Source organism: Lathamus discolor, chromosome 4, assembly GCF_037157495.1.
Source record: "Lathamus discolor isolate bLatDis1 chromosome 4, bLatDis1.hap1, whole genome shotgun sequence".
NCBI lineage: Eukaryota > Metazoa > Chordata > Aves > Psittaciformes > Psittacidae > Lathamus > Lathamus discolor.
The window spans coordinates 3,977,205-4,099,100 of record NC_088887.1 but is presented as its reverse complement, the minus strand read 5'-3'; the positions used below and the strand labels follow the sequence as shown (position 1 = coordinate 4,099,100).

Sequence of the window (121,896 nt, the reverse complement as noted above, 5' to 3'; positions counted from 1 at the left end):
ATCCTGAACTTACAGTACTAAGCTTTCAAATAAAGTACTAGAACACCTTAGTGGATAAATACTGCTTGAATGTTATCTAAAGGGGGGAAAAAGCACCTACGCTTCTTGCTTTGTTACTGCCCATCAATCTTTTCTAAGATGACATCATTATTTGCCCAAAACAACTGTTCTCAGGATATAGACTGGTTTCTACTGGAGAAGAAACTTGTCATGAGACCACTTCTGGCAACCTTATTTCAAAAGTAATCTAAAAGAGCAAACTTGAGAAATCCATTTTCAGGTGTCACGTAGGCCCCTAGAGGACAGAGTTATAGTACTTAGAGTTTCAAGGAAAGGATAATCACCGCCACCGTTATAAAGCTCATATGGAGTCCACAGCCCAGAAGGTGAGCAATACCAAGGGCTCAAAGCCTCTTGCACAGGGCTTCCATGGCTACACTGATAGCCAACAGGGTGATGGATATGCTTGAGGGTTGCCTATTACACAGGCCTCACTGTGGGTGTCCTCTGCTGCTTCCATCTTGGTCCTTGTAACCAGGGCTCACAAGAGGGGCATTAGAAAGCTGGCATCAGCTATCTACTGTACGTACTTGTTTTAAGGCTTTCCAATTCTCTACTAGGACTGTGGAACTGAAAGAGAATCACAAGATTATCAAATAGCTTCCTCTAAAATCATAGTGCTTTTGTCTCACCTCAACGAGTGCCCCTCACTGTGCATGATTTACATGGAGAGACCACGTCACAGATGTGAAACTAAACCTAATGGATAATAATACGAATCTGACCACATCACAGTTGTAAAAACATGTAAAGATTCTGTCTGTAAGGTCTCCATTTGGTACATTTTAGCAATGTAAATGAGACTTGCAGCTATTAAACATTTATGACTAGATTTGTTTCCAAAAAATTGTGAATTTATGATCATGTGGGAAACATGTTGACGCTGTGCACTAGTTTTATTCTATATATAAATGTCTTGAGCAAATAAAAAGTCAAGGTAGTATAAATTACTGAAAAAACCCCCACTGTGGTAAATAATTACAGAGCATATTAATACACAAAACTGTAGGAAAACTCTTTGAGTACTTTGGTCACATATTGGTACCATTTATTTTAAAAGCAGAAACAAACCCGATACATGTGTCCACACACACACCGCACATAACACACGTTTCACATGTAAGTACCAACATCTTGCATTTCAGTTTCTCAAATTTTGTTGCCGCAGCAGTATTTAGCTTTATATTTTTAATAAAGACTTCCATGAATTTATTTTTGGTACGTGTTAAAAGGGTAATACGTTTCTAGAAACTGAAGCTGTTAAATATATATATACAAGCCTGACAAAATAAAGGCGTTATACCAAAAAACTGAAGTGGAAACATAGCTAAAGAGTAAGATTGAAATTGCACACATAAACTTTTATGGTGTCCCCCCCTTCCACTTAATATTGTGTTTCAAGTGAAAATAACTAAATCCTGAGAATAATCCAATCGAACCATGTGACACTATTAGAATACAACAAAAGTATTCCCATGCTGACAGTCACATACGAGTTGTTTCAAACTTACACTAAATTGGCGAACTTGGAGTATTCCTCTCCACTTATTCCAAACTCATATTCTTAAGACTGGTTTTCTTTTCCCCCACTCCATCATCCTCTTTAAAAACCTTAATAATTGCATTTTGATTAATTGGTAGACGGTTATTTGTGCAACTCATTGCCGTAAGGGGTGCGTGGCAAAGATTTCTAATGTCTAAGTGCTGAATATATACATTGCGTTAACATCTACTGAAATCATTTGGTAATACCATGTTACGAAAGACTGAGAGCATAACAGAAAATCAAGTGCTGCTTCTTCAAAAAACCCCTGAATGGGGGTTTTATCCTAGCTGTGAAAAAAAAAAATCAAGTGGCACAACAACACACCCTTACACAATACACCAATGGTTGTCTCCAATGTAAGAGGAAAAACACTTAAATAGGAATATGTCCAACTGTAACCCTTGTTGCATATGCATTGCTTGTGATTTATTTCATGTAATATTGACATATTGCATGGAAGTATTACAGAAGTCCTTAAAAATCTGGGGTTTCTCTAGTTTTCAAGATGGTACTTTAGTATTAGTAAGATTAAAACCAACTGGAGCTTATCTGCATAGTGGTCGATTCAGTTTTCCATCAAAACTGGTGACTGAATTAGTGCAAAACTTTCACTATGTGCAATTTTTGTGTGTTTTAGTTGACAATACAATATTCAGCTCTACTTTTTCAAGTGAGTTTATTACCTATGGCAAACTTGGTTAACAAAACAAAGAAAACAACACATAAGAAAACGTTCAGACAATCCAAATAGCATTACGTTTGTATAAAAAGTATTTATCCTAAACCTTCCTTTCTACCTTCCCCCCCTCCCTCAGATTGCCAGAAATACGAAATACGCATCTGGTAATGTAATGCTTAATAAAAAGTATTGCTGCTTAAGAGAAATGTAAGAGTCAAGCATACTCTATTTGTATGCATTTGACTATCAGCTTTCTAATGCTTTCTAGTTATTGTTTTATTGGTAGCAGGTATATGTGTCCTCTCAAACTTCCAAATAATTTTATAAAAAGTTAGAAAAATATACTCAATATTTTTTGCATAACTTTCCTATATTCCTCCTAACATACATGAATCTTACAAAATGGCTTAAAATAACTTATTAGCTGTAAAAATACCAGCAACTGTGCAGCACCTCGAGACAGGCCTTGGTGAGAACGTACAATCCAGTATTACGTGATCTTGAAGATGTTTTTCTTCAGGTTTACAGCTATGTATTTTCATAAGTAAACCCAATAAATATTCAATACCATGTTCATAGGAGCATCCATGGAAACCTAGACCTTTCTTGATTTCCTGCTAAGTTCTGAAGAAGAGCTGGTGATGAGAAAAGTAAATGACAGTCCGATGCACTAAGTACGACAGAACGAACTCCATGTTTAATTGTCACCAAGTTATTCTGCAACAAGCTGTAAGTGTGTGATTTTTTTAATTTTCCTTCAGGAACAAAAAAATATTTCTGAAACAATATTTTGATGATGTTTTACAAACGCTATTTATGATCCAGTTAAGCAATGACATCGTGGGTATCACTGTTGGGTCTTTGGCGTAGAGTCAGCGGGGGCAAAGGCTTTCCATAGAAATCTGTATAAGAAATAGCAGAGAAAAAAACCCCACATTAATCTGTCATTTATTCTCTCTCTTGCTTAAAGGGTGTTTAAATAAGGTAAATTCTTGCTTTCTTAATGAAAACAAGCTGGCCTGCAAGTTTAGAGCTAATTCCTACCAGCAACTTTCAGACATCGTGCTGGTTAATGTCTGGAGGTGTACTGGCCAAAACAGGGTTTAATTACATTTTGAATACATGCATCAGCATTTGCAAGATCAAGCCCAAAGGTGATCTGTAAACATTCCTAAAAACAGGAAATGACATCCAAAGTGTCTAAGTAACAAATGAAGAAATGAAGTATCAAAATTTGAATGTCGCTGTAGTCAAGTCTGCACTGCAATGAAGTTTTAAGTGACAGTAACGCTATGCAGCACCCAGAGTTTAGGGACCATTCATGCACGGCATCTGTCTGGAAAAGCCATAATAACTTTCTGAAATAACTATATTAAGAATTTTTAGATAAAAGTACAATGTTTCCTTTTCTCAATAAAGGAGTTTAAAGTAGTGAAATCGTTCAAGACAAAGTTATTAAACGCACCAGAAGAGAATAAGGAATATTCTCATACATTTGTGATTGATGTAAGAGTTAAAAAATCCCAACATATAGACTGGTACATGCAAGCATTTCACAAGCAAAATAGTATCATGAAAGATGGTAAGAAGAAACAGGTAGAAATAAAGAAAAAAGAAAAGCAGCTTTTTGAAGCATTCAAATCTCAATATTGCTTATACAGACAACCTCTTCCCTAACAAAGCCTTGATGGCTTGCCAACACAAAATCCCAAACCAAATGATTATTGTGTAAATGAAAACTTGCACAATGGATGTTTTATTAGTCAGTTCCTTGAAGCCTGGCTTTAGGACTGGCAGACAATTTTACCTCTTATAATGAGAGAGGTTTATCATTCTTGCAAATATATCCTCCAGTGACAATAAATAGACACTCATTACCCAGTGTTGTGCTAAAATCATTAGCATGACTGGAAAAATTGCAGTCTTTAGTGAAAATAAGTGTATAATTAAAGATTTATAGAACTGACTCCACTGCCTGCTAACGCTGCCTAAACATCCAACATAATGTCCTCTGCTAAGAATGACACAAAACCGAGTTAATATATATACACTAAATAGCCTGCTTACCAACACTTGACTTTTTCAGTTTGCACACTGAATCACTAAGACAGATTTATGCCTCTGAAAACACCTAGCATTAAAACCCAGCCCTTTGGAGTTTGTTTCAACCTCACACACTGCGCTAATTTACACATTTCAGCAGCAAGGTCTATGACATGTTTGTGACGCTTCCAAAAAATCATATTTAAGACAAAACCAAAGGAGTAAGTGCTATCCTAACTGAAAACAACTCATGCTAGAATTCATGCGAATACTGAGAGACACATATCCCTGTGTTTTTCTATGGACTAGCAGAAATCAACACTACAAAAAGTCCTATCTGTTTTGAAGCTTCAGGGGTTGATTTACATTGAGGCGCTATCAACTGTTTCATTGATATACTCTTGGACATAGACTTTGAGAGCACTCCTGAAAATAACCTCTATGCATAACCAAGGCTCCTTAACCTTTTAAAAGCAGATTGTTAAATACTTCTTTTCTTTCCTTGCTCTTATGGACACTTCATACAATTTTATTTGGAGTCCTGACAAAAATATCTACCGGGCATCCTACTGGAACAGAGTTTTTCAGCCTGGTGTACATGAAGGTAGGTGCTCCTTTGCCCCACATACAAAGACTTTTTAACCACTTGGCCAGTAACTGTCAAAGCAATTCTTCAACAGAATGCAGTATTGCTGTAGAAAAAAGTGCACTTCAGAGAACCAATAAAAAACCCCACTCCAAATTTCATCTGATCTCAATGGTTTTATCTCTGCTCAAGAGATTATTTCCCTACCAGCATCTTTTCCATCATTAGATTCCAAAATATTCCAATTATTATCCTTATTTTACAAAGGGACTACATTAACACAGATCTCAGGTTGCTAACTTACACATCTGTAAGTAGGGAACCTAGCTTAAACAGTGGGTTTTTTTTTCCCTCTTTGTGCCACCCATGCTAACACCTCCCTTAGGCACAGACCAAAACTGAGTACCACCTCTTCCCTTTCTTCCCCTCCCTACCTCTTTGTCTGGTTTTCCTTTCTTGCCGCCTTCTCTCTATGTGCCTTTGAAAAAGAAGAGCAAGATGGTTTTACGATTAAGACTACAAATTACGTTTTATGCACGTTCATTATGTTCCTGCAAAAATAAATATCTGGGGTTTAGAGATCTTAACTCCCCCTTAGGCATCTTTTGATTCTTCGGCAGAGAAACTCCATATTCTGCTACTTCAGAACTTTAGCAGTTATGTCCACATGGTGCTGTACTACATGATAGTAGTGCAATCAATTCAAGCCAGAATCAAACTCAAGGGTCACTACAGCCACACTGAGCTCCTTTCTCTGTGAGTTCCTCAATTAATGTTCTATTTATTCAACTTGTGTAAGTGTTCTCATTACTTTAGTTTGGTTACCCTCCTCTCATATTCCTCCAGATGCCTCCATATTCACTTGGCTTTTCAAAATTCGAAGAATAAAAATAAAACAAAGAAATTATCATTCAAAAATGAGAAAAAGATGGAATATGAGCATACAAAAAACAATGACCACACAAAAATCTGTTACATGGTCTTCCAAAACCAGAAAATAGTCATTATTGAAGAGAGAAATCGTGTCTCCGCCTACTACACCTTAACATTTCCAGTTCTTAAACTTATTTCTCCTACCAGTTTGTGAACTTTCAAGGACACTGCCTCTTCAGGTAAAGCAGCAGGTTCCAAGCTTTATCACTAACACCTGCCCTGGCAGACCAACAACCTAGTTTTCGGCTGGAAGTCTCGTTACTTTCGCCATCAAGTTCATGCTGGGCTTTTCCTCATAGCTGGGATTGCAGTCCCTCTTTTGGCCTAGCTATCATAATGCATTTAATTCAGAGATGCCCACATGTCTTTATCCTTCCTTCTCTCAAGAAAACACCCCCAAATCGACGACAAAATTCTTACAGACTACGCTTTTAAAATCATGTGGAAACCACAGTGTTGGGTAGAAGAAATTTTGGACTATCTCAAGAGGCAACACAAGGAGTCAGTTTACACACAGCAAATTCATCTGGATGTGGGGCTATGTTTCAAAGAACTACAGAAATACATGGAGCACATTTGGGTTCAGCACTGTGAAGTGATTAGCACTTCCAGATGAGATCAGCATGGAAACAAACAGGCAGCTTAGTGCAGGATCAGCCTGGATGTAGACAAGCCACTATGGATGCCAAATTAATAAGCCCTGCTTCACCTCTGCAGTTCTGCTTAGGTCTGTCTGCAGTGTCGCACACTTTTTCCAGTATCCAGGTAACCCAACTCCTGTCCTCATTGCATCAGATAACGATGAACTGCCTACATAAGGACAATGGAAATATACATTGAAATTTTCATTTTGAATGTAATGTGTGTCTGGACTCAAAGTGACTGGCCCTGTTGCTTTTTGCTATATGGCACATTACAACATTAGGTAAATGCTGCTGTGCAAATCACTTCAGGTCATTAATAGGTTCTGCTGCCTGTGCTGCTTTAAACTCTATATGTGAATCTTTATGAGATAACTAACTAACCCCTTTTTAGTAAAAAAAATAAATAAGACTTGAAAAATCAAAAAGATGCTTTCTACTAAGCAAAAAGGTTAGCTTTTGGTCAGTGAAAATTGGCATTAAGAAATAAATATAAAAAAAAAAAAGAGATGAAGAATGAAATTAACGTAGAAGTGAATAAATAATGGAAAATGCTTCAAAAAGGTACAAAACCCAAAATATTTTCAATTACCAGCATGATGTGTTTCACCAAGAGGCTCAAGTTTTCGAAGTCTATTAAGTTTGGGAGTTCCCCAGCCAACTAAAGGAAAACAAAGACAGTCAAAACATGGCATGACTGCACTTGATTTTGACAAAATGTACGGAAGCCAGTTCTCTTTGGGAGAAATGAAAGCATTTAGAAATTCCAGAAGTATGACATATATTGCAGAGAATAGAATAGAATAGATTAAATACTTTAAAAATAAACTGATTTACCCTTAAAATACTGATATTTTTAATCACTTTTTCATCAGTGAGTAGTCATGTTTCTGACTTTTTTTTTTACTGTGAAAATAACAACATCTTCCTCCATAGAGTAAATCAAACCAATATTGCTGAAAGTCTATACCATGAAGTGGAAAACTGAATCAAAAATTTCCTACAGAGTAAGGTATCTCTGAAGACCATTCCAGTTGCATCATGCACTTGTGAGTATTTGAAAGGATTAATAACCACAAACTGAGACACTGATTATTGTTTGTTAGTATACTTACCTGGTGGAAGAGCTGGTGGTGGTGTAGGATTTTTGGGAACAGCGTCCTCTGTATTAACAGGTTCTACTCTGTGGCCCCTTTTTAATTTTGGTTTTTTACTTTTTTTCTTGCTGCTATCTGTACCAAACAGAAATAAAGCATTACATACCACAAATTATATTCACAGAATATCGTAGATCATCTAATCCAGTAGTTGCGATGAGATACATCAGCATTTTCAGTCCACACTTATACACCAAATATACAATTTATACAACATTTTGTTATAGAAAATAAATTGTAAGCATAAAATGTATGCAAACTCTCTGCTTCCATAAAGAAATTTGAATCATCTTGGTATTGATGGAAAGTGGACCACATAGTTGATCATGATGAAAATGAACCTAGTTTCAGCTACAGTTATCAGTCACACCAACAACCATGCGCTTTTTCAAAGCAGATTTTCCAATACAATAATCTAATAGTGTATTTTTGTTTTCAATAGATTAAACTGATGTATGGCATCGTGAAAAATAATACAGACAGATGGAGGAACTATATGAAAAATAACATTAAATGACACTTTAAAAGGAAGCAGTTCACCTGAGTCAAGGCATTCTGAGGCTTGCTGCTCGTTCTCTTCTTCATGCTGCAAAAGCTGTGCAGTTGTAGAATTGCACGCTTCTAATCTACTATCATTTGTGTTTTGGCTACTGCTACTTGATAAGTGATGGCCATCCATTTGCTCCTGTTCTGTTTGAGATTTCAGGACAGTTGTAGCCTTGTCAGTCTCCAACCTCTGCCGCTTCTTGTCCTTTTCAATTTGCTTTTCATTCTAACAAAAAGCATAAGAATCTTTTCAACAACAGGAAGACTACTTAAAAAATCAAAATAGTCCTAAAGTATTTTTCTGTTCTGTCCCACATCTAAAAACAGACAAAATATTAGCAGGAAAAGAAATTATCTTTAGGTTTATAGACTGTTTTCCTGCTTTCCTTTTGGTCAAATGACAAGACAAAATAAGCTAGCTATGTAAAAGACATCAACGTTCCTGAGCAGAAGGTTAGAAGCCTCATAATTTCTTCCTCTTTTAGTGACGTGTTGGATTATGGCATTAGTTAAGACAAAATATACATGCACAGAGCTTAAGTATGCAGAAATTGCTACCATGATTTGGACAAACACCAACCGTGTCACACAGACTCAATGATAAGCTGTTTCACAGCTTCAGCATCACTGAATCAATGTCTCTACAATACTTGCAGCTATACCCTTCTTTTCTTACGCTGTACGTTGCTATAAATTGTATTACTGTGCATGTAGCTGACTTTACAAGATACATGGATATGGTCGCTTTTGTCCTCGAGAGAAGCAAATGTTTGAACTACTGACTGGAAAAATTCCTGAGAGTTTATGTGTTTCTTGAGATTATGTTATCTCAAGTCAACGGAATAAAATACAGTGTGGTAAAGAAGAACTTCCTGACCCCAGAAACACCTATTAAAGACACTTTGTATATTAACATACTTTTTCATGTGTCAGAGCTAAGAAAACGTCTCAATTGTCTCACTTTTCAACAGAAACCAGGTTATGCTCAGAAATCTAAATAGTAGAAGTAGTCAGGGAGATTTTATACAACCCACTACATCACTAAAACACTTTCCAAGAAACTAATAGACCTCGAATACTTTCCACCCCTGAATATCTATTAATTAGGAAACATGTTCAGTCAGCTGTTTACAATACCTTTCTCTTACCGTGCTTACAAAACTTTTTGTCACCAAATCAGTAACAGGGGATTTTCTTAACATGAAAGCATTGATTCAACGCACATAAAACAAGACTGCCGAGACTGAGAAAATAAAGAAACGAACGCTGTGCATACAAACTGAGAACAATTCTTTTAAGTGAACTATTTTTGTCATTACCTCTCAGACATTTGTTAGTGGTAGGTCTAAACCGATCCAGATTTCCACATATTCTCATACCTCAGAGATTACAGCAGATATAGGCTGGAATGGGTTTTGAGAGTTCCCAGGCTCGGGGTCTTCCTCATCAGGTACACTTCTTCCTTCTTCTCTTTCCCTTTATTGTTGTTTTTGGGTTTATGTTGTTGTCATTTGAGTGTTTTGGGGTTTTTTTTTGGGCAGGCGTGGGGAGGAAAAGGGGAGATGAACAAAGAATTATGAAGAAGCCAGGCTGGTTTACATACTTCTTAGGTCATCTAACTCACCCTCCAATTTATGCCAGCTGATTTTTACAACATGCTTCTGTATTGTGAAAAGCATTCTACAGAAATCACAATGGCAGGCTAACCAGGGGCTAACATCAATAAAGCACGAGTATGTGTTACAGCAGAGGTAGAAACACACGCTGCCATGTGCCAGAATGCTCAATCGGCACTTCAGGAAGTAGCAGCAGTTGCTTAGGACAAGATAGGTGAGAGAATACATCTGTAAGTGGAAGGTTTTGATTGTTCAACACTATGGTGAAATTTTCACACTAGTAATCTTTAATAACAATTGTTTCAAGGTTTTCAGTTGTTTGGGGTATTTTTGATTTGGATTTCATGTTCAAATCTATGTGGTGGGAAACCAGACTTAAAACCTATTATTCTGTTCTTAAAACACCTCCATAATTTCTCATAGTTCTAGATTCTAAAAAGCAGAAAGGAGAACTTGTACCAGGCTGTTCAGTTTATGTAGTAACAGATAGGGAATCGTATTTGCTAGAAAAACCCAGTATGCTCAGTAAGCTTTAAATCCTTGACAGCTTGGTTCCCATAAGCTCTATGCACAGGAATGAATCAAGTATCTTAGAGAAAGGGAGGAAGGGGAGGTAGGAGAAACTGCACAGAGAATACCTTTCTTCTCGTATCCTTCTCACTCGCTCAGCTCTTTCTAGTTTCTTTTGTTCTTCATATGCTTTTTGTTCTGTAGTGTCTCTTTGGATGCGCTCATTTAAGGCATCAAAATCTTTTGCTATGATATGTAGAAGCCAATATAAACCCTTTTTGATTGATTTATCTATTTTTTTCCCACAGCCCATGATGGCTGAGCAAGGTTCCTGTAAAAATATAAGGAAAGGAGAAGAAAATCATTTGCAGTTCCGATCGCACTCCTTGATTATAAACCAAGAAATCAGATGACTGTGAAGCTTGCAAAACACTGAGAAGCATGGGAAATGAATTTGTGTTTAGGGATTCTAAGTTTAGGTGCTTACTTTTGCCACGACACAAATCACATTAGTTCCACCAATTTCCATTCTTTCCAGTCTCATGTCAAAAATACTAGAATACTGCACACACAAATGTTTGCATGTCTATCTCTAGATCTCAGAGCAGCCTTCCAGTACCTGAAGGGGGCCTACAGGGATGCTGGGGAGGGACTCTTCATTAGGGGCTGTAGTGACAGGACAAGGGGTAATGGGTTAAAACTTCAAGAGGGGAAGTTTAGATTGGATATAAAGAGGAAATTCTTTCCTGTTAGGGTGGTGAGGCACTGGAATGGGTTGCCCAGGGACACTGTGAGTGCTCCATCCCTGGTGGTGTTCAAGGCCAGGTTGGACAGAGCCTTGGGTGGGATGGTTTAGTGTGAGGTGTCCCTGCCCATGGCAGGGGGGTGGAACTGGATGATCTTGAGGTCCTTTCCAACCCTAACTATTCTATGATTCTATACATATATACTTGTTACATATACACATAGCTGTTACATATACACATGCTATGCGTATATATATATATATATGCATATTTTCACACCTGGTTCCCTACACATCTACATCAATGCATCTATTTAGATATATAATTTATCAACCCCAAATATGTATGTTCTGTTTTGCTGCTCATTTATAAATAGTCCATGTTATATTTATCTAGTAAAATGGAAAAAATGAGATGCAAGAGAATCAGCTCAGCTTCAGCTCATGAAAGAAATCTTCAACTTGTTCATAGGCACCCAGGGGATAAGTAAAATCCAGTGTGAATGGCTCAGAAAAGCTGTGACACCAATTCAGGTTTTTTAGATCAGAACAGGTATGGTGGACAGGGGTTAAGCAAAATATTATGCATCGTGATCGGAGTAAAACCATTGTCGTGATACTCATGGTTTAATATTTGGTGGGGGAAATGGAAAGATCTGGAAGAAAACTGATTAAAAGAATAAGAAAAAAAACCTAAGGGGTTTTTGGTCCTTACCTAATTTTATTTCAATCTTCGTTCACAACTCCCCTGTTTAAATTCACCCCACGAGTCATCGTACTGAAATAACTTGGGGCCACTTTTACCTTTAATGTGCCTAGTAAAGAAGCTGCCCATTTTAGTATGTAAGACTGTCAGCTGCTTTCAGCTAAAATGACTTAGAGCATGTGATCTAGTTTCTTTGTTGATTACACCCAAGATATAAATGGAGAACAAGAACAGCATTTCACTGGAACACGTAATAAATTAAGAAAATCTAAGTACTGGGAAGCACACAAGAATCTTTTGGGTCTTTTATATGGATAATGCTTTGCCAGAAAATAATAGTGTCACAGAAGTCCCTTGGAAAAATAAAGGCAAACTCACAAGTTCTGTTTTTGTGACAGCTACATGAGCATAACGCAAAGGCCACTGACTGAGGAAAAGCACTGAGAGCGTTATGACATAATTAACATAGCTGTGCCCTGCTGTAACTCAGCTTTCTAGAGAAAATAATAGCAATATGCATTACCCTATGAATTCTGCAACTCTCCTTAAGGAATTAAAAGTATTTTTAAAATGTTAAAACCCTAATACCAGGAATAGTTTTGCAAAACTGCCTTCTCATTTTGATTAATAACAGCAAAACTCTCGTTATCTCTTAAAATGTTCCTTATTGCCATTAGAAGAAGATCATTAAAGGAAAGCCAACAAGTAACTACTAAGAAACTGGTTCGTTAAAAGAAAGGCTTAAAGAAAACCTCAGGGACTAAGAATTCACACAAATTATTTGAAATATTGACCAATATTAAGTAGCTTTCATACAGATCCTCCCATCCCTTTGTTATTAGTCTGGGGTTTTTTTTCCAACATGACTGTGAACACAACATCTGGAACGTAGCTATTTTAGGACAAATACAGAGCAACTAGCTCTACCACTGTTCTTCGGTGACTATTGCGCTGGGAATTAGATGCCCTTGGTATCAGATTAAGCTTGTAGTGTTTGCCAGATGGTGACTCAGACTAAATGATGGTTTTAGCTATGAAAATGAGACACATATCATATCTGAACAGTGATCCTTCCTGAATGCCAACATAGGCAAATTCCATCCCCTGCTTCTTTTTAAAGAGGGGGAATACTAAACTTTTTTGTCCAATTAAAGAAGTTTGAAACCACATCAATAACTAATTATTCTTACATGGTTTCAAAATGGACCAGCAGGTACACTTTTAGGATCCCTGTCCTAAAGATTTCTTCAACAGATCCAGAAGCAGAGCAACAAGGTGAGCAGAGAATTGCCTGCAGAGCAGATATATGTAGTGTATCTTTGCCGGGATTGCAGGGTTTTAGTTTAAGTTTTATGCTCTGTGGCATATTCTCCTACCTTATTGCAAGATGTACATACATATTAGAAAACAAATAATCTTAAAATATACTTACAATTTGACATAGACACTTGTGTTCATTGACAAGCTTTTCCAGAGATAAGGACTCGATTACATCTGCTTCTGACAGAGCTCCTTCTCTGTCCTGCTTATTTGCCAACCTAAGGAAAAGATCAAAAGAAACACTTTGCACCCTGACACGAAAAAGATTCCCAGATCTCCAATAGCTAAGTTTTTGACAAAAGCATGCAGGGGAAGAAGGAGAAAGTAATGAGAAAATGCCTTGTTTCAGATTTAATTCTTAATTCTTCCTTGTACTTAATAAACAGGTTAGTCCATGCACTATTTTCAGCTGATACCAACATTAACTAAAAGATACTTAATTATTAAGAGACAAAGGAATTATATTTTACACCTAAGAAGATGGATCTAAAAGACTACACCGTTCTACATCTAAAGCTACACAGGACAATGTGCTGTAGTCTGTAGATCAAAGTACCCAACTTCGCAACTTCCCAAACCATGCACATTTCCACCCCCACAATACTGCTTCATGATCATCTTGGCTCTGCCTATCCAGAATTTCTCTCTGATGCCAAACAATTTGATATGTAATGTGCAGTGATTTGAACCTGCTCTTCACAAGTAAAACAAAGCGCAGAGGGAGGAGCTTGCACGAATGGCTCTTGAAAACATACTTTATTATTTATTATTAAATAGAGGGAAGCAAGAAAAAAAAGAGGTGAATGAAAAACAGCTTACAAAATAAGCACCCTGTAAGATGAAGTGCCATCATTGTCTTATTTCTTATAGATAAGGTGACAAAGAAGACTCGAGAGGATAAACATCTTAAGTTCTGGGGGGACTGTTGATCACTCTTTTTCCCATATATTCTGTAACTGCATCCAACACCACCACCAAAACCAGCGTATTTTTGGAAAAGGCACAAACCAGATCTTTTTTACCACTCAAAGAACGTTAGTCATTATTTCACACTTTAATATGGACATACACCCTGAAGCAGAGGCTATTATAGTTCTTTCAACACCCTTATCAATAACTACTACAGAGATAAAAGGGCTGCCTACAATTATAAACATCCCGAATGCTTAAGTTCTTCACTTCCACAAACTCTTGGTGATACCATGTTCTAACCACAGAAATGAAAGTTACTTCCTTTTATCAAGGCTAACTTAATGCTCCACTGAAAACTCCTCTCTATATTAAATGAAATGGGAAAAGCTTCTGATCTAATGCCCTAAAAGGTACGTGACAAACTACATGTACAAAAAAGCAAGAGTAACCTCTAACACCTGTATGGAACCACCCCTCACAGAGAGGGAAAACCTTTTCCCTTATGGGGGTTTTTCTCAGCCATCCAAGTAATTGTTTACATGAAACTCACAGGACTTCATTGTCCTCAAGACCTCAATTTCTTGATTAAAACAGATTTAAACTGGTCAACACTGAAGAAGGTAGGAGGGATTAATAAGGTTAAGTTTACGTAAGTATTTAGGAATGCGTTAGCCAAGCAGATGTATTCTCTAAGAAGAAACTTAACCAAATAAACTTGCAGTCACGTTGGTCAATGATTTTCAGAGTTCACTTACAAGCAAATTTTACTAACAAATGGAGAAATTCAGATAGAAATCCAAACAATATATTTTAAACAGACAAAAATGACTGAAAAAAAACCCCACATATAGGAAGTATTTCCTGTTCCTTGAGGGTCTGAGAGGTCAAGTCAAAAACCAGTTGCTCCCTTCCTCCATAAAACCTCTTTGGGACAATAGGACATATAGCCTTTCCTCTCCTCTTACCTGCTTTTAATTAAAAGTGAGTATGGTAAAACTCTAGAGACTATGAAAAGATATTAAATGACATTTTACAAGCAACAGACTACTCCTGTTTGAAGTTACTATTTTTCACCATGAAAACTTGTACTGTTTGCCTCTAACCAGTGTACACCATTTTGGAATATAAGCGTACAATGCAATCTTACTTTGCACCTTCTACAACAGTAATAACCCAAGCTAAGTGCAAAAGCTGTAGAAAGGAGTATTGCATAGCATTAGGGGATCTGAAAATCACACTTGCCTCTCTCTAATAAGGGAATTCCAATAGACAAATGTTGTGAAATGTAGCAACCCTTCCATTACATGATAACTTTCTGGATAAAATCACAAATATTTGGCTTCTATGAACACAATAGCAGATGGTTTTGAAGCCAGACATCACAGCCTTTATTCTGAAATCTCAGGTCATCATTATTAACTCAAATGGCTCTCCTAGCCACCCCTTCTTTGATACTTCATTCCCACGTCTCAACAAAAAGAGTGCTTCTACAATACTTTGTATGATTCAGTGCACAGATTCCTTAACTGTTGTTCAATGCATATATAGAACCTATGACACTTTCAATGTGCTTATGATACTCTGGCACTACCCCTTCTCACCAACCAGCTACAACAAGTAATATCTTCTCAGCACTTAGCTATGAAATAGGGCCAAAGCTACACCAGGGAAAAACTGAAATGAAATTCAAGAAAACTATGGAAAGTAATTAAAAGATTGGAAACAATTATCTCCACTCTTTGTTTCCCATATAACCACCTCTGTTACAGTCTGAAAATCCTATGGCACTGCCCCTTGGTTTCAAAAATGATTCTTCTGCAGTGCTGCCAATCCACCTAGGTCTAATTGAAGAACATACTTCTGAACACTGTTGCCACGGCCTATTCCCTTCTCAGCTGAAGATTCAATAACTGCATTATTTACTGTGTTATTGCACTGCATATTGTACAAAGCACAGCTGAAGCAGAATGAAACGCTGGTAAACTGCATAGCTCACCGAGAATCTGACACCGGTGTCCTACGACGCGCAGTAGCTGCTGATTTTTAACGTCTAATACCTTGAAAGGTGTAAGGTTTGCTTTTTCGGTCAATTAGCTTCCATTTTCTACACAGCAATCCTGTTGTAATACTGACTGAATTAAAACATGTAACAGCTGAGGTGCTGTATCTGCGAAAGCAGCATACCCAAATAGCTGTCTCCACCTTATGTTTTGCACAGGTCATACATTTCCTGCTGTACACCACTGCCCACTTCAGCCTTTAGGTCTAACGTATAAATGGTGTTTAAGTAATTTGAAGGTACTATGACAAAAGGCGTTTTGCTACTGGTTTTTTTACCTTTTCAAGTAAATGCATTAATACATCCATGACCCACCCTTGCTTCCTTTCCCCTTCATGCTTTAGTGTGGAAGAAAGCAATCCCTGCCCTTACACTTGTCCTTCACAAGTAGGCAGTGCTCCACTTCCAGCTTACAAGGCGTCTATCTAGGGAGCTGCTCCTAGACACTTCCTGCTACTGGGCAGCTCCAGGAGTGATCCGCCTCTCAGCAAGGCTGGGTTTCAAACAGGCAGAACCAGATTCCCCAAGTAGAAAGTAATCAATTTGCCTGTCTAGTGCAGTTGCAGAAGTCAGTTTCTCTCGCACCACTGCTGCTGAAGATGAACCCTTGGACAACTATATAAAGAGCTAGAAGCGGAAGGCATGCAGAAAATACTTAATGGAATGCCACTCTAGACGCATTGCTTAGGCAAACATTCAAAACAATGTTTTTCAGATTATACTGAAGTTTAACCTCAGGAGTTCCTCTGTAAAGGATAAACCAGAAAGCCACCAGCACAGGATTAAAAGGTAAGGACTTTTCTTTTACTTAATGTTTATAAAGTTGCAAGTATCAGAAACAGACTGTGTAGTGTGTGGTTTAGAATGCAGATGTGCCTAAGTGTCAAGACAAACAAATAATGGATGTCTACCATGCAAAGAACCGAGTAGTTCTCGGAGTGAATATAGTCTCAGAGCTCTGCTGCTCATGCACAGGAATGCTAGGTTTTGAGTCAAGTTTTATGCATCAGACTTTCTCCTTTAGGGAATACGTGTGAGTTATCCTAAAGGAAAGACCTTGATTTTAATTTTCCGAGTCAGTAGAACTTCATATATAGCAATTTTTCATGTTTAAAAAACTGTAGGCAGTATATATCGAAACACACTTGAAAGCGCAGGAGAGTGTCTGTTAGTTGATCACATTAAGTTTGCTGAGTAAGAAGCTTTCACATATAAAATCATGCTTGGTTTATTTCAATCTCAGATAAAGTATATCTGGAACCTTTTTAGTGTAACAAACTTACTTTACACCAGAAATAAAGCAAAGGTAGGCACCAACTGCTTTTATATCGAGTGGGATTTTTTTAAGCAACTAGAGAGCTTTTGTTAAGAGCCATGGGAAACATTGTGGAAAGGGAGTGTATGTGTGCATTGGCACAACTGACATCTACAGTTCAGCAACAATATTTCTCTCCAAAGCCAGAAGACATGCCAGAGAAAAACAAAGTCTGAATGCAAACTATGCGTGTTCCTTGACCTGTTTCTAAAACATAAATTACTGAGCAAAGAGGAAATACTAGGGGAAAAAAAAAAAACAAAAAAACAATAAATCAGCATTTAAATCTACTTTACAAACCAAAAGATTTGGTGACAAAAAAAAATCCAATGTAAAACGGACACATTTGTATCTCAGCTTCCATCAAAAATCCAAGAAATGTTACAGGCAGGGTTTGTTTGGGAAGAAGGTATTTTGTGTGAGGGTATGCCCACAAGCGTGTGTTTGTTTTCCTGCTTTGCAGATTAGGAGTGGTTTTTTAAACAGTTACTTTCCAACTTACACATTTCTGTCCACTTGTGTGGGATTCTCATACGGTAACATAACACTGAACTCTAAATACTGCCGAGGGTACGCAGTGCTGGGGAGAGAGGGTTAACAGTGTCTCAGAGATGCTGCTTTTGGGGTTGTTTAATAAGAGCTGGCTATCACAAACCCATAGTTCGGGGTCAAACCTGTATGGTGGCCATGAGAATAAATGAAAAGCAAAGCATCCCTGAAGTTAAAATATTACAGTATCAGAACTATCAACATGATTAAAAGCAACTTTAGGAAAATGTGTGCTTAATGAGAATTATTTATCTGAGATCAAGTGTATTCATCTTTAAGGCTACTCCAAGAAGCCATAGCTTTGAGGGACTGAATTAGCATTGCTGGGAAAACAAAGAGAGGGCACCTTTGAATTTAACGGCAGTCAACGCAATCGGAAGAACAATGCCATGTTCTTCAGTCTACTGTCGGTCTTCTATTTCAAAATGCTGGTTTAGCTCTTTCTCCCTCACAAATTTCACCTCCCACCTATTACCTTTTCTCTTGGGCAATCCTGTGGACAGCAATTAGTAGGATGTTATGTCCTAGGGAAGCAAGGTCCCAGCAGATATAGCAAGAAAGCCTATGTTTTGCTTACGTTAACATCCATGAAAGTCAAACTCCTGATCCACAAAAAGACAGGAAGATGGTGGTTTGTCAGACTGTTTTGTTTGTTCTTTTCTCTTCAGTTACTGGCAGTTCTTTTGCTTTGCAAGGAAGTCACAGAAAATAAAATTCTTGACATTTTTAACATGCAAGCAGATAGGAGACCTAGCCAAGAGCTTTGGGCCTCCTATGGAGACCATAAGGCATTATAAGATTAAGCTCTGAGCCCCCTAAACTACATGCCTTCTTCAGTAGCCTAAGCCCCTGTGCCTTTTAGACTGTCGACAACAGTGATAAACTCATCGGTTACGTTTTACTGATTGCCACTAGCCTCTTTTCTTAAATAAGCTGGCTTATTTCATTTCTTTAATTTGCTTTTCATGCCTTCAATTCTTATGCAAAACAAGCCTTTGAATATTAGGGTAAGCTATAATGAAAAACTGGTGAATAAAGTGCTACAAGATTATCTGCCTGCAAACGTCAATTAAGAGCTTGCTTTCATGCAGTTGCTGGGAGATAGGAGAGACATTTCTCTAATTCAGCCTTTTCCCTGAACAGTTCCTCCAGGTCCCATTTAAATAACAGAATAGGTAGAAATAAGATTCTAACCTCATCCTGTTTATAATATCTCTAGGCAACTCCAGAGGACCTTTATTCTCACATTACCTTTTGAAGTGGTCACAGGAATGTTAACAATTATAATTTGTTTCATTTTGGTAAAGCGGCCTCATTCGCACCTCAGGTCTGAATTATATTCATTGCTACCCAAACCATGTTTCTTTGACACACTCTGCTCTACTATTAGTTTAATCATACCCACTGATCAAATAGGCTGCATCCAAAGAGATGCCTGAACTCATATCAACAAGATTAAGTTCAGCTTCCGGATGTGTCATTCCAAAAGCAATGACAATGTTTTCGGAGAAGATTTAAAGTATTGTAAATATGAATTATTTTCTTGTACTTCAGTTCACCCTGATCTGTCAATACCCGGGCAAACATTAAAGTAACTCAAAGTTGCCTGTAAGATATACCTTTTAAAAAGCTGCCTGGAAATCCTTATGTTTACTACAGGTGAGGTCCAAGGCTGTGATATGTAGCTATATGGTCTGACAGACATGAAATGGGAATGTAAAGTAGGATGTTGCACAGTACAGATTTGGAGCCTGCAATTCTACTGTCAGGAAGACAAAAAGCCTGAAACTGATTTATAACAATAAAAAGTTGTGAATTAGGAGTTCAAACATCCTAATGAATGGAAAGAATTCCACATGTCCTTTATCCTGTTGCAGCCCTTTCTCTTGCTCTTAATTTATTTTCAAATACCATTTTAAAATACATCAATATCTAAACCTTAATTATATGACTTTTTGGCAAAGGAGATTACAATTTTCTTTCTTTATTTCTATGACCTAAAGGCAGCTACCATATTTGAACCAGCTAATTAAGTGAAAGTTCTAATTTCTAGTATTCTTCTTGCTGGAAATGCACAAATAGGTATCTACAATGTCTACATTTACTTCTATGTACTTCTACAATGTACACATTTACTTCTCTCTCCTGCTCATTTCTGAGGGCTTTTAAGAAGCAGTAATGGCAGTAAATCTCTGGTTTAATAGGTAAAAACCCCAGCATCAAAACATTACATTTCTTCAGTTTTGCTTTTAATCAAGCAATACCCCATTCCCTTACCAGTTACAGAGAATAATCTACAGACTAACTGGTTTGCAGAGTGAGATCACTGATTTGTCAGTCAAGACTTGTAAGTGCAGTATGCTTCATCATAACTGTGAACTTATGTCAGTGTGAAAGTATGAACTCATTACGTTCCATTACCAAAGTATCAGCAGGGAACGTGAGAATTGCTGTCTGTAGACATGGAAATGGTGGTAGATGCTTTTCCTCAAGTCTTCCACATCTGCAGTCACACATACACAACAAAGGTTCCAAAACTTCAAGGAACAGTCTCAGACTTGCCACTCATTCACTGTGTTCTTTGAACCAAATAGAGTTATAGAACAGTTTGGGCTGGAAAGGACCTTCAAAGCTCGTCTGGTCCAACGCCCTGCAATGAGCAGGGACATCTTGAACTAGATCAGGTTGCCCAGAACCACATCCAGCCTGGCCTTGAATGTCTCCAGGGATGGCATTATCTACTACCTCTCTGGGCAATCTATGCCAGTATTTTACCACCCTCATTGTAAAGAATAAAATAGCGACCTCCTACCCATTTTTCTAGTTGGAATTTGACAGAAGTACTAACAGTTGTAGAGATAATTAAAGTATAAAAGCTTTAATACAGATGATTCGCAACCTGCTGTATTCTCCCACTCAAAATGCTAAACTTCATACCCTGTATTATTTCTTTCTCTTCTCTCTCAGCATTCTCTCTCATATCACTGAATATCACACAACCAATGCAAGACAGCTACATCTCCTACAACATGACTGTGTTACAGTTTCTGTCCAAACACCCATCAGAATAAATCTGAATTATTTTAAGTCACTAAGGTCTCTTTTGCCCCTCTACATCTCCCTTGGAGGGCTTACTCCAGCAGCACAATTTGGTTACACTTTTCCAGCAACTTTGGACTCATTCTTACCCATCTTTTGAACACGATACTCAGACCTGGTTTATTCCATTGGTATCTCATGTTTTTACTCTGTATCAACATTTTTCCACCAGGCATGATCTATTTCACAGTACTTGGAGAATTTCCAAGCTACCTTGCTTCAAAAGCAGCATTTCCATGCTTCTACACACTGGGTAGCCTTATGGCAGTTATGGTGGGTAACATTGTCTCAAGAGGACAAGCATCCAGATCCATTTCTACAATATTATATAGTAGGAAATGCCAGAAGCAATGTGCTACAGGTTATTTGTTTCCCAGAGAAAAAGGCTGACAAATACAAATTATCTTTGCATGTTAGTATTTTCTAGTATTAGGAATGATACACCCATTAGCACTTAAGTCCCCTGTAATGAAAATGTTACTGATTTTGCACTATCATATTGTATACACTCTGATACAATTTAGCTACCTTCCACATATAATGACATCTTTTTCTTAGGCTCATAACCACGACAAGCCCTTTGCCTTTGGTATTGTCCTGTTCAACCACTCCCCCACTTCCCACAGACAGAAACTTGAACTTAGAGCTACTTTAAAATATGTTTTCCCAAGGACTTATCGTCTCAAGACAGAAATGCTTGGAGGGGATATTTTCATCAGCCACCTTGCTGTGATAATCCTTGGTTTAAGCATGTTTACTTCCAAGGTATTCAAGTTAGAGGAAACTTTTTAAACAAAGGAGAAAATAAACATCACCTCCTATAGCAAGATTGCTGCCTTTAGTTACTGCAGATACATTTGTGGGTAGTAGGGCAAACCTCCAAAAAGACATCAAACAAGTTCCTCCTTTTTTGTGAGAACACACGAGAGAGCACTTTGGAGCAACTGAAATTTCAACTCAAGGCACTAGTTTTTTCCACAGACTATGTATCTTAAACTGTAGGCATTTAAATGTAGGCAATGTAAGTATTTAACTATAGGCAACTTAAATATCACTGATGTTTTGTTGCTACACTTAAGGCGCTTAAAGCAGTAATCACCTTCCAGACCATAGTATGACTCCAAACATTACTCAGAGCCATTGTGCTCCAAAATAACAGTTACACAGGTTTGTTGGCACCACACAGAGCTATAATGTAACTTCACTTCAGCCTGGAAATGGATAGCAATAATCATAATAAATAAACAATAACAACAACAACAATAACTTGTAACCTGAAATTCCTTTGCGACATGTTGCCTCGATGTGTCCTCTACTCAGTGCCCTTAATCGACTCATAACTAAGGAACAAGAAAACAAACTGACCCTTATTTTTGTTGGAATTGTAGAAGGAAAAAAAACAAGCTATTTCAGCAGAGGTAAAGAAAGGAGTATGATGCAGAACACAGATCATGTATCTCAAAGAGCTCTTAAAGAAAGAATTCTGTCCCTTAATTCCCTGCAAGTCCTCTTCTCCTGATGGATGGCAGTATGTTGAAATGAACATCAGGAGGCATGCAAATTGCGTCAAAGATCAAATACTGACAAAGCCTTTTGTGTCAGGCATTTTAATGAAGGAACAGAATAACCAAGAAATAACAAATAAAACTACAGAAATCAGAATAAACAGAAGTTTTTGGTAAGGCAGAAGATGGAAAGGAAATAAAACCATCAAAGCCAAAAAAATAAGCCATTACATCTTATTACAACCAGTAACAAGAGTTCCATATGACGAACAAGAGTTCCATATGATGAACAAGAGTTCCATATGATCAACTTACCTACCTCACATACCCATTTATTCATTTTAACTTAATGCAGCTCAAATCTCATTTTTGGATGTAAGCTCCCTGTTTACTGAGTCAACTAATACATTAGATAGGTGGAAGCATATTCTATATGGCTGTTTTGCAACTAAGCAAAAGAACCCTGAAACTTGCTGGATTAGGGATTTTTTTTTTTTGTCCTTCCCCACCCCTGATCCCCCTTAAAAAAATGAAGAAGATGATAATACACAAATATCCATTTCCATCAAATTCATTATCTTTGAATTTAGGACATACTTTATCAGAGTGGCCAAACTGAAATGCTGCTTTGGTGCTCCTACTTCTTCTCCCCAGATACATGTACAAAAGCCCATCCGTAATCCTTGAACTCTGAGTACAACTTAGGTACTAAGAAAAATTGGGCCTGATTCTTCCTCCTTTCCCTTCCTTACCCCTGCCACCTCCTCCCCCAATCTATCCTGTAGCCCCATCTGTTCTTCGAATGTTTTCAACTTTACATTGGTTCTAAGCGCAGACAGAGAAGACACAGTGCCACACCAGTTTGACTAAGTTATTGCAGCTATATTATTAGAACAACTCCATTTCTACAGATTGTCTTTTACTAAAGACTGGATATCAGCTTATGAATCCATCTCCAAACATACGGTTTTAGTATCAGTAGATAAAAGATGACACAGAATTATTTATGACTGAAGAATGGTTAGAAACATGGGCAAACCTCACCAGTGCTCTTCAGATTTATATATGTAAGAGCATTTAGGGCCATTTCTACATGCAGTCAATAATTTGAAGCTACAGTTTAACAAGCTAATACTTTCTCATCTACTGATTTGCTTTGCCTCTACTGCAGTCACTCTTTTAGCTGTTTTAACCCAATTTTTCCAGCCTTTGATGAAGAAAAAGATGTGCTAGACTGTGCTACTTCATTGCTTCAGAGGGATCATGCTTTAAAATGTTTTATTGAATATAAGGGACACACTATGTCACTGGAGTGCTTTTGGTGCACATATTCCCCTTACTCAGCTGTAAAAGAACAGGCATATTCTCCCTCTATTGACAAAAAATTCAAGGAAGGAGATCTTTCATCTCAATCAAAAGAACAACAGGATGTGCCCCTATATATACACACAAACCTGTAGGAGAACAACAAGGACTCAGTATACAAACAGAGCTTGTTGTGGAACAGTCAGGAGTTCAAGCCAACAATTCCCAAGGTTATCTTCGTCATGAAGACATCCTTATTTACTTGAAACCAGCATGCATGTCTGTTATCAGCATCATCAACCACTTTTATTGGCAAGCACATTCAGGCAGGTTTTGAAGGCAAGAGCGATAGGGTGTGAGGTATGAAACCAGGGTTCAAGAGCTTACATTCCACTCTTTTGTGAAACTGATGTTTAAAGAAGGGGGGAAAAAATCCGTTAAGAGCAATTTTAAATGTTTTGTTCTTACTTCTTTGCAAGTTTGATACTTGAGAATATTTGCAGCTCTGCAATTATTCTCAGCTCTGCAAAAAACCCCCCCCAAGAAATACAGCTATTTCAACACCATTGCACCTAAAGCATTGAAAAGTCAATGCCAATCGTTAATGGATACACAAATTGAAGATGAAGCCTGATATGCTTGTGTTTAACTTTCTTTTAAACCATAGGAGATTAATCATATGGAAAATTGGAAATTGCTTTTGAGAAATCGTACTGTGTTCTGAAGGAGTAAGTGGATGACTGCATGCATGTTTTAGAGCTTTTCAGTAACTACTTGCATCCTCTTAGATACAAGAAAGTCTTGCCACCTCATATCATAAGCATTAATAATGCCCTTAGAACTTGCTGTTAATCACAGGCTTGTCAAGCTATGCTAAAGTACCATGGGTCAACAGATGCATTAGGCTATACTAAAAACAGATTTTCAGGTCACTTCTCTGAAGCCTCGTTTAGCACTCCTGGTTCCTTTCACATGCCCCAGCCTGAACTTTCCCTATAGCAGTCTCAGTGGTGCCAAGCAGCTCTGAAACACTGCTAAAGAATGTTATCTTGAAGAAATTGCTTGACTTCTGCTGAGAGGAGACACACAAGTTAGGCAATGAAGAGGAATTACTGTAACAAAACTAACACATGTTGCATGTAATGTTTTCCCATAAATTACTTGCAAACTTTCCCGATCACAAGTCTCAGTACATTACTGTAACTTCTAATGACCTCCAGGCTTTATCAATTCCCCTTATGTGAATCAACAAACACCACATTCAGATATTAAGGCACTAATGAAATAACAAGAAAGCAGTAAGGGAAATCCACGGTGGGGTGGAACATCAACATTCTCTCTCTTGATTTATCACTGCAGCACTTCAAGTTTTGTTTTTCAACTAACCCTCCTGCAGACTTAAGCCAGACTTAAGTCTGTAGAAGACGTGTTCACACTGTTCAACTCTGTGACTTACATTATGCAAAAGTCTATTTAGGGACTTTCAATGTGCATAAGGGAGCAGAGATACCACAGCAGGATCATTTGAAGCTGTTAAAATGTACCAATATTGTTTGCATATTGACAGGTGACTGGATTGATCCTTTGTGGTTATTACAAATGCATCCTTTTGGATACTACAGAGGAATACCGCATTTGTTCACTTAAAAAAAAAAGTAATAAATCTTTAGAATTGAGATTTAAGAAGAAATGCACCTATAAACCACTACTATTCCAGTAGACTGCCTGAAACCTCTGAAAACAGCCAAAGGATACTACTGTACTGTGTAATGTTTATGCATAAACAGGCTTTTGAAAGACATATTTCATTTAACCAGAAGACCCCATCATCTTCTAGTCCTGGATGTTTTATTTCTGTACTGAAACTTTCCATTCTTGACGACAGTCCAAGGAAGACATTCCTGTAGAGTCTGAGGAAAATACTTTCTTCGCTATAATTAAAGATAGTTGAACTCAGATCTTTTCTAAAGCATGCACAGTAGAATCTTTCTCTTAATTATACCTCCAAAAAGGCTTGCACAACAGCTAGCATAGAAAACAGTACTAAATCTACTTTTTATTAAATAAACAGTAATGAACTGTATCCCACTAAAGTGCACAAAGTACATTTCATAAATAAAAAAGTATTTTCATGCTAAATTGTTAGTCCTTAAATGATATTAGAGGTCTGTTGTTCTGTCTTGCTGTAGAGTTAATTGCTTCAGTTGCTATCAGTTTAACTCCCCAGGCAAGGGAAGGAAAGGAAAAATACAGAAAGGTTTTTCAGTGTGGCTAAACTAAAAGGCTAAAATAGTTTACTCATCTCAGATCTCTGATTCATTACATAGTTTATCTTATAACCTCAAAAGCTGAAGTGTACGCTTCCTACTGAGAATCCAAAAATGGAGCAGCAGATTCACTTCTATTTCCTTAAAGATTTAAAAGTTGATTAGTTTTCATGAAATAAGGAATTAGAGTAAAATGAGAATTTGAGTTACTTCTGTCCTCCTTCCAAAGCAAAAGTCATGCCCATGTGCCATATTCCTCATTGTTCTAAATGCTGGACCCTACACCACAAATATACCACGGAAAAGGGATTGCGCTGCAAATCACTGTGTGTGGAAAAACCACTACAATGAAGAAGCTGAAGAAAGACTGTTAAACCATACCCATCTGAAAAGAAATTAAAAACTTTAGGTTAATGAGTCCTACCAAATCTGGGTTAAATGGTGGAGCATACTGACACCACCTATCTTGTACATTTGTTCAGAATACCTACCGCTTCTAATTCATTTCTACTTTTCCTGTACTTTAGTGCAGAGGGAAGTAGCTTTGTTCTCCAAAACTACTTTACATGTATATATATAACTGCTAACATTGATTGCTGTTACACTTTTGATTACAGCGAAACAAGGAAAAAAGAAAAGAAGATAGTGGAGTGAACTCCCTGCATTGCAAGCGGGTAAAAAAAACTCTGAACACAAAAACCATGAGAGACCGCCTCCAAGAGCTCAAACTGAGAGCTAAGGAACTACAGATAGCTGGAGAAAACAATGGTGCAACTGTACAAGAAGAAGAGCAGGAGGAGTTTGAACAGCAGGCCATTATTTATGAACACGAGCCCATAACTGAAAGGCACTTGCATGAAATCCAGAAGCTTCAGAATGACATAAATAATCTGGCGGACGAAGTCCATAAGTTCAGTCAACAGCAAAAAAGCCTGGTATCTTCAATGAGAAGATTCAGTGTTCTTAAAAAGGAATCTAACATAGCAAGAGAAATAAAAATTCAAGCAGAGCACATACGAAAGAGTTTGGATGAACTGTCAAAAACAGTGAAAAAAGCTGAGAGTGAGCATGGGCCATCACGTGCCACAGTAAGAATTCTAGCTTCCCAGCATTCTTTCTTATCCCAGCGTTACCTAAACGCTATGCTCGCATACAATGATGCTATAACTGCTAAGCAAGAGAAATGCAGGCGATTTATTCTTCGTCAGCTTGAAGTAGCTGGTAAAGAAGTACCTGAGGAAGAAGTCAATGACATGCTCCAACAAGGCAAATGGGAAATTTTCAATGAAAACCTACTCACTGAAGTCAAAATCACCAAAGCTCAGCTTTCAGAGATTGAACAGAGACACAAAGAACTAGTCAATCTGGAGAACCAGGTCAAAGACTTAAAGGAACTTTTTATCCAGATATCAGTCCTGGTGGAGGAGCAAGGGGCCATGATCAACAACATTGAAATCAGTATGAACAATACTCAAGAATACACTCAAGTATCTAAAGAAAAATTTGGGCTTGCAGTCAAATATCGGAAAAGAAACCCTTGCAAAGCGCTATGCTGCTGGTGTTGTCCATGCTGCAAATGATGAAAGAAATAAACTGTTTGAAATACGAATGGCTCCTATTTAGTAAACTGATCTTGCAAAGCAGTCTCAGGATCCCTTGATTGCTTAATTTTTCTTCCCATTTCCCTTTCCATAGTGTTCTCAGGAAAAACTGCATCTGTTTTTCCAAACGGACTTAAAAGAATGGGAAGAATGCTATTTTTTTCACAGAAACGTATGAACTAGGGTGAAAGATTAAAGGACGCAAGCGCCACCTTTTTGCTCTTCCGCCCAAACTAGAACAATGAGGCAACAAACTACCTGTGCTTTTGGAAAGCATTGAAGATATTGTTAAACTCAAAACCAGGGTTCATAATAATGGTTTAGTTACCTTTTACAAAATAATAATTAGTATTTTTAATTACCTTGAGGGACTTTAGGGGTTGTATTTACTTGGTTCAAATCTAAGGTGGTTTTTTTGCTCCATGAATCTGAAACTCTACACATGCAGGTTTCTGCCCTGCAATCCATCCTTTTTGGAACTAAATGACAAATAGTGCTCTAACACAATTTAACAGAAAATAATAATGGAGCTGAGACAAAAAAAGTTATTTCCAAAAAGAAAAGAAAACTACAGCGTACCACGATAAACCCAAACATCAAACCAGGAATGTATTTCTGAGCTCCTTTATGCTGCGCGAAGACACAATCAGAGGCACAGTCAGAGAAGTCAGAGCAAACAGCACGGCAATTCTGCCAGACGCTAAGTGACGCTAGATGTCTTTAACTGCATCTAGTAAAAAAGATATATTAAAAGTCCATCTACTATCAAAAGGCACTACTGAATTATTTTCACATTGCAATATTTGTAAATAGCTGGATCCTTTCCATTGCAGCCTAAAATCTCAACTGAAATTATTGTATGTTATCAAAGTACAACCAGAGGTCCAAACATTAAAGTGAAAAGGATTCTTTACACAGTAATGACAAAATCAGATAATGGCAGCACTGATACTATTCCATTAAATAATTTCCCTTAACTGTAAGGGAAGCTACCTTTATGTTCCAAGGGCAGAAACTAGCCAATAAGCAATACAGACAAAAAAAGCTGCTGTGGCCAATATGCCCTTTCAGATGTGTATATGTATTTATGTGTATATAAATGTATATAATACAGAAATATGCATTACACAGAAACACCATCCCTTCTTTCCCTGTTTTTCCTTCTAGAAAAAAACAAACATTCATAACCCTTTCCTTCTCTCCTGGCCCCTTAAACAGAAGGGCATTACTGTATGTCTATGAAGGATTATTGCAGTCAGTGTTACAGAAGAGAAAACTAAAATACAACCAACATCACCCGCTTGCCCAGTATCCCCCGTGCAGAAGTGTTCACACAAGCATCCTTATCTGAGAGAGAAATGTGTTCCTGGGCTAGCCCTTCTTCTTCACACAACAGATACGTTTCTTTGAAGTAAACTTGGTCTTGTTAAACAAAAGCTGTACTTTAAATCCTGGAAGAAAACTTGAGTTTCACTAATACTCAGGAAGGCAGCTGCCTGTACATACACAAGTAAATAATCCATGTAGTTTTAAGCTGTATATTGGTTAGAAATGGCAGAAAAGAAACATACACGACACACTGCCGAAGAACTGAACAGAAAGAAAACCAGACAGACTTGTGGAAAGATTTTTCTTAATATGAGATACCATTAACTGAAAGTAAATAGTATTAACTACAACTTGCAATACCATGAGAATTGGATATTGAGCATTCAAAATGTTAACAGCAGAAATTTTGTAGAAATCATTAAAATGACTCTCCAGCAGTTGGGTGGGTTTTTTTTGTTCCATAGTTACACAGAAAAGCAAACACATTAACACAGAGCTGCTAGAGTTGTAATCAGAAATGTGAAATACTAATATCCATAATCCCTCATCACCAAAACAAGAGGTAGAAATCAGCTTTCTACTAAAAAAAATACCCACCCAGCAATCTGTCTGGCATAAAAATATCAGCCATAGCACATGGATTTTTATTTCCTCTCACAACGTATTTCATGTGAAAGTAAAAAGAAAAAGGCAACAGAAAAACAAAACAAAGTTTGAACTTCTCTGCCTCTATAAGTCTTGAGTATGCTGTCAGAAGAGTTGACCCATGAACGTAAGAACTGCACGAACCCTTGCTTTCTACAACTCAATTCCCCCATACATAACATTGATAACCTACTTCAGCACTTAGCGTTAAACAAGGCCTACATGAGCAAAGCAAACATGAATTAAGAAGCAACACAGAACAGTAAAAACAATTGCTAAATATAAAGTTTAACATTTTTAAGTGATTTGTACCAAGAGTCAGCCAATATCATCAGCACATTAGGAGAGCTGTCTTAAAATGATACTGTGATACCTCCATGGGTTGTGGTAGACACTAAGATGCCACAGTACCAACTCAATTTGAAGCAAGTATCACATAGAAAAACACCAGAACTCCTATACTCCCATATTATTGTAATATAGTATCTCATACCAATCTTATGCCACATTGCACAATTCAGTCTATTCTCTCTCCAGGCTATTGAGCTTCCACTTATCCCTGAATATCGCTCAGGCTTGCTATCCACTCCTCTGTCCAGGGGGGACAAGGAGCAAGAGTTGTCCTCATTTTTACTTTTCTTATGGCATTACCGTAATACAATCAATTGGCATGGAAGAAAAGATGGCAAAAGAAAGAGAGGGCCAGTGACTTCAACTCAACTTTGCTCTGTAATGAAGAGCACATCTCATATTCTTTAGTAACAGATCCTGCTCTTCATTATGAAATGAGACCCATCTACCCTTGGTAATTCATGGCAGTATCTTGCTAATACTACTCACAGTATAAAATTGATTACAAACACTCAGTGACGTAAAGCGACATTAATTCCCAGTACTTTTCAGAAAGGACTGTTGCTTGTTTTGGCAGATGTAAAGGAAAATAGGGAAAACATGCTGGGGAAATGTTCTATTTCTAGTCAAAGAAATAACTGAAATACTGGGAAAAATATAACATTAAGAAAAACCCCACCCAAACAAACCAAAAATACCACCCCCTAAACAGATTTACCAAACAGATTTTCAACTTTTTTCCTTAAGGTTATTTAAATGTTACCATCAGAGATGTTTTTACTGTAGTGAAACAGACCTCACAGTTATAAACAACATTATCTTTTTACAGGAAGAAGCACACAGTTATCTAAATTAGGAATATGTAATTTTCTTTTCTAAATCTTTGAGGAGAAAGTATGTTTAGAGGAAGGAACTTCATGATTCAGCACGATTTCCTGCATGACACCCTTGTTTCTGAACTGGAGAGACATAAATTTGATGGATGGACCTCCTGGTGGATAAAGAATTGGCTGGATGGCCACATGGAGGGAACTGCGGTCAGCGGCTCAATGTCCAACTGGAGACTGGTAACAAGTACTGTTCCTCATAGCAGCCTTCCAGTATCTGAAGGGGGACTACAAGGATGCTGGAGAGGGACTCTTTGTCAGGGACTGTAGAAATAGGACATGGGGTAATGGGTTTAAACTTACACAGGGGAAGTTCAGGTTACATATAAGGAAATTCTTTACTGTGAGGGTGGTGAGGCACTGGAACAGACTGCCCAAAGAAGTGGCAAATGCTCCATCCCTGGCAATGCTCAAGGCCAGGTAGGATGGAGCCTTGGGTGACACGGTTTAGTGTGTGGTGTCCCTGCTCAAGGCAGGGGGGTTGGAATGATCTTCGGGTCCTTTCCAACCCTAACCATTCTATGATTCTATGATATGTTTTATCTATTATATCATATCAAAATCTGCCTACCCGAGTAGAGAAAGGTTTTTTCCCCCCACTACTTTTTCAGACCATTTTTGCAAGGACAGTTAGCTCCTACAATAACTGCTGACCTCTATCAAATTCATACTGTTAGAAGAGAGAGACTAAAACTAGTTTTAATTCATTCATTTCACGTGTTCTCAAAGGCAACAGACAGCTGAGTGCTTGTTGCACTATAACCAGACATAGCATGTGCTTATTCAGCCAGAGATGAGATGCTGAATGGAGGAAGGGAAGAGAAGGAGAAAGATGGTAAGACTTCAGGAACTAGTGACAGATGTCATAGTATGGAAGAAAAGGTGAGTATATTAGGGAATGCGTTTATTCATTAGTACAGTTATATAAATTGTACTTTACTTCCTTTTGGAATTACTATTGAACAACCAATTTTCTAGAAGCATTCAACAATCGCACTCTTCTTAATCCAAAGCCTAATGTTCTGAATACCAGGAACTCTACAAGTAAAACAGGGTGAACATTCCAGTAAGCATTAATCTACCTAACAGGGAATGCAATTTCTTTTTCAAGTTTTTCTTTTATATATGCTGAGGTAACCCATGGTATAAAGGCAGATTAGGAAGAGAATGCTGAGAGATCAGAATTCTTGTCCAGAGGCAAATCCCTACCTCCTTGCCATAGCTACCACTCCAGTATCACAGTTTACCAAGTTTTATTAACTAGTAAGGAAAATATTATTATAATGCACAGCCACAAATATGCTATTGATAACCTGTTAACTGGAATGATCCTTTAAATACACAAATCTAATTGCCTTACGAGCAACAGTTTATTTCAAAGGTCCATCTTAGCTACCAGCCATGAAGATATTAGTTTCCCCAGTCCAACTGGCAAAATAATTTTGTCCGGATAGATAAAAGCACATAAATGTGAAAGAATGCACCAATGCTGTCTTTTTGATTACTATCTAGCAGAAGTACACATACACAACCAAAGAAAAGGACAAGCAGATGGTATGCACACATAATAATACACCCAATACCGCACATACAGCAACTTCTGCTGCTGCCTTCAAAGCCCAGAATGGACTTGCATCCAGTCTTACAGCATACTCATATATGCACCCCTGTACAAGACACTGCATATAGCACAAATTAGGGTAAAGAGCATTAGACTGAAATTCAGACCTGGCAGTTGAAATTTTGGCACATGGGTTCAATGTATGCTTAAAAAGAAGCATGAATACCCAGGGTTAAAATTGTAATTGCTTCATTCTGTTCAAGTCACCAAAAACTCTTACATCACTCTACAGCACACACACACTCTGAAGTCACAGCTATTTCCTTCCATTCCTCTAGAGTTTAGGTTCTTATATTAGCTTTTAAGATGATTACTGGTAATTAATAAAACATTAATGAATAACCACTTTGTATTTAAGCATACAAACAACATAGTGGAGAAATCTGTCCACCTACAGAGATCAGAGAATAAAGAAATTACACCCATTTTTCTACTTCTCCTTGTTTATTTCAAGTGCTGGAGGAAGGCAGCAGTCCAGACAAGAGACATGCTTGTGGAACATGGAAATCACAGAGAAGTTTCTCTTCTCTGTCATGGAATTGTAACAGTATTCTACTAAAACAAAAAGGGATTGTGCTCTGCACTGCAAGAACATGGGAGATAAGGGAATTACTTACGGTCAGCTTCAGCTTCCCTGGACTTAATACTCAGAGGTCACTGTTTTGTTTTCAGTAAATACTGGACTTCACACATACATGCAGAGACTAAAAGGCACCAAATAGAAACTTAGCAAGACATTAGGGAACTTACAGCTACGTGGATGCAAGGTACCCCACTGGAACAAACAAATAAACAAGAAAACAAAAGCGGAACATCCTTAGAAGAAGGAAATATTTAAAAGGCTGATTTTCACCCCAAATTCGAAAACCTGCTGTCTCACTTATTCTGCTCTTGATACATTTGCATTTTTAGGGACTTAAGGGAAAAAAGTTTATGCAATAGAACTTTTATTTGGCAAGTAGGCGTGACGGGGATTTGCATCTCCAACCAAAGTCATCTTCAGGGAAGGGAAGGTGCATGGGACCAGTTTAATCTCATTTGCTAAGCACTCCATTTTCCATACCACAAACACTAGTGCTTGCTGACCAAGCCTTCCTGCTTCACAACTTACAGAATTCACTATGTAACACGTGCTTCAAATACTGGAACAAATTATAGGGTTTAATGATTTTAACATGCCAAGAGTAGCATAGCCATGCCATGAACACAGAAACCAAGCAGAAACAAAGACAATACATGAAAGAAGTCATAACTCAAGATGCAGACTGATATAGGAAGCATGAAACAAAAAACTACTGGGTTATAGAATCACAGAATCATAGAATAGTCAGGGTTGGAAAGGACCTTAAGATCATCCAGTTCCAGCCCCCCCGCCATGGGCAGGAACACCTCACACTAAACCATCCCACCCAAGGCTCTGGCCAATCTGGCCCTGAACACCACCAGGGATGGAGCACTCACAACTTCCTTGGGCAGCCTATTCCAGTGCCTCACCACCCTTAAAGAACTTCTTCCTCATAATCAATTTAAACTTCCCTTGTTCAAATTTGAGCCTGTTACCCCTTGTCCTATCACTACAGGATCCTTCCACAGAACTGGGATACTGCAAAAGCAAATTCTGTTCAAAGGCTTGAGGCTCAATCACTTAAGACAGCAGAACCAACTTGTTTAGTTACCGTTAGACACTGTTAATACACTCTGCCTTCTAATTAGCTACTGCAATGAATCAAAACCCCTGGGATTTGATCCTGAGTGGGCTCTCTGCAGGTACAGCCAGCCACCCAAATAAACTACAGGATTAGGGCATAGAGATTTGTATGAGAAAACAAAACCAAGCCAACAACTAGAAAAACCTAAAGATGTATTTATTTAGAAACACTGCTCAGTTGTCAACTGTCACAGTTGCATTTTCAGGACAGATTTGAGTTAAACTAGCTGTATTAAGTTGGCTTTATTGCCTTCCTGTACTAATAACATTCAGATAGCAAAGGAAGTAAACACTATTAGCCTGCTGAATTACTCTCCACTCGATTAAAACAATTAGCCAAATCACCCTACAATGCTACTTAAGAGGCCTCTCCACTTTACAGATTCTTTATGACAGCACAGGAACATTGTGTAACTACTGTATTCTGGAGGTCTTACACCCACCAAATAAAGATATTGTCCTGATAAACCATTTTAAACTTTCATGGTTTATTTTGTGCCTTCAAAAGGGTACTTTTCCTCAAAGACCTGTGGTGTGTGGTTGAATTTAATAAAATACGTTATTTCCAATATTTCATGAACTCTAGATTTTTAAGGAGAGAAATTCATGAATCTACCTATTCTGTGAGAGAATGGCTTCCGACCTCATAAACTTGAACTTTGTTTTTAAATGCACGCACTGAAACAAAAGCACATGCCAAATACTATTACAGTAAGTCTTCTTTAATGAGATTTTGCTGATCATGTATCAGCAGCACCACCATGTGTTAAGCAAACAAGACATTTATTGCTGAGGGATTAGTGGTATGGCAGAATATAATCAACCATTTACAATTCAAGTAATCAATGTAAGCTTAAATAGTAACAATATTTTTACACCACGTTGCCATGCCAAACTTGCAAAAACCTTTAACCTATCATCCCATTTTGAGTAATATTAGAGTTATAAAGTGTCTAAAAAACCCCACACAACTAATGATTGAGAAATACCCCTGTGACAGACTAAATGAGATCTAATGTCAGACGCAGTGAATGGATTCAGTATATCACCGCATGTAAGTTGGGAAAGAGTGAGGGAAGAAGGGAAAAGGCTTTGTTCACTAGTATGATGCTAAGACTGGCACATATAAATACCTCAGAAATACTGTCAAACTAACTGCAATACTGCTTAGCACTGAAGTCACAGTAGCATTAGTGTTCTTTACACCTATGTTTATACTACACATAAATACTTCTTTAGAACGTGTATCAAAGGTCAAAATTTCCAACATTTCAGATTATTAGGAGAGCATTCTTAACGTTACTTACACTAACACTGGTTTTCCTGATATCTTAGGGCTGTTTAAAACTTCTATCATGGCTTGCTTCGTCTCTTCCATTCTTGCAATGTCACTGGAATCCACAACAAATATTACACCGTAGGACTCAGCATAGTAATTTCTCCAGATATTTCGAATTCGTTTTCCACCTCCTAAATCGAAGATGGTGACTTCAAAGCGTCCCTGTTTAAGGTCAATCTTGGAAAACCCAACTGTTGGAGCCACGTCTTCAGGAGACTCTGCCAGAGTTCAAAGAAAGGCTTCAGTAAAAAGTGTCCTTAGTTACTTAAAGGGGTTTTTACATCATGATTTGTGTAGCAAGATTAATATTTTAAAGACACAGAGTAAACCATCCCCGTTAAGTGACGCCATATTGCTAACCACATAGTTTTTACCTTAATATTTTCCCTCTCCTTAGGTAACTTCAAATTAGCACACTGGTCTATCAACCAGTTACTTCACATTAATTTAGGTAGGGGCACTGGGAAGAGGGAGGGGGACAAAAAATTCCAACTTTTTTTTTAGTTTGTCATGCCATAAATTAAAAATCTATAGATTTATATTTAACACTTTTGCTTGCTCTCACCCTTTTCAGAGGGCAAAGAAACCTTGCATTTGCCTCACACCACTAAGCTGTCTACTGCAGGGGTGAGTTACTTGGATGTCTCTGTTTTATGTGCTTGGTAGCACAAGGCAAGAGAAACATGTAAAATTCAGCTTGTTGAGAGGAAGAAATGAGGGCATGGTCAAAAGCACTGAGCTCTGAAGAGCAGTGCAGAAGCTAAATCACCATTAGCCTTCTGCTACCATGTTTCTCTTCTGAAAGAATCCTTTACACACAGTTGTGACAGGCATTTAGGACAGACCCCTTGACCAGAATAGTATAAGCCAAGACTGTAGCAAGAGAAGGGTCTGGGACCCCCATTTGTGAAAAACTACAGCTTCAAAACTCAGCACACTTAATTCTGAAGAATGATTTGCATTGTGAGCTGTAAGTATGTGCTCTTACCAAAGAGCATGAGGGTTGGTTAAGGGTGAAAGTTATTGATGGTGCTGAATATAAAGGGATATTGCTGAAACATCAGCTCCTATTGTACGGTGAAGTCTCCAATGATGAACAATCTTCAATGTAAAAACAGGGTCTGGTATATAAGCTGCAGACCCATTCTGGCAAATATAATTTTGGTAACCATGCTGATTTGCCTAGGTTTAAGATACCCAAGAACTGAAACATATTTCAGTTCTAAAACCCAGTAGACATTAACTGCAGCCTCCTCCTATAGCCTGTATGGCTGGTATACAGCCAAAAATACTGGTTTTATCAACCCTGAAGCATAACTGAAGGTTCTGATCTCCGCAAGCCCTGCAAAAGGGACACCATACTATTGCCCTTGAAAAAGATGTAGCAGAATGGTAGCAACTTTGTTGAAGTACCACTAGGTGGTCTGTCTACCTTAGCTCAACATGATGTGCAGGGGCCAATGAGCAGATGTGGAGCTTGCTCTGCTAGCTCTCCTGATCATAAAGTACATGACTAGGAGCACCTACTTTTTAAGTCACCCTAGTATTATTTATCAGATACCAAAATTCAGGATCTTTATGTTTCAAAGGTAAGAGCCCTTCATTCTTTCATCATCTTCAGGTCTTCACACAATAGGGCCTGTGACATGCTCACTTTGGCAACCACACATATACCATTTTCTGCAGTACGATCACCACATTTTCTTTCAACAATATGGGAGGCAGAGATGAATTAAGAGATAAAACACTATTTAAAGATTTAAATGGTGGAAAATTAGTAATTATACTCTCACTTTCAACGCTCCATTTAGATGATCCACAAATGAATTGCTTACCTCCTTGAATTCCTCGGACTGTAGCAGTTTTACCAGCATTATCAAGACCCACCATTATTAGTGTCACCTTCCTCCATAAGGAGAAAAAAAAAGAAAAAAGAAGAAAAAACAAAAAAGATATTTCAAACTTTTTTTTTCCTCTACATAGACATCACTTATATTATTTTTTTTTAATACATACATAGAAAACCAAGCATAAAGTAGTAGAAAGAACAAGCAGCAAAATACAAAGTAGCACGCATTGCTACAGTTGTGTATCTGGTGTTCAATACATCATAGAACCACAGACTGGTTTGGGTTGGAAGGGACCTAAAAGTTCATCCAAGTTCCAATCCCCTGCCACGGGCAGGGACACCACTCACTGAACTAGGTTGTTCCAAGCCCTGTCCAACCTGGCCTTGAACACTTGAACACAGATGGGGCAGCCACAGCTTCTCAGGGCAACCTGTGCCAGTGCCTCACCACCTTCACAGTATAGAATTTATTCCTGTTCTCTAAATCTCCCCTCTGTCCAGCCATCTGATAAGAACAGCAGACAAAGGCATGAAATGGTACGTCTAATACTGTACTGTGAATTTCTAGTAAGATAACAATTTTCCTTTCAACTTTTATCTGCCTTTCGAAATTTAATTTCACAGCATTGTAAATATTATTATTTTTGTAATTTCATTTCCATTCCCCTGTATTTTTGCCATCTCTCTGCCTCAAAATTGCGCCTGTATTAGGAATTTACTTCTGCCTCGGCCAGTGCATCTGAACAACACTATACAGTACACAACACTTGTGTAGACAGCATCAGATGTTTTAAATAAGTGGCACTGATACTCACTGGGCCTTTGTTTCAAGCAGGAGCAATCTAAACTGCAAATGTGTAAACCAGTGGTGTTAAGTAAGTACTTTATATAAGCAAACTGGTATACAGATTAGAATTGATACCACGATAGGATTTTAAACAAAGCAAGAGGAAAAACATATCTACATGTATACCCCAACTGTTCCTCTTATTCACAAAGACTTAAGAATAGTAAAAAGAATTGACTTCTTTTTATGCCCCTTTAAGTGAAATAATACTAAAACCATTGTTATTTCTGGACTCCAAACTGTAATAGCATCGTATATGAAGTACAATTTATGACGGCTCTTTCAGGAGAGCCAAAAACCCCCAAGGAAAGAACCTAAAAATTAACAGTAGGATCTTAGAAAATTATACTGTAACGGTAAGCTAAAATCTGAATAGCCATGGTCATTTATAAACTCACAGTTGTCTATAACATATTGGTGATGTCAAAAAGTTATTCAATCCAATATAGTTCTTTGAAAAGCAGCACCTTCTGTAAAGCCTAAATAATGTAGCATTGAAGAAGACAGCAAATCCTTCTACATGGAAGTCTAAATAAGTGTGGTGCAGCTTTTATTTCCCTTCCCCATTGTTTGCAAGCAGTTTGAAACAAACTACGTACTACCTGTGCATGTCTGCTAACTGGAGGGAAAAAGATGCAGGATGTCAAAGTAAAAGCTACAGAAACAAATAAGAACAGTGGAATTCCATGGATTTGGTTACAAAATTAAAAAGTCCGAAACAATATTATATAGCAGATAAAGTAAAACGTAGGTTAAATACAGTTTGGGAAGGTCATTACAGAAACATAAAATACTTTCACATGTTTACCTGACAGGTTCCTGCCACCGTTTTAACCAGCTGCAGCAATTGGCCATTAGACTGAACATCCCTCTTCATTAGCCATCAATAGACACGAAAGCTACAGAAACAATGTGGACAGGCCAGAACAACCCAAGAGAGGCTGCAGAGGTCCAGGCGTTGTCTTGTCACTGCTAGCAGAAAGAAAGAAATGCACAGTTAGCCCTTATGTTTAACCAAGGCAAGCCATTTCCTTAGCAGCAGCCTGTCTATTCACAGTGAGTCATATTCAGTCAGTCCCATGATAGTCTCATGCTTCATCTGCCCCCATTTTATATAGCTGGGCAATAACACAGTACTCATACAAAAAATAATGCGAGACTACTGCACAGAAGGAAGCCTGCAAGTTAGAGCAATAAAACACTGATATTCCAGTGCTTGCCTCACTAACACACCCCACAGCTCTGCTGGTTGACAAAAATATAAGGACCAATTTCAAGCATGAGTAAGGCTTGTAAGAACATCATGGGATAAGACATTCAGAGCAAACAAAGAATGTCCTACCTGTTCAATACAGTCATTTAACTGCTAATTTCTTTTACATGAAGAGATCCCACAACAAGGAAACTGGGTTCTCTAGTGAGTACTTTGAGGAACTGGCACCTTAATAGCTACTGATTATCAATAAACTAAATCTAAGTACCAAGCACTTCCATAATTTTACAATCCCACTTGCCACATTTCAAGCAGGATAAAGAAATGAAGAATAATAATCTTTCTGATGCTGCTCTGTGGAACAAACAGCAGAGAATAACTGTGTCATCAGATGCATATCTATTTCTTTGTACGCGCACTTAAGCTACGAAACAGTAAAGCTTACACAAACCATGCAGTCAAGCGCACAACAATGCAAAAGCTTTAAAACTCCCTTAATTATTCAGCTACAATAATCATAGAATCATAGAATAGTTAGGGTTGGAAAGGACCTCAAGATCATCCAGTTCCAACCCCCCTGCCATGGGCAGGGACACCTCACACTAAACCATCCCACCCAAGGCTTCATCCAACCTGGCCTTGAACACTGCCAGGGATGGAGCACTCACAACCTCCCTGGGCAACCAATTCCAGTGCCTCACCACCCTAAAAGGAAAGAATTTCCTCCTTATATCCAATCTAAACTTCCCCTGTTTAAGTTTTAACCCGTTACCCCTTGTCCTGTCACTACAGTCCCTGATGAAGAGTCCCTCCCCCAGCATCCCTAGAGGCCCCCTTCAGATACTGGAAGGCTGCTATGAGGTCTCCACGCAGCCTTCTCTTCTCCAGGCTCAACAGCCCCAACTTCCTCAGCCTGTCTTCATACGGGAGGTGCTCCAGTCCCCTGATCATCCTCGTGGCCCTCCTCTGGACTTGTTCCAGCAGTTCCATGTCCTTTTTATGTTGAGGACACCAGAACTGCACACAATGCTCCAGGTGAGGTCTCACAAGAGCAGAGTAGAGGGGCAGGATCACCTCCTTCGACCTGCTGGTCACGCTCCTTTTGATGCAGCCCAGGAAACGGTTGGCTTTCTGGGCTGCGAGTGCACACTGAAGCCAGCACCCCCAAGTCCTTCTCCACAGGGCCGCTCTGAATCTCTTCTTTGCCCAGTCTGTAGCTGTGCCTGGGATTGCTCCGACCCAGGTGTAGGACCTTGCACTTGTCATGGTTGAACTTCATAAGGTTGGCATCAGCCCACCTCACAAGCGTGTCAAGGTCCCACTGGATGGCATCCCTTCCCTCCAGCATATCAACCGGACCACACAGCTTGGCGTCATCGGCAGAGTTGCTGAGGGCACACTCAATCCCACTGTCCATGTCAGCGACAAAGATGTTAAACAAGACCGGTCCCAACACCGATCCCTGAGGGACACCACTCGTTACCGGTCTCCAGCCGGACGTGGAGCCATTGACCACAACTCTTTGTGTGCGGCCATCCAGCCAGTTCCTTATCCACCGAGTGGTCCATCCATCAAATTGATATCTCTCCAATTTAGAGACAAGGATGTCGTGTGGGACAGTGTCAAACGCTTTGCACAAGTCCAGGTAGATGACATCAACTGCTTTACCCTTATCCATCAATTCCTTAGCCCCATCATAGAAGGCCACCAAATTGGTCAGGCAGGATTTCCCCTTAGTGAAGCCATGCTGGCTGTCACCAAGCACCTTGTTGTTTTCCATGTGCCTTAGCATGCCTTCCAGAAGAATCTGCTCCAAGATTTTGCCAGGCACAGAGGTGAGATCCTACTGTGAACAACTGCAGTTGTCCAAGTAAAGACGTTCCACCAGCAAGCTTTGGGCAATTTTACTCCAGAAATTCAAATCCATAACCTCGCTGGTGGATGATGTACCAAGTCTGGCTGTTAATTTCTTCACAGCAGCAGGTATGGTGCTATTCTCTATATTTATTGTTAGATCAACACTGATAACACAAGAATATTTTACCCATTACTGGACAGGATTTGCACAGCACCAAGGCTTTCTCTCTTTCCCACTTTCCCCCCAGCCAGAAGGCTGGTATGGGCAAGAGGTTGGGAGGGGATGCAGCCAGGACAGCCATCCCCAATTGACAGAGGGACATTCCATACCATGCGGTGTAGTGCACAGCAAAAATTAGCTCCGGGAAAAGAGGAGGATGGGGGAATGCTCTTGGTTATTGTGTTTGTCTTCCCAAGGAACCATTAAGTGTGCTGAGGCCCTGCTTTCTTGAAGGTGGCTGAACATCTGCCCCGTGTTCTGCTTAAGCATGCAGCTTCTGCCTTCCCCATTAAACTGCCATTATCTCTATCCATGAGTCTTCTCATCTTACTGCTATCTTCTCCCCATCTTGTGGGAGACAGGAGTGAGCAAGTCACTGGGTGCATTCTGTTGGGCAGGGTCAACCCACCAGAGTCCTTCTTGGTGCTAATATGGGCCTAAAGATAATGACAGCTTTGATCTGAGCACATTACAGTTGTTAATTGGCAGGCACCTGTGATGGTCACTAGGCTTGCTTACTTTACTGCATATTAGAGTCCAGTGCTTGCTAGTAGTTGGTAAAGGTTGTTAAGGTTGCTCCTCCCTTGGGATAAGTCCAAGCTATTTATGGGATTATGTCTGCTCAAGTGCACCTGGTGGGTAATGTGGAAGGATGGGGAAATCCAGTGTGTAACTAAAGGAGATTTAAACTTGGGAGAAATAACTCATGATTTGAGTTGTATGTTACAGGAACAGTACAGCAGGAACCACTTGAAACAAAGGAGGATGAGCCTTGTAAGGAACCACATGAGTGTGGTGATGACTCAGTTTAAGTGGGTCTTGGCACCTAACAGTCCAATATGCCACCTTCCCTTCCCTGAGTGCCCACCTCCCAAGTCATCAACTGTTCTTATTTGGGGAAGCGTGTGGGTTATGGAATAGAGAAATAATATCCATACATACGGCACAGGACAAGGGATGGTGGATAATGACAGTGATCTCCGAAGAGAAGAGAACCCTTGCAGAAGGAATGTGCTCTATCACCTCAGCTCATAGGCTCATATCATCTTAAATCCCGTTTTGATCAGCAGCTTAAGTTAAAACAACTAGATCCATATTAGAGCAGCTGAGATGTAGACAGATGTTCCCTACTGCTAACTTGTCTCCATGAATAATTAACTGAGGGTACTGACACTTTGAATTACCAGAGCAAGTTTCCTAAAGTTTCTCACAATGCTTTTTTGTTCTTAATTAAATTCCTTTCATTTTCAATTATAACTAACTCCAATCTAAGATTATAACAACTTTCCATAAGTTCTCATCTCCCCAGTCTAGACCAATAAAAGCGGAAAAAAATTGAGAAGCTATCCCTAATAAACAAATTTATCCCTAACAAACTATGATGGTCTAGGCAATTTATAAAGGTAGAAACCAAGAACTCTTCCCAATCTCATGAAGCTGCGGTATTCAAGGATGCCTTTGTGTGGATCTGTCATCATTCAATGTCAGGAACAGGTCAGATTTCTTCCTTTCTTCCTGAGAAGGGACAACAGATACTCTTTAAATATTTATATTGTTCTACAAGAGCACCTGAGAAGAGCTATCCACAGGATAACTTAATGTAAGAGGAACAGAGCTCCTAAAAAGGAGAGCGAGATGATTACCACTATTACAAGTACTAAAATCAGTCTCTGAAGAATCAAACAAAAAACCCCAACAAACCAAGAAAACCCCCCAAACCCACATGCCGTGTATGGTGCCTCAGCCCACAGGCAGTACCAACAAGGCTAACTTTGAGAACAGCTACACAAGCTAGCTCTGCTGAAAAGCAAAATGTTAACAGCTCAATGAACAATGCCCTGACAAAAACATAACACTTTCAGTGCCTGAGCATCATCACAAAACAATTTTATACAGATTTGCTATGTTTGCAAATCATGACACAATTGCTCTAAAGCACATATGCGGCCCATACTGTTCAAATGGGATTCACGACATGAAGAAAACTTTGTTAAAGACTAAAGAGCAGAGGATGGCTATGTTAAAGCAGAGGACTCTTGTTTAAAAATGAAACCCTAATGGGGGGTGGGCAGGAGGTGACAAAATTTCCAAAACATGCCACTGTAGGAGGAAAGGGCATTCAACACAGCTCAGAAAATTACAGTAGGGAGGCAAATCACAGTGCGTTATGCCATTTTGGAGAGACTTGACCTTTGAAACATGTATGGAACACAAAACATGTATTTTATACGTTGCATTAACGACATTCAGAAGTTGTTCCAGATATTGTATCAGTCAGCTTAATTTCTTTATGCTTGTTGAGGTGAAGCAAAACAACATGCCCACAAGCTCAGAATGATATAAAACTGTAGTTAAGCCAGTATACCATTTAGGTAGCAGGTCAGCACAAGTGTCAAGGCCTAAGAATGTCAGAGATCACATTTTTAGGTAAGAGAACAGAAGAAACGTACTACAGAGACTGAGAAAAACATGACAGATAACTACATTAACTCTTAATACTCTAGATTAAGATCAGCATCTTACATATACTTAGCAGCCCATATGTTATGTGATCCAAAGTACTGGGTACCAGCAAGTCCAACATCCAAAGACATCTGATGAATAAGTTTATCTATTTCCATATCAAAGTAGAAAACAAGCACCGTTTACACATTTCACTGCCGGAGTTCACATTAGATGTTCTGCCTTTGGAAGAGACTTTTATAGTAGAGATTTTTTTCAGTCTTATCATGCTTTCACTGTCTTTAAAGCATAATTAAACAAACCATTTAAGGCTAACCCTGCTCATAGAATCATAGAATCATAGACTAGTTAGGGTCGGAAAGGACCTTAAGATCATCCAGTTCCAACCCCCCTGCCATGGGCAGGGACACCTCACACTAAACCATCTCACCCAAGGCTCTGTCCAACCTGGCCTTGAACACTGCCAGGGATGGAGCATTCACAACTTCCCTGGGCAACCCATTCTAGTGCCTCACCACCCTTACAATAAAGAACTTCTTCCTTGTATCCAATCGAAACTTCCCCTGTTTAAGTTTTAACCCATTATCCCTTGTATTATCAATACAGTTCCTAATGAAGAGTCCCTCCCAAGCATCCCTATAGGCCCCCTTCAGGTACTGGAAGGCTGCTATGAGGTCCCCACGCAGCCTTCTCTTCTCCAGGCTGAACAGCCCCAACTTCCTCAGCCTATCTTCATACGGGAGGTGCTCCAGTCCCCTGATCATCCTCGTGGCCCTCCTCTGGACTTGTTCCAGCAGTTCCACGTCCTTTTTATGTTGAGGACACCAGAACTGCACACAATGCTCCAGGTGAGGTCTCACGAGAGCAGAGCAGAGGGGCAGGATCACCTCCTTCGACCTGCTGGTCACACTCCTTTTGATGCAGCCCAGGATACAGATACGGCACACTGAAGCTGGCTCATGTTCAGTTTCTCATTGATCAACACACCCAGGTCCTTTTCCTCGGGGCTGCTCTGCATTTCTTCTCTGCCCAACCTGAGGCTGTGCCTGGGATTGCTCTGACCCAGGTGTAGGATATTGTATCAAGACAAATTTATATATAAAAGAACTTGTAGTTCTTGTATAAAGAAAAGTTACTAGGAGACTAGCAGTACAAGTGAGTTTCTACACCTCTCCCTCTGTTTCCAAAAAAAGCAGCAGCCCTAAAATCCAGTCTTTGTTTTGGTCATGTTCCTTGTGCTTCTCTCTTCCACTATGGGAGTACGCTTTTTGTTCTATAAAATCAGGACTTCAGAGAAAAACTACTCTCGGTTGCTTAAAGTCCTACCACGCAGGTTGCCAACGACCCACAGCCCGAGGCTGCCGCTGCGGACACACAACGATGTGTTTTGTACAACGAGACCGAAGCGGAGCTGCAAGAAACCCGCCTGGAGCTCCGGGGCCAGCTGAGCAGGGCGACCCCTCCACCGCGGCCACCTCACCCGCCGGGAAACGCCGCAGGCCCTCCCCGAAGACGCAGCCACCCGAAGGCGCATCCCCACCGACCCCGAGCTGCCCGCCTCGCCTGGCCTGGCTCCTGCGGCACCCCCGCCCGCCCCCCGCACGTTGCGTGTCTGGTAAAGCCGGCTGCGACGGGGACAGGCCGGGGGCGAGCCGCGCAGCCATCCACCTCCCCCCGGCAACCGCGGAGGCCGTCAGCCCCCGCGCCCCCCGTGCAGTGGCCATTACCGGCGGCTCAGCCGAGGCGATGGGGCCGCGCAGTCCCACCGTTAACTGCTCCGCGCGGCTCGGCCGCCACCGCGGGACTGGCGTTGCCCCGGGCGACGGCAGCCGGCGGCGGAACGCGGGGAGGAGGCCGCAGCGCTCCGCTGGGCTCCGCCGCTCCCGGGTCACGTGCCCGGTTCCCCCCCCCCAACTCCTGCTCACACGAAGGCGCTCATTGGTCGAACCCGAGATCTCCGAGGCGGTGGGGACGCGTAACCAGGCCGGTAACCCCTGGTTACCGCGAACGGGCTCCGAGGAAGGACAAACTTCTCGAAACAGCGGAGCGCGGAGGCACGCACCGCCAGGGCTCGGGCGGAGAGGCGAGAAAGGGCCGGCCCGCCGTTAGCCAATCGAATCGGGCGGCCGCCCCGGTGCCGGCGGACCATCAGCCAATCAGCTTTAAGGGGGCGAGGGCAGGGCGCTGCTCCGCTACTCACGGGTGCGAAGGTTCCCCTCCCGGTCGCGGTGCCCGGCGCGCCGGGAGCCGCTGCCATGGAGGATGCCCGCGGACCCCCGCGCCCCCCTCTGCCGCCGCTCCCCCGCTAGAGCCGGCCCTCGGCGCCGCCCGGATGCGGATCGGGAGCGAACCGCCCGCGCCCCCGCGGCGCTGCCCCCGGCGCCTTGCTGACGCTCCCGCAGGGCAACGCCGCCCGGACGCGGCCCAGCCTCCCCCCCGCCCCGCTGCCCCTCCCTCCCGCCCCCAGAGCTTCCTCTGCCCGTCGCGGAGAGCAGCCGCCGCGCAGTCCCGGCGCCGTGCCCGCTCCCTGCCGCCCCCCGGCAGCCATGAGCCCCCGGGGCAGGCGGTGCCTCCCGCTGCTGGCGGGCCTGGCGGTGGCCATCGCCCTCGCGGAGGCCGCGACCTGTGAGTGAGGCATGGCGGGGGGGGAAGGCGACTAGGGCCGGGAGCGACGGGGCCGAGGCGGGGGCTGGCGCCGGTCCCTGTGGCCCTGGGACGGGGTGCCGCAGGGGGTCGTGGGGCGGATCTCCTTCCGCGGGTAGGTGCCACTGGAGCGCCCTGATCCCGTCGGGTTCGGCTGCGCGCTGAAAGGCAGCGGTTACTGATAGGGCAGCCAAGCTGTAACTTGGGGCTGGTCTGAAGCTGTTTGTGGCCGAAGTGCAGGTCTGCAGCTAAGGGGAAAGTGTGCCTTCAGATATGAGTCGCCCAGGAGCTAAAAACTCGGTAGATCACGGTCTCAGGAGTTATTGAGTCCAGGCAAGCGGCCCTGGCTGTTGGTCAGTTCAGACCTATCAGCCTAGGTAAGAGCTACTTGCTCTCACATAGAGATAAAAAATAGAATCAAAGCTTATGTCTTTGACACGAAGATGTTTGAGCTTAGTAATGAGAGAAGACTGTATCTGGAACAAGAAGAGCTGCAGCTCAAAGTAAGGCTGTTTCTGACGTGGTTTACTAATGATTAAACAGGCAGAAGAGAAACCTAATGTTTACGGTTCAGACTTGTTTGAATGCTAGGGATTGTGAGCGTGAAGGGAGCAGCGTGGGAAGATGAAAGTTCATTTTCTAATTTAATTTTGAACAAGTCCTAAAAATAAATCTTCTGATACCTGTTTCGTAATGTTTTCTCCTGTTTTCATCACATTTTCTGTGCCATTTATCTTGCTCACTGCCTACCTTGTCAGTTTTACTCTTTGTCCTACTCACAAAAACTCTATGGTCCATGTAGTCTGGTTTCCTATCATTAGCTCTGAACATTGCCAGAGATTTCTGTACCAGGGGAAAAAAGCCCAAAGAAACAAACAAAAACCAGAAAAATCTTATTAATGCAGCGTTTACCATTTAATCATGAGGGAAAGTTGCTTCTCTGATAGTTCAGCTGCATTTGGTCCAGCAACGGGCGAGGGGACGTCTTTTGGATGAAATGGAGAAGAAACAAGCAAACATCAGCAGTTGGTTTGCTTTGTTTTGTTGGCTGCATCAAGTTTATGTCACTGCTGAGCATTTGGGGAGACTGTAGTTGCTGGAATTAGGGAGCTGGTTGCAGTATAGCAGCTGTACCAACAAGACGATGCCACTTTCTACAGCGGCAGTGCATGTACTCCCTATTCAGTTTATTGGGAGCTTCTGGGAGAGAGCACTAGTAGGCTAGAACTGCTTTCCATGACTGGGATACGAGGTAAGCAGCTCTAAGCTATGTTTAAATAGCCCAGTTGGGGTAGGTTTCTAGTTGTATCTGTACTACAAAACAGCTGTAAGGAACCACGGAATCTCACCCTTTCCCCCCAGTTTTCTTTCTTTTTCAGTAGCATAACTTCTAAACAGGTACTTAATAAATAATCAGTACACAGTGTCTCTACTACAGTTATTGAAATCGTAAGGTTATTGAAGTCCATAACACTTGAGTGAGTACCAAATGAAGCACACAGCTCATTAAGGGTTAACTATTGGTTTGGCAGGGTTAGAAGTGGGCTGGAGTTTCCGGTAATCAAACTGGCAGCAACAGCAGTCAGGATTACTTTTTAAAACAAAGGTCTTATCATAATCTTCATAAGGAAAAAACAGTTAAATAAATACACTGCTAATTTGGTACATAAGAACTGAAATATTTGCAGTAAAAATATGGAATTCGTATAGAGTTATATATTTTATGTAACTCAAAAGTCATAGGAGTGAGTTTAGGAAAAGACTGAACTGCTGGGATTTAAGGGTAAAGACCCGTTTTCATTACCCCACTGAACAGAAGACATGAGGTCAGCAGTGTTATATCTAGTGTAATGCCCTCAGTGTTATATCTAGTGTAATGTCCTCAAGAACACTGCATGTGCTTAGAATTTTCTTGTGTTTTACTCCCTACAAAACTCTTGTCACTAAAGGTCAAAACAAGATTGTTTACAGTCCGTTGTGGATTAGGCCTCATCTATACCACAGAGCCTCTGCCCTAAAGCTATGTCAGCATGCTCACACTGGTAGAAATCTGCAGCGTCAACAAAAACAGCAGTTGCAATGCACGATTGTATCATTTTGTTGCCACTCCTTTTGCCCCAGAACAGATACGTCCTTCTTATTAGTCTGCTTCTATGTTATGATAAATGCAGCCACTTACCCAAGTTAATGAAAATGACACTCCTAGCAATAATTCGTGATAAATACATTATCAAAATGTTCTTCTGGGTATGCTTTCCAGTGTGGCTAGGGCTCAGAAGATCTTTCATAAGGTCCTTTGTGTCCCATCATCTTGCCATGCTTTTTCCCAGTCTCCAGTACCAGCAGAGATAGAGACATGTTCATCCCAGTCACTCAGCGCTTGTCAGGCCACACCTGGAGTGCTGTGTCCAGTTCTGGTCTCTGCAATTCCAGAAAGACACAGACAGACTGGACAGAGTGCAAAGGAGGGCCACCAAGATGCTCAAAGGGCTGCAGAACCTGCCCTGTGAGGAGGGACTGAAGGGGTTGGTCCTGTTCACCCTGGAGAAGACAGGACTCGGGGGACCTCATCGCCATATTCCAGTAGGGCTGCTTCAAAGAGGACAGAGGCTCTGTCTTTGCAAGGAGCCACATGGGAAAGGCAAGGGGCAATGTGTACAAGGTGTACTGGGAGAGGTTTATCTCGATGTAAGAGTTTTTTACAATAAGACAAATCACTCACTGGAATAACTTCCCCAGGGACATGGTAGAATCCTCGTCACTGGAGGTTTTCAAGATGTGACTTGGTGTCAGATAATCTCGTCTAGGCTCCATTTCCTATGAAAGGCTGAATCAGCCTTCCAGCCTGGGCTGTTCTATGGTATGTCAGTGATAGGCTCATTGATTGAGAAAAAAAGTCTAGGAGATCCACAGTTTCAGCAGTTTCCAATTCATTGCTGCTCCTCCTAACTGCTGTATGAAGGATACGTAACAACCCAAGAATCCAAATCCAGCTCTTGAAGGATGTTAACAGCACTTGAGATGTACTTATGGTGTACCTTAAGGTTTGTGGAAGTGGCAAAGAGTAGAAGAGGAAAGCAGGCTTGAATCATTTCTTTTGTGCCAATAACTTCTAGAAGTGGGAGCCCAGAAAGTAAGTCAAGACTTTCCTTTCTCCAAGCAGTTCCCTTGAGGATCAGTTGTAACCTTAGGGAATTTTTCCCATTCTCCAGTAAGACCACCATGTAGATCAACATGTATATAAGAAAAAATGAATCTTCAACTACCTAACTGCTGCCTGCTCATATACTTATTGTGTGTTACTGGGGAAGGGCACAAGCTGACTTCTTGTATTTCCAAGCAAGTTGCTTGTTTCTTCTTGAGACATAGGTGTGCTTCTAAAGTTTGGAGGTATGCTGTAGTGCATCCACCTTATACTCAGGACATCTTACCTGTTGCCTTACCAGGAAGATCATTCTTCCCAGAGTGAAAGCAGATAGATCAGTGTGGAGTCACAAGCTTATCCCACATTAAATACATTTAGGATGCTGTAACAGAAAGGTTTCTTCAGGTCACTATCCAATGTTACACACCAGAGCACTTCAGTTGTGTTCCCTGTCACTTGATAGAGACCTTTAAGAAATGTGTTTGGGGTAGTATGATTTTCGTTACATCTGTCACCTGAAAGCTATTCTTGCTGCAGGTTCTGGTTCTCATTAGCTGTCCTTTCTAATAAGCCGTTGAAGTTCTTTCTTTCCTGTTAGTGTGTAGACAGTGGGAAGCTGTTCTCTGAAACTTGGCTGGTGGCACATCTCATAAAAGTGCTCTGGGTTTGAGGTATTACATGCTTAAAAAGAGTACTGAATTGACTATGTCTGCTTGAGTTGATCTTTGTAGATTAGTGATGAGTATGTATGCATACCATACCTGGCTTGCACTGCAGGTGTCCTGACCCTCACAATGTGCTAGTCTGAGAGGTTTAGTTGTGCAAAGGCTGATGAAGAAGTGCAGGAGCAGAAATGTAGTGCTCTCTAGTTAACATATGCCAGCCGTGCTCTTTAACCCTATCAGCTGGTCTTCCAATTATGCTCATCCATTTTTCTCTTAATCACAAGGTATACCCAAAAATTAAGCTAACAAGGCAGTTTAGTTGTTTTCCCTGTAGAGCTGTGTGCTCTACAAAGAACATTGAAGCAGACAAATTTCATTTGTAGTATAATTTCTCAACTCACTTATTTGTTCACCATTTGTGTAAAAGTCAGTAAAATGACAGTAACAAGATACAGTAAAAGTAAGTAATGACTTGTGGTGGGTCTGAAATATCAAAGTTAGCTAGGATTGTATTTTATCTTGGTAAAATGCGAAGGTAGTTGTAGGTTGTCTTGGTATTTCTCAGGATATCATTCTCACCTGTTTTACAGTTATAAGACACTTTTTCGGTCTCACTTAAATAGGATCAGAGCATTTACTCCTAGATCACTGAAACAGGTAATATAAAAGGCTTCACATCTTTTTTTAACACTTGTTGGTCACGTATCTCACTTTGTAATACCCATAGCAAAAAAAAACCCTTATAAAAAAAGTCTTGTCCTGAATATGATATTTAAATTACACTTTAGGCACAGCATTTTACAAACCTTTCTTTTGGTTAGAACCAGCTACCTCGCATACAGAAAACAGAATCCTAGGTTTTCTTGCCCACATTTTCCAAAATGATAGTGAACAGCAACTCCTGATTAAGGATTGAATTCAGATTTTTGTGTTAGATTCTCATATTTGTTCAGCGCTCGCCGATTTTCAGCTGTTAAACTAACAGACAGTAACAGCACTCTTTTTGTTTCTGCTAAGTTTTATCCCAGCAGTATGCCTCTCAGTTCCTGGTGAGGAAACGTCGAGCAAATTCTTTTATGGAAGAAAGTAAGAAAGGAAATCTAGAAAGAGAGTGCATTGAAGAATTATGCAATAAAGAAGAAGCCAGGGAAATCTTTGAAAACAATCCTGAGACTGTAAGTATCTGATGAATACCCACAAGGTAGATAGTCGTTACTTGCAGAGGAAAGATGGAAGTACATAGAATTCACACTGCGAAGCTAAACGGATTGCACCGTGCAGACCAAGAACTAGTTTGAAATTCCTTTGTGTATGGAACCATCACAATTAGTAATAAAGGCTGTAAAGCAAAGAGAATGGCTGAGCAGGTATTTAATTTCCAGTACAGATCACCAGTTTTAGATTACAGTTGTCTGCAAGCATGCCATCTGGGGAAACTGTTGCCTTCAATTAAAAGTTTACGCTAAGGATGCATGGCAGTGCAACCCTTTTAATGAAGGGATTGAACATATTACTGCAAGCTTTTTTCCTAGTGGGGAGAAGTCCGTTCCTCAGTTCATTCTCACTTCATATTATTTAGTATTTATCATTTCATTCGATGCAATATTCATATTTCTTGAATATATATTAATATTCATCTAGATTAAATAAAATATAACAACATTTTATTCAACTTTGTACTATAAAAGGTTTATTGCACAATATATGCGGTTAAAATAAACTCTTGTTTTGCGAACCATGTCAGTTCCATATTCTGTCTTTCATACCATTGCATGTATTTAGATATATTGATTGTTAAGTTTAAATAGTTTCAGTAATCAATCATCAGTTGCTTTTAACAATTTCTGGTTTACTAAAACTTTTCACTTCATTTGGAATGAATTGCATGTAAGATGTTCAATCTATTCCAGGGGTTTTTTGTTTATTTTTGGGTGAAAAGGGAACTAAAGGATGCTTCTGTGCATCCAATAACAACATTGGGCAAGATCTTTAAAGGGATAACTTTCAGAATCATTTTGACACCCAATTAATTTTCATTACTTTCACTTTAAAAGTGTCCAATTCAGTGCAGTACCTTAATCTCTCTACTGAGTCTTGTATTTATTGAATAATCTGCCGTTTTAGCCTAAACAGTAGTGATATAGAAAACTCGACCTATGACTCAAAATTACTTTTTCACTTCTTTTGTAGTAATAATACCAATATATTTTAGAATTCATTCAGTGATATATTTTGCTGTAATTTTATCTACCTTAAATTTTTCTTACTTTTTATTTTTCTTTTTGCAGGAATATTTTTATCCCAAATATTTAAGTAAGTACGAGATCCCTGGACAAGTACATCATATTTGGATAATACTAGTTTAGTTATTCTGCTCATAGTGCTTGAATAATTTCCATGCCGGTTGTAATGCATAGTAGCTCCTAGGCAGTTCTATGTGCTTAGTTCCTAGCAGAGACACTCAGAAGTCTGTGATCAGCTGTCTAATATGCCCAGACAAGTTTTCTAATTCAAGCTGTGAGAACAGACTCTTTGAAGATGCCATGCATAAGCTGTTGTAACTTCAGTCTACATGAGTGTTTGTATCATAAGCAGATTGTGTGGGTTTGCATTTGCAGGTTGCCTTGCTTCCCATCGAGCAGGGATTTTCAGGGTTATTGCAGTTACCCCAGATTCTCCAGCTGACCTGAGGGCTTGTGTCGTTGGTAAGTGCTGCTTACCTAATACTTTACCTAATGCAGTCACATCTAAGAACACACATACACATGGCTTGAAAGCAGTTCACATAGGCAGAAAAAGAAACAAATCTCCATTTGACTCATGCAAACTCCATGACATAAACCATAAATTGTCAAAAAATAAATGGGTGAGATGGAGCATTTTCAGAGCAAGCAGTGCAAGTTACTGGTTTTAACTTTATAAGGAATATTGGAAAAGAAACATGATTAACTGCAAAAATAGAAGGTAGAATTCTTCTGGAAACATAGAATTGACCTATGCCAACCCATCAGTGTTCCCTAGTATGTCCTCTCTACTCTACCACATCTTTAATAGTTATGCCTGACTCTTTGTATCTGGCAAGTCTTGTTCTGTCAGTTCAGGGAAGAAGCCATCTGGTTAATTTTTCTTTCTACCACTCCTTGGCCCATAGTTACACTGTATCCCTGCATGGAGCCGGTAACATTGCCAGCTGAAAAATCAAAATATTAGGAAACTTGTGATGCTGCTCAAACAGTTGATTTTTTACACCTATACGTTTATGAGTCCGGTGGGAATTGTGGGGGTTTTTTCCCTCGTAAATTCACAGGGAGTAATCTGTACCTTATTTATTCCCTATTTGTCACATTTGAAACATCTCTCTAAACTTCTTAAACCTTTACAGCCTGGTTACACCAAAGTAGCTAATAGTTTCAATAGGGATACTTAACCATCTGACACTGTTTTTATCATTGAAAACAATGATGGGAAAAAAGTTGCTTAATAATTACACTGCTCGTGGTCATGGATGAGCATATTTTCCAGATCACTTGACCAACACGACTGCTGTCACAAACTAAAACGCACTCCCATTCATATCACTCTTTATCACTCTCATTAGAGGTCCTGGGAGGAAAGGATTTAGCGGGGTTGTGTCGATGCGCAGTGTTTCTGTAAACAGCTAGCTTACTGGATAGTCACTGTGTATCTCCATTTAGGTTTACACGATGAAAATCAAGTTAAATAAACTGTTACTATTGGTCAGTAACCAGGATAAAAAAAAGAAGTGTGTATGCATAACATTTACAAGTTTTTCTAAGGCTTAAACGTTCAATGAAACTTACGCACGTTCATGGAAGGGAGCTACTGCTGAGAACGTAGAATTGAAAATTCCCATTAAAACTATGTGACATTGTTTCAAATGCGTTTTCATTAAGACAAAGATTTTGTCATATTGCTATCAACTTCTTTAAAACAAGTTTTGTCTTTCTGAACTTTTCGATCCAAATTGGTTGGATATTGTCAAAATCAAAAGTCCAATTTTCCTAATGGGAAGGAAATAATTATCAGAATTGGTAGAATTAAAATCTCAAGCAGAAACAAATCGGAGAATAAAAAGAAGAATGCAAACAGAATTGACAGAAATGCAGCTGTTTTCAGATTTGTCCAAATTACCTACACAAATGAACACACATTTTACAGGCATACATTTTTGGATAAACAAGTACAAAAACTGTTAATATATTGACCTTTTAAATACCATCTAGGAAGGAAAAGGAAAATTTTCACAGGAATAGGAGACCCTTTCTCATACTTTTCTAATCCAAGCACGTATCTAAGTTGCATTTTTAAGACCCTGAACATCTGTACCCCATAAATCTGCATACTTGATTGCTTTTAAAAGTAAATACTTAAAAATCTCTGCATTTACATGTATCCATCTCACCATGACACATCTTTTGGATACTGAAGCCTCCTGAGTGGCAGAGGAACCACAATACATCTCTTGCCACTCACCCCTTCTGTTACAGGCTGAGTATATCTTCTGACATTTAGTTGTCAGATTGCTGTCTAGGAGGTCAGAAGGTACCCCAAATGGGGAAAAGAGGAGCATCAGGCCTGCTTTCAGAACAAATGGCTGCTACATTACTGTTTTTGCAGTGGCATCTTAATCATTCATCTGTGGACATAACCTCTTTGTCCATCTAGTCCTATCCATTCTGTCTTTTCTTCCTCTAGCGCATTTCACCAGTTCTGCTTTTTCCATTCATTGATTTACTAATTTTCTTTCCCTTTATATCTTTCATTCACCTCATTCTATCTACTCATGTTTCATGCTGACAACCCTATCAATCTTCTGTCAGATCAGACTCTCACAAGCCATTGCTGCTTTTTGCTCAGAAATGTTTACAGTCAGGCTTGTTCCTGAGGATGCATTCCACACCTGTCACTTATGAAATGCTTTGCTTGTACCAAGCTTAGGTCACACACTTGTACCTGAACCTACAAAAGCAGGAAATAATCAAAAAGGATTAAAAACCATAGGGAATTCTAGAACTTGCCTTTGGAAATTGGATCCACATGTAAACACCATACTTTTTATTTCTTCTGCACAGTTTCTTCTGTCAGTCTTCATCTGCAGTTGGAGTCCTTTGGTGTACACTATGAATATTACATGACATGCAGCACCTATTCTAGAGGTGCTCTAGAGTTTTGGAGCATGGCTGGCCTTTGGGCTTTTAGATTTACTTGAAGCAGAATTTAATTAGAAGTAGATTTATTTGACAAATATGCTAACACATATTCTGTTAAACTACCAGCATATTCAGGAGACACAAACAGAACGATGCCTTATGTGCTATGCTAATGTAAAATTGTGAAAATGGTGGTGGGGGAAATGAAAAGAACTTGATATATTTTGAGTAGAGAAAAAAAGGCAGTGAATTCAGTGCTCTCTGCCCCAATCTCTGTCTTCTAAGCCTTGCTTTCTGAGATCTTGCTAGCACATATAGACTTCAGTTGCTCTTTTAGATGCAAATTTGTTTGACATTGAAGTTAATACTTGTAAAAGGTGACAGTATTAGACACCGATGTATCCAGTCTATCCACAGGACCTGGAAAGCGAAGGCAAGCTGAGGCATTAGTTTCTCTGAAAATGTGACCCTCCTTGAACAGAGAAACTGACCTCTGTAATATTGAATTCTTGATATTCTTGAAAATTTGGCCTTTCTAGCGTAATCTGTGGTGATGTAATGGGACAGAGAACTGTTCTTTAAAAAGTGAAATATGTCCTTACAATGCAGTGAATATAGTATCAAGTCTGTGTTTGGTCACATCTTGCAGGGATTAACATGGTTTAGCAAGTCATTTTCTAGTTGTTTTCTGTCTGACAAAGTACTGGTGGCGTTTTCTTTTTCTCAGTCATTACATATTCTTGCTAATAGAACTAGTAGCGAGATGGTTGTATGGGTACTTGATGTTATATGTCAAGCCCTTTCCTATTTCATTAAGTGTACCTGTAGGTCAAGAGAAGACAGGCTAAACTGATCCTTGAGGAAAAAATAATCCCAAATAACAAGTATTTCCAATGTTTTCTATCCCACAGACATTTCAAATCAGTGTAGCCCTCTGCCATGCCATAAAGATGGATATAAGGATTGCATAGATGGACAAGCCCAGTATACGTGTGTTTGTAAACCGGGATGGCAAGGAGAGAAATGTGAAGAAGGTAAAGTTGCTAATCTCATGATGATTTTAGTTCTCAAAACCACAATTATAGTTCTACTATTATTTAATAGTATCTTTAAGTATACCCACACACAGTTGGTCAAATAATGCCTTCCTCTCAAAGATTCTTATTTTGTTTTCCTTCTAGATATAAATGAATGTGATGACTTAAATGGAGGTTGTAGCCAACGTTGTTCTAATTTACCTGGAAGCTACCGTTGTTTATGCGAAGATGGCTACTTTATGCATTCAAATAAACGGGATTGTGGAGGTAAGAAGACTTAAGAAGACCATCATTACATGACAGTACATTGCCTGTTGACAAGAGAGAGGAAAGAATTTAGTCCAGTAGTTTCATGAATGGTCTAAGTCAACAGAAGCTTGCATTACCTCTGAAAGATGCAGTTCTGCTGCAACTTGGCTACTCATTCCACACCTGCAGCCTTACACCACTGCAGGCATTTGGGCAACCATATAGCGAACCAGATCAAGGAATAGAGGTGGGTTGAAACCAAGTTAGAAAGGGAAAACAAAACAAAGAGAAAAAAGAGAAAGGCTACAGATTAGATTCTGTTTCATTACTAGAACCGTGTAAAGCTTGCTTTGGTCACTAATTAGTTTCACATACCCGTTAAGCATGCTGAAACAAGAATCTAGAGTGGTGTGACCAGCTAATATTGTTTCCATGGAAATCCTGTCTGGTAAACACTGGGTTGGGCTGAACCACTCCTAGTTAGTGATGCTACTCTTTTTGGAGTTTGAAGTTCATTGAAGAAAAAGCTATTAATGAATCTGAAAATGCTCTTAATGGAGAGAAAGATTTGTCTTTTATCACTCAGAATATTTCTTCTGTACATGCTTGTGTCAGTTACTATTGGCCCTGACATACATGCTTTGTTCCTTTCCAGACAGGGACTATGTACTGACACAACTAGCAATTCTTACTGCATAGTTAGAAAAAGAGTACAACCTCATTCCATTTTAATGTCGTATTTTATTCCCTGACTGTAACAACAGTTTTGGATAATATCAAATAATTCAAGAAGCTAGACTTGAGGGTCATTTCCTGCTGTCAGTTCTTTTAGCCTATATATTTTTGTGAATGAATAATTCCCAAAGAAATTCCAGAACGGAAGACTGCCGTTTCATCAAAAAGCGCAAGCAGACAAGTTTTTAAGAGTCTCTGTAATTCTTGGAAAGGTACTGGAAAGGTTGGTTAAAAACTTAATCAGAGACAAAAATACGCTAATACATCTTCGCACATGGAGTACTAGTTTGGTCGTTTGATAAACCAGATTTATGTGTTTCATTACATCCAACTACAAAATTATACACGTAGGAATTTGGAGTACACAGAGTAACTGTAGAAAAGTAGATCAAATTCAGGACAGCTTTGGGAGTCCTAGCAAGCCGGTGGCAGAATCTGTTCTCCCTGTACAGCATCGTTTCCACAAGTCCCACAAGCCACAGAGATAATGAGAATGATCCCTGCACAAACAAGTGGGAATTGAAGTACTAACAGGGATCTGATATTTTTCTGTCTACAGGACTTCTGGTAAGATTGATACTATACTCTGCATGCAGTTGTGACATATGTCATGAAAATGACATTGAAAAATGGGTAATGCCACATAAGATAGACACTAAAATGGTCTGAGAGGTGTACAGACAGCGAGGGATTTGAATACCTGTCAGCATAGCCAGTTAACAGGCGATTGTGACATAAATTGATTGTAGCATGTAAGAAACTCTGATAGGATTATCTCTTGGCTTTTTAGATGTCTTTTTGTAAGGTAAGGTTTTATTACTCAGTCTGGTTTAGTTTATAGGAAAACTGTAGGCTGTTTCTCTGCCTCCCTGGACATTCATCCCTTTTCCTGTTACTAACAGAACAGACAAAAGAATGAGAAAGGTAGGCAGGCAGGGAATTTGTTTTCCTGGGTGTGCAGAAGTGCCTTTTAGGGACTTTTACAGATCTTTACAGCTGCAACTATAGTCTGCTATGAAAGCTTGGTGGACCTATAGCAAGAAAGAGCCAGTCTGCCCACCTCAGTGAGTTGCAGTTTTGGATAGGGTTAGTTAAAAATTATATGCTAGAGAGTGACTTGTTTTCATAGAATCATAGAATAGTTCAGGTCAGAAAGGACCTTAAGATCATCCAGTTCCAGCCCCTCTGCCATGGGCAGGGACAGCTCACACTAAACCATGTCACCCAAAGCTCTGTCCAGCCTGTCTCCTTCAGGGATGGAGCATTCACAACTTCCCTGGGCAGCCCATTCCAGTGCCTCACCACCCTTACAGTAAAGAACTTCTTCCTTATGTCCAATCTAAACTTCCCCTGTTTAAGTTTGAACCCTTTACTCCTTATCCTATCACTGCAGTCCCTAATGGAGAGTCCCTCCCCAGCATCCCTATAGGCCCCCTTCAGGTACTGGAAGGCTGCTCTGAGGTCTCCATGCAGCTTCTCTTCTCCAGGCTGAACAGCCCCAGCTTTCTCAGCCTATCTTCCTATGGGAGGTGCTCCAGCCCCTGATCATCCTTGTGGCCCTCCTCTGGACTTGTTCCAACAGTTCCATGTCCATTTTATGTTGAGGACACCAACATACTTATAATTTATTTGTATTTCTAGATATAAATGAATGTCTGTTACATCCAAACATCTGTGGGACCGCCACCTGTAAAAACACCCTGGGGAAATACGAATGTGACTGTCCAGAAGGCTACACATACAATGCAACATCCAGGAACTGTGAAGGTAGGTCTTTCTCCCTCTATCACCCCTTTTCTCCCCACCCCTCATACATCCCCTTTAAAAACCAAACTCCAGCATCTCATCTGGTGATGTACCTTCATATCATTTACTGTAATATGACACAATTATTTGTTCTTTCAGAGGTTCGGTCAGTCTATATTACATGTAGTGTAATGTGGTGGAATGACTTAGTGCCGAATGTTGAAAGGTTTTACGGTTTACTACCGTGTCCTGCTGTATGCCAGATAACTTTCTCAGTTAATGGAAACACTCCTGCCTCAGTGTAAAGAGGGCATCCTATCCAAGCTCTCAAACCAGCTAGCATGTTTCTTTCAGATAACTTGGAGCAGGGTGTTGAGGACCTGGACATCTTGAGGATCTAGTGACTTGTACCTACTTTTTAATCGTCTTTACAGTTATAAGGATGGAATATTTGAGATCAGTCAGTTTAATATATATCCCTAGCTCAGGACAAGCTATAGGGAACACAATTAAAAGTTCTTATTTGGCAATTCCAAACTGGGCAAGACAGGAAGATGTAGAAAGAGATAATTGCCAGAAATTAAAACCATGTTTAGTCAAGTGGTCTCAAAAACCTAAAAAGCTTGTCTTTATTCATCTGACAGGCTGTGTAGGTGCTTATTTAGCCCTCATGGCCAGGGCCATGTCCTCATCTCTATCCTTTCTGTATCCGTAGATATCAGATACTGGAAAGAGCTTATCACAGAGGTCACTGAATTCCGTTTAAAATAAAATGTGTCTATTCCTTCCTTGGGATACCTAGTTATGATATAAAATAACAGCATTAGAGTGAGCTGATCTCCATCCTAGGCTGGAAGTGATAGCATGGCAGTTGGATAAAACAGTTTTTAGAAAGACCCCACATTTAAAATAAAATTGTTCTGAAATATCTAGAAATTGTTCTTAAATACTTACAAATCCATAAAATAAAATTGTTCTTAAATATCCATATGAAAAACCAGAGCTGCACTGAAAGAATCTTTCCTCAGGAGTATTCTTTTCCGAAATGAAAATCTGGAAGAAAGAATTTCAAACCAAAGTCCTATAACAATTATAGCAAAGTTGGGAAGTATTGATAGCTAGCAGTAAAGCAGGAAGAAACCATTCATACACAGGCTATCATAAAATAACTCTTTCAAGTATGGGGGTATTTGCACAATACAACATATTTGTTTCTCTCTACTTGTTAAAGTTTGTTTAGTACACACATCAGAAATTAAATTTCAGTTGTAGAAGAGATATCTAAGCTCTGACAGTTTTACTAGAAAGAGGAATTTTCTGCATTGCCAGTTTAAGCAAAATACATCACTGTCTTATTTTAAATGCCGCCTTTATATTATTGCTCAGAAGGATGCAAAAGTAGCTTCTTGCTGCCTATGAATCTTTCGCTGCATGGCTTTTCACGCAGCTTTCTTGTGATATAGCTTTGCACAGGGGTAATGATGACATACTCAGGCATCTGCTCTTTCTCCAGTTACTACGGGATTAAAACATTACTGATGGTTTTGTGTCCCTGCATGCACTGAAGTGAGAAAAAAATCACTATAATTAATCTAATTCTTGCTCCTTTTAGTACTTTCTTCAGACCCATGGGTTGCATCAAATTGAATTCAAGCATTGTTTTTCTTCTGAAACATAGTATCCCAAAGGTTGCAAGATGAGGGCATTAAAATGAGCAAAGTCTTACCTCCTAGAAGAGGGATTATGCTGCTAAGCTTTCAGCCCTCATTGTAACCACATTCAGTCACCAAATCCAGCCTAAGGACATGATTGTGCAAAGCATCAGAGAAATACTAAATGACAATAGCTTTTCATTGTCATATTGCATCTAGGTAGCCAAATTCCATTATGCTTATTAGAAAAATCAAATATGCATACATTCATGCACGACTGTATGGTGACAGATACAAGTAGAGTGGAATAGAAGAAAGTTTGGGGTTTTTTCCTCATCCATTCTTTGGAGGATGTAGCTACAGTTCTTCATCCCCTCCTTTTGGGAGACACTATAGATGGAAAATATCAGCCTCAATTTTGGTACATCTTTGCCTATTTTCTTCTGTCGTCTCTGAAAAGGGAACTTCTCTTGAAGAGCTGACTGAACCAGTTAATCAAACAGCACAGAGTACATCTGTATTTTATGCATTAGTCTCTGCCTAGCACACCGTCTGAAAATCTGAGACAAAGAATCAAGGTTTCCCCTTCCCACATTAATTGTCTAACACACATAAAACCCTGCCTTCCCACATCCATGCCCTGGGGAAATCAGTGTGTTTCCCTAGCATTATATAGCTCCCTTCTAGGACATGGCATGCAGCTCCTTTGTAGCTGATTCTATCATATATTAGCAACTTACCCAAAGCAAGCTATTTTCACCTTCCACTGAAAGCAGCTGGATAAACCCAGGGTGCTGTGTGGATTCATGGGTTTCTACGAATAGCTTCTGCTGACCGTTCTATGAGGTGGGACTGACATGTGGACAGATCTGTGGGAAGCCTTTGAAAGCTCAAACATGCAAAGGTGCTGACTGCAGCTTGGAAGAAAAAAAGAAACAAAACCAGACAACCAAAACCCAGGATAGCTACAGCATAACTGAGTAAAACCTCAAAAACCCCTGTCCCTCTCCAGTGCATATCAGCGTTTCTATGGGAGGACAGTTAGCTCTGCACAGGGAGATCCTGCCATTTGGAGTGTTCGAGGATTCCAGAACATCTGCTGATGAAGGAGACTGCATACCTATGCAAGAAGCTTGGCTGTCCCTCTGCTGCTATAGTACGCTCTGAGGGGGACCCTTACCCCTGAGCAGCAGGTTCATTTTAGTAAGGGAAATTTACACCCCTGCAAGATGGGTGCAAGCCTCCGAGTAATTGATTTAATGATAGAAATGCATCTGTCACACTGCATGATAAGCTTTCATAATAACCTCGTAAGTCTCTGTTTGTCTGCAGGCACTGGGTGAGCAGAATTAACTGCTGCTTTCAGAGAATTCAGCACCCAGATTTACTCTAGTGCTACTGGTTAACCAGTGCTTGTAGTTTTACTTTTGTACTGCTAGGTGTTCAAGTACTGGAAAGGTTATAGGACCTGTACACAGAACAGTACCTCCTAAAGTATCTACTCACAGTCATGCTCCTTCAGGAAGGGCATAGGAAGAGAGGTGTTTGTTGGAGTATCTCTAATGCTTATTGGAAGGTGTTAAATTTTGATTTTGTTTCACATCTTCTCAGCAGAGGGTTTTGTGGGTTGGGGTTTTGGTCTTTTTTTCCCTTCTCTCTGAGTGCTTATACCTAGGGGGATTTCTTGACCTTTTCAGATCACCAAATGATCATAAGCAGAATGATTTTATTAACATATGTTTCAAAACAAGTAGCCCAGTTTCTTTAATCTGAGGCCCTCTTCTGGTTTCAGCTGGGATGGAGTTAATTTTCTTCCCAGTAGCTGGTACAGTGCTGTGTTTTGGCTTTAGTCAGGGAACAGCACTGATAACACACTGCTGGTTTAGTTGGTTGCTCGGTAGCTCTTACCCTGATCAAGGACTTTCCAGTCTCATGCTCTGCTAGTGAGGACAAGCACAAGAAGCGGGGTGGGGGAGCAGAGTTAGGATACCTGAACCAAACCAGCCAAAGGGGTATTCCATACCATAGAATATCATACTTGGTATAGAAACTGGGGGAGCTGGCCAGGAGGAGCCAGTTACTGGCTGTGGATGGGCTGGGTATCTGTTAGTGGGTGGTGAGCAATTGTACTGTGCATCACTTGGTTTTGGGAATCACTTTGTGTGTGCGTTATTCCTTCCTCTCTCTATTTCCTTTTATTATGATTGTATTATTATATTTTACTTTTATTTCAATAATAAACTCTTCTTATCTCAACCCACAGGGTTTTACCTTTTTTTCTGATTCTCCTCCCTATCCCACTGCGGGTGTGTGTGTGAGCAAGCAGCTGCATGGTACTTAGTTGCCAGCTGGGTTCCAACTATGACAGGCCCAAAATTACCCTCATTAGAGTCTCTACCCGGGAGACATTTTGTTTCTATATTAGAAATGTAACAGCTACATTAGCCTTTTACACAGCCTTTCATTTATAAATTATTTATTGTATATGGCCTACTAAATAGAAAATGAAGTTCCTTTAGTTCGTTTAGCTTATTTGCAGCTCAAATCAGATTGGTTGCCACAAATAGATGCTGTCTGAAAATTAAGTATTTATGAGAGTATTGTATGTTATTTTAAAAGGTATTTTTACCCTGTATTTAATTTTGGGTTTACATGTCCTTTGTCCAGATACTGCCATATATACTCTTAATAATCTATGTTCTCGTGACATCTGGCAGGGAAAGGAAGAGATCTGGCCCAAATGGTGTTTCTGCAATAAATGGTAGTAATTTATGAGGTCTCTTTAACTAATTCAGCCACCTTGCAAGCTCAGCTTCTTACTGCCTCACAAATGAGACCAAATTCTCCTCAGCTCTGCACACAAGGCCTCTATCAGGTTACTAGGTCTTATATACCCAACAGGTAATTCTAGTTTGCAGATTTTACATAGGAGACATCAATTAGCATTAGTTAAGCTTTGCAGCAGTCACCTACTGGATTCACGTTATGCCAGAGAACTCACCATGTCCATTATTCCATTGATTTATTGTGTTAGTTTTCAGTCTGTGCCATGGATAATCTGAATGAATCTTTCTGTATGGTTTTATTTCTTCTAGATATTGATGAATGTGCTGAAAATGTTTGTGCTCAACTCTGTGTAAACTCCCCAGGAAGCTATAGCTGCTATTGTGATGGCAAAAAGGGGTATAAGCTCTCTAAGGACCTGAAGAATTGCGAGGTAAAATTGCACTATATAAAATTCCATGTGGAAAATCACAAAGTTAGATAATTCTTCATGACAGCTATAAGTTACATTAAGGAAAATAGGCAGCTATTTGAAAACTGATTCAAAATTGCTGAGAAAGTGCTGGGAACTCCAGGCTGTGGTTTGGCTCACGAAATAGACCTGGTAGGGATTTGGATGCATGCTCAGTTCATGTATGCTCATTTACAGGAATCCTGTCAAAAGAAGCTTTCCAGCTTTCCTTAGTCAGTCATCTTTATTCCCTGCTGCTTCCAAAATAAGCCCCAGCTTTCTCCTATCAAACACATAATTCCTGTTCACATTACTCAGAGCCAGAATACTCCATTTGTCCGCGTGTTCCCAGGTTTTCTTTAGACTGCTCAGAAGTTTTCGCTCAGTCTTTCAGAATTACTCTATGCTTTGCCTGTTTGGGTCAAAAAACCTGGATTGTTTTCCACAGTTCTCATCTGCCACAGCTTAAGAAAAAGCATTTAGGAATACTTGCCAATTGAAGAACATCTTTGAGCCAAGACCAGCTGTTCTTGCTCAGTCTGAGAATTTATACTTCTTAGTAGCAGCAAGTTTGTAACTCCCAAGAATCCTAGTTCAGGGATTTTCTTGTGAGTGATTCACTGTATACATTGAAAGGTGCAGGCAGGCTGGGACTTGTTTCGTCAAGCGAGCTCAGATAACTGCCAATATAAAACCACCTCTAACATCGTATAACAGAATTGGCCTTGAACTGTAGGAGCAAGGTCTGACACAAGTCCTAGCATGTATGTATTAGATCTTGTTTGTGCTTCCTGAAATTTAATATCTGAACAGCACTCAGTTCATTTTGCTTATTCATGAAATAGGAAGAGCATCTTATAGCTTCATGTTATTTTTAACATCATGTTCAAAACCAATTAACTTTCTACCTGGAAGTTAGTTGCAGGCCTTTTAAGAATAATAAAACCAAAGTTTAATCAGCAGAAAATAAATGCTAGACAAGTGACAGTAGCAGGCATAAAACGAAGAAGCCATAAAATTCAAGGTGAACGCCTCCACATTTAGTGAAACTGCTGCATCGTGAATAGAGAAGTCAGAGTTTGGGAACTGCATTAACTTTTACCAAAGTACAGCCTGTTTTGAGAACAGAAAAGCCCTTCACACCTAGTCTTGATCATTCCCTTTTATGGGATAACTATACTGCCATCATATAGAAGATATTCAAGGGGTGTTTTGAGGAATAACTATAGATCAAAGAGACTTCAAGGTTCCTACTAGTCAATGACATAGGTGCTGTAAACCACATTCTGGAATAATCTCCCACCTCTCTCCACATGCAAAGCCCAGTTCCCTGTACCTAAAGGAAATTTGAGTGTTTTGAAACAAAACTGTAGATATTTCTTTAATTATAACATCGCAGTTTCAGAAGACAAGACAACTATGTCTTATAATGGATACCTGACATTCTTTACTGGAAGTTTGACAAGTTTATAACTGCACCACGTATAAAACAGATATTATTCCTGGATATAAATTCCTGGACATTAAAGCTTCAGGTAGGTGAGGACCTAAAAGAATAAGCACCATTTTTTCCCTTATTAGTGCAACTGCAGTTGGCGGTCTGTGATTTCTCACACTAACTTTGGCTAGAGCATGAGGATTAAGCCCTGGCAGTGTTCAAGGCCAGGTTGGACAGAGCCTTGGGTGACGTGGTTTAGTGTGAGGTGTTCCTGCCCATGGCAGGGGGGTTGGAACTTGATGATCTTAAAGGTCCTTTCCAACCCTAACTATTCTATGATTCTAATATATTTTACATACTGTTGCAGGCTTTTCAGTTGCCAAAAATACTTAGAATTTCACCTACAGTTTTTCTGAGAATGTAGGTCTTCAGAGCTCCATATCCCCACTAACAGTTCTCAGAGATATTAATTCAGTGCTACTCCAGCAGGAATTGTAGCGTTGATTTTGTCACATTCCTTTCCAGAGCTTGAACAGGAGAAGTACATTCAAGGGACAGCCAGATAGAAACACTTTATGTTGACCTGTTACTTAATCCACTTGTAAATTGTTGCTTTTTATTGCAGGTAAATTGTTCTAGTAATGCTAGAGATTATTCAGCTATGAATAGTTGTACATCAATATCGATAAAGAGAGCAAAAGGTGATTCTGATTTTGTTAATTAAATCTTTTCAAGACACAGTTCTCACCCCATTCCCTTCTGACACTTGATCAGGTTTAGGTTCCAGACAACTTTAGTGATGGAGCCTGACAGGATCCTAGTAGGTGAGTGTCACAGGTCGTTGATGAAAGGAAAGTACTTGCTAGAGGATTTAAATTCATTATTCTAATGCTAATTGAATATTAGTTGCAGTCCACCAGAACTCTGTTTCAACCTGAATTATCCTCTAACAGCATAAATAATGGACATCCCAAGCAAAACCAAAACCATACCCCTTCATTTGTAAATAAGTATTCAAGTTTAAAAAACTAAAGGAAGAGAAAACAGAGGTAAGCCACTGCTTCAAAAAAGAGACAGGCTAGCAGGCAGCAATAGGAACAGGAGATGCTTCATGACCTATCACAGTGCATTAACAGTATTTTTTTACTCTCTGCCATTTTCAGTCTGTTACTGCGTGTATCCCACTGAACCTTGAAAAGAATTATGAACTGCTTTACCTGGCAGAGCAGTTTATAGGAATTCCCGTTCTGTACTTAAAGTTTAAATTGCCAAATGTCACAAGGTAAGCATTTGCTATTGATAAAAGTATGCACTGAAATTATGGACATTTGTTTCCATTCATTTTCTGAGGGTTTAGAAAGAGTGCATTGCATGAGTAAATGCTATCACCATCTCCCCACAGGTTAAGATACCTTTTATGAGGAGAATGAATTAACTTGGGTTCCAACATGTACTAGCACTTACAGGAAGCTGGAGTCATTTGAAAGTGGACAGATGAGTCATGCGTCTGGAGTAATTTTTACAGCATCTCTTACTGGTTGTACCATGTCCTTGAGCCATCTCATCAGTATAGGCAGCAGCTCTTACATGAAAAAACTAATAGGTCACCAAGTTTCCTCCAGAGACCTCCGAAGCAGGTAGGAGGTGATAGCAGCTATGTCCCAGACAGGAAAAAGTGCACAGCTAGGGTAAAACATGTACCATTGGCATTCAGATGTGATTGCAGCTATGAGTAACAGTTGGAGTCTTTCAGCCATTATAGTCCTGGTTACAAGTGCTGTTGTAGGGAGCAGTGTATGGACTGGGAGGAAGTTCAGAGACCAGACTTGAATGAGCAAACAAGGAAGAAGATTGTAAGGCAGTAAGTTTTCATTAGCTTGTGGACAAGAGAGCAAAAAGATTGGTGCTTCCCCATCACAGAAGCTTACTCTTCCTCTGAAGGAAAGACCAGGGGTTGAGGAAGGTGAGAGCCAGTGATACAGATACAGGAAGGCATTCAGAACTCTTAACGTGAAATTCAGATATTACAGGACAATAATAACTGTATAGCTTCCAGTTACGTATGGTAAAGGCTTTCAACTGGATGTTGCTGTTACTTTACTTCTGCTCTGACATGCTACACACATACAGCTGAGAAACAAAACCAGGCCAATGCTTCTGCCTCCTCCTCCCCAGTGCTTCCTTTCACAGAGTGTTCCAAGGACACCAGTAGAACACTGTACCTTGTCGAGAGCACTGCCTATATGATTTCCTTTACTGCTGCCAGAACAATTGCTAATGGTAGTGACCCTGTTATTACTGTGGGCCTCTTCACTGCGGCAACTGAAATTGTAGTGTTCTGTGATTTACTGACCGAACAATTTAAGGGTAACAGCAGCAGCAGCAGCTGATCCCCAGAGCCTCAGAACCTTACAGAAGGACATAAATATTGAGAACTTTTCCCCCTGCCACTATTCCAAGTTGACCAGGCATTAATGCTCTCCTAGAAGGCCTTTCCGAGATGATAAATGTTTGACACTACCTTAATAGCATCTCTGTAAATACAGAATGATTTTTCTGTGGGTCTGCATGAGAGACAATGACATCTAGTGGGCAAAGAACAAGACTGAAAGTGACCCAAGTTCTTAATTACAGCTCCCTTACTTGTTATCACCTCATCAGATCCTAATTTCCAAATGTTTTATTTTCTCCTTTCATGCTTTCTCCATTCTATCTAGTCCAAATGTTCTAGGAGACAAGGACTGGTTTTCACTATACTTATACTCTCTTCCGTTCTGCAGGTTCTGTAATGTAAACCATCATTTTTGCTACATACACAAGTTCAGCCAACTGCCAAGATCCAAACAACAAATCCTGGAGTTAGAGAATGACGTATAAAAAGCAGCAGTAACCAAAACAAACTGCTAGGTTATAATTGTTGTAGGATGACACTTGGCAATCCCATTGTACTGAAGCACATCATAGATCATGTTTTTTTACCACAGCACAGCTCCACAAATTGCAATAGGAATATTACATCCATCTTCTTGCTCAAGGGAGTGTGATATCCTCTATATGTAAAGCTCATAGCAGATTTGGGAACTGAACCAAGGCTCTTTCAAATCCCAGCCCGGGGTGTTCATCTCCAGACTTTTCAGTGGATTTGTATGACCAAGGCTTACATTAGATTCTGGTTTTTTGCTAATTGTGTGCAAATATCACAGGTGCTGAGATACAGAGTTACCAAAAGCTTAATAGCTATGATTTTTTTCCTTACCCTATTAATGAGGTATCTTAAGCTATACAGTATTTCATGTTTCCTGTCTTCTTATTAAGATTCCTTGTTCATAACTCAGATTTACAGCAGAATTTGACTTCCGGACGTATGATGCAGAGGGAGTTATCCTATATGCAGAATCCCTTGACAATACAGCATGGATCTTGCTTGCTCTTCGTGATGGAAAGATTGAAGTTCAGTTCAAGAATGAATTTGTAACAAAAGTCACCAGTGGTGGCAAAGCCATTAATGACGGACTGTGGCATATAGTAAGCTGAGTTTCCTTTTCCCCTTTCCTTCCTTCCTTTAAGCCATTATGGGAACGTTCTGTCTTGATAAGTAAATCAGGGAGCAGCTAATAAAAAGGCTTAAATTGATGCCCTCAAATCTCCAATTTAAAAATCATCAACCAAGATCATGAGATCTATTTACAATAAAGAAAGAGGAAATTACCACTAGCCGGCAACATAGGAATTATTCTGTGTAAACATGAAAAAGAAAGCAGCAGAGTATTAAAAAGTGTGATTGCATAGTCAAGTGCAGTTATTAGATAAAATGTCATTATTAAATTAGATAAAGTATCTAGAGTGCAATTTTTACACTTGCTAGACCAGAAATCCATCTTATTCTTCAACCTTGCATACCTAAGATGAAAGGCCTTGGTCACTTGCACTATCTATAAATCATACTAAATTAACATCAGTTGGGGTTTATTTTCAAAGGGGGGTGAGAGAAGCTAGGATTCTGCTTAGACCTCCTTTTTCAGTTCAGTGCAACTTCCTTGCGATTAAAAATCTACTTTGATGCCTAATAATAGTGGGAGCAAGCATTGAGCATATTTTGTCTATGTTTCATCTGAAGATTCAATCCTTTGTAGCAGGTTGTAGTGACATAGTGAACTGGGTGCCAGATGTGGACTTGCTATAGAGCAATTGTAGAAATCAGCTTCTGGCAAACACTATAGCACATAAAGCTGTGTAGTCAACTGCATGGGTTTTCCCAAGGGCAGGATGGGGGTGGAATGGATGATCATCCTCCTGTGGATGTCCATGCAAATGGACAGCATTCTGATTCAAATTTGAATTTGCTGTAAATATTGACTGCATTAAAACTAATTTACAAGTCAGACACTTAGAGAAGCATCAATAATGCTTCCTATGGGTGTATGTAATTAATATTTAAAATGTTCTACATGTTTGTGTGTGTATATGTAAGTATTTGTATTTCATTTTAGATATCGGTTGAAGAACTGGAACACAGCATCAGTGTAAAAATAGCTAAAGAAGCTGTGATGAGTATTAACAGTCCAGGAACTCTTTTTAAACAGTCACAGGGCTTCTTGGAAACTAAGGTGTACATTGCAGGATTACCTCGCAAAGCGGACAACACTCTTGTTAAACAGGTAACTAAAATGCTAAGAGTAATGTGGATTAATACTGGTCTGTTATTTATTTGGGTTTATTTTGTTTACCTAGTAGTCACACAAGGAGGAAGAGTTGCACGGAGTCCTTTTAGAAAATCAAAGTTGCGTTATTAAAACTCTGTTCTGAAAATAAATATGCACGGAGCTTTGTAGTCTGTCTTAAGTTAGGTTTCAGTTGTAAAAACTTACCATCTAATCATAGAATGGTTCGGGTTGGAAGGGACCTTAAAGAGCATCTAATTCCAACCTGCCATGGTCCCCATAGCCTTAATCTCTCAGGATTCAGTAGTCCATTCCCTAATATAGCTTTAAGATTCCTAAATCATGTCTGCTGCAGGAGTATTTCACAGTGATTCATGTTTGTGGTGCTGGCCTTGGCTAGGCTCCGAGTAGGTAAGGAATTTACTGTGCAGGCAGCACAATGAGCATTCATTTCTACTAGGTTTTCTAATAGTCCAAGCTAGACAAGGCCCATGATTCTCTCAGTCTTCCATCCTTAACAGCTCTGTCTTATTCTGGGGATGGGTACAGCCAAGTTGTTGCCAGACTAATTGGCAGTCTAAACAGAGGTGCAAGAAGTAGCGGTACAGTAGAGACTGCAGCTTTCCCCAACCCACCAAACCCATTTTTGTCAAAAGTGAATCAGAGAGAAGAAATAGGAAGCAATACAACATCCCGTTACCCAATAGAAGGTAGTTTCAGAAATGTCTTTGTACTTTGGTACAAAGAGCAAACGAAACCTCAAACAAGGAACAGTGCTAGTGATCGTTGTCTTTCAGCTACAGAAAAGCTGTTGTGACCTGAGCAACAGGACAGCGTGACCTTTAAAAACTGAAGCTATCATTTTGTACAGATTGCTGGTGTCAAAATGGAACAGGTTATTAAATCAGAAATACCTTTTGAAGGCTGAGGTACTAAATGCATGCCGTTTGTTTTCTCCCACCGTCATTGCTGTAACCTATCGCATCGATAAGGCTGGTTTTGGCTGTCCAGAAATAAGCTGACGTGTAAAGTAATGCCATATTATTAGCATTTGTAAAACAACTTTGAGTGCTAGCACCTCGTGTTGTAATTCTTCTACAGATTAACCCTCGGCTAGATGGGTGCATTCGTGCCTGGAACCTGATGAATCAGGGGCACTCAGGTGTAAAAGAAGTTATTCAAGAAAAACAAAGCAAACACTGTTTAGTAGCAGTGGGGAGAGGATCCTTCTACCCTGGCACTGGAATGGCCATGTTTCAGATAAACTATAGTGAGTATTTTGCTGTCTATTCCTGTATTTTTTTTGCTGGACTGGTGATGGAACTGACAAATTGTTAGAAGAAAGGAGGGTAAAAAAGATAGAAAGAAAGAGACCGACCCAAACCAAGCTGTACACCACTGCATCCAGCCGTGATTCCTGTAAATCCTGTTAGAAATTTGCTTGAATGAGAAGTCCGATCCCATTGATGTCATCCATTTAATTTCTGAAATACTTCAGGTTAGAAAGCTATTCTTTACTTGCAGAGGACAGGCACTGTTGAGCACATTCACTCTCCAATGATCTAATTCTGTCTCCTCTTCATCAGTGGGGAAAGCTATCATAGTACTGACAGAGAAAGAAGATTGGGGATGGAGAAAAAGATTACTGCAATTCAGCTTCTAAATGAACATCCTGTCTAGAGGTTTTAGGTGCATCTCTTGCCACTTCCTGAATGTAGAACTTTCGTGTCTGACCTGCCCTAACTTCAAAGTTTCCAAACCAGAATCTCTAAAATGAGCCCAAAACGAAAAAAAATCTGTTGAGCATCATCCTAAATCCTGTTATCATTATGCTCTTCCCCATCTGAAACACTATGCTATCCTTCAGCTCTCCTCTGATCCCCAGTCCTTTTCATCCCAGGACTTCCTAGTCTGTCCCATTCTATTTTATATTCTGCTATTCTTCCTATTCTCTTCTGGCTTTTCTGTTTTCTTTCTTTAAATTCCATAGCCTACTTCAAAAGATTTCTCCAGCTTCTTTTATTCTATGCTTCAAAAATAACTTAGATTGGTTGCCTATGCCACTCAAGTTTCCTTAACTTTCCTCCCTTTCATTCACAAATGCCGTGCTTCCATGACTCCTACTGACCTTTGTGTTTGGGGTTGGTACCATGATTTCACCCCCTTCCTTTCCTGTTCTCACCCCCTGCTCCCCTCTCAAGAGGCTTTCCACATTTAACTGCTGCCCTTCCATGAGCTGTTATAGCCCACTGTCTCCCTACCCATTTGGCTTTGTGTAGGAACATACCCTCATCTCATATTTTTAGGATTTCTGCTTCCTCAAGTAATTACTAGAAATCAAGAAGCTGCTAGATTTGACAGGGAGGGGCAGGGAGAGGAGAGACACTGGAAGAAAAGGTACAGAAGATGACAAATACCTCTTTAAGCAGTATTTTTTATATTACTTTCACTATGAATGTACCATATGAAATCATGCTTGCACCACCTGTATCTTTATTTTATGCACCTCCATAGAATTGCAGACTCAGAATAGTTCTGGTTGGAAAGGACCTCAAGATCAAGTTCCAGCCCCCCTGCCATGGGCAGAGACACCTCATACTAAACCATGTCATGCAAGGCTCTGTCCGACCTGGCCTTGAACACCGCCAGGGATGGAGCATTCACAACTTCCCTGTGCAACCCATTCCAGTGCCTCATCACCCTTACAGTTAGGAACTTCTTCCTTATATCCAATCTAAATGGGTTTGAACCCATTACCCCTTGTCCTATCCCTACAGTCCCTAAAGAAGAGTCCCTCCCCAGCATCCCTATAGGCCCCCTTCAGATACTGGAAGGCTGCTATGAGGTCTCCATGCAGCCTTCTCTTCTCCAGGCTGAACAGCCCCAACTTCCTCAGCCTGTCTTCATATGGGAGGGGTCTCCAGTCCCCTGATCATCCTTCATGGCCTCCTCTGGACTTGTTCCAACAGTTCCATGTCCTTTTTATGTTGAGGACACCATCAAATATTCACATTTTAGTAGTGGAGCTGCTTCAGAATGTTAAAGTATGAAAACTGGCATCTTCTACTCAGTGGCAGCAATTCATGAGTAAAGCAGGTTTTTGTTTCTTTTTGAATTGACCTTCAAATGAATGCGGCACCTCTTCCATACTAGAATGGAGAAGGTTGTTTTTTGTTTTTTTTTTTTTGTGAGGGGTTTATTAGGGGTTTGTTGTTGTTTTGGGTTGTTTGGGGTTTTTTTAAAGACTTATACTGCTTTCTAAAAGCTCCAAGTTCACTGTTTGGGTTTTTTTCTGTTTCTGGAGATTAATGCAAATTTTTCCACAGTGGGAGCAGATTAAATACTAATTTTTGACTCAATATTAATTTTTCATTAGCAGAAGGGTTTACTTGTTTAAATTATTCTTTCTAAAACAGATGATCTTGACAATGCTGAAGACTGGCTAATAAATGTGACTATGACTATTCGCCCATCCGCAGATACTGGCGTTATGTTTGCCTTGGTTTCTGGTGAAACAGTACCTCTTGCTTTGTCCATAGTGGACTCTAACTCCTCTGACTCACAGGTGAACTTACAATTATCATGGCAGCCGATCTGCCTAAGTCACATCTCTTGTTTTTGTCTCACATAACTTACTACTCCATTTATGCAAAATTGAACTAAAAAGAGCTGCTCACATTAATACACTGATATTTTGAAAAGCACTTAGATTGTATAGTGTTGTGCAGAAAATATAGTACTACTAGTAACTGCTATATCAGTGACTAAGCATTAAGAGCTCTTATGTCAGGTACTACCCACTATGTCACATCTTCTTCAACCTTTCCTTCCAAATGCACAACAGAAAAGGGAATAAGACAGAAGCTGAATGATGATACTGTAGTAATGGCGTCATGTTAATTTTGGTTTATAAACTGATCTTTCTGTCCTTATATTTCCATTTACATCTGTTTAACCTGTTTACATCAGGCATCCCAAAATAGATCGTGTTTAAACACCATGGCTAATCCATGCTTTTGCCTGAAATAAGAACCTGTAGTGAACACTTGGTTACCTTCTAAACTGCCAGAGGAACAGGACTTCACCTCAGAACCATACCAAAGATGTTTTTACAGTGAACATCCTCACTTATAAATGTAAGAATATAAATGAATGGCATTCATTAGCAAAGGTAGCGATTTTACATCTAGGTCAGTAAGTTTTCCAGCTTAAGGTAGTAACAGGTTTTAAAATGTGGCTCTAACATTTTCTTCTGCTTCCAAATATAAAATGTATCAGAACCAAGTATAGTTGTGTGTTAAAGTTATATGTGACACCTTTTCTAACCTGTCATTCTTCCAATTAGAAAATCATTGTGACCATTGGAAATATCACTGTTGCACATCTGGAATCAAAGAAGTTATGCACACCTAGGAAAGTGCTAGTTGGACTTCTAGTGACCAAACACCAACTTGAACTGTCTGTTGATTCTCACACAGACAGAAGCAATCCAGAGCAACTGTCTATCCTGCACCAAGCAATGATGTCAAATGTTGTTACCTACTTGGGTGGCCTGCCAGGTAACTTCTATTTCTTTTAATTAATTTGATTATTTGTACAAGCCTGATTATATTCAGCTTGATGCAAGCTAGAGAAAGCCTATAACTGTACTGAAAGAAACAGGGTTTTTTCCCCCCAAGTGCTTCTTGTTTCATTCAGTCTATTCAGCTTTTGAGGGAGCCTGCTTTTCAGCAGCAGCATTTCTAGGCCCATTAAAAGGTATGAATCTATCTCTAGAGATTTGGATGTAGGAAATGTCTTGATTTTTGAGCTGGAGAGGAGTGAGCACTGCATATTTGTGGAATGCCAGCAGCTGGCACAGTTTAGGAACTGTATCAACAATGTAAGAATGCTGAACATTTGTAAGTTGTCAGAAGTGCAGGAGTCAGGAATACAGTCTCAGCAACGAAACTCAGGGCAATATATGACCAGCACTCTTGATGGTACAGAAAATGTGTTGAAACAGCAAATATTTTGTTTAAAGCAAGCTGCAAGTGTATGCAGTCTCAAGACATGTGCAAGCATTAATTTGTATAGAGAGTGTACACGTTTATCTATAAACCAACTTGACTTCAGGGCGAATCATCAAGAAGAGCATTGCCAGAGATGAGGCATTTTCACAGCCCAAGATCCTCAATCTTGAGAGCTGATAGACACCAAGGTTACAACATTACTACGGCAGAGCTTTTCTGTATCCTCCATTTATTTTAGGGAGGATAAGTCACAATTCCTAAGGAAATTCTAAGAGTTTGACCTACATAGTCTTGAATCTACTTCCATTTTACATGTATGCTGCAGTGTCATAGTACTGCCTCAGATACAGCTGATCTTTATCTGCAGTATGTTTCTTCTGCAGGAGGCAAGGGTACATAGGAGTAGAAAGAGGGTAGGAGCTAAATACCATTGGAGATGATCCCTTTAGGCATTTCTGCCAAGGTAGCATGTGCAGAAGAAGGTGAAGTTATGGTTCTACCCTCTAGACTTGTTTGTTTAGAGGTGCAGTACTGTCAGATACTGCAATAGCCATAGTGGTTTTGTAATACCTGTTCAGTTTTAAAAGAGAGATGAAGTCAGTATTTACATAGTAGAAGAGAGCCAGTAGATAAACTGAGCCATAGTAACTTAAAAAATATTCCAGTAATTTCTTAGACATCTTCATCTTTGTGATATTTGAATGATGATAGTACATTGCCAGCAACAGAGAAATTGGCATTTTGAGAGCTTCAGTCATTCATCGCAAATAGATAGGAAGCAACTAGGAAGCAACTAGGAAGCAACTAGGAAGCAACTAGGAAGCAACTAGGAAGCAACTAGGAAGCAACTAGGAAGCAACTAGGAAGCAACTAGGAAGCAACTAGGAAGCAACTAGGAAGCAACTAGGAAAGGAAGTCAGTTACTTGCTGCTCCTCTAAAGTAAATGTATCTTCAACATGCAAATTAACAGAAAAGCTCTGTATGCATAGTTTCCACTTAAAGGTCTCAAAAAAGCTACACCACCATCCCCATTATCCAAAGAAGCCTCTACCAAAGAAAGAAAAAGTAATATAGGGAAACTACTTCAGGTTCCTAGGTATGGCCAGTTTGGCTACACCAATTTATTTACTCACTCTGACTTGTCCCTGAAAAGCCTCTGGGATTACTGAAGTATAAAACAGTAGGTAAGGATCCCCACATTGGGCTACAATGCTTTTAACTGTATGGGTGAAAGGCACCTAACAAAAATATGCATTTTGTAAGACCAGAAATCCCCATTTTATACGCACATTTCTCCAAATTAGTACCAGCACTGGGAGCATGCCTTTCTGTTAATTAATTCGGCACAACCAGTGCAAGCTAAATGAGGCTTGCACGGTTCTATGGCAGCAGAGTTATCACTGGAGTAAAAAGAGCAATAGAGCACTATTGCACAGACTGTGCAGTTCTTTATCTTACAGCAAAAGAAAAATCACAAGGAAGCAACATTTCTTGTTCCCCAGACAATCAAGTCTATCTTCTAGAAGGGATAGGATGATTAACATCTGAAACCAAAGATGATGCTCTGGAGATCAGCTTTTAGGCATCCTCATCCTAGTTGCTGAATGTACTTGGGTAACCTTAAGTTAGCTTGTAAGAATCCAGTTGTACCCTAAGACCTGAGAACAATGCCTGCTGGATTTCGATGCTTAACATATTGTTTCCTGAAGCAGATCCAAGCAATACCTAAATGAGCAACAGATAAAGCGAGTCTTTTAGAGAGAATCCGCTTTGAAGAAGCAGTAAGGAAGCAGTAAAATGTGTGGAGTTCCCAGGAGTCCCCTCTCTGAGAACCTGCAGGTTTGAATCCAGACTAGCTTTCTGGCAACAGCAAGATGGTTCTTTCTGTGACCTCTAGGTCCATAAACATCTGTTTGTAAAGCAGGACAAGAACAGTGGACTCCAAGAAACAAACTGTTGGATCACTTGTTAATAGAGGAAATGCTACCACGAAAAACATTCATGCAGTTCAGTTTCAGGGTGGAAATAGACTTTGAAGGCACCTTTCAAATTTTACTGACCTTTCTCAGCTTTGCTGACTTTATCTCAACCTTAAAAAAAGGAGAAGAACCTAAGTGTTTCCTGCCAAATTCCTCGTCTCCTGTGGCTGACTAATGGATAGGGATACAGTATTCCCCATGTTTTTGCTAATCTGAAAAATACATAAGAATTCACATGCCTTGGCCTAATAAATTGAATGTGTTTCTGTGCAGATGTTCCTCTGGGTGCTACGTTAGTAACCGCTTTTTATAACGGCTGCATGGAGGTGGAGGTCAACAACAGACAGCTGGATCTGGATGAAGCCATTTCTAAACACAATGACATTAGATCTCACTCGTGCCCACTGATAATGCAGTAACCATTCAATTCTTAATTTAACTTTTTTCTTTCAGATAGAATTTGTGTAATTAGTCTCATGCCATAATGAAGCCTGTATTATGCTATTCAACATGTGCCAGGAAAATAATCAACAGCATGTTTTTCCTCTCTTTTATATAGAAGGGGGGTTGGGGGGTGTGTGAGGGAAATCCCCTCTTTTCAGCTGTAAAGAGACAATCAAGATGAAATTCTATAAGATGTTCTTTTATTCATATGAGTGATAAATCTTAAAGCTAGATTTATCTTCCATCTTCATACTATGCTCTTTATATTTAGGTTGGAGAGAGAGTTCAGGAAGTTCTGTTTAGAACCAATTTTATTTAGTTTTCATATATTAGCACCAAGCCACCAGTTGCAGGTTTTGGTCCTGTGTTTGAATCTGAACCAAACCAGTCTCATTGAACTTCTCCAAGCATTCCATACAAAGAAAAACCTCTACAGATCTTCTAATCCATGCTTGGGGAAAAGGAAAAGGAAAAAGCCCCAGCAGAATCCGGAGCCCAAGCTCTCTGTGAACATGTTTACAAGTTGTATCAGTATTGGTAAAGCAGCTTCAAACCCGAAATGTTTTTATAAGTAGCTCAATTTTTGCAGGTAGTTCTTGTTTTACTGTACCAGCTTTAATTCCTCTATCGTAGGGACCCAGCTTTGGACTTTTAAAAGACTTCTGGTTAGGTCAGGTAATTTACTTGCAAAGTCAGTTAAAATACACCCCAGGCAATTCTGGAAAACAGGAGATGGCTGGGAACAGTGTGCTCTGGTCTTCATCACAGGACGTCAAACTGGAATTTGCTAAGTAAAGCTGAGAAATTATGGCAGACATTTCTTCTATTCATGGCAAATCTAGCACTCCTCAATCCAAGCACCCTCTAATGGTCCATCATTTTCCCTTTATCTAGGTCAATTTTGCATTCACAGAGCCCCAGAAGAAATTTATTTGTAAGCCCTGTTGCAGTTGTGTTTCTGACATACTTGAAAGCCTGAATTTTGCTAGTAACGTGAGAATGTAAAGCCATATTCTGCTCAGCCACTTTAATGGAAGAGGCAATTAGAAAAATATTGTTTTTCTCAGGTGTACTTATTTCAAGCAATTTTAATATTACTTTAGCATCCTTTGAGCATTCCTTCCACTTAAAACCTCATTTTCACACAACCAGAAACCACCCTGTTCTCACCTAGTGTTTTTTTTAACCCCAAACCAAATAAATAACAAGAGGATTGCTGTAAGCGATGAATACATACTCTCATCCATCAACTGGAGAGACATTTATCTGCCAAGATTCTTGACCTGAGGTTTGCTTTCTGCACTCAGGACACTGAAGTGGAAATGTATGCGCAGAAGGATGGATTGTGGCAGTATTCATTTTGAGGATTGCCTTTCTGCAGAGATATTCCCAGTGACGTTAGCGAGGTTTCTTTCAGTGTCAAGTCATAACATTAGTGCATTGGTATTGTAGAATCTGAGCCCATCTTTCAACATTATTGCTTTGTCTAAGGTTATTGTTAACTTTACTTCCCACTTGCGTGATGTAATACAGGATTTGCTCTGACTTGCACACCAACCAGCCTCAGCAGAGTCTCAGAGTCTACCCAGCACTGATTCATATACAGCTGCTTATCACCAGCATATCTACCATACAGTTGACACCCAGGGCCTAATAACCAGTGACCTGTTAGTTCAGCTTTCTAGTATGGCATGTAAAAAATTATTTGGTTTCTCCAGAGTCCATGGAGGGGAAATAAATGCAGGAAAGTATCCCTGCCTGCTCTCCTCCCATCCCAACACACACATTCTTTGTTTGGGCCCAAGCAGATGAATAACCTGACTGAAATAAGCAGGTTTTGCACACAGGGCAGAGCTGAATCAGGACAAATACACGTGATCATTTATAGTATCTCAACAGCACCCACTGAATTCTTGAAAGCCCTTGGGTCAGTCTCTGCCTTGTACAGCAAATACAAATGATGAGAGACGAGGGACACAAAATAAAGTGTCAGCAGTACTCAGTGCTTATGTTGGCCTGTGATAATAGAAGAAAAAGGAGGTTTTGGTGGGGTTGTCTCTTGTTGTTTGTTTGGTTTTTAGGTTTTGGATTTTAAGTATAATAAATGGTATAGAGATGAAATGAAAGACAAAAAAGATCACTGCATTTTCACACACATACACCATTTCTTTCCGTTGTCACTGAATAATATTTTAGGGTTTTGTAGTTATAATGAAACCTCTGCATTTTTTATGTAAAAGTGCCTCCCTCTTGTAAGAATTAAATAAAGCCACATTTGCAAGTTTCTTTTTATTTTGGGTTGTATTTGCATATCTCTGTTCATTTTCACTGAGCAAGACTTGTCCTAGTGGAAAATGGCTTACTCAGGAGATTGTGATAATCCAGCAAAGAAATGAAGTGGCTCAAATTAATATGCTATCCAAATAGGCATCCATATTCTCTAGATAAATTTGTAAGTTTAGTAATTGTTAATATTGCCTGAGGAAATTAAGCTTTGCTTAAAACTACATGGGGAAGAAAGAAGATCAGTGAAAGCTACCGATTCCTATCTTTCCTCCTTCATTGGATGTATTTCTTTGTATTTTTAGACATAATCATTTTAGCAAGGGCTGTTCAGTGTTTATACTGAACAGCTGGGCCTGCTCTGTACTTTTCCATCTCCTGTGCACTAAGTGCTACAAATCAGCGTGTCCTAATTTCCTTGAAAATGAAATCTAGTAATGGAATTGGTTACCATTTGTGCTAGAGCAGCTTCCTGCTTAAGTGCCTGATCTGACTTGACTTTACGTACTTTAATGCCTGCATGTCTCCTGGTAGATTGCATGCAAACACCTTCACTCCAGATTAGCTCTAGAGCTGTTGCCTTCAAAGAAAGAGAGGCCAAACTCGTTGTAAATCATTCTGGTCCTGCTTATCACTGCGCAATACACTGACGCTGGTCCTTTGATGTCATTAGTCATATGCACCTGCTTAATGTTTTGTTGCCTTAGCAACCTTGTTATATCAAAATAACAACCTGATTTGGGAACAATTTCATGTTTCATCTGCCAAAAAGAGCAGTTACATTCCAAAAAGATTAGATACAAGGACAACAGCTAACACCAAAGGGGTAAGCAAGGCATCGCTTTGTGAATAAACAAAGAACTGAGATACCCAGACTGATTTTGTTCCACCTTCTTTACCGGACCACAGTCCTGCAGCAGCAGTTCAGAGCTAAGTCACCTTAGTTCCTGTCATTTTAGACAGCTGATTGCCTGACACATTGGTGCAAAAGTGCCAACAAGACACAAAAGAAATACTATTGTGTTATCATTGGAAATCAAAAGGAGCTTCTACCAAAAACTCCATCCAGAGTTGAGACCTTCACAATAACAGGGTTTACTGTTTGTTTGTTTGACAAAATGGTTCCCATCCACAAAAGGGCCATACACTCATTGTTACACTAGGTGTAGCCTGTTCTAAGGATAATTACATTTCAATAGGAATACACAAATAAGCAGCTAAGTCACACCTTGGTTCCAAATAAGGGATCTAGGATGTTGCTTACAGGCACTTAAATCTAGTGGTTTTAAATCAACTCAGCTGTATGTAATCCACAATTATGTGGCTTTAAAAAAAAAAGTTTATCTTTTTGGGGTTGTTTTTTAAGGAATTTGTAGGATCTCAGCAAATTAGGAACATGTTAAAACCACAAGTGATAAGAAACCAGTATCATGCATCCCAGGTTTGCAGAGCCAGAGATTCCACCCCCATTGCCACTGAAGATGAGGACCATGGGAATCGCAACAACATGTAAAGCAAAAGCCACAACCACCACGTCCCTCACATAAGCCCTTATGTGCATTTCGGGAAAGTCAAACGTGCAAAAACACTGTAAGAAGTGCTGTTGGCATAATGACTATTATCATACACTGACATAAGTGCATCCTATGCAGCGATCTCTGCCAGAAGGCTTTTGAAGCAGCATGATGCTTTGTTTCAGTCTCTTGAGTTTGGAAGTACCAAGAAGGCAGAAGGCCAATCCACCTTGGTGCACTGGCTTCTGTCCAGCCTAGCTGAGTGTGTGTGGAAGGACGCAAGCAAAAACCCCATCCCATTAGAAATGGCATCAACCAGAACCTCTACCCATAAAACAACACACACTCACCAAAACCCACAAGTGAACTTCATCCAGTTTTCACCTCCTTTCCTCTCTCTTACACTCCATGCCCCTGCAGACACATAAACAACTCTCTTGAAAAGCACACCTCACTTTTTAACCTCACTTGGCACTTTTACATCATCCAACATGGCAACAGTTTGCTCAAAACCAGGGCTGTGTTTCCCCACGCACACCCAAGAGCAGCTTAAACAAGGACTTTAGGCTGTCATTACAGGAGTAACCGAAGTACAAGGCTCTAGTCTGCGATGCTAGACCTGCTATAGACCAAATCTGTTGTTCACATTTCTTTATAAGCAAAACAGGTCCTTGAAACACTGAAGAATCTTGTTTTGCTTCCACAAGCTTTAACAGTTCCAAAGTAGTGCTTTGTTTCTTCATGCTCACGAATAAGCAGTGCTTCCCTTCACTCCCATCCCCCAGTTAACAGGTGAACAAGACCCAACACAATAATACACAACTCCACAGTTACAAAAAGCCATACAACTTGCTTTTCAGGAGACAAGACCAGAATCAAGCTCATTCTTCTCCAATTGGGTCAAACTTCCTCTGTAGAAGGCCCACCACAGCACTAGTGAGAGAAGCCCATGCTAACAGCAATACTGACACCCAGTATAAGTAAACTGAAGAGGTGGTGAGGGCCATGGGACTGGAGAGCAATACTTCTAGAGCTTACTAATGGCTCTATTTATGATATAAGTATTAAAGGTAAGACCTTAATTAGGACATAAAATGACCACTGTAAGACATATGCAAAGTTATATGTGAAATTATTGCAAGCTTTGGGTCACACAAACAATACTTCTGATTACCATTCAACAGTACCTTACCTTTCCAAGAGAGACTTTTCCCTTCTTCAAGTTCTGGTATGATTCCTATCAACCAAAACTCTGTTAAAACAAAAAAGAAAAGGAAAAAAAGCTATTATTAGAGCAAGCCTTAATCTCCTCTAGCCTATCACAGAGTGGCTTGATGGCTCCCACCAGCTGGCCACAGACTCCTGCTAACGCAGCCCATTGAAAAGCAATCTCCTCTTTTAAATCTGGGTGGAAGCCAGCCTTTTGCTTCAAGGGTTTCTGCTGGAGCAGAAGGTTGTGTAGATTTAACAAACCTGTTTGCCTGAAACAGGCAAACCCCATCACCTTGTAATTCAGGACTTTAGATTACCACGCTGGGCAAGAGGCGATAAGCAAGCTGCATGGATTAAGTTTGTGTCTCAGTGAAGGTTTACACAAGCTCTCACAAGTGTTTCAGAGCATTCCTAAGTAGTTCATTGGCAACTTCACAAGCTCCTCACAGTGAAGTCATTACTCTGCATTTGCTGTTTTCCACAGATGTGAACCAGGATGACATCAGGATCAGCCCCAAACTGACTTTCCATCTGCTGGCGTGGGCCAAAAACCTCAGTCCTTGGGGTGCTCCACTCCATATGGGAAAGGAGATTAGTCTGGGTCAAACAGTCAAGAGAGGGACTGGTGTCCCGTCTTCACAAGTGAAGGCTGCTTTTGTAGCCACTTAGCTTCTTAGACAAAGATAAATGAACAGTATTTCCAAGCATGCTCCATATAAAAAAGATTGTCTCTTCAAATATACAACAGATGGGAATACACATTTGAAGACGAGCACACTTTCTATAGGTCTTTTTAAAGCAAAATGAGCCTTGCATTTGCATTCACCAAACTTTATTTAAGTGGGGAAGACTTTAAAGAGACAACCCAACGAAAATTAGAAACACAGGCTGAATTTTTATCAAACCAGCAGACAGAATTTGATCCCAATCATTTGGGGCAAGATGGGTGGGTAAGCTATTTACATGTCCCTGAAAAGCCCAATCATTGATATAAGTTATTCATTATTTATAATAGTTATATATTTATATATTATTTATATATTATACTACAATAATATTATATTATTATTATTATTATTTTAATTATCATATTGGTGTTGTAAAGCAGGTAACTTTAGTGTTCATGCTCTGTAGCAATCTTTCTTTGGAGCTCGCTTTGGACTTTTACCAACGGTGAAGATACCAGGAGTCCCAGGTTCCCCACCACTAATGATACCAGCAGTTATTCATTCAGCAGTTCCTTGCTCTCTTTCAGGTGTCCTGATGTCATTAGCTGACGCTGGTGAAGCAGAGCTATGACCGATGATCTCAAGAGCTGAAAATGTAGTTCAGCTCATCTACAACAAAGTAAGGACAAACATAGTTCAAATGTCCAGCTACTGCCGGAAGCCTGAAGAAACTGATGCTAACCAAGGATGAAATCGGTTTAATCAGTCTTACTTTATACCCCATTGTAGGGCTTGATCTGAAAAACACCCTCCACTCCCCCAAAAAAACCCCAACCGTGAAACTTTAAATATGGACATCAGTTCCTCAGGAATATGCACAACGAATACTCAACAGATCCCAAAACACTTTGTGCCTTTGCCCAGAGCCAATTGTTTTTAATTCATTATGTGCATGGATTTTTCTGCTGCTAATGTTGGGTTTAACTCCTAAATTGAGGAGAGTGTTTATATGGGCAGGTGTCAAAACAATACATGAAGGAATGACCTCTAAGGCTGCAAAGGGACATTAGGCATCCACCTGCTGTTGAAGGTCAACCACGCCACTACCTCTCATGCCTCTTTAAATCTATCTTGTGACACAGCCAGAAGAACCTGATCTACACACAGTACCTCAAAGCCAAGATTTAAACTATGTGCTATGCTTTACCAGGATAGAGATCTACCAGGGTACAAGCGGAGAGGTTTATGCCTGCAGTCAGAGGAGAAAAGCAATAGGTTTAAAGATTGTCTGACTTCAAACAAAAATAAAACCTCTTGTGACAGTACTGCATTGGGAAATCAATTTTACTCTGCCTCTGCTAAGTATGATGTACTCCCAGAGAGAGAGAGCAACTTTCCAGACAATCCAGAAACCCGATGACTTCCCATGTCTGTTGTACATTGTACTGTATGGAATGTGTAGCGTGATGTGTTGATTGGCACATATTCTTACAGCAATTCTGCATCTTCATATATTAGCTACAAGGCTTTGTCTGCTCAATGACTTTGGCTTTGTGCTGCTGGTCACAAGGTTGACTTTTCACTAGAGCATAATGCCAGTTTTGTTACCTTGCTTTATGGGGCAAAAGCTAATCCTGCTCCCAACCCTTTTATTTTCCCTTTATAGCAAGAAAAGTCTTTTCCACTCTCCTGAAAGCAAATTCCCTATTCTCTGTCAGTCCCCTCCTTCCATGCATTAGGTTTCCCATCCATCATCCGCACCAGTGGAGGCAGATCCATGGATGCGCTGCTCCTCACTGAACATTCACACAGTTCATGTGAGTACAAATGAAGCAGTTTGGGATTCCAGTCAATGTATGTGGCTGGCCTGCTTAGCTTAGCAATAAGATAATGGCTATGGCAGCTCCCAGTGGAGCAGCTTCACTTGCAGTGTACAAGGCACCATGGGTTCCTCCAGGCTCAGCTTCCACCTGCTCTGCGGAGCCTGCCACTGGTTTTCAGTTACCAATTCCATTGCTGTTTCATAAACCAGAAAAGAATCTGCGCCTCTTTCTTATGACTGGATTGGTCCTATAGGATCCTACCTATACCTCTGCATTTGTAAAACCTCATTTCTAGCCCTTTCATTCAATTATTCCCATCTCCCAGCTCTTCAAGTCTCCTCATGCTGCTCAGTGCCTACCTGAGCCTCCTTTTCTGATTCTTGACATTTCCCTGCCTCTGTTGTTGGTCACAAAGTGGGATTCAAAGCACTTGGTGCCATCCAACAACATTTTAGTCCTAACGCTCAGATTATATAGCCCTGTGAGCGGTGCTTGCACTTATGGGAGAACATGATCACCTGCTGTTCCCCCAGATCAGTCCCTGGTCCATTAGAAGGGGATGTCCTGGTTCTGGGGTTGCTCACAGATGTTGTATCCCTCTGTGATGCAGTTTTGAAGGGAGAGGCATTAGCTACCATGGAGAGCTTGAACTTCGAGCGCTTGCAGGACAGTGACAGAGCAGCGAGGCTCCTGCCTGGCCCTCTGAGGTGAAATGGCCAGCTGTTGTTGAATTCAGGTCTGGCTCCGGACTCACCTTGATAGCAGCACTTCCATCTAGTCTGTGTGCAAGGAGCTGATGGTGCTGTGACTTCACGGAGACCAGGGTCTGCTTTCAGGTTCTCCATCACTGTTTTGGGGGAACTTCTGTTCCTTCACTTGATGGGTTGAGCCCTTGCTTCAGAAAACAGAGGTCTTGTCTTGACCCTTCCAATGCTCTATTCCCCTAGCGAAAAGGGACCCCAATGTCAACATTGGCGTCAGACAGACTCCTGCATAGCACTGCAGGGGAGAAGCGTTCTCCTGCTGCTGACCCTTTGGAGCCTATTGTTGGTTTAAGTGCTGTTCTCCAACAAATACCTGGAAAAAGCGTGTGGTTTGGATCCATTGCTGGAAACAATCTGTAGATGTTTCCATCTCTTTTTGTTACAGTTTGCTGGTCGCGCAAATTGTGTTGTTACTGTACTTATTAAACATCTCATTATCTGCTTTGGAACATCACCACCAGCCCTGCCCTCTGCTTCTCCTACCTGCTGAGGGCAGAGAAAGAGAATTAAGCAAAATACTCTGATTCTTCCAGGAAACACACATCCGAAGCTGATGGTCTTACAGGGATGCCGAGCAGCTGTTTGTTTATTATTCCTCTGGAAATCTTTGTCTTCTTTCCAATAAAACACTTTCTGTCATAGGTTCGCTACACTTCCCTAAGACTGGGGCACTGGTTTTCATTTGTATTCTCTGTTTCCTGGCCAAACATTGCATTACAACCAGAGGGAGCTTGCAAGAATGTAGCAGCATATTGGGGTGGAAAATAAACATTCGAGGGATATTGCAAGTATTTCCAAAGCAAGCAGTACACCCGCAGCAGGGTCAGAATTGAAGTTCATCTGAAAGGGAAGACAAACACGTCTGTTTGAGACAGCACAAATAAGGTTTCTTCTACAAAGCTCTCTGCGCTGTGGGGTGGGGGAGCTGCTGCTTACAACACGACAAAAGAGGGGGCCCTATTAAGATATAGTAAGATATATTAGTATATTAAGATATATTAAGATATATTTTAGGGACTGTAGTGATAGGACAAGGGGTAATGAGTTAAAACTTAAACAGGGGAAGTTTAGATTGGATATAAGGAAGAAGTTCTTTACTGTGAGGGTGGTGAGGCACTGGAATGGGTTGCCCAGGGAGGTTGTGAGTGCTCCATCCCTGGCGGTGTTCAAGGCCAGGTTGGACAGAGCCTTGGGTGCCATGGTTTAGTGTGAGGTGTCCCTGCCCATGGCAGGAGGTTGGAACTGGATGATCTTGAGGTCCTTTCCAACCCGAACTATTCTATGATTCTATGAATCTACATTAAGATAAATTAATACATTAAGATATAATAATACTTAAGATATAAGTGCACATCTGCCGTTGTAGCACTTCCGTCTGCATAGATCAGCTGCAGCAACGTGGCCACTCAGCCCCTCTGCGTTGGCCTCGTTGGTCAAAAATGTTTAATTAAGATACTAAACCCAATGAGAAATGGATGTTTCTCACACGGCTAACTGCTGACGTGCTGCCAGTGGAGCGTGTACGTGTGGGCAATCAGCTATTTTAAGGACAAAATACCCCCTTCAAGTGCCCCTGGACAATTCCTACCTTATCTGACAAAAGTCCTTTCATGTCAAACTGCTCTATTTTGGTTGACCTATTGCCAGTTTCTTACTTAATGCTCCACTATAATGTGATACACCAGACCTTAAAGAAATGCTTGTATTGATTACGGGCATGTAAGCTGTTAAAGACAGCATGGTCATCATGGATGACACACAGGCTAGGCTTATATAAGATATTTGCTAGTACAGTTATCAGCCAGGCAACACCAACATGGATTTTGATAGTCTCTTCACAAGCTTGTTGCTGGTGACCTGCACTTTTTCCCTGGGGATCAGTTGATCTGTCCATTTCCTGTTCCATAAATCAGCTTTCCAGAAATAAAGTCACTCTTCTACAGGTTATGCACAGCCTGCTGTAGAGAAAAAGCACATGCATGCATTGCTACCTTTGAAAACCCACCTTGATTTTCCTCCAAAATGCTTTTTATTGCATCGCAAATGAAATTGGGGAAAGCAAAGGAATCACACAGAGATGGGAATATCATGGAATTCAGCTTTGGGGGAAACATGATGCTGTGTTTAAAGATGGTTCTTATAGGTGGAGAGCTGGGCTTTGGGTCTCCTGGGCACTAGCCCCTCTTCCTCAGGTGGTGGACGGCCCGAGGGCACCTGCCTAGCTAAGGAGCTCCAAGGGCAGCCTAATATATCGCTAGATGAGGTGTTAGGTCCTCTACCTGGGAATTCCCAGTCAACCCCAGCTGAAAGAGACCAGGACGCTGGTGGGGTGAGGAGGAGTGAAACGGGGCAGAGCTTTGGCGTAACGAGGCCAGGCCTTATTAAACCCGTCCCGAGCACGCCGCAAAGGCTCGTTACGCCGTTTGAAGGCTTCGCTTTGCCCAGTTCTCCCGGGTCAGGAGCACCAACGCTCACGGAAATCCTCCTTTCGACACGCACAACCGGCGGCGCGGCTCGGGCAGCGCCTGCAGCAGGCACCGGGAGCCGCGGGGTGGCGCTGCGGCACCGGGAGAGCCCGGTCCGCCTCCTCCTCCTCGTCCTCCTCCTCCTCGTCCTCCTCCTCCTCCTCCTCCTCCTCCTCCTCCTCCTAGACCCCCTCCGATAACGGCGGTCGCTGCTTCGTACGGAAACGCTGCCGGGATAAACGGGCTGAGTTTCATCTTCCAGAGCAGTTACAGTGCAAATCACAGCCAGACTCGGGCGGTCCTGTACGCGCACAGCGAACTGATGGGGTTTGGTTGGTTGGTTTATGGCCAACAGGATTCCTCCCCCACCCTTGTAAATCGTAGGCATTTAGTTTGGGTGAACATCTGGAATGGCGTTTGGAGGCTGCGTGGAGTGGCTGCAGCACATCTGGAGTGATCCGGTAAAGTCATCCCCCCTTCCACTGGTTGTGTTGTCTTTGAATTAAAGGGAATGAGGAAGGTTCTACCTCAGGGATTTAATAATTACAAGTCATAAAACAAGGGGAAAAACCCCTATAACTTGCAAATAAGGGTAAAAGCAAAGGATTCATTGGTCTGGATAGATATGATCTTCATAAATCAAGCTGCCCCATCCCTGGCAGTGTTCAAGGCCGGGTTGGACAGGGCTTGGATCAACCTGCTCGAGTGGAAGGTGTCCCTTCCTGTGGCAGAGGGCTTGGAACTAAATGATCTTAAAGGTCCCTTCTAAACCAAACCCTTCTATGACTGTAAGTATATCAGGCAGGAACTACTTACTGTTCGTTTTTAGCTAACCCAAAATGACACATAAAAAAGAATCAGCAATGTACACTGATGGTGATCTCAGGTAAGTGGTGGACCCTCTGCAGTTATATTTCAAAGTGTCTCTAAATGATTTGGTCATTCTCAAAGGCAATCCTAGCACTCACAGCAGCCAAAATAAAGGTTTTTTATCTGACTGTAAAGGGGGCTGAAAGCAGTTGCTCAAGGTATAACAAAGGCAATAACCACTTGGAGATGCTCATTTACATGAGCATCCACACACTATTATGGATGCTATTGACGCAGTTACGTGGCTCATGTACAATGAGCCATGATGCAATTACATGGCTCCATACGCTATTCAAGACAGAAGCAAAAACAGAAAAAGAGAGAGGCAAAGAGGTGTATTAAGAGATCAGACATCAGTGTTTAAGATCCTGTTATGGCCAGGTGGATTCCCATCCACCATTTCTGGTAAGGGTCTCCTATATGTTCAGATAGGTCTATCAAACGTTTCTAGCTAGAACCAACTAACCCCTTTCTGAAAGCTATGCCAAGACCCTGGTGTGAAAAGCAAAAGCAAACCCTAACTCAAAATGAAAGCAGCAAGTCCACATGTTACCATCAACAGCATTCTCTGTGGTCAGAATGCACTGGGATGAAAAGAGCACATCTGCTTTGTATCAACAGGCATTTTGGGCAACATCTTCACATGCAAAACCCTCTCTAAAGCCATAGCCCTGTGCCACACAGACGGTGAGAGTTTTGCTGCACAGTAGTCAGAGTTTTGACTGTGCTGTTATTGAACACAGCCTTACCAACATAGGTCTTACTTATTCACAGGTTGTAGGGATGTTCATGTGTAGTCTGTTTATTCCAGTGACTGTAAAAATAGAGGGCAAAAAAGGCCACATGAAGTAACTGTCTATGCAGAACCTTAGGACATACAAGAGGTGCAGAATGGGTTTTTACGCTCAAATGTGTTTCAGTCCCCTACATGCAGGTGGCAGATTTTGCACCAAGGAATGGAAAAGGGAATGTTGAGGGAAAGAGGAGATGAATTCACAGATCTAGGCTTTTTCATTGCTTTCCAGAGCTCCAAAGGGACCCCGGGAAATGCGATATAAACTGGCTGTTCTGACTTAATGCTGCTGAGCAGGCAGGGACCAGGTGGCCCTTCTATGTCTTTACCAAAAATATCACTTACAATAACCTTAATCCTTATTTTTCCCCTGAGTACCAGGGATAGGGAACAGGGCTGAGGCCAGCCTTTCAAACCAACCACACTAATACAACAGGGAAGTGGAAACACCAGCTTTTCTCCAGACATATGAACCACCAAATGCCTCACAGTCCCTGTTCGACTTTTAGGTAGTGCTACTTCTTCCTCTCCTCTCCCTATGACAACAGTGCAGTACATGAATCTGATTTTGACTGAAGGACCTGTTCAGGTTTCAAGCAAGAACAGAAGGCAGTCTACTGTCAAAAGTTAATGGTAAACCCCCTGAATTTGAAACAGTTATCCTGGTTGTCTTGAAGCCTTTTAGAATAGCAATATTAGATACAGAATGTCATAGATCTCTAAGGCTGACTTCAGTGCTAAGATGCAGGAAGAGCTGACGGCTCTTTGAATTTCTTTAGAGCTTCTACATGATCGCACACTTACAGCAATCCTGCTGCACGCTGTCCCTGGTGTTGTGTTGATTTATTCTCATCCCCTTTACTATCAAACCACTTCAGCATCAGCAGTTCTTAGAGAGAGTCCCCAACAACTGCCTCCAACAGGGAAAGTTCCTTGAGCCCCTCCATAATGAACATTCACAAGTGTAATACTTTGACGCTTTTATGCTATAGCCTTGTCCTTCTATAGTGGTCTTTTTACATCTCAGTAATATATTGGCCCCATCAACTTGCTGGCAAACTTCCTGCTTATGATGCATTTAAAAGAAAAGTTTTTATTGTTAGATTTTGCACCCTTGCTCCACAGAATCTTTTTTTGGCCCGCTTTATTATAGCTTCCATTTAGCCTGCCAGAAGGTTTATTATCTTTCTATGTTCTTTATTTGGACTTCCACTTACTGAAGGTTGTCTTTCTTTACTTCTAATCACCTCCTTAACTTTGCTTTTAGCGATGCTGGCTAATCTTCTTGTCCCCAGTTCTCTTAGATTTCAGGAGTATTGGACCAGACTCCAAACACTCTCTCTGCAAATGCCCAAAGAAATTACCAAAGTTCTCAAAAGCTACCAAAATCCTTCCCCCCCCCCCCCCCCCATTTAAATAAAATCTGAAACTTTAAAGCATGCCCACCCTGTAGCAGCAAACTGAGGTTCAAAGTAACTTGCTCCCTCTTAGATCGCCCCTAAAGTCATCATAGTTTTCCAGGATGAAAATAGAAGCATCTGAAAAGCCGATGGGGAATACCTTTCATGTGGGGAGCCCCAGGAGGCAGAAAGATTTTAGGTATGAGATTGAGTTCTTCAATATGCAAAACATCTCCTTGCAGGTCTAAAAAAGGTTTAATCAGATCTTATGAAGTGATGCAAGTTCAAAGAACTTAACATGAGCGTGTACTGCAGTGCTTGGCAAAAGTACTGTGATGTTGATAATGCAGGAAGCTCTGAAGTGAATAATTCTCAAAGCATGTGCATGGAGCTCACAAAGACTGTGCCCTTAAAACAGTGGTCGAGAGGGAACGTGTGATTTAGTAAATCAGTCAAGCAGTGAGCTTTCATCTTCGGGGCCCTGGTTTGTGACTTACTTAAGGCGTTAATTATAAATGTCTTGGGTATCCGTTCCTCACTTAATTAATCTCCACACTTACGTGAAGTGTGAATCCAGATTGTAACCAAAGCTCTTCTAGCACAGATGGCCTCAGCTGACTGGAGGAGAAGGAAAGCTGCTTTGGGATGCAGACATGGCAGAAAGACAGCTCACACCTAAAGGCTTACAAATAATCGTGCGCCAGATTTTGCTTTTTATCTTAGCAGTGATCTTCCAAGTCTGGGGATCCTGATCTGAACAGGGATCCTCAAAACTCCTGCACAGTGTGAATTCCCATCAAAGAAGGTTTTGCAGGATTCAATGCACACCTATTCCGCAGACTTTTCTTAGTAGCTCATGCTGATCCATAAGGTGCCTAGACCTGTGTTGTTAACCAAGCAAGACGGTTTAAGGGTAGCGTGGGTCATCTAACTGTATTGTCATATAACATATATTGTCATATAACTGTCTTGTCATATAACATATATTGTCATATAACTGTCTTGTGCCACATACCTTATGATGTCTGGTTCTTCATTGCGCAGTGGTGTTAAATCTTTGATTCAAAGGATGTCGTCCACTGAAACTTCGTTGATGGAAAGAAAAGGAAGCTGAAAACAATAAGAAAGGTTATACGAAGATGAGAGAGAACAGAGATAGCGGAAGAACCAGGGACCAAATAGAGAAATAGGTCCTGGAGGAAAAAGGAAAGAAATACAAAATGCAGCAGAAATATCAAAGGCGATTAGATTGATTTAAATGCTTCAGAACCTGGACTTTTCTCATAAAGTACATTAAATGGAGAAACACGGGCAAACCTGATTTGTTTCACTGCACTACACAAAGCACTTGCTAATTAAAAATCAAAACTTAGATTTCTGTGCACATCCTGGTCTTGTTATCTGTGTAACTCGATTTTTAAAGATCTTTGATGTCCTCCAGCGATGAGTTCATATAACAGTAAAGCATCAGCGGATTAAAAACCATACAAAACAAAAAGCTTTTTATTTTACCATTGTTCTTTTCAACCAACTGCAGCATGAACATTCTTCCTATGATTAGTTTAGCACGTGAGTTAAAGGTATAATTCTATAATGAACTCATCAGGTTATGGGAGTATCTATGTCAATCATTTATGCAATCTGTTATTATTGAAAATGTAGAGAGGCACACACGTTATTGCAAAGCACTATGAGCCACTATAGCAGCATTTAAACATTAGATGGTAGTAGTCATTTCAGCTTTTTAAGACTTTTCTGGTTTAGTTGTTCTGCACACAGCCAAGCTTTAATGAAGTCTGCAGTTAACAGAGGCACCACAGGACAAGCCATGCCTGGGTCATTGGTCACTGTTTCAATTTGCACGTTCCTATGTGTCTATCTTCTAGAGTGCTACAGAGCAACAGTTTTCAGAAGTTAAGATATTATAGATCAGGGATTATCATATGGAATATATGACTGTTCCCCCCCAAACGATGGACAGTGTATCTCAGATGGCACAATCTTTCCCTGCAGACTCACTGAATTTGGCCCCGTAACTCCAGGTGTATGTCATGCATGATGAGTAGTCATAGATTTAACATCCTTAGTCCAGTTTCACTTCTGCTCAACATTCTCACTGGATAAAGTGTAGTTAAATAACTAAGTAGAAAATACTACTATTGAATGGAAATACGAATAGTTTTATCACAGAGATTTGTTTCCTGTAAAAACTGTGCAAGTTTTGCTGGTTACAGTAAAGCTATAGTTTTTCATTATTCTAATAGAGGATAAAACAACTTTTCCACTTTAAGCAGAACTAAACGTGTTGCAGAAGCATCTGTTTATAATTGTCAGAGGTCTGGCTTCACAGCAAGTGTGAAATCACTAATAACTAACATACCTGCAAATTCCAGTCACCTTTTTATATAGAAACAAGCCGGCTGATCATGCAGAAGTACAGTGTGGAATAAAAGGCAAAGGTTTTGCCACCAAGGACCTGGTTCATCAGATAACCGAGAAGAAATATGTTTTGCAGAAATACAATTGTTATTAAAACACAATAAAATACACATCTGCCATATCACCTCAAGGTTGTTGAAAAAGATTGGAAATGTGCTGCTTAAGAGCTTAACACTGGATCCCAAATAGATAGCATCTCTTTTTACTTCATTTCAAACTTCTGATTTGGGTTTGATTTCCTAGCTTTTAGTGACTGCCTTTGAGTTGTGAACTCTTAAGAATGCTGTTATTTTTATCTTCTTTCCAGTGAAAGGTAGCCAAAACCTAGCTTTGTATATCTAATTTTGTCTCATTGCTGTTAGCTCTGTGCATGCACATACCTATAGAGGATCATAGCTTCATCTGGCTCCTATGGACCCAAAGTGCTCCAGAGGAACAATTTCAAATGTACTTCAAATTACCTTTAGGACTTTTTTGATGCAAAACCATAAAGTTCCAGCTGCATTGTAAAATCACAAAGCTAACGTGAACCTCAATTTTATTTTGCTTGGAACCCAATGGGCAATCCTTGGTTCAGAAATTAACTAGATGAAGAATCACAAATTCACGTCTCTTGTGGATCCCCAACAATTCACGTGTGGCTCAAGCATGCAGGCAAAGTCGTGTAACAGCAACAGTGTCTTGGTAGTGCCAGTCCTATGGTAATCCACACACCAAGTGGGTTGATGAACAACGTAATGGGAAGCATTTACTCGGATCGTTGGTTCATACCGCCTGAAGAAGGTGGTGCTTCTTCAGAGCGCTGCTGGTAGCTCCCATGTGACAAAGCTTTCCTGGAGTGCTCTTCCCAGGTTTGGCTTTCTGACTCTCAGTTCCTTCAAAAGCTCTTCATCATATTCCTAAACATCAAAACAAGCTGTTTGCTACCCCACTGGGTAGGTCTTCCATTTTGGTTTTGACCCTGAACCAAGTAAAAATCATGTATCAATACGGATCTTGCTTGACATGAAAATGTGCAGTATCCACTAAAAGCACTAGCTCCTTAAGAAGGAAACAAAAAAGAAAAAAGGTACAAAATACGCTAAGACTGTGTTTTCTGCGTGCCCTGATGTAAAGTGTGAAGACTCTGCGAGTTAGATTGCTACGGGGACTTAGAAGACTACAGAATGTGTGGGACATGGGGAGATAAAACACTTTTATCACTTAATCTGGAAAGCTAACGTGACTTCCCATTCTACACAGGGAAAACATGCAGGAGACACTCTTAAGATAAATAAAGCTTCATGCAAATGAGTAGATGGCTCAAACCAAAAGACTGTCTATTTTTTTTTACCCTTAAATGGGTTATACTGAAGTGTCACTCACCAAAATACAACTTCTCAAACAGTTCATGCAGTCCATCCAAAACATGGACCAAAATCCCCCAGTCTTCATGAACATTTTCTTTTCAAGTCCACACTTGTGCCTGTTTTGTGAGGCAGGCAGACGGGTGTAATACTGCAGGGATGTTGGTAGAGGTGGCAGCTTAAGAGCCATCACTGTGTAATTTGACAGACCTTTCAATTGCACTGCTTCCTGATGGGGATAGACGTCTGATGGCCTTATTTCCATATGACAGCAGTGGATATTTTAATAACCACATCATTTTTCACCACCAGGCTATGAATATTCAATAAAAATATTTCCTGAATTATTTCTTATCCTGGCCTTTTTTCCTTCCAAATGAAATTTAAAAGAAAATGAGGAAAAAACCTCACAGCTGCTTGCTCTAATTCCCATTTTCTAACTTCATTGCCCACTGTTTTGCATGAGAAATATGCAGGACAATGCATATTTCTGTATACAAGAAATCCTGGGTTGCAGCTACCAGATTTCACATTTTGTTCTGCTCCAAATGCTCACTGTTAAGGACTTAAAAGAGGCCCCAAAAGCAGTCACCACCACTGCTGTACCCATCATGTTAATCTCTCCTTTGTGGCTGCTGTTTGACAGAGTACAAAGGATGGTGTAAATTGTACTAGCATGGCACTATGAAAAGAAGCTTCAGTACAAACTGAATCAGGAAAATATTGCTTTCATTCCTTTATTATTCCTTTCATTCTGGTGACTGCGGGAGCACAGGAACCTAGGTCTGTGTTGATGCCCAGCTGCTGTCCCTGAAGATTTATACTTAGGCAATGATGCAATGATGTCAGCCTTGGTTTACCTCTACAGTGCCACCATATAAAGATTAGGGCTATTGATGTAGCACCTTCCAGGGACTACAGATATTTAGGATCTGGAATGATTTCTATAGAAGTCAATGGAATTCTTACTTTTATTCTGACTTTAATGGACCAGGTTCAAGGATGGGAAAGAAACGGTTTTGGTTTTGTGAGCGCTTTCGGCCTATTCCGATCTCCGCTATGTTTTTTACTATTTTCCAAGCATTTAACAGGAACAAATATTTGCATAGGTGTTGCACAACTGTGCTATGGGGAAATGCTCAACTGCAAAATCAACTGCATTCCTGACAAATTGTAATTACTGCCCAGGAGAGGGAACACCAAGAAGCTGCTTCCTCTCCGTTGTGGGAACCAGGCCTGTGCTGTGCACCTGATCCGAAAAAAAAAAAAAAAAAGAGGGAAATAAATCCCCCAAATAAAACAAAAAAAAAAAAAAAAAATGGGTTTCCCACAACCAGAGGACTCGCACAGATTCACACCAACATATTCGGGATTCCAGGCTTCTGCGCAGATGTCAGATACGGGACTGGGATAAGAGCCACCAGTGCCTGGTAACTGTGGTTACGTGAGCTGATGTAAAGAAAACGTGAGATTAGAAGCGCTCTGCCAGATCTAGAGGCCAGAAGTATCCCTCCTGTTTACCTAAAGTAATCCCTTTCAATTCCATGATGTGGCTCCAAATACACCTAACACATGCAAAGGGCAGGATCTGGCCTCTTCATGTCTTGCTTTTTCCACAGTGATGTATCAAGAGTTTAAAAGATGTCACCATCATCTCAAAACGTTAAAAATACCCAACTATACGTCAAGCCTCAAAATTCCTGAGATTGCTAAAAAATAGACTTAAAAACAATAACCACTTGGGTCTTTTAAGTTACGCACCCCCTTTCACAGGACGGAAAGTTCATGTGTTTCTGATACGTCTATGGAAGGGCCAAAAACACATATCGTTTCCACTAAATTCTGAGATTCTCAGGTGAAAACCAGCCTGCAGTCCATGTTATGAAATCCATGGAGCTGGAGGACTCAGCCAGGTGACAGACTCAGTCAGATGAGAGCAAGAGGTGGGTGGCCAGCCTGAGTTAGTAGGGGCTGATTCTTCTTTACAGCTAGAGAAAAACAAGTTGGAGCCAGGGCGTTCATTGCAGAGTAAGCATGACTCGAGATCATATTCATACCAGGTGCTCCTGCATCCTGCCATCCCCCTCACCTACCCCAACACGTATATTTCCCCTCATCCGGGCTCTTGCCAGGCTGACGGTGATCAATGTGCTCTTCCCTTCATGTCCATGCTCCTACCAGGGCCTGCCCAGCTCCCTGAAGGCGCAGGGTCTCTTTCCATGGAAATGGGAGCACAGTCACAACGTGAGGCCCCAAAGCCCCTGTGATGATCCTCTCCCCTTCTCCGCAAGCTGGGGCTTACACACCCCATATGCCAAAGCTCAAGCCTATCAACTTACAAACAGCCCTCCAGGCCAAAAATGAGAGTTGAGGAACACAAACTGCTTCTGTGAAGGGGTCTTCAATAAAAGACAGGTACATGTGAGATATAAGGCTGTGGATCAATAAAATAGGCACATTTCTTTCTGTTTCCTCACCAAAGTGGAGTATCCTTGGGCTCAGAGCAAAGTCCTAATCACTATGAATCACTATATACAACCGACCACTATATAAAATCACTATATTGAATCACTATAGACAACCAGCCTGTCAGTCTCTCCTCTGTCCCAGTCAATTGTCTTTGATCTTGTCTGAACATGCACTTAAATGAAAACAAGTTCATCGTATGAAGATAGGCTGAGAAAGTTGGGGCTGTTCAGCATGGAGAAGAGAAGCATAGCAGACTTACAGTAACTGAAGGGGGCTATAGGGATGCTGCGGAGGGACTCTTCATTAGGGACTGTAGTGACAGGACGAGAGGTAACGGGTTAAAACTTAAACAAGGGAAATTTAGATTGGATATAAGGAGGAAATTCTTTCCTGTTAGGGTGGTGAGGCACTGGAATGGGTTGCCCAGGGAGATTGTGAGTGCTCCATCCCTGGCGGTGTTCAAGGCCAGGTTGGATGAAGCCTTGGGTGAGATGGTTTAGTGTGAGGTGTCCCTGCCCCTGGCAGGGGGGTTGGAACTGGAGGATCTTGAGGTCCTTTCCAGCCCTAACTGTTCTATGATTCTAGAAGTTCCTTAGCTCCTCCTCCCTGAGGTACCTTTTCCTTCAAAACCAGGAGGCTTTGGCTCTCCAGCCACTCCTGATGTTTCATTTCTATTATCTGTGGGGGAAGATGGATACAATCTCTACCTGTCCACCTCTTGGAGAAGCTGCAGGAATCAGTTCTCATAGCTTCAGCCAATTGCTTGCCCTCTACCTCGGTTTCTAACTAAGCATGGGATGAGTAAGGCTCACTGGTACAGCATAACCCTCAGCTTCTCATCTGGGAAAAGATCAGAACCAAGACTAGCATGCTTTACCAATTGCTATTGGAGCCATGCTGAAAACCTACCTGTATCATATAGACATCAAAAGCTTCCCAATTGGACTAAGGTTGAGAAAATGGGCTTTTTCTGACACATCACTACAGCCTCTTTCACCAAACAGTTCTCATGTCTCTATAATATCCCCATTCAGAAAGGCTCAGACACTACAGGAATCTGTTATGTAGTTATCCTCACGGTTTTCCAGAAGCAGGGAAGCGTGCCTTTGGAATAGATGGGAAACTAGGTGCAGAGAGGCGGAGCAGCACACCAAAGGGCACACAGGACACCTGTAGGGTAGCAGATCAGGCTCTGAGAGGCCACTCTTAAGCACCTGAGCCACTCAAACACTCCTTCAGTCAGGTTTGGAGCCAAGAAATTACATCTGAACACCCTTTTAACAAAAACAAAACCAGGTAAAGCTTTCAGATCTTGAAAATCAGATCTATAGATCCAAGACTCAAGCCTTAACTCTCCACAGAAGCTCAGTTTGCTCCAGTTTCGGTCATGGACAGCTAAAATGTTCTGGGCCACATCCTCCACTCATTCAACCTTGCACAGTATCAGTAAATCAAGACAGCTTCACCAAAGGCTTGCCTGCATATCTTGCTTATTTCTCATTCCTTGGATATGAGACTGAATCGTGTAAAGCGGAAAAAAGGCAACACTGCTGGTGAAAAAGGGAAAGAGAAGTTAGAGGATCAATGCCATTTCCCCCTCCCCACATTCTGCAAAATCTTGCTTTTGCTAACGTATTACTTCAGCAAATGAATGGAGCATGGGTTGCTTTTAGGATGAAGTTCAGCCTCCACCTGTAGTTGATAGCTGGACCAATTCTCAAGTGCAGCCAGTCTGTTAGCACTCATAACTTGTCCTTCAATGCAAAAATACACCAAAGACAATAGGGAATTCAGACTTTGGGCTGGATAACAAGTATTTAAATAGCTTTCCAACTCAATGAGGCATTTTAAGCTCTTCATTATCAGTAATTGCGCAAGAAGTAGAGGTCACGACCACAAATTTCACAGAGCTGAAAGAGGCAGGATTCAAAATGAATTTAAAATTAGAAAATCAGATTGTACATTAACACAAGAGGCACATAGATAGAAGCTATTGCTACTGTGATTCATCTTGAAAAATTAATTGCCTTTTTTTTCCTTATGTTGCTTTTTTGCACTTTTGACTGCTAAAGCACTAAAGTTTTAGGTCTGAGGTGCTATTAACAGGACTCAGTGAGGTAAATGAAAAGCAACATCACGTTGAATTAGCCCTGTAAATTATCACGCAACTGTTCATTTATGATTTCAGACAGAGAACAACAGAAATCCTGCCTTTAGGCAAACGAGATCTTTCCCTCATTGCTCTTATCTGAAGCAGTCAGTCAAGCCAAGCCAGAAAGAGCTAGAGATTTTGGTTACTGATGTAGAAACCAAAGTTCTGTATCCCAAAAGTGCTTCCGTGGAGGTGGATTCTGAGCAGCAACGTTTATAGGATCATAGCCCTCATGTAAGATACTGCCTTTCCCCCCAGTAATATTCCAGGAGTAGCACCAGAAGAGCTGTAACACAGCCGGAGGCCCTTGGAAACCATTCTGATTTACTGCAGTAGCTGCAGACAGTACAGTGAAACTGACCTTCGTGCTCCTTTGAGAGCAAGCCTGTGCTTAGAAAATTCATCTTTCATTTTCGCACCGCATGGGTCAGAATCCCTGAGGACCGAGGACTTTCAAAATGCCATGTACCTACCCTTCGAAGGGTCACAGTGTATAAAGCCAGCCCCAGCGCTCAGTGTGAGTGCCGATGCAGGGCTTTCCACCCAGCATGCTTCCTCGCTCCAGGGCAGCTATAACCTCATTAAGAACAAATGCTGATTGTGCACATGCACAAACGTTGAGGAGGTTGAAGGCAGGCAAAGACTTCTTGAGCCTTTGCCCCATGGCTTGCATCTCTGTAGAGCCAAGCTACATATTGGCTGCCCAGATCAAATTCCTAAGAGACATTTGAACCTTTAACTAAGCAAATTTTCATGGAGAGATATAATCAAAGGCATTTATCAAGACAGAAGTACCTTACTGATAGGAGACATGGAAGCGTTATTTCCCTCCAGGAGAAGGGCAACCTGTTTGATTTTACAAGCATAGAGGTCCTTCAGAGAGCAACCAGGTCACCTGTAATGGGCCTCTTATCTAAATGTCACTACCATCCACCCAGACAAACATCAGACATTCTAGGTTGGCAGTGCTGAATAAGGAAGTGCACATTAGTTTTCTATATTCATGCTTGACTCAGCAGTTGAGAGTCTCAAATGGACTGAGCAAGTCAGGAACATCTATTTGAAACCATCGTCAGGACATGCTCCAAAATCACAGAACAAACTGAACATCTTGCTTTGCAAGAATCGGAAGAGGCCAAATCCTCAGCAAACTGCTAACAAGTGAATCACAGAATCATAGAATGGTTTAGGTTGGAAAGGACCTTAAAGTTCATCCAGTTCCAACCTCCTGCCATGGGCAGGGACACCTTCCACTAGACCAAGTTGCTCCAAGCCCCATCCAACCTGGCCTTGAACACTGCCAAGGATGGGGCAGCCACAGCTTCTCTGGTCACCCTTTGCCAGCTCCTCAGCAAAAGTGAAACTCATTTGGCTTTGAGAGTGATTCACTGATTTCTAGCAGCTGCCCAGCTGTCCATAATGGCTTTCAAATACACTGTGTTATTAAGATGGAAGTCACAGTATATTCTTACAGAGCTGCAGAGGCTGCAATCTCGTGTTCAAGCTGCGGGAGTCTGGTTTTTTTCGAAATAGATGTGAGTTAACTTCCTGCTCATCCTGGTAAAAGACCTCTGCAATCATAGGGCACAGGAGAACCAAGGCTTTATAAATGTGAAGTAATAAACTTCCCTTAGCTAAGTAATACAGGGCCTGAATGTTCCTGTTTGAATTACAAACTCTGATCATACAAGTTAAGGCAGAGTTTCAATTCATTCATTCAGGGGCTGCTACTGGATAAATAGAATCATAGAATAGTTCGGGTTGGAAAGGACCTCAAGATCATCCAGTTCCAACCCCTCTGCCATGGGCAGGGACACCTCACACTAAACCATCCCACCCAAGGCTTCATCCAACCTGGCCTTGAACACTGCCAGGGATGGAGCACTCACAACCTCCCTGGGCAACCCATTCCAGTGCCTCACCACCCTAACAGGAAAGAATTTCCTCCTTATATCCAATCTAAACTTCCCCTGTTTCAGTTTTAACCCGTTACCCCTTGTCCTGTCACTACAGTCCCTGACGAAGAGTCCCTCCGCAGCATCCCTGTAGGCCCCCTTCAGGTACTGGAAGGCTGCTGTGAGGTCTCCACGCAGCCTTCTCTTCTCCAGGCTGAACAACCCCAACTCTCTCAGCCTAAATGATACATAATAATGGCAAACAATACTTCACAAAAGGCATGTGTTGAGTGAAATAATGCGGACTCCCAAATACAGAGAACTGCCTGCTTGTAAGAAGTCTTTAGTTTTGATTAATCATTTGTCATCTGATCAAATGGAAGAAAGCAAGCAGCCTGGTGCAAATGACTATTTTCCCTTTCTTGACAGCTGACCCAACAATTGGGCACCCTTCTGGGTTGAGGAACAAATTAATATTCCTCAACTGACTTGAAAGCATTTAAAGACTGAAGCAGGCTGCATATGGAGATGCAGCTAAAAGTGGGTTAAGTAGTAAGCAATTAGCTGCATATAAACCATGAATCAGTCTATTTTGATGATAAGATTGTAATTTCAGCTTCTGCCTATTCAGTATGCTCCACAAACACAATAGGCAGGCTCACACTGACAAGTGAGCAAACTGCTCACACATTTCCTTTTCCTTCCTAACTGCTTTCTAGGAACCAGCAGGAAGGTTCAGTGCACCACAGTCGTGGTTTAAACTCAGAACCATGCAGCCCTCGCTCACTCCCCTCCTTTCTTCCCCCCCCCCCCCCGCTGGATCCTAGAAGGATGGGGAGGGGAATCAAAAGAATATAACTCCCACTGGTTGAGATAAGAACAGTAACTAAGGTATAACACAAACCACTGCTGCTGCCACCAATGATAATAATGATAAGGGAGATAACAAGGGAAGAGAATACAACCGCTCACCACCCGCCGAGCGATACCCAGCCCGACCGAGCAGTGATCTCGGCCTTCCAGGTAACTCCCCCAGTTCTACGTCCTGGGCATGACGTGCTGTGGTATGGAATACCTCTTCGTTCAGTTTGGGCCAGATGTCCTGTCTCTGCTTCCTCCCGGCTTCCCCTCCTCCCTGGCAGAGCATGAGACTCACAAAGTCCTTGGTCAGAGTAAACATCACTGAGCAGCAACTAAAACCATCGGTGTTGTCAGCGCTGTTCCCAGGCTGAAAGTCAAAACCACAGCACTGCACCAGCTACTAAGAAGGAGAAAAATGACTGCTGCTGCTGAACCCAGGGCAACCACTGCAGACAGTTTCTGGAGTTCTGCTTGTATGATCAAGCCCTTCAAAAAATAAAAGGAAAAGATTCACAATGCTATTTGAGTGTCCCATTGGGAAATGAAAGAGATTACCAGTATGATCAGCAGATCGCACTTTCTGTGCGGTATCATGCTTTTAATTATTCAATGTCCCTGTGTCTAAAAAGTTGATGAGTATTTATTAAACAGATGATGTCTTCTAGCTAAAGTTGTCTCCCTTCCTAAACTGAAAGTAAAGCTTGGATTCCATGTTTGTTTGTCAAGTTGTTGTTTGGGGTTTTTTAATTATTATTATAATAAATACTTACATATCTACCTGAATTCAGAGTAAAATTGCTACTGATGTTGGCGAGCAGAGTGGAGATAACAGGAATTCAAGAGGAGGCTGCGTGGAGACCTCATAGCAGCCTTCCAGTACCTGAAGGGGGCCTATAGGGGTGCTGGGGAGGGACTCTTCATCAGGGACTGTAGTGACAGGACAAGGGGTAATGGGTTAAAACTTTAACTGGGGAAGTTTAGATTGGATATAAGGAGGAAGTTCTTTACTGTGAGGGTGGTGAGGCACTGGAATGGGTTGCCCAGGGAAGCTGTGAATGCTCCATCCCTGGCAGTGTTCAAGGCCAGGTTGGACAGAGCCTTGGGTGGGATGGTTTCGTGTGAGGTGTCCCTGCCCATGGCAGACGGTTGGAACTGGATGATTTTAAGGTCCTTTCCAACCCTAACTATTCTATTCTGTGAGACCTCATGGCAGCCTTCCAGTACCTGAAGAGGGCCTATGGGGATGCTGGGGAGGGACTCTTCGTCAGGGACTGTAGTGAGAGGACAAGGGGTAATGGGTTAAAACTTAAACAGGGGAAGTTTAGATTGGATATAAGGAGGAAATTCTTTCCTGTTAGGGTGGTGAGACACTGGAATGGGTTGCCCAGGGAGGTTCTGAGTGCTCCATCCCTGGCGGTGTTCAAGGCCAGGTTGGATGAAGCCTTGGGTGAGATGGTTTAGTGTGAGGTGTCCCTGCCCATGGCAGGGGTGTTGGAACTAGATGATCTTAGGTCCTTTCCAACCCGAACTGTTCTATGATTCTATGAAACACCAAAAGAAGAATGCATTAATCTGGGGAATGCAAGAGAAAAAAAGCAACACTAAAAACTCTTCAGAACCATCTTACAGTTTCTGTCCCTAAATGTTTTAATGGGAGCCATTTTGTGGTTCAACACACTTGAACTCCTTGATCTGAAAGACAGTGCCTGGTCTCTACCTCGATTAATAACATAAAATCTGATCAAGCACATTGGGTTACACAGGGAGCAGTGTTAAGAGAAAGCTAAATGAAAAGAGGATATAGTCATGTCTGGTTTAACCACTAACCACAACATTAGGCTAATTTGAACAATTTTTTAAGCACTGATTATTATTTATGTGATGGTTTTTATTCTTTGGGCTTTCTCCCAAATTTCTTTCTACTCAGAGGCCTTCAGGTTAAAAAGTGTCCTCTGTCTGGTTTCAGAGAAAGGGAAGACAGAGGCACAGCAGAAGTTCTAAGGGGACTCATTCACTGAGGCCAGTCGTAGCACCATAAATTGTGATAGATCCCTACATTAATTCTGTCAGCACTTCAGGCGTGAAATACATTGGCAAATTGTGCATATTTCTTTCCTACTATGCACGCACAGGAAAAAGGCTCTTTCTGCAGAGATGGAATCAAGGATACAAAGGGAAACAATTTCTCAGAGATGCAAACTTCACCTCTGCTTTTCTTTAGCCTCTCAAAATTCCACGGCTGACTTCTGACCTCTAGCTTTCTTATTGCTCCAACTCTTACTGCATAGGCATGCGCCTCCAAGCCTTTGGTATTTATAGTGCAGTTGTGAGCCTGGCCTTGGCAGAATCTCACAGACCATGGCATTTTCAGAGCACTAGCCATGGTCAGGCTGAGTCCTAACTGTGCAAAACGAGAGCTCAAGATCCTACACAGTACAGTAACAGGGGGTTTGGCCCCTGTTACAGACCTGAGTTGTGCTTTAAGAATACAGTACAAAATCTACTTCCTTTTCATATGCAAATTCCATGCAGTTACAGTAAGAATAAAACATTAAAGAGGTTATGCTTCTCAGCAGTCATAGCAGTAAGGTCTAGAGAATAAGAGTGCCTTTTCCTTAATCATGTGTGTCCTTCTGTTCATGGCACATTGGGACAGCGACATCAACGATGAAGCACTGCAAGGATTTATGGATGGTTTGCTAGGTAAGGGGTGAGCAGCTGGTTAAGGGAGCAAGCATGTCTGGAGCAAGGAATAATTTGAAGACTTCCTGGCCACAGTTCACATCAAGCTGCTATAAATTAGTAACACAACTGGCCCACTTAGTTGTCTTCTGTTCTGAGAAAGGTTTTCTCTACTTGAGTCATCTAAATGGTCAGGTCATTTAGAGGATGGATACACCAATTCCTGATCTCTGCTCAGAGATTTTCTCTGCATGCTGATGGACGGGTATGGCTGTGGGGCTCGGAGCAAGCTCAAGATGAACCATCTATCCTGTTCTTCTCTCTCATCATGACCATACGTGAACCTGCACGGCCCAATATTTACTTTTAAAATCAATTTTATCATGCCTAATACAACCGCGTAAAGCCTGAGTGAGTTCTGAAACACACTCTGGTAGTCAACTAGAACCAGGAGTGCTTTCGAGCTATACTTTCTCCTTACCACATTTAACTATAGAGAAGATAGCTAGCAAGGAAGTTAACTAGAAGTTTAGTGCCTTAGTTTAGTACCTTTAGTTCTGGTTTATCAATAGAGAAATGACCTTACCTTGACAGCATTTGAAGGAAACATTTACAGGAGATATAGGTTAGCTACAGCTGCTCTTGTCCTGTGGAAAAACCTCATGAAATTTGCTAAGAATTGAATACATACATTTATAGATGTTTACTATAGTTGCATACAGAGTATTTATAAAGGCCTGCAGCTATTAAAGCACTCCTGTCTCCAGCAGAGAAAGGCTAACTAAGAGACTGTTGGCATAAGACAGAATGGAATAATTTCTCTTTTTAATCATCCTATAGAGTCCTATGTATGTGATGTAATTCTCTATTCAATTCCACAAGAAAGTATCATTTCCTATTATAGTCCATTGGGTATTCGTATGTGGGTTTCCTTTCACAGACTCCTTAACTCAGCCAGAAAATTCATTTTCTCCGTGCAAACTAAATGGGGTAGCTCTTTTTCCTCTGAAGTCATGTGATGTCTGTCACCACAAAACCAGCCCACATGCAGCTGAATCTTGTTTTGGAGCCTATACTCTTGCATATGGTTTCTAGATGGAGGAAAATGTCACTGCAACAGAGTTACTTAACTAATGTATTGTCACACAATGATTAATTTCTCTTTTATTTTCAGCATGGAATTCTGTGGCATAGACCCCCATGTGGTAAAATAATAGGCTGAAAGATTAGGCACCACCACCATCTGTTCCTTGTCCCTGATATCACTCCCTCTTTCAAGGGCTGATTGCAATTTCAACATCTTTCACTGAATGAGTCTATTTTCTTTCAAGTTATTACCTAGATGACTTCAGTAATTCTATATAGATGGGGCCTGAAAAAGAAATGCTGAGAGCAGTAAATGCACATAATACATTTGCATAATGCAGTGGAAGAGAGGGTGCTGTGAGAGGGAATTCACAGGGCTGGCATCTCCATTCACCCATCAGCGTTTACAAGAGTAACTCCTTTGCCTGCTTTGGAGTCACTCCAGAGAGCCATGCTGCTGCAAGAGAGAAATGAGGTCTTCAGTCTTCCATCTCTTACTGAAGTCACCTATTGTATACAACAAGTGGGAGATAATAAACCATTTCCTTCAGTATGCCTGTCTATTACGTGCTATTTGCTTTAGATGAGTATTTGCGTCTACACAGGTGAACTTATTATGTCAAATGCATAGAAAAGTAGAAGGGAGAGGAGAGGAAGGAAGGGTAAGGAAAGCTGAACAAAGAGAGCAAGCATGTCTTAGGTAATCATGAAGGGGAAATCAACAAAAGAAGTATCCTGTGATCAAGATACCCACTAATCTGTGTGAATGACAGGCTCCAAGTCAAATTTATATGCACTGTACCTTAGCATGCAGGCCTTCAAATGCAAGCTAATCATTGCAGAAGATACCCTTGCCAGTGGAAGGCTTGGCACTCCTAGAACAGGGGATGCTGGTTACACTGTGCTGCGCAGTGCTCTGTGATAAGCATGAACCATTCTGGGGGATCAAGGTAAGACAACCAAGCCTGCCAAGCAAACACATATATTTAGCTTGTGGCAAATCCTGCTGAGAGTGGAAAGGATCCGCATTACAACCTTTATTGTTTTTTCCTATGGGAGACACTACAAAGGCATGAGATGCATCTCCATATTTTACCAGCATCATCACTGGAAACACTACAGCTGTTTCTGAAACAGAAGTAGAAACAAACAGCATTTCTGATAGCACCCTGTTTATGTTCCCATTTAAGCAGGAAAAAAACTCCAGCACCACCTCTGTGCCTTTAGACAATGCTGTATCTAGAGGTGCCCTCTTCCTCTTCTGTCTCTGTGTGCAAGTTTTAGCTGGGACTGCCCTTTAGGCTGCAAAGTTTTCCTTGTTTAAACTTTGAAAGCGTATGTACAACATGGCATCAATAAAGAGTGATGTTTTCCTGTAATACGGGTACAAACATTCAACTTCCTTAGCAATGAAATGAAATTTCACTATAAAATTTTCAATTTTGAACGAGCAACTGCTTTGTTCTAGACTGTCATTAAAACCACTTGGACTATACCATCTGCTTGTGATAATGCCCTTCTTTTTACAAAAGCATAGAAAAATACTTGTGGCTTTTTATTTCATTCTCTCAGCTGAATCAATGCTGAAGTGTCATCATTGGCCTGCATTTGCTCCACAAATTGGTTCAAATCACACATGTACTGAGCCACGGAGACCTGGGCATATCACAACTGCGAAGTCCCACTCTGCTCCTTAGCCTGGTCTTGGGTCCCATTGCCTGTAACATGCCCTGTCAGCTTTGCTTTCCAAATTAGACTTCTGGCATATATAAAAATTACTTCCTTGCTTGTAGAACACCTAGCATATCATCAGGAAGAAATAAACAAAAGCCCTAAGGAGGTACTTCACGCCACACGGAGTGAGCTTTGTTTTCTAGATCCATCGTTTCAATTGTTCGCTATGGGATATCAGGCTGGATTCTCAGTGGAAGTAAATCAGCACAGCATTGCTATGCGTGACAGAGCTGCCCCAAAACTGAGCTACTAATGTTTATGTACAGGAACAGTCTAAATGTCACTCTTATGTCTGGCTCATGATTCAGAAGACCATAACTGTTTGACATAGCCCATGTATTTGTTGTTTTAGGGGGCTGGTTAGAATGAGATGGCAAAGGTTTAGGAGTCAATGATCTCCATCAGCTCTACAAACAAGGCAAGACTGCTGGGCTTTGTTTTCTTTTGGGAACTTTCCAAGCATCAGTACTTTGCAAGTTCCCCCATAGGCAATTCAGTGTCTGTTTCAAGTTAATGTGCTTTGTTTTTCAGGCCACAAATAAAATCAGAACAAAGTAAAAGTTCACATTTGTTTGAAAACAACCCAAATTGTGTACTGTGTGAAAAGAAAGGCAAAAAGAGGGTCAGCGAAGCTGGGAGTAGAGAGGGCATGGGATAGTGAAAATCTCTCCAGAGGAGGGAAAGTGATTTTTAACACACAGGAAAAGAACAAACTGAGGAGAGGAGAAAAAACATCATAGTTAGAAAGTCTACATGAAAACAACTTCTAAATACTGTAGCTCCCATTCTCCTGGTGAGGTTCTGGTCTCACTCCTAAGAGGGTCAAAGGAACTGAAGCTGCTAGCTCTAGTATTACCAATGTATTAGAGGCACATGAAGCAGAAGACAGTAATGTAGTCAAGTTACCAGACCAAATTCTGCCCTTGCTTACATTCAGCTAATTCAAGAACCTTGTTCAAAGTAATTTTTTAATCCTCTGATTCCTGAACAAGCTATAGGAACAATGGAGGACTTGCATTAATGAGATATCAGACACACACATGTATCAAATATGTGTTTGTATTAAAACAAACTTATGATTCTATGATAACAGGAGAATGATTTCAAGAGATTTTTGGTTTGTTTTTCAACACAGCAAAGATCTGTTAAGGGAGGCACCTTTGGTTCCAAATCTGTGAACACGATGCTGTGTTAGACAGCTTTTCCTCTACCTTATACCTGCTTTCATCCCACAGCTTTTTTCTCAAGGGTGGCATCAGAGATAGGCTGCTAACTTGATGCTTAGAAGGCCCGGTTTTACAATTCTCCATCCCTGTACGAATATTGGATGAATCTGGGAACAGCGGTCCCCATCTGTTAGGTGGGGATCACATTTCCCCGACAGCGTAAATAGGGCAAAGTCACGGCACTGCGTGCTTCAGTGATGAGCTCTGTCCGTACCTTTTCTGGATTAATGTATTTCTCTCCTGTGTTGGATGCATTGCTTTGTGAAGTCAGCTTCAAAAATTTCCATTGACTACCATGGAAACTGCATTGGGCCAGTAGAAGCCATAGTGATGCCAGATGGTAAGAAGCTATGCACATGACTCCAACAGAGAATTGCTCACTGAATACCGAAATGAGATGAGTGCATTGGATCCAAAGTAATCAGAGCTGAGCACAAATGCACACAGAGAACAACTCCTCAACACAAAATCTAGTTAAAAATTGTGAGAAATTAAAGCAAGGTAAAACTATATTCACTGATACAATCACTTATCCACTATCAGTGGGGTAGCTTCACCCTTTGGTTCACTGGATAGGTACATCTTTCCATGAATATATGCAAAAGAAAGGAAAAAGATCAAAAAAGGCAAGAAGATTTGACTAAGATGAATGCTGAGCAATGGAACTGTCAAGCTCAAAGAACTGTAATAAAAGAGGAAACCTTTGAAATCACATCATCACTTCAAGACTGGTTTTAAATCAGTGGTGACCCATTTTAATACCTGGGTGAGATTTTGATAGCCTCCATGAACTGGGTTTGGATTCTTAATCTGGTTAAGAGCAATTGTACACATCAAGCAATTGAAAACTGAAACCTGCTCCTTCAGGCAGTTGGAAGAAATGAAAATACTAAATCTCATTTGTGACATTGAAAGGAATTAAGTCCCTATCAAAAGAAATTAAAAGGGACAAGACTCCCTTCCTACACTGCTCCATTTAATCCTCAAGCTCAGTGCCTGGATATTATGACAGGGATAGTCAAAGAGAAATTCAAGACCGATGAACGTGTTAACTGTCACCTGGGATAAGAAAGTTGGTAGAACAGAGAGAGATTGTTATTGTTCCCATGAATTGTGTCACTACACTTTGCACTATTTTTGCTGTTGTTGTTGTTTGTTTTACACTGAAAACAACTTGGAAAACTCTGCGTGTGCAGAAACCAGAAAACCAGCACAAGCAATGTAGGCTCAAGCATTTGATTTCCTTTGAGAAAGAGATAGAAACAAGTCCTTATCTTTCAAAAGACCTTTTGCTAGTACTGATGAGCAGATGCAATTGAAAAGGAAAGCAACATTTGAGGTAGTTTCCTTTCATGATAAAATTTCAAGGTTTTCTGATATAAGAAAGAAGCAGCGGTAGACAAGGAGAGAAGCATGCAACACTCTCTTGTATGATTACAAAAGTAATAGAAGAAGAGCCATTCCAGTAAAGCCGCAATAAGAAAAAGCAGAAAGGAAGCATTTACATGTCATGGATACAGCTAGAGGAGCAGTCAACAAGGCGTGATTAACAACAGCTTGAAAATGTTTCTCCACACACAAATTGAATGCATGAGGGAATGTATTTTCACTAGTGCACTTACAATTAGTCTGTGGATGATCTTCCAGATGAGCTAAGCACTCACCCGATGTCTAAATGTATTTATCTCCGTAAGAAGAGACACTGATATAATGTCAATCCTGTGCAATGCAAATCATGCTAAACCACTGATTGTTTAAATTCAACACCTGACCTTGCATGGCTGCTTACGGATGCAGGCAAAGAGACCACACTGATTGCAGCAGTAAACTGAACTTCGCTCTCACATTGGCTTGAAGATGCAGTTTGACAAGTGCTGCTTAAACCAACCTGAGCACGTCAAGTTATTTTCAAGTGATTTACTTGTTAGAGTCACTCACAACATAAAAGCCAACAATCAGTCATTAACACACAGCAGAAGAAATTTTTCCCAGGGTATTATGTATCGTGTTTGGACAGTTAGAACTCACCACTATTATTTATTCACGCCACTATAAATTATTCCTCTCCAAATGAACCTGAGTCACGTAAATGCTGACTTGGAAAGCACCAGAGACCTCTCTCTTCCTGCGGCACGTATGTTTTCTCTTTAATAAACTTCCTGCCTAAAAGTGGGAACCCAAATGTTAGTGGAGCTTAGGTGCTTAAAAATCAATGCCCTGGAGGCATGGCGGAAATCAGTTTGGTTTACTTCTGCTGTGTCCCTTTGAAGTCATCAAACCCACTGAGGTCGTTACACCGCAAAACAGCGCTGCTGAAACGTGTGAATCACTGTCATACTGGCATAAGCATCAAGGCTTTTTCCTTCTTCTTTTTATTTCCCCCCCTGAATACATATTTTGTCCTGTCAAGCAATACCCAAACAAGCACTCAAGACTCACAGCAGTTTGGAGTAAGTACACACGGTGTCACTTACAGCAAGGAAACCAGAAGCAGTCAATCAGGCTGAGGCAGTCCTCTGAGCAGGCTTTTGGGACACAGGTAGTGTTCATATTCCCAGCGTGATGCACTCTACCATAATCTGTATTGTAACAGCAGCCTGTTTTATGCAAGCCTCTTTATAAGTAATCATGTCATCTTGTGGGTGTTGTTAACAGGGGCTAGATTTAAACCAAGGAAAACTAGGACTGAACAGCTCTCTTGGAGTCATTGTAATCAGCCAGAATCTGGTACCAAATTACCATTAAATCGAGGCTATTGCAAGGTGTCTCTGTGGTGGTGCATTCCCATGGACACTTCCACAGATAGTGGATGAAAAATAGGTTCCCCCATTCAAAGCAGTTTAAAAACAATCAAATAAACAAAACCCAACCACCACCCCACCCCCCCAAAAAAAAAATCCTTCTTTCTGCTATATTTTGGAATCACATGATTTCCAAAGAGCTAGCCAGAGGTACTGAGAATCAACTTACAGGAGAGAAACTGAGCCCCACTCATATGTCTAAGGGCTCTTTACAGGCTCATCCTGCTCCCACTGAAATAACTTCAGAGGGCATTGCATTATTAGCATGGTTGCAGAGGTAAAGCCGAACTATTTCAGTGGGTGGCCCTTAACCACAGACCATGGTAGCTTCTCAGCTTCCACAAGAGCTCTATAGAGGTTTCTCCACAGAGACTCTTCCAAACCATAACCAAGTTGGAAATTTTCAGTAGAAAACTGTGTTTCTCACTGTGTTGAGTACTTCCTTATTGTTCTTTGATTATCACAGCAGACCATCTCACCTCTAATGTCCTCTGAGATACATGTCCTACAACTTCTGTATCTGACTTATGCAAACACGCAGGTCAGAAGCGCTGTGTTCTGCTGCTAACCGCCTGCTCAGATCTCTGACAGCTTTATTGCCATGCCATGGGAGAAGCGGATACCTCCTTTGAAAATGACTTTGTCATTATTTTAAGCATCACTGACACTTCTCTGGGATTTTCTGTCTGCAGCTCCACCACACGCTTCTGAGAGAGAAGCGGTTCTATTGACAGGTTGTCCCTGGAGCGTGTTGTAAATGCGACCTCGTAACTCACTTGCACATTGCGAAAATACCTTCTTGTTTCATTTATTTGGCAAAATTTATCTCACAGATGCAGGACACATACATGCTGAGGAAAATTATCACTGTTACTTCACTCACATAAACACTGCTGAAGATACTGGCAAATAAAAGAGTTGCCCCCCCCCCCAACCCCGATTGCTGCTGCTATAAAATGCCTGTGGAGAATTGCCTCTTCAGAGCCTTCACTACTACAAGTCAAGCAGTTTTGATTTAATCTTAAATATGCACGTGTTCAAATGCTTTGATAATGTCTCCTGTGCTTAGACATCTCTCTCCTTTTTGTTTTGAGACAGGACCAAAACCAACTGGACATTGTCCAAATCAGGTTATTCCACAATTATCTTTACCTGTCATTAAAGCTGGAAGAGGCAGAAGCTCCTACAGTCTACAATCAAACAGGACCAGTATTTGCAAGCCTAATAAAAAAATGTGAACAAGCACTGAGAGACGGATCTCTGATGCATATAAATTGTAACCAACGGCGTACACAAATTAAGGGCATGGCCCTTGAGCTTTGGTATCTCTTGTGCAGGACCTTAGCTTTGAACTCCTATTTACCCATTTCCTCACAGAGAATGTTTCCCACTCCAATAAACATTACCAGCACTCTTTGCATAGGACAGGAAGTCCGGGATTCAGATTCGCTCATGCTCTTGCTGCAATGAGTAATTTATTATTTCAATTAATTATTCAGCTATACTTCTATGTTTGCTAGCATTCTACCAGCGTTTGATCTCTTGCTTTTCTTTGCATTCTCAGGACATGATCTTTGCAGGCAAGGGCTGCACAACCAAGACAGCTGCTAAAATACGATGTCACTCATTAGCTTCACACCAGAAAAATAAACATGCTAGCGAATGTCTTACATGTCTGTTTATTTGTGAGCAATAACTGGTTTGGAAAACGTCTATGCCGCGACTTACATGCCATAAACCACAATCAGACAAACGTCAGCACCTCGGCTGACGAACACAAAGGGCTTTCTCCTAACCTGAAGGTCCCTTTTTGCATGCAGGAAAATGCTTGCAGTTCCACTTGCTGCAGAGGAAAGCTGGGAGCACAGTGACTGAGGAGATGTGCAGCCACATCTCGCAGTTCATCTTCCCATCACCAGCCTGGGTGGGATGCAGCTGCCTAGATGTTTGTTTATGAAACTCCCAAGCTTTGCTCATCAGGCTATGCTGCTTGAGCTAACAGCCAAGTCCTCCCCTTGTGACCCATCTGAGTGACTTGTGGAGCCTGTGGGGAGCCAGGAGAGGGAAGAATTTCCCCCCTATAAAGAATAACAGATCTATTTTCAGCACTTCATTAACTATTGCAGCTGCAACAGAAACAAGTAAGTAGGGAAAAGAAAAAAACCCACAAAGCAACAGAACCACAAAACAGCACAACACAAACCCCAACAGACCCCAAAGCTGAACTATAGGCTCTGCAAGGTGATGTAGCCAGTGGCTTGTTTCCCTCCTCTGCTTCCCCTGGTGAAGAGCTCTCGGGGACACAGTGGAGCAGGGCATCAGGGTATACCTAGAGCCATGCAGACCTCAGTCACTGATGCTTGCTCCTGTCACACAGGAGACTCTCCCTGGCCACGTTGTCAGCAGGGACAGATGTACTGGCAGAGCAGAAGCCCCTTGGTAATATCCCTTAAAGAGATGTAAGCAGCACTCCTAGCACTTCTCTGAAGTACTAGAAGACACAGACACTACTGTATAAGCCCAAAGCCATGTGAAATGTGCTTGTTTACAGAGCAGATATCACAGAATCACAGAATCACAGAATCCCAAGGGTTGGAAGGGACCTAAAAAGATCATCTAGTCCAACCCCCCTGCAAGAGCAGGGTAACCTACAGTACATCACACAGGAACTTGTCCAGGCGGGCCTTGAATATCTCCAGTGTAGGAGACAATCATATCATTGATGCTGCATCAGCTACTGCACCATCACTGGCTACAAAGAGCACAGTTCTTCACACCTTTTCCAAACCTCTTACAACCACCCTTTTCATCCCAATGTTTAAAGCTAAGAGATATACCAGACCCAGCAAGACACCACCTTCCCACATCAGTCCAAGTTTCAGATTCAGATTAGTCTCTGTGGTCTGGATTTCCTGAAAATTTGAGTTTCAGAATGGACCACAGCCTTCTGCACTCTGCCTGTACCACCGGCATATGGTCCACAATCAAAGCCAGCTCTTGACAGACCTGTGAGCATACCCAGTTTGTGTCTCATCCAGTTTTGGATTTTCCCTAATTGCCTCGACCTTAGGCCATAAAATAACACTGGACAAAGGCAGTGCAACAGCACATCCTTCTTTCATAGTCTTCCTCAAAGGCAGCTCACCTTCAACCTGCGAGCATCATCTTCACAAGGTGCAGAAAATCAGGCCATAGCTTGGTCCTTTGAGCCATTTTGGCCGTGGCTCCTCCACTATTACTGTGAGTAGAATACAAATTCCAGGGTTTTTTTGTGATATCCTGGTTGCTGCACAGCTGAGGTAAATTGGAGCTGTGAGTACATAACAGCTTAAAAAGCCCCACAAACCTTAGATCAAGCAATATCAATGAGGCTGGATGGTCAGAACATGAACCTTAAGCAAGTAGCCACTTCTCAGGGTAATGAAACTAAGGGGCTAGCCTCAGGGCATGTAAGAAAATGAAGTATGGAGCTGTGAACATTCAACCACTTCACTATTCAGCAAAGAACTCCAGCTTTTCTGGAGGGGGGGTTCTTTTCTTTCTTTCTTTCCCACTTTTTTGTTTAATAAGAGCTGCTGCCTGGACCGTTCAATTTGAATTAGTAAATGAATTATGCACACTAGCTGAGAATCACACTGTGAAGCGATGCTTTGAATAGGATACAGGATGTATTGGATTAATGAAAAGTTAGACTACACAAAATGTCAGTTGTTTCTTTCAGCAGACTTGCTGCAACAGGGCTTTTTCCCTAATCCTGCCAGCTGACACTTTCCGAATCTGCATCCTGAAAGCTGTTTTTATTATTACACAATAATAATAAAATCCCTCGTAAACCTTGACGGAATACAGAACTAGGCAATCCGGGGATTTTCATGTCACTTATGAGCTCACCTTTTTAAACAGTTGCTAAAGCATCCAGCCACATACGGTGCCAGCATAAGAACCTCTGCAGAGCCAGTATCTTGCATATAGCCTGCTACCAGCAGCACTGGCAATAAGAAGAAAAGGAAAGGAGGGAGGTGGTCCTCACAGGAAGTTTGAGTTCGCTGCTCCCCTCAAAGTGGTGCAAGTATGTAGTTGTAGTAGTGTACGTACACGTGTTAAATTATGGTGAGAGAAATGAACTTCTCTTACAGGGAGCTATGCCGTTCAGTGAATTTACCAGGATGAAAAGATGAAGATGGTGATGATGTCTAAGGAAATAAACAAAGCCAAATAAAATACATATTTAAATTTGAAAGGGATGTAAATGGAAAGACCCATGTTAGCTGTTCTAAGCTGTAGAAGTGCCTTTTTAATGGAAACTAAATATGTTCAAAAGTCACTCATGCACACATACACATACACAAATCAAGCTGTGTTTACCTCTATTAACTCCTTTGGATTTTGACAGTCCAATTTTCTCTATTTTATTTTGATATTTGTTAAGAGCACCCAACTGGCAACTGCAGAAAGGAAAGTATCCTGATTCCCAAGCAAACGGACTGCATCGGGTTGGCAATGGCTGTCATTTCCACACTAACCTAGAAGGGAGATCTCCTGGGAGAAGAAGGTTGAACATAATGTCACATGAATGCTGTATTTTTGCAGCTGAACTGCACATCATTCTCTGCACAGTGTGTTTTTGCAGCTGGAATACCTAATTTGTCTTATTACCCGCACCATATAGAATCTCATGCAGAGTGCTGTTATGGACGTATCAGAGCAATACAAATGCATATAAACCATTATAGTACATTTTGCCTTCATTTTTTTTATTGTTGCAGGGAAAAACTGCCTCCTTGAACCTGATGCAAGGCAGAGAATAAGCTCCTATTGCATGTCATAGCAGCCTTCCAGTATCTGAAGGGGTGCCTACAGGGATACTGGAGAGGGACTCTTCATCAGATACTGTAGTGATAGGACGGAGGCAATGGGTTTAAACTTAAACAGGAGATGTTCTTGTTAGGTACAAGAAAGAAGTTCTTCATTGTGAGGGTGGCAATGCACTGGAATGGGTTGCCTACAGAAACTGTGGCTGCCCCATCCCTGGCAGTGTTCAAGGCCAGGCTGGATGGGGCTTTGAGCAACCTGGTTTAGTGGGAGGCGTCCCTGCCTGTGGCAGGGGTTGGAACTGGCTGAGCTTTAAGGTCCCTTCCAACCCAAACCAGTCTATGATTCTATTATCAATATGTGTATGCTGTAGTGACATGAAGAGTCTAACCATCTTACTGAGCCTGTTGCCCCGCTGGTAACTTAGGTACTGGCAGGTAGCTGTACTAGTCATACAAGAATTCAGCACATGCGCTGACTTGGCTTAAGGGGAGGGCAAAATCTCAGTAAGGGGCTCTGAATGCACAGTTCAACTCTCAGCTAAACAGCAATAGGGAACAGGATGGTTGGCAGAGAAGAATCAGCTTCGGTGCTCAGACCCTAGAGGTTCAGCTTTAACCGCATGGTAGCATAGAAGTAGCCACAGCAGGCAATGACCATAGTGACTGCAAATTTGGCAGACTGGAAGACTGTGGATGTGGAATTTGTTCCTTCCCCTCACCACCATTTTAAAATTAAATGCATTAGAAAGGTTAAGAAATAGTGTTTTCAAAGGCCAACAAGGTCTTTAAAGGCCAGTTAAGAGTTTTCCTGTGGCTTAGAAGGGTCCATTCGTCATGAGCTTGTTTTCAGCATCAAGGGCACCAGCCTAAGAAGGTGGACCGCGGTGCCAGTATGTTTGGGGAAATTTCTCTAAGCTCAGCTTGATACCTGTGGCTGATCTTTACAAAACCAACACAGGACATGTGCTTTTTGCATCTCTATTACTTCATCTGCACAAACAGCTCAATGTTAATAATGATTTCCCTATTTCTAAAACGATATGCATCGATCTGAGCACTGCACAAACATGCTGCAGTCTGCAATTTGAATGTCACGTTGCATAAAACCATCTGCTTACCTACCAAAACTCTGCACTCCTTGCTCACCCCAAATCTCTAGGCACGCTTTCCCAGCCCTTAATCAAAAGTCTCAACAACAAACCGTGAAGGTGGCTGTGTCTACTCGTCGTTGCCTAAAACTCAGTTTGAAAACAGCTCGAGGAACTTTGTGAAAGAACAGTTTTATGTTAGATGCCTTTTCTGTAGTAAAACCTGTGTCTCTAGGCGTGGTGGGCTCATCCCACTAATAGGAGAGTGGCACCACTGCAGGATGGACGGTCTATAACCAAATGCCTTCTGCGTTGCAGGGAGACCCATTTGTCATTCAGATTTCAAAGAAAGATACAGACCACAGATGTGTATCTGTTTAAGCTATGATGCCATTAAAGAAAAAGAGCTGATGAAGCTACATGAAAATAAAGAATAACCTTTCCCGGCCATTTACTACCATGAAGCATTTAGCAGAGGATGCTGAAGAGCACCCAAAACAGTTTCACGTCAAGATCTAGCTGCTGAGAAAAAAACTCACCCTAAACCAACAAACAACCCCACCAAACGAATGAAACAAACCAACCAAAATATCACTTAAAATACCCACATTGCTGTCGGTTCATCTTCACTTACATCAGCTCCTCTTCACTCAGATTCTCGTCTTGTTTAGGTCACTATGGAAACTGCATAGTTTTGAATTTGCAAAGAGAAGACCACACTTTTAGTACTAGTACCAGTACTAAAATGCTAACTGAATAGTCCGGAATCCTCCCAGTCATCTTTTTACAGACTCACAGAAACATTTACTAGGCATGGGAAGAAACTGAAACTTGGGGAAAATTGTGGTGGTAGAAATCACCTTCTCTACTCTCCTGGTTTCTGTTGGAGGAAATGAAATACATTTTACTTTACAAACAACAAGTTTGAGAAACATAATCAGGTTGGATTTCATAAGTTTTTTCCCTACTCATTTCCAGTGTTTCCCATTAAAAACATAGAACGGTCTCACAGACATACGTCCGTATAAAAGAGCTCCTCACACCCAGAACCATCAGTTCTTTTTTCCTTTGCTCCAGTCATGCAGTGGAATTTATAGAATCATAGAATAGGCAGGGTTGGAAAGGACCTTAAGATCATCAAGTTCCAACCCCCCTGCCACGGGCAGGGATACCTCACACTAAGCCATGCTACCCAAGGCCTCACACACTCTTTACCCCTAGATGTCTCTGCACAGTGTGAATTCAGAAGCTGTTATCTCATCTTAGATGTAAGAAGAGAAAGCTGTCTGAAAAACAGATTGTATAAAAAAGGGCAAACCAGACCCCTTTAGCCTCTGACAAAGAGATGACAGTCTTACACTATCACATGGAAGATTGAGGGGTGCAATGTGCAGCCAAACTGGGAGAGCTTTTTGCTTTCTACACTACCACTATTAATCTCTTTAATAGAGGCAAAGCTCTTTCAGGGCTGACATCGGTATGAATTTTGCAGGACTCTCTGCTGTTCCTGGCTTAGCACCACTAATTAATAGGTCTTCAGCTAAGTGGCAGGCTGAGCCCCTGTGGTTATTAGCACGGGGGCTCTAGCTTGAGGAGGTGATGCCAAGTCGTTAGGTACTGTGATATTACAGGCTCAGAGCCTCCACTGTGCTGGCCTGATGTCCAGGAGCCGAAATCTGACAGTGTTACCATCAGCAAGTCTGGCTCGTTAGTCTGATGTCAAAGCCATCGCATCGTTATTGGCTCAGCACTTCTGCTTGCTGAGATAAGGTCCACACACTCATCTCACCGAGGTCCCTTGCTCAGCATGCTCATCCTGCTGAGTTAAGGCAAAGTGCATGCGGTTTCTTGCTGAACACGTGTAGTTTACTGTTTTGATGCCAAAAGGTTAGCAAACCTTGACAGCTCAGCTGGCCCTTCCTGAAACCTGACATGCCCACAGACGTGACTGGCACATGCCCTCTTCAGTGTCTGAGGGCAAGGTTCACTGGCAACAGATATGCTTTCAAGCAACTAACCCTCATTGCTTCTAAGGGATTTAGCTCTTATCTACCTTTAGTCTAGGTAGAAAACTGAACTGAGTATGAACTGCAATCTGTACTGCACTCTCTGCGAGGTGATTACATCACCTGGCAGCAAGATCACCTGAAAGCTACAAGCCTCTCCTAAAACAGCTTCTCAAGCTGCAATTTTATTCCACTTGAAACTGAGCAGACAGACCTCTAGGTATGAGGCAAGTTCGATACCACATCTGAATGCCCCAATCCCCACCAAATCTAGACATAGAGCCCTCTGTACTCCTTGCCCAGGGTTACATGCAAGTGCCCTTCTAACCCATTCTCTGGGGCAGCTAGTCTTGCCAGCAGATGTTTTTACTTTGGTATGTATTTCTGTATGCCATTACACGTGCTATACGATATAATATTTAAGATGCAACTTGTATGTTCAGAGCAAAACATAACATTCGCTGTGTTTACATGCTGGTTTTTAGACAAAGAAACAAGTGTCACCTCTTTCAAACATTTCAACAAATCAACAATTCCAAGCACAATTCCCTGTGACAGCAGGGAAAACAAAAACCTGGAGCACCTTTCCCCTTGCTTGCTTCTGATGTTTGATGCAGTGACTGATTACCTGCATTCATTTATTCAGTCTAAACTGGGAGAAAGGCTTCCTGCTTGCAGGTGGTGGACGGAGCACGTTAAGACATTTCCTGCAGGTCTGCCAGAGGCTGACCACCACTAGCACAACCTCTCTGTTCACCTCAGTAAAGAACTGTTATTGCCCCCAGCTAGAGGCAGGTTTTCATCTATTGAGAATGGCTGGATAAAGAAATGCTTAGCACATTTGAAGGCCAGGGTGAACTGTTAAGGTTATATACTCCAACTCTATGAATGCCACCTCAGGCCCTGATGACCGCACTAGAAAAGTCTTGCTTCAAGATGATGTTTTCTTATGAGACTATAGAAAATCTGTTAGGAAGTTACCAAGCCTTGCCTTAACTATGTCAAGTGAACAAAGCGAGCATTCAGGGAGGTTGTTCTAATAGTTACTTACATTTGGCATTAAAAACTCACACCAAATTTCAAGTTGGAACTTGAGTTTCCTAAGCTTCCAGAAGCTGCATCTTGACATACCTCTGCTAGATTAGACAGCTTGTTTGGATCAGAGAGATAGTCTTCCAGGGTGGTGGTATCTGCCATCTGCTGTGGAAGAGGCAGGTCAGGCATTTTGCTGGTGCTCTCCAGACTTCGGGAATCATGTCTGAAGCTGCTTGCTCATGCGCAGCCAGCCATCAGCAGGCTGGGGGGGTTATTCACATGAAGGAAGAGAGAAGACGCTGCAATGAACTGTAACATTTCATGGGGAATTTCAAGACTTAAGGAAAGAGAAAGGATGAAAGGCGTTCTGGCAGTCTTTGTTGGTGGTGGTGTTTCGTTTTCAGGGCAGAAAGAGATGTATTAGTTTCATTTTACCTACAAACCTTTCCTGAGCAACACTGCTGGTCCACTCTTCATGGCACCTTTCCGAATATTCTAGATCCTAAATACCCCCCACTGAATACCAAGTATTCTATTTCCCGTAGCACAAGTATAGAACAACCCTTTCACGCTGGGAAAGGGAGGCAGGTCCGTTCCCCCCCTTTTCGTTCAGCTGGAAGTGCAGCCC

At 40.9% G+C, this 121,896-nt stretch overlaps 4 protein-coding genes and 1 long non-coding RNA gene across 15 annotated transcripts; 3 read left to right on the top strand and 2 right to left on the bottom strand.

Moving 5' to 3' along the window:
* Positions 1 to 1,077: 1,077 nt before the first annotated feature.
* Positions 1,078 to 46,248, bottom strand: ARL13B (ADP ribosylation factor like GTPase 13B). 9 transcript variants are annotated; one of them, XM_065676034.1, is made up of 12 exons: positions 45,757 to 45,945; positions 39,085 to 39,248; positions 37,416 to 37,482; positions 35,549 to 35,798; positions 13,201 to 13,306; positions 10,446 to 10,648; positions 9,571 to 9,667; positions 8,186 to 8,417; positions 7,604 to 7,720; positions 7,081 to 7,149; positions 5,349 to 5,392; positions 3,133 to 3,187 (listed from the first exon to the last, which is right to left on the bottom strand). In XM_065676034.1, the coding sequence occupies exons 2-11, from the start codon at positions 39,151 to 39,153 to the stop codon at positions 5,385 to 5,387; spliced, it is 1,218 nt and encodes a 405-aa protein (XP_065532106.1). In that variant the 5' UTR covers positions 39,154 to 39,248; positions 45,757 to 45,945; the 3' UTR covers positions 3,133 to 3,187; positions 5,349 to 5,384. The 9 variants fall into 9 exon arrangements, with proteins under 9 accessions (XP_065532104.1, XP_065532103.1, XP_065532105.1 ...); XM_065676032.1 differs by lacking the exons at positions 5,349 to 5,392; positions 45,757 to 45,945 and adding an exon at positions 46,230 to 46,248 and having other exon boundaries at positions 1,078 to 3,187; positions 39,085 to 39,245; XM_065676031.1 differs by lacking the exons at positions 5,349 to 5,392; positions 45,757 to 45,945 and adding an exon at positions 45,955 to 46,091 and having other exon boundaries at positions 1,078 to 3,187.
* On the top strand, positions 16,542 to 30,368 carry STX19 (syntaxin 19). The gene is made up of 2 exons (XM_065676039.1): positions 16,542 to 16,848; positions 26,717 to 30,368. Exon 2 carries the CDS (start codon positions 26,801 to 26,803, stop codon positions 27,677 to 27,679), a length of 879 nt encoding a protein of 292 aa, XP_065532111.1. The 5' UTR covers positions 16,542 to 16,848; positions 26,717 to 26,800; the 3' UTR covers positions 27,680 to 30,368.
* LOC136012635 (bcl-2-binding component 3, isoforms 3/4-like) lies at positions 45,410 to 46,138 on the top strand. The gene has a single exon (XM_065675720.1). The coding sequence runs from the start codon at positions 45,410 to 45,412 to the stop codon at positions 46,136 to 46,138; it is 729 nt and encodes a 242-aa protein (XP_065531792.1).
* Positions 46,249 to 46,275: 27 nt separating the features above from the next.
* On the top strand, positions 46,276 to 78,307 carry PROS1 (protein S). The gene is made up of 15 exons (XM_065676028.1): positions 46,276 to 46,654; positions 51,500 to 51,657; positions 52,771 to 52,795; positions 53,101 to 53,187; positions 56,565 to 56,687; positions 56,835 to 56,957; positions 59,316 to 59,441; positions 64,168 to 64,289; positions 66,909 to 67,027; positions 69,081 to 69,270; positions 70,236 to 70,403; positions 71,508 to 71,676; positions 73,823 to 73,971; positions 74,752 to 74,965; positions 77,672 to 78,307. The coding sequence occupies exons 1-15, from the start codon at positions 46,576 to 46,578 to the stop codon at positions 77,815 to 77,817; spliced, it is 1,998 nt and encodes a 665-aa protein (XP_065532100.1). The 5' UTR covers positions 46,276 to 46,575; the 3' UTR covers positions 77,818 to 78,307.
* LOC136012933 (uncharacterized) lies at positions 56,841 to 83,102 on the bottom strand. Of its 3 annotated transcripts, XR_010612070.1 has the most exons (5): positions 82,985 to 83,102; positions 82,832 to 82,891; positions 81,990 to 82,053; positions 60,375 to 60,473; positions 56,841 to 57,001 (listed from the first exon to the last, which is right to left on the bottom strand). It is a non-coding gene; the product is annotated as an uncharacterized LOC136012933 (long non-coding RNA). The 3 variants fall into 3 exon arrangements; XR_010612071.1 differs by lacking the exons at positions 56,841 to 57,001; positions 60,375 to 60,473 and adding an exon at positions 61,147 to 61,217; XR_010612072.1 differs by lacking the exons at positions 56,841 to 57,001; positions 60,375 to 60,473 and adding an exon at positions 77,012 to 77,144.
* Between the last annotated feature and the right edge of the window lie 38,794 nt (positions 83,103 to 121,896).

Coding starts and splice junctions, on each gene's coding strand:
- STX19 (XM_065676039.1), top strand. CDS start 26,801: ATGAGAGACCGCCTCCAAGAGCTCAAACTGAGAGCTAAGGAACTACAG.
- ARL13B (XM_065676032.1), bottom strand. CDS start 39,153: ATGAAGAGGGATGTTCAGTCTAATGGCCAATTGCTGCAGCTGGTTAAA. Junction 7,721..8,185: donor CTCAGAATGCCTTGACTCAG/GTGAACTGCTTC, acceptor TGTTTGGTACAG/ATAGCAGCAAGAAAAAAAGT. Junction 3,188..7,080: donor TGGTGAAACACATCATGCTG/GTAATTGAAAAT, acceptor TTTCTTATACAG/ATTTCTATGGAAAGCCTTTG.
- LOC136012635 (XM_065675720.1), top strand. CDS start 45,410: ATGTGTTTTGTACAACGAGACCGAAGCGGAGCTGCAAGAAACCCGCCT.
- PROS1 (XM_065676028.1), top strand. CDS start 46,576: ATGAGCCCCCGGGGCAGGCGGTGCCTCCCGCTGCTGGCGGGCCTGGCG. Junction 51,658..52,770: donor TTGAAAACAATCCTGAGACT/GTAAGTATCTGA, acceptor TTCTTTTTGCAG/GAATATTTTTATCCCAAATA. Junction 64,290..66,908: donor AGGACCTGAAGAATTGCGAG/GTAAAATTGCAC, acceptor TGCCATTTTCAG/TCTGTTACTGCGTGTATCCC.